Source organism: Taudactylus pleione, unplaced genomic scaffold (assembly GCF_031769625.1).
Source record: "Taudactylus pleione unplaced genomic scaffold, aTauple2 ptg000305l, whole genome shotgun sequence".
NCBI lineage: Eukaryota > Metazoa > Chordata > Amphibia > Anura > Myobatrachidae > Taudactylus > Taudactylus pleione.
This window is the reverse complement of record NW_028284706.1, coordinates 8,825,616-8,969,794: the sequence shown is the minus strand read 5'-3', so window position 1 is coordinate 8,969,794 and position 144,179 is coordinate 8,825,616. Positions and strand designations below refer to the sequence as shown.

General features: G+C 43.9%; 1 protein-coding gene across 1 annotated transcript; it reads right to left on the bottom strand.

The window, feature by feature from the left end:
* Nucleotides 1-26,286: 26,286 nt before the first annotated feature.
* LOC148511558 (uromodulin-like) lies at nucleotides 26,287-116,121 on the bottom strand. The gene is made up of 11 exons (XM_088442103.1): nucleotides 116,047-116,121; nucleotides 93,311-93,325; nucleotides 85,570-85,746; nucleotides 85,096-85,194; nucleotides 77,182-77,396; nucleotides 46,029-46,183; nucleotides 42,794-43,039; nucleotides 38,215-38,371; nucleotides 36,602-36,659; nucleotides 32,700-32,735; nucleotides 26,287-27,356 (listed from the first exon to the last, which is right to left on the bottom strand). The coding sequence occupies exons 1-11, from the start codon at nucleotides 116,093-116,095 to the stop codon at nucleotides 27,295-27,297; spliced, it is 1,269 nt and encodes a 422-aa protein (XP_088298229.1). The 5' UTR covers nucleotides 116,096-116,121; the 3' UTR covers nucleotides 26,287-27,294.
* Nucleotides 116,122-144,179: the final 28,058 nt, after the last annotated feature.

Genomic DNA, 144,179 nt, shown 5'->3' with positions numbered 1-144,179 from the left:
AATGGTTGCTGTTAAAAGCAATGAAGATCCAGGCTCAACACGGAATATCATGGCAGCGCGTGCATGCACGGTTGAGGTTTAGGTAGAATTTTTTTAAGCTGTCTCTTTTTTCCAATGAATAAATTGCACGAGATTAATAAAGATGGTTTAGGTTTAATATATGAGGCTAAAAGAAAATGAAAGTGTTTCTTCCTTGAAACATACCCCTTTTAGATATATTGTATTCTGTATGCAGAATTAAGTACACAACATGTTTTTAAAGGAACCTACTTCAGGGCCGTAACTAGGGGGGGGCTAGAGGTGCATGTGCACCGGGTGCTGCAATGCAGGGGGTGAAAAAGGGCTGACTCAGCCCCTGCACAACCCACGTAGTCTTGTAGTGCGCTGTGATTTGGGGGCTGCAGATTCCATGAGGACTAGCCGTCCGCATGGGCTCTGCTGAAAATGCCCCTCCAAAAATGGCCGCCGCCAAGGAGGAGACAGATGCTAGAGGTCCTACTGGACCTGTAGTGTCTGTTAGGCCAGTGCAGCTGCTGGGAGAAGATGCAGAAAGCTGCATCTTCTCCCGTAAAACCCCCTGGCAACAAGCATGGAACCCCTGGTAATGAGCATAAAACCCCTGACAACAAGCATGGAACCCCTGGTGACAACGAGCAGGTAAATTTAAAGTAATTAGAAGCCTTACTGTGGGGCATAAAATGGTGTCAGGTGCAAATATGTTAGTGGCACTTTGGTAATAGGCATTACAGTGTGTTGCATAATGTGTAATGGGCATTATGGTGTGTGGAATAATGTAAGTCACTATACCAGGGACGTCTGACTACTGCACTGCCTTATGGATGAGCAAGGACAAAATCCAGGTACGGGAAGGGAGGGGGCGCAAAATTACTGCCTTGCACAGGGTGACCGATATCCTAGTTTCGGCCCTGCCTACTTGCACATTTGTAATCAATACGCATAATAACGGGCAGAGGGTAAACACTGGTTTGCTATTTATTTTAATGATGTTTTGGCGAGGGAAAAAACTTCCGCACAGGAAATAAGCAATTTTAGGTTTTTATATAAGGTAAACCAACATAACAAAATATTGAGTTGTTGAATTTAACAGAAAAATTGCATGTGTTGGTGGTGCTCCCCGGAATCAGAATGACATGAAATACAGATAAGTGGTTCTTTACGGAAGGGCAGAGAAAAGAGAATGATTACTTTGTGGGGGCACTCTTATCATTAATCACATAATTAAAACATAACTTTTAATAGTTTAAATTAATAGTAGTTTACAGCAATAATCCTTGATTCAAAAAAATAATAATAATAATACTATGGCTCATCAGAAAGCTTTGATTACATTCATTACATTACATCTGATTACCTTCTTAGGGGCTTATTCAATTGGGTGCATGAATATCAAAAATCCCGCACCTGCGGGTTGCATGATTTTTTTCTTTTTTGTGAGCCGGGAGGTTTTTTTCCTTGCACCTCCAGAGCAAGTGTGATTTTTCTTAAAATCGATAATTTTAGGTAAAATCAGTGGGACATGCTATGGTACCCCGGCGGTATCCCCATCCCTTAGGACTAATTAAGCAATTGGAAGTTTCCAATTAGCTTAATTAGTCCATAATTACTTACCTTCTGTAGCGCTGTCTTCTGCATCCAGCGTCGGGAGTGTGTGTGTATATGTATGTGTATGAATGTGTGTGTGTGACCCGCGGTGTATGTGTGTGTCCCCCAGTGTTAGTGTGGCCCCCGGATTGGCCGCTGAGAGAACTACATCTCCCAGCAGCCCTTGCCCCTCCCATCAGCCCCTGGAGCCTACCAGCAGCCCCTGGGACTCCCAGAAGCTTCTCTCCAGTGTGAAGATAGAGCGGAGGCCACCGGGAGCCGTGGAGATCACCAGAGAACCCTGGGCAGTTAAGTTAAGAATCCTTTTTTTTTTTTACACGGCGCAGGGTTTTCAATGCTGAAATCCCTGCGACCACTATTTTTTTAATTGGAGACCACGGGTATCAGGTATCGGGAGCACGCAAACCCACTGTGTTCTAAAATTGGGTGCGAGGGGTGCAAGGTTTTTTCCTCGCTAGACCTCATGCCCAATTGAATCTGCCCCATAGTCTCTTTCTGTCTATTTGTCTATATGTCTAATTTCATTTCATGTTAAAGTATATATTTTTCATTATTTTCACAGATGTTGTTCATATATAATAATACAAGTTATATATTAATATATTTTGTGAAACCTAGTGCACCTACTCCCAAAGTTTATGCCTTCCTTTTTCTTTTTCTAATATAGACAGGAGGAGAATAAGAAGGTAATCAGATGTGCAAAGGCACAAGCTGAAGAGAAAATGGACCAGTCAGTAGGTAAAGGAGAAAAAAATAGATAATAAGAGATTTAGTGAGAATGCCAGCACCAGCATCCTGGCCAGTGGCGTAACTATTGAGGGTGCAGGGGATGCACTTGCTATGGGGCCTGGTGGCTTAGGGGGCTCGCTAGCCCAGCAAGCATCCCCCTGCACCCTCTGTAGCATGGCCGGCCAAGTTGCTAGTGCAACTGGGAGCGCTGATCTCTGAAGCTATCAGAGACAAAATACACCTCTGAGCATTTCAGAGGCCAGCGTTCCCAGTCATGCAGTGTGCGGGTGTGCGGGTGACATGATGACGTCACCCACTTCACCTGGCCACTTCATAATGGGCACTGTATAAGGGGCATTACCGTAGGCACAGCACAAGGGGCATTACAAGGAGCACTGCATAATGGGCCCTGTATAAGGGGCACTACTTGGGGCATTGTATCAGGGGCACTGCTTAAGGGGCACTACTACAGGGGGTATTGCATAATGAGCATAATGAGCACAAATAATGGGGCACTGTATAGGTAGACCTATGGGGCCCCTAGGAAATTTTGCTTATACCTCTGGTTACGCTCCTGATCCTGGCACCTGGGATCCCAGTGCATAAGTTTGAAGGTTAGGGTTAGGTTTATGGCTGGGCACTAGGGGAAGGGTTAGGGTTAGGCTGTGGGTGGGGAGGATTAGGGTTAGACTGCGGGGGGGGATTGTTAGAGTTAGGTTGCTAAAGTTGTGTTACTGTTAGGGTTAGAGTTAGTGTAGGGCATCAGGATTCTGACTGTGGAAAGCTGCTGTCGGTGTTCTGACCGCCGGCTTCTCGACTGACGGGATCCCGTACCCAACCCGATAAAAGCAGATCACCTAAATAATTACTTTTGCTCATTATTTATTACAGAAAGAGAGACTGAGGGGACACAGTTAGATTGCAAGTATATCTATAAATATGAGGTAGATACAAGTAAATTTATAGAGGAGAAGGTCCTAGCAAAACTCTCAAAACTGAAAGTGGATAAATCAATGGGGACAGATAGGATACATCAAAGGATACTAAAAGAAACTAAAGGGGTGCTGGTAACACCATTAAAATAATAATAAAACCAGTCCAGAGGACTGGAAAACAGTGAATAGTCCCAGTGCACAAAAGTGGAAGCAAGGTAGAGGCAAGTTACTATCGACCAGTGAGCCTTACAACAGTAATAGGGAAAATAATCGAAACACTCTTAAAAGATAATGTCAATCAAATCATACTGACAGGGTGACTGAACTAATAGATCAATGGGGGGGACTGAAGACCTAGCTTATCTAGACTTTAGTAAGGATTTTGACACTGTCCCACACCGCAGACTGTTAAATACACTTGTAAGCTTGGGATTTGATTCTAAGATTGTAGAAAGCATAAGATATTGTCTGAAGGACAGAAAACAGAGAATTTTAGTAAATGGAGTGCATTCACAGGATGGAAAGTGTACCTGTGGAGTACCCCATGAATCTGTACTTGGACCAGTGCTTATTAATATCATTATTGGTGACATTGCAAATGGTGCTGAAGGGAAACTACGCCTTTTTGCAGATGACACAAAGTCATCACATAAAGTAGACATGCCAGGAGGGGTAAAACAAATGATTGATTATCTAGGTAGACTAGAGAAATGGTCTAGAGGATGCCAACTGCATTTTAATGCTAAAAAAAGTGCATAATCATACACTTAGGTCTGAAAAACTCTAATGCTAAATATACTGTAGTATATTTAGTAGTATAACAGCATGATAAAGGACACTACTGAGAAGGAAAGGGATCTATAAGTCACTATGGTGACTTAAAGGTAAGTAAGCTTTGTACCAAAGCAATAAGAAAGGCACATCAGTTGCTGGGTGGCATAGGGAGAGGAATCATTAGCAGAAAGAAGAAGTAATAATATCACTGAGTAGGCCATTGGTGCAGCCTCATCATAATCAGGGCTGCCATTAGAGACTGTGGGGCCCGGGACTTACAAAATTGGCAGGGCCCCCTTCCCCCACTACCGCTAAGTCTCATGAGTCAAGACTTACAGTACCTTATCGTCTTGAAGAATGCTTCTTCCTTCTGGTTAAGCAGCAGCTGGAACAGTCTCCTATGCCTATGGGGGGAGCGATCACACTGATCACGCCCTGCATTGGCTGTGTGCCAGGCTGAGGGGCTCAGCATGGCCCCCTCCCAGCACGCAGTGCTGCTTTGCGGTCATTTTTTTTTTTTTTTCCTGTGATTTTTTTCCTAAGGGGGCATGGCCACACCTCCCATGATTATGCCATGACCCCTATCACCCAGGCCAGGTGCGGCTCTTGGTGGCCCTGGTCTTAAACAGCAGGTCAGGATGAAAACTGTTGGTTATAATATGGAATGAATGAGCAGAATCTGATTGGGACTGATGATGCTGGATTGAGAGCTGGATCGGTTTGAGACCAATGTTGGTGATTTTAAGAACTTGATGGATTTGATTCCAACGTTGAAGAATTTATGAACTTGATCAGTTTGCAGGAGCGTATCTTCCCATTGGCCAGGATGGCACTCGCCAGGGGCGCTGGACAAAGGGGAGGGCGCCAGCCAAAGGGGGGGGGCACCGTCCGGCAGTGCCAATGGGTGGACTACCCCAGGGGCTTGAACTAGCCCCACTAGTCCCCCGGGCCTCACAAGTGTAGGGCAGGCTGCAGTGAGAGTGGTCTGCCCTACACAGTAACAAACACACACAGCCGCCAGACAAACAGACTCTCATTGGCTGCTGCGTCCACGGAGGGAGCCAGCTAGAGCTCACTCATGAGCTCCTTCCGGCTCCCCCCACAGTGGGTGATGGGAGAGATATCATGACGTCTCTCCCATCCCATAGTATAGAGTGAGAGTGGGCTCGGAGGAGTGGACAGCAGCGGACGTCGGCAGGAGCGAAGATCAGGTAAGTAGCTTTTTTTTCTGTGTGTTTTTTTTTGGCACAGCACAGGGGGGGAGTGTGGCTACTGGGGGGCACTGTCTAGGGGGTGTCTGCTACAGGGGGCACTTTATGGGGAGTGGCCGCTACTGGGGGGGCATTGTATAGGGGGGAACGCTACTGGGGGTACATTATGGGGGGGATGGCCGCTACTGGGTGTACTGTATAGGGGGACTACTACTGGGGGCAATGCATAGAGGGGACTGCTACTGGGGGCTTGCATAGAGGGGACTGCTAATGGGGGCACTGCATTGGGGGACTACTACCTCCCAACATGACACTCTCCAGGAGGGACACAATGCTCTGTTCCTAGACTTCCCTGGTAATTTATGATTGGTGGAGGCTCCAGAGGTGGGGATGCAGCGCAGTCCAAAATTCAAATAGGTGAGTTACACCAACTGCCAGTGAGTCCCAGCCAGTGATGTTTGGCAGCGTGTGAAATGACAGTTGGTGTGGCTCCCCTATTTGAATTTTGAACTGCACTGCAGCCCCATCTCTTACCAGGGAAGTCCAGGACCAGAGCATTGTGTCCCTCCTGGAGAGGGTCATGTTGGGAGGTATGCGTTTTCATCCCAAAGTACTCTGATTGGTGGAATCAGTCACATGTCAAATACACACTGGCCAAACATATAAAAACGCCCCAAACAGACACACCTTTCAGGGTTTTGGAAGAAGCTTGCAGAGGGACAGTGATGAGTGTGAGTAGTGTTTTGGTGGATTTAGGTGCTTTTGAATTTGATTGTTGATTGGTGTGTGGCATTTGTTATGTGGTTATTTGTTGTCTTGTAAGGTATCTGTTTGTGCTGTTTTTCAGTCTCCATTGTCTTTTTCATTTTGGTCCTGTCAGTGTTTTCTGTGTATATTTGTGTGTGGTGTGTGTAAGGGTAATAGGAGAGGAGGTTTGTGTTTGTTTGCTGTTTTCTTTTTCTGTGTTCTGTGTTTGTGTAGGGAGGTGTTAGGGATTATGGCGATCGCACTTCTCTGAATGAGGGTGGCTGCTTCTTTTTATTAGTGCGGCCTCCTGGTCGCTAGCTAAGCTGTGGGTTACCACCCACAGCTTAGCGACCGACCAGGGTGATGGTCGCGATGGTCAAGACCATCATGACCATCGGGGCTTGCGACAAGACCCTAAGGTTGGGTCTCAGCAGCAGCAAGCCCCAGGGAGCTTCCTGCTCTGATCGAGCAAGAAGCTCCCCACTGACATCACTGCTAATGTCAGTGCGGCCGCCCACAAAACGGCAGGCATTTGCTTGGGAACACCTCCGTTTGTGTAGCCACCGCCCCGCCTACAAAACGGGCCAAGCTGTCGATCAACATTGATAGCCGGCCCTTTTGTAGTGAGCTTCGGAGCGAGAGAGAAACTCTCTCTCGCTCCGGAGTTTGCCCCGCGCAGTGCGGTCGCTGCGCGTGCACTGGGCCTAACCATCGACCCAGTTGCGAGTGCTCAGCGCTTGTGACCGGGTCTGAATGAGGTCCTACGTCCAGGCCAGAGGAAAGGCAGGGAGAGAGTGAGGTGGAGGTGTTTGCTGCTCAAGCAGCCAGAGAGAGTAGTTCAGGCAGCAGTGATGAGGGGCCCAGGCAGAGGGGCAAGACTAAGACAGGGCACAATGTGAAGTTTACGTGGGAGGAAAACATTGCCCTAGCTCAGGAGGTAATGAAACACCACCACCTGCTGTTTGGCTGGAGGTCTGCCAGCACATCTGCCTGTCGCAAGAATGCCATCTGGGCATCCGTGGAGAGTGCTGTAAATGCTGAGGGGACCACTTGCCGCTCTCTGGATAATATAAAAAAAACGCTTTTCTGACATAAAACGTTGTGTCAAAGAAAAGATGTCGATCGAGGCCCAGGCAACCAGAGAAAGTGGGGGTGGTTCACCTTACCAGGCAGACTACCTGGACTACGAGGAAGTCGTTAAACCCATGATCCAACCAGAGGTGGTCAGACGTCTGAATGTCCGGGATACCGATGCCTCCAGGTGCAGTGGTAAGTTTTTGTTGCTGTTAAATAGTGTTTTCATTTTAAGTCATGTTTTTTTTTTATTATTTTAAAATTGTTATTCGAATTTCACATTGCAAAGCACTCATATTATTGTTTTGGGCCAGGGGTGGTTAAAATTCATCCCTACAGAACTTGTGGAACTACATATACCAGCTTGCCATGCTACAGTGTTGGCATGCCCTCATATGTTATCTGTTGTAGACCATGCTGGGTTGTGTAGTGCCACAGCAGCAGGGGTTTTTTTTTACGTTAATTAATGGTGTTATTTTAGGTGTACTGTATATTTTTTTTTGCGGACAATATTTTTAGTTGCTTTGTTTTGTTTTTTTTTGGTTTAAAGTGCACAATTTAGACTCGTCTTGCCATTTCACTTTTTTACTTCAGAGAACACATTAAATCAGGGTTGATTTGCTAAGCACACTACACTTGATTTGACACTTCACACCCCACTATGGCTTGTTTTTGTTTTGTTTGGCCAACATGTTAAAGTAGGTGTCTCACATAGGTCCATTTTGAGTATGATCACCTACCTGCTCAATTATTACTCAAATATTGGAATGTGTGCTCTATAGACTAATGTAAAGGTTCTGTGTTTGGTGTGTATTTATTTTTGTGTATGCTACTTAAATAATGTTGATAATGTCATTGTTTGCCAACATACACTAAAGTTTAAAAAATACATCTTTGGATAACACTCAACAATACTAATGTTCATTTGTCAAAAAAATATATTTAGTAAATTTATTAACACAAAACAAAATACTTTTAAAAATATGTGTTTTCAGCAAATTACTAAATCAAAGTGCATACAAAAATAACAATCACAAACTTTATTATCTTTATCAATTCAATTTTAAACAGGCAAAAAATCTGCCGCTAAAAAACGGAAATTCAGGCAACAGGAGGATACCGATTTGCAAGAGTCCGGTAAATCAGAGCACAAAGTGTTTACACTTGTACACAACAGTACTAAAAACAGGTAAAAAAACATTACTTCAATTCTTTCAGTCCCATCCAGACAACACAGTTATATAAAGAGTTAAATTGGACAAAAAAATAAAATAAAAAATAAACACTTTTTTTCTTTCACAAGAAACAAATGTGTAGTGTGTTTTTTTTTTACTTACCTTGCAATAATGGTACTACAGCACTTTAACGATAGCCTTGCAGGTCTCCGGAATGATGACGCCCAACGACTGAGGTGAGATAAGTGTCCCAAACTTCAGGTCTTCAAATGACCTTCCTGTAGCCAGGTACCTCAGGGTAGCCACCAGCCTCTCTTCAGCAGGGATAGCCCTCTGCTACCTTGTATCTTGCCTCCGGATGTGGGGGGTCACCAGATGCAGCAACTCTTGGAAGGTGGCGTCATCCATGCGCAGGTAGTTGCAGTAGTCGTCTGGGTTATTGTCCTTGATCTCCATCTGCAGGGACATGTGAGAGCGGGTATCCCTTTGCTGCAGCCACTCTTTGGTCCAGCATGTTCTGCTCCTTCGCTGGGCCCTCTCCTGGATCAACTGGACCCCAGCTTGGGTGAACAACACTTTAAACTGATAGGGATGCATCAGCACAGAATTCAGGAGCAGGATAGAATGCAGACACTTGCAGGTAGATAACACACTTTGTATAAGGTAAAAGCCAAATACAAAGCAGAGCACAGTATCAATGTACAGGTTTCGGCTGGTATAAACCTAGCATCACTAGTATCAGAGCAGAATGTGCACTGGGTTAAAATGGTGGCTGCTCTTTATACAACCTGGCTAGCCCCTCCCTTTGTTATTATTATTTACATTTCCCACCAATCATGAAGAGCCTCTTCTCTTGTTTTGGGAGTGTCAAGATGAAATTCACGATTCGTACGATCCGATGGATCGTGAGATTGGAAGTCAAATTTGCAGGTTTTTGGACCAAATTGTGCTCACGACTGCCGGGGAGCTCCCGTGGAGAGTTCACGCCAAATCATACACGATGTCGGATCGTGAGCACATTGCTATGTCTGTGGCCAGCTTTAGCCTATCAGTGAGGAAGGGGCAGAGTCAGTCTTGCAGGAGCAGCTGCTATTCAGCACAGTGAGATAAAAGCAGGGGAGTCACGGAGCCTGAGACATCCCACCAACACACCATAGGGCAGAGTAGTGTCTGATTACAGCCAGAGGACAGATCTGCAAGGGGGCTGGGGTACAGGAGCTGATCAGGAACATGGTACTGACCAGAGCCAGCTTCCTGACTGAGAACTAAACCAAGGTGTGTACGTTCTTATGACAATTATCACAGAAGCACACCACAGGACCCAGACTACCTATTAGCTAAACACCTGTATACATATACTGTACTTCAAGCACATTAAGTTACATTCAAGCATTAGACTAAGGACCTGATTCTGACCCGCTCGCGAGTGCATAGCGCTCGCAAGCGGGTAGGTGGTCGGACAGTAAGCACGCGTGGCGTGTGCACTGGGCGTACGCGAGCTCCATAGCCAGTGAATTTTCACTCGCTGTGAAACTCACTACAAGACAGGGCGGCTGTCGATTGTGATTGACATCTCGCCCCATTTTGTAGGCGTGCAGTGGGGTGGCTGGACAAATGTAGGCGTTCCTGAAGGAACGCCTGCCGTTTGTGGGCGGCCCTACTGACATCACCAGTGATGTCAGTAGTGAAGTCCCTGCTCTAATAAAGCAGGATATTCACTGGGGCTTGCGGTGGGCGAGACCCTACCACAAGGGTCTCGTTGCAAGCCCGATGGTCGCGATAATCGCGACTATCCCCAGGCTGCCTGCTAAAGCTGTGGGTGGTCAGCCACAGCTCAGCGAGTGGCCTGGAGGCGGGGGGATAAAAAAAAGATGCCCTAATTCAGAGCGAGAGCTCACAAAGAGTGTCCGGCTCTGATTCAGGGCATATTGCTATTCATTAATGCAAGCTCTTTTGCCAAATAATGGAAGACCCTTCATACAAGTGAATGGTATAACCCATTTCCTGCTGGCAGTGGCGTAACTAGGGTATTTGGATCCCAGGACAAATTTGAAAAGGGAGCTCCCCCCAGATGTGCGTGCACCAAAGGCGCGCGCGACAAAAAAATTGGGCGTGGTCACTTAAAAATGGGGCATGTCAACATGACACACCCCTTTATTTTCACACTGAACATTCCTATCCATATGCACCTTAACCCCAGTAGTACCCCTTATACAGTACCCCCAGTATGCGGTTGTGGTCCCTCTTATGCAGGCCCATAGTAGTGCCCCTTATACAGTATCCCCAGTAGTGGTCCCCCTTATACAGCCCCCAATTAGTTCCCCTTACTCAGTACCCCCAGTAGTGGCCCCCCCAAATGCAGTGCCCCATGTAGTGTTCCCCCTTATGCAGTGCCCCCAGTAGCAGTCCCCACAATGCAGTGTGCCCAGTAGCGGTATCCCCTTATGCAGTGCCCTTTATATAGTGCCCCCAGTAGTAGTCCCCTCCCTATGCAGTGCCCTTTATATAGTGCCCCCAGCAGTAGTCCCCCATGCAGTTTTCCCAGTAGTGGTCCCCCTTATGCAGGCACCCAGTAGCGATCCCCTCTATCCAGTGCCCCCTGTAGTGGCCCTTCCTATTATTGCCCCCAGTAGTGGTCCCCCCAGTGCAGTGCCTCTAGTAGTAGGCCCCTTTTATAATGCCCCCAGTGGTAGTTCCCCCCCCAAGTAGTAGTCCCCAGTAGAGGTTCCCCCTCCCGATTAAGTACCCCCAGTAGTAGCCTCTCCCCCAGTAGAGGTTCTCCCAATAATGGTGGCCCCAGTAGTAGCCACCCCTCCCCCGTTGTGCCCCCACCCCCAGTAGAGGTCCCCCCAGTAGTAGCCACCCCCCTCCCCCGTTGTGCCCCCAGTAGTGCAGAGAGGTTTAAAAATATATATATAAAAATATACTTACCTGAATCCACGCTGCTGCTGCTCCAGTCCGCGACACCGTTTCCGCCGCTGCCGCCCGCCAGTCCTCCCAGGCTGGCGCGCTTAGCATTATGGGAGAGACGTCATGATGTCATGACATCTGTCCCATTACCCACTGCAGGAGCCGGACGGAAGCCCAGCTCTTGCAGTGGGTGCTGCAGCAGTCAATGAGAGTCTATCTGACTATCATTGGCATCTGTTTAACACACGCGCGATGCTTGTGTTATGCACAGCCTGAGCCCGCCTCCTAGCGCTATTGGGCAAGCGCTCAGGGGGAGGGTATGGGCTCAGCTGTGCAGCACAGGACCGGCGCTGGAAGCCTAGTGCCGGTCCTGTGTAAATGTGTAGCGCTGACTGCACTCATTGCGGTCGGCGCTACACTGGCTAACTAGGGCGGGCGGGCCGGTACCGTGGCCGGAGGCGCCCCCCACACCGCCGGTCCCACGCCGCCCAGGGCACGCACCCCGCTCGCCCTGCCCTGGTTACACCACTGCCTGCTGGAGACAATTTAATAAGAATTAGTCAAGAGGTGGCCACATTTAGCAATGTCCAAAACTTTCTAGCATTTCACAATATTAACTCTGGCAATGTGAGGGAGAATCAGCTCTAATATAGAGTTATACAGAAAAATCCTTATCAGCACCCTGTCTCCCTGGGATTACTGCAATACCACAGTAGTGAAAGTGGAAGACATGTTCTTGCATATGGCTACTTTATGAAAAGCAAAGTGTTACACAAACACTGTAGTTACAGGAACTACTTCATATTACCATCAGTTACATGGTGCAGATGCTAGTACTATTGGTATATTTGATATACGACAAATTTTAGAACGAACATTCCTTTAATAAACAACCCAACAGGACCCAACACAAACCTTGGTTTGCAACTATCAAATCTGTACGCCAACAAGTAAACTGGCCAATTATGACTTTTTAAGTGATTATTAGTGTGGAGTATCAGAATATTATCTGAAATGTGTTTCATGTAGGTGAATTGTAATGTTATTGTCAGTGATAGAGCTCTAAATTAACCTAAAGGAGTCAAGTTAGCACATTTTGATATAACATGTTGTTTCTCAAACTGTTAGAATTTTCCAAGTAACCATTTATGTATGTGGTAGAAAATAGCATTACATATTTCCTTCTAATCTATAAGGGCAGTTACAGTGGCTGAAATGCAATATATAAATGTATGCCTTTAGGGATAAGCTAACTTACATTTGTGACAGAGAAGTTTAATTCTCATTGCTGCTTTATCCTGCATAATAAAACTTGTGTTTCTGTGACCACAGTTAATCAGATCTCAGGTATTTTATTTGAGAAATAGAAAACATAGGACATTGAGGGTAATTAGTTTCCCACAAATAAGACCTATACCCTAGGCTTAGGGGTTTCCCCAAGCAAGCCCCTTGGTGGAAGGTATACAAGAGAGGAAGCTTGGGTGGAGGCATTCGCTACCGGAGGACCATAGAAATCATCTACTATAAGGTAACCCACTTCTAAGATAGAACAAAGTAAACAGCGCTACATAAACTACACCAAGTTTTAACCTTCTGTCAATCAAAATTAGTGGTCGGGTTAACAGATCTAATGTTTTCTTGTGTGAAAATAACATTAAAATGTAGCATATTGCAAACTTAAAATGTAGTTGTGATAAAAAACAAGTAACCAACACTTAAGTCATCCCAGTGGCAATAACTTTTTTATTTACAATGGCATGTACTGTATTGGGCCTTTACTAGACATACAGTACTCCTGAACCTCTCATTTGTATCTGGAGATAAAGGACACACATGTGGGAGGTCATGGGTGATCGTATCCCGAATATATATATTTTTCTTAGATCTTAGTGCATGGCTTATAAGGCAAAAGATATCCAAAACTCATGTGCAGTCTGCTAATTTATATACGAGTCCCGTTTATCCCTCAGTCTTAAGGTCACATACAGGGCTCACAGAGGGTATGAGAACAATTGATTTTTCCTGCTAACACTTGTCATTTGGCGGTGTATATGGTAAGCCGCTGCAGGGTATTTAAAGGCTGTGGTGGGTATTTTGTAACATGTAATTGTCTCACCACCATTGGTTTCCCTTTTGGGGAGTCTGAGTCTCACTCGGCGCGGGGTATGGACAGCCGTCTTTCACCGCCGCCATGCTCTGTCTGCAGCACCGCTTCTGTGCAGCCTGTGTAGTAATTGTGGTGTTGACCAGTCAGCACTTTCAGGTTGAAGAGAACACAGGAAACAAGTCTCTACGTGTTTCTCCTCCTCCAATACATTCAGCGGCTTACTCAGGACACAAACACTGTAGTTACAGGAACTACTTCATATTACCATCAGTTACATGGTGCAGATGCTAGTACTATTGGCTTATTGGAAATACAACAAATTTTATAAGGAACATTCCTTTAATAAACAACATAACAGGACCCAACACAAACCTTGGTTTGTAAGTATGAAATGTGTACACAAACAAGTAAACTGTCCAATTATGACTTGTTAAGTGATTATTAGTGTGGGGTACAGTATATTATCTGAAATGAGTTTCATGTAGGTGAATTGTAATGTTATTGTCAGTGATAGAGCTCTAAATTAACCAAAAGGAGTCAAGTTAGCACATTTTGATATAACATGTTGTTTCTCAAACTGTTAGAATTTTCCAAGTAACCATTTATGTATGTGGAAGAAAATAGCATTACATATTTCCTTCCAATCTATAAGGGCAGTTACAGTGGCTGAAATGCAATATATAAATGTATGCCTTTAGGGATGAGCTAACTTACTTTTGTGACAGCAAGTTTAATTCTCATTGCTGCTTTATCCTGCATAATAAAACTTGTGTTTCTGTGACCACAGTTAATCAGATCTCAGGTATTTTATTTGAGAAATATAAAATATAGGACACTCAGGGTAATTAGTTTCCCACAAATAAGACCTATACCCTAGGCTAAGGGTTTTTCCCAAGCAAGCCCCTTGGTGGAAGGTATACAAGAGAGGAAGCTTGGGTGGAGGCATTTGCTACCGGAGGACCATAGAACAAAGTAAACAGGGTTACATTTGGAGGCACGGCTGAGATCAAAGTCATACTCAGAGTCTGTTACCATAAAATTGCCAGCAGTCATTATTCACCATTAAGTGGTGCATTTACTTCCCAACTTGCCTACAATGGGAAAGAGACAAAAGAATAAGAAAGAGGTAGGCATTAATGTCCTTGCTGTAGCAGTTGGGGGATCTGAAGCTCAGAAGGAGAAACAAGGGAGCAAGAAAAGACCAAAGGAAAATAAAGTGAATTTAAAATTAATGAAGAAGATATTGAGAAAAGTGTCCATGAAGAACTTATTGAGTTATCAGTCATTAGTAATGTACCCAAAGACGAGACTGTTTATAAACAAGAAGAGAGAACTATTGTAGAAGTAGAGGCTGCTACAAAGGTTGAAGTTGAAAGAAAAGATCTTAGTAGAGACAAAAAGGAGAAAAACAATGGCCCCAGTTTATGTACACTAATTGCTCACCAAGATGTTCTGGAGGAGCCTAGGAGTGAAGAGGAATGGCCTAAAAAAGAAGTGAAGATTGCAGAGAGAGATATAATGAAAAAAGTACAGAAAAGGGTAAAAATGATGGAACAAATATTCACAGACCTGAGAGAACATGAAGAATTGTTGAGGGATAGGCCCCAAAAGGTACAGCATCTGGCAGAAGTAATGGAATACATAGCAAATATATGGCTTAATCATATCAGATGGCTTACCACTCTTCTACAGGAGGAAGTGTCGAGAAAGAGGGAATTTAATGGGACTGAGTTACAAAAGAAAATTGAGGTAGAACCCGTGTTAAATGTCCAGCTAGAAAAACAGAACTAGGAATTGCAAGAAGAGCTTGCTGTGGTAAACCAAGAATTTCAAAACTTGCTCCAGTGGAGTAAAAGCAAAATGCTAGAGAACGACACTAGCACCCAGAGGTCTTTGCAACAGGAGGAAAGGATTAATTCACTGGAATCTCAAATAACTAATATGTCTGAACACTTGCAAGCTGCAGAAACCTCTAAAGAGCAAGACCAGATTAGTCTTTACGAAATGAAGGAACGTTTAACAAAGCTAGAATCTGAGAAAAACAACCCTTCCATTACAAGTTCTATAAAATCCACTCCTGAAACACATCTTAGTGCACTTTCTATGGGTAAATATACTAAAGACATTGCCTTGCAAACTGAAGAAGTGGTTACTAGTTTGCCATAAAAACAGCAAATAGGCCTAAAATATCTGGCACTGTAGTATGGTTTCATTTAAAAAAAAGGATATGGATTCATTAAAAGGCATGATAACCAAGGAGATGTCTTTGTCCATTGAACTGCTATCACAGGAAACAACCCCCTGAAGCTTTTACTAATTGTTGGAGAAGGGGAAAGCGTAGAATTCAATGTGGTGGATGGAATGAGGGGAGCACAAGCATCCAATGTGACTGGCCCTGGAGGTGTACCAGTTATAGGTAGGTGTTTTGCTCCAAACCGATGAGGAACATGCAGTTGTTGTTATCAGCCAAGAGGGAGAGAGGTTGGGAGAGGAGATGTATATGCTGAACCAGTGAATAAAAGAGAGATTGGAGAAAGAACATCATATTATCAGAGAAGCACCCAGAATAAACGCCCTTGTCCATTCCAAAGTCATCATTCCAGATGGAGTGACATACCAACTAAGTCCTATGGTCAAGATGTTTCAATAATAGAACATGAGAATGTGACACCTTCATCTAAAGAACATAGTTCGAGTGATTATCAAACTGAGGTACAGCCTAAATATCCCTTTCCAGAAATACTGGAACATAACAGCCCATGTGCCAATGAACAAGAAGTACCCACTCAACTTGAACAAAGCATAATTGGTAGCAGGGAAGAGTCTATAATACAAACTGAAGAGAAAACTACCAAGGGAAAGCAAGAGGGTTCTGTTAAACAATCTTTCCCTATTTGACCTACTGTCTAAATGATTAAGTTCAAGTGGCTGGCAAATACAATGTGAATGAGAGAACTTGTGATTGTCAGTAAGTTGTATTAGCATAGTATGCAATGTAGGTGGTGCAATGGCACCTAAAGGTGGAAGAACGGTGCCAATGCACCAGGGTGAGTATATGTAACCCCTATAACCAATAGATGTTATGTATATGAGCTATCCTAAAACAACCTATGTCACCTGAGGTCAATCCATAAAAAGACGACCCCAGTCGACACCCGGCGCTAAAGAGAACCAATTCGTACGTAAAATATTATATCTGGAAAGTGCTGTTTGTGTATCTCAGTTCACAGTGCTGCAAAGTCTAAATGTCAGTTGCTTTTCTAACAAAAAGGAAACACAACCATAGAAAAAAAGGAGGAGTAGACTGCGCTGCTGTGACTGGATACTGACATGTGCTTGATTAATATAAATAAATAACACTTTAGCCTCTCTGAATCAAGAAAAAATCAGCAACATTTATTAGACATACAATGAAATAATAAAAATAGATAAAATGTAACTCTTAAATAAGAGTATAAATCACAATAGTACAGTTGTTACAACAACTCATATGGCCATTTAAAAGAATCCGATTGTAGATCTTTACCCAATATGGGATAATAATTTGTTGTAAGTTCAATCAATGAAAAATAATGGGTCAAATGCTCACCATTTATCACATACACATAATAGGAGTATTCGGCAAAAGCTTGATGTAAATAGATTTCCAATAGAAAAGCAACTGACATTTAATCTTTGCAGCACTGTGAACTGAGATACACAAACAGCACTTTCCAGATATATTTTACGTACGAATTGGTTCTCTTTAGCGCCGGGTGTCGACTGGGGTCGTCTTTTTATGGATTGACCTCAGGTGACATAGGTTGTTTTAGCTGTTGTTTTGCTTTACCCCAGGCAGCTATTTGAACATTATAATTAGTGACCTACAAGTGCTTGATTAATTTATATATAACATATTGTAAATTAATTTATTGAACGTTTAGTTATCATGACTGAATTTATGTGCTGCACAGATAGAAAGAGTAGAAGGGAAGGTTATGTACCTTCTTTTAATAAAGGAAATAAAAGAGAAGATGTGGTTGATGATTCCCAAGATATGATTAAATTATTCCACCAGTTGGAAGACCTCCTAGTGCAGGAGATGCGCAACTGGTGGGATGGGATATCATTACAACACTATATTGACAAAAATATTTTCCCTAGAGGTTTGAGGATTTTTAAAAGTTTGTCCATTACAGATAATCCTAATCTAACAAAGAAATGGAATCAGATTCTAGATTCATGTTCAGTATCCCTTATGGACTTACTAATTGAGTATAGAGAAAATAAAGTTAAAGAAATAACTAAAGAAAAAGATAAAACAAAAGAAGATTTACTCAGATTTAGAGATAAATCAGAATTTAAAGAACGTGATGAAGTTACCAACAAGAAAGTGATCCATTTTGAGCAAGAACTATTGGATATAAAATATCGGAAATTTGATAGGGATCTAAAAGATTATGAAAATGATAGAGTACGGACATACAGAAGGAGACCCAATTATACTAACCATTTTAGAAAATCTAATCATTTTATGAATGGAGATTTGAGATATACAGATACTCCACAGGGAGCTATAACAAATATAAAAAGAGATAGAATCAAATCATCCAATCAGAAAATTGTAAGACCCCAAAATCCCAGTGAAAAACTTAATTTGAATAGGGATTTTTTATACAAAGAGGACAGATTGAAACAACATCAACATCCAAATCCATTTACATCCCTGAGAGTGAATACTCCAAAAAGACAAAGAGATCAAGAGGTAGAAGAGGGCGGGGAAAATCAAAGAAAAAGGAGAATTTAGAAGAGACCAAAACAGGAATCTTCAATTTATCAAAGAAAGTTTTAACAGAGGGAGAAATAAAATTACTGATGAAGGGACTTAACTATGCTCCCAGTAAGGAGCCGAATATTTTTGATTTATTTTTGGATTAAAATAAATATATGAGAACATTACGTAGAAAAAACTATTTTGCAAAGAAAGCTTTGAAGGACAAAGAAGGAGCTAATTGCCCACTAGTATTAGATAGAAGTGATATGGAAAGTCTGGAGGCTCTGGAAAGTTTGTAGCGAGAATCGGAAGATGTCTGTACTACTATAATTCCGGTTTTTGATATAAACAATGAGTCAGCACAGTGCCGTCGACCCATACTGAGAATAAATATCAATTTTTTCCTTTGGAACATAAGAGTTCAGCAATCTCCATATTTTATACAAAAACACTGGAGGAATTTAAAACTCTATGCCAAACGAAAAATAATAAGAGTAAGGTAGGAAACCTAACCAGATTGGAACGAGCGGCACTGAAAAACTTAAAGGACGATTCAACAATAGTTATAAAATCTGCTGACAAGGGGGGTGGAATTGTCATCCAGGAAAGAGAGGATTACATCAAGGAAGCACATAGACAGTTGGACTATACTGACTTCTATGTGGTTCTGGATGGCAATCCCACCCCCAAATTCCAAATGCAACTTAAGAATTTGTTGGATGATGCTGTGGAGGAAGGGAACAATTTGAAGGAAGAAGCACAATTTTTGTTTCCTGCACACCCTGTTACAACAATTTTTTATCATCTCCCAAAGATTCACAAGACACTGGTAGCACCTCCTGGGAGACCAATTATTTCTGGTGTAGAGTCTTTATCTTCTAATTTGTCACATTTTGTAGATGTTCATTTACAAGGTCACGTGGCCAACCTCAGATCTTATATTAAAGAAACAGGACATATTTTGAAAAAAATGCTCTATATGGGTCTATATGGGTCGCTTCGAGGAGGAATACCTCTGGGGTGGCCCATATGGAGAGAACCTGGTCCTCTATGGCCATTATATAGATGATTTGTTTATCATTTGGAATGGGGGTATTGATTTAGCACTTGAGTTTGTGGATTATTTGAACACTAACACTTTTAATTTGAAATTTACTCATTCTTTTGATTTAAAACAAACCAACTTCCTAGATGTCTCTTTCACCATAGGAGAAGATAACATTGTGATAGCATCTAATCATATTAAAAATGTAGGAGTGGGTATTTATCTCCACTATACTAGTAGTCAATATAGACCATGGATATCTAATACACCAAAAAATCTACTTCTGAGATTGAGACGGAATTGTGAAAGAGAAGATGAATTTTATAGGCAGATGGATATTATGCTGAAAGATTTTGAAAGAAGAGGGTATCCAAAATACTTCTGGAAGAAGCTAAAGTTTATGCAATGTCCCTCTCTAGACCACAACTATGGGGAGTACAGGGCCCTAAACAATATACTAGAGATGACTTCCAGATAGATGAGAGAAGAATAACTAAACCCAAAATCTCCCAGTCCAAGGAAAAGGAATTTATTCCTTTTATCTCTAAATATAATAGGAAATATGGTCAAATAAAAAAGATAATTAAAGCAAACTATAATATTCTAAAACAGGACTCAATATTTGGGACAATGTATTCAAGAAAATCCGAATATTATATTCAAAAATAATCAAAATATAAAAAACATTTTGGCCCCTAGTGAATTAAGATCAATAGTCACTGTGATAGAGGACTCCTGGCTTCCATCTAGACCTTTGGGGTGTTACAAATGCAATAGGGGAGTATGTCTTACATGTAGATATATATCAAATAGATGCATTCAGTTAGTATCTAGTTCCACTGCACAGGTCTACCCTATTGCACAGTTTCTTAACTGTGAGTCGATATATTGCGTCTATGTTCTTGAGTGTCCATCCTCTTTACAGTATGTGGGAAGAACCACAAGGGCCATTAAGACCAGATTTAGAGAACATAGACGTAATATTTTGAATAGATTACAAAGTATCAAGACATTTTTCCCTGATGCATGGGGGTGATCCGTCAGGACTCAAGTTAACAGTGGTAGAACACTTCCAAGGAACCAGGAGAGGAGGAGATAGGTTAAAAAAATTGTGTTTAGGAGAATCCTCTTGGATTCTCAAATTGGATACACTTCACCCAAAGGGTCTAAATATAGTGGTATACTATACATGTATGGACTAGGTATTTACTGGGGCTGTTGTCTAATTTAGAGGACTTTCTAGAGTTTTAGATGGTAGAACAATTTATACTGGACAGTGCTACCAGGGGAGACTTGTGTGATGCAGGGAGATACAAGTAGATGACTGTCGCTGTACTCTAGACATCCGTATGGGTCTGCCTCTGGTAGTAGTATTAATAACATGATATATCTTGTAGATTCCACTGTATTGAATAAGCAGATTTGTGTCTATGGAATAAGAGCACCTCTGTAGGTGTTAATATAAATGAGAAATGGAGAATGTGGATTGGGGTTACTATAGATGAATTAATTTATGAAGTAATGGTTATTATGGTTTGTAGGAATTGAGTTGGGGTCTGTATGTCAATAATAGAAATAATAAAAATAATAAAAAGAATATATAGAAATAAAATATAATATAAAATATACATTTGTCTATGTTTTTAGAAGATAGATTTAAAGAAAGAAGAAGTAGGGTTATATGGAACAATGATATATTGGGTAATGTATATCTGTGCAGCAAAATATTAAAATAGAAAAAGAAAAATAACCGTAATAATCGTATTAACATGTATTTATATATGTGTGTATATTTTGGTTAGTGTATTAATTATTGTTATACATCTATATGAGTATACTATTTATTATTCTATTGTATATTTAATATTGTTATACCTATATTTATGTGTTAAGATTAATGAATAGCAAGTAGTTAAATAGTTAATAGCCTCTGTGAATCAGCATAAGAGATAATTGAAGTGATTAAAAACTCAGCTGATTGTATTTGCTCAATTGAAAACCCTATTTAAGGGTAAGATATGGATTGACTACCCCTATCTTGAAGAAGCTTCAAGAGAGGAGTGAAACGCGTCAAAGGGGTTAAACACTGTGAACAGTGTTCAGCAACTCAGCAGTTTGCTTTCTGCCACCATTATCCACGAGGCACGGAGAGATGGGAGCTCCCATTACACCGGAGCGCAACAGGCTGGCGGCAAAGGTACTGGTGTAGTGTCACTCCACACATTGCTTGTCGGCAACGGGGGATTGACCTGGGTCTGCGGCGCAGGACAGGTGCCAGTCCCAACACAGCCGCCACTTTACCATCTCCACCAAGTGGCAACTTACGGCTCCGTTACCACTGAGGGCTAGGTCCAGCATATTGCCTGTTGGCAACAGGGGATTGACCCGGGACTGTGGTGCAGAGCGGACACCAGTCCCAGCTCAGCTGCCACTTTACCTTATATCGCCAGGTGGCATTATACGGCTTTGTTACTACTGAAGGCTACCCAGCCTTGCAAGTATTTTATTTCCAACGACATTTTTTCCTAAGCAAAGTCCGGTGCACTACAAGTACCAACTGCAAATCTATTTACATCAAGCTTTTGCCGAATACTCCTATTATGTGTATGTGATAAATGGTGAGCATTTGACCAGTTATTTTTCATTGATTGAACTTACAACAAAGTATTATCCCATATTGGGTAAAGATCTACAATCGGATACTTTTAAATGGCCATATGAGTTGTTGTAACAACTGTACTATTGTGATTTATACTCTTATTTAAGAGTTACATTTTATCTATTTTTATTATTTCATTGTATGTCTAATAAATGTTGCTGATTATTTCTTGATTCAGAGAGGCTAAAGTGTTATTTATTTATATTAATCAAGCACATGTCAGTATCCAGTCACAGCAGCGCAGTCTACTCCTCCTTTTTTTCTATATTAGCTATCCTAACAAGTAATGTAAACACATATGTATATATGTATTTAGTATATCTGTGTGAGGTTAATGATCAATAAGAGAATAGGTTGGGCACACTGTTTTTTTACCCTATATCCCAGGTAATGTATTTGAGAGGTGGTTTCATGTATTTTTGATAGTGTGGGCCAGAGTCTGCTTGAGAGTTCTGGTTGCCTGGAACCACTTGGGTGCGGGGCTTCAGACTGTGCACACGGACATTAGAGAATAGTGATGGTTGGGGAGGAGTTAGTTAGAGGTGTGGATGCCCTTAGGTAACGGCTGAAAAAGGAGGGAGTGGAGTAATGTCAGGTACCTGATAGAGAGACGGAGCCCGTGCTCTCTAGAGTGGAGGGGACTGGTGGCAGACAGCAGGGAGCTGTTACAAATGAGAAGAAGAGGATGAGCCGACAGTGAGAGGAGGAGAGCTACAGTTGCATCCCTTTAGAGCCAATAAAGGGGACAGAGAGCTGGAGTTAAGCACCATACAGCACAAACAATATAGACAGAGTGAGATTACCTGAAGGAGAGCAGGTGCACTGAGGAGAAACAGTGAGGAGAGACAGTGAGGAGAGTGCTTTAGCGAGGGGGCTGGGGTACAGGAGCTGATCAGGAACAAGGTATTGACCAGAGCCAGCTTCCTGATTGAGACCTAAACCAAGGTGTGTACGTTCTTATGACAATTATCACCGCTGCACACCAAAGGATCCAGACTACCTATTAGCTAAACACTTGTGTACATATACTTCAAGCACATTAAGTGACATTCAAGCATATGACTAAGCATATTGCTATTCATTAATGCAAGCCCTTTTGCCAAATAAAGGAAGACCCTTCATACAAGTGACTGGTATAACCCCTTGCCTGCTGGAGACAATTTAATAAGGATTAGTCAAGAGGTGGCCACATTTAGCAATGTCCAAAACTTTCTAGCATTTCACAATATTAACTCTGGCAATGTGAGGGAGAATCAGCTCTAATATAGAGTTATACAGAAAAATCCTTATCAGCACCCTGTCTCCCTGGGATTACCGCAATACCACAGTAGTGAAAGTGGAAGACATGTTCTTGCATATGGCTACTTTATGAAAAGCAAAGTGTTACACAAACACTGTAGTTACAGGAACTACTTCATATTACCATCAGTTACATGGTGCAGATGCTAGTACTATTGGCATATTGGAAATACGACAAGTTTTAAAAGGAACATTCCATTAATAAATAACCTAACAGGACCCAACACAAACCTTGGTTTGCAACTATCAAATGTGTACGCCAACAACTAAACTGGCCAATTATGACTTGTTAAGTGATTATTAGTGTGGGGTATCAGTATATTATCTGAAATGTGTTTCATGTAGGTGAATTGTAATGTTATTGCCAATGATAGAGCTCTAAATTAACCTAAAGGAGTCAAGTTAGCACATTTTGATAAAACATGTTGTTTCTCAAACAGTTCGAATTTTCCAAGTAACCATTTATTTAGGAATCGGTATGTAATACCGCCTGCCGCATGGCCAGCAGTTCGAATCCCGGCAGCGCAAGGCCGACAGAGGAACAGATCCCGGCAGCGGCAGCCCGACAGCGCTGGAAATCCCAATCGTTCCCCAAGTACTAACTAACCTAACCTACCCCCTAACCCTCCCTTAGGGGTGTCTAACCCTAACCTCCCCCCCAAGTGCCTAACCCTAATCCCCCCTCTAAGTGCCTAAACCTAACCCCCCCCTTCCCCGCTGCCTAAAACTAAGTTCCCCAGGGGTGTGTCTAACCCTAACCTCCCCCCGGGGGTACCTAACCCTAACCCTCCCTCCCACTAGCCTAACCCTAACCTCCCGAGGGGGGTGCCTAACCCTAAGTCCCCCCGGGTGCCCTAAATCTAACCCTCCCCCCTTGCGGCTGTCTGCTGTCTAGATGCCGGTCATTTCACCCTCGCCGGGATATGACAGTCGGGAAGCCGGCTGTCGGTATAATGTCAGCCAGCTTCCCGATTGCATCCCATTACGTATGTTGTAGAAAATAGCATTACATATTTCCTTCTAATCTATAAGGGCAGTTACAGTGGCTGAAATGCAATATATAAATGTATGCCTTTAGGGATAAGCTAACTTACTTTTGTGACAGCAAAGTTTAATTCTCATTTCTGCTTTATCCTGCATTATAAAACTTGTGTTTCTGTGACCACAGTTAATCAGATCTCAGGAATTTTATTTGAGAAATAGAAAACATAGGACATTGAGGGTAATTAGTTTCCCACAAATAAGACCTATACCCTGGGCTTAGGGGTTTTCCCAAGCAAGCCCCTTGGTGGAAGGTATACAAGAGAGGAAGCTTGGGTGGAGGCATTCACTACCGGAGGACCATAGAAATCATCTACTATAAGGTAACCCACTTCTAAGATAGAACAAAGTAAACAGGGCTACAGAAGCTACATCAAGTTTTAACCTCCTGACAATCAAAATTAGTGGTCAGGTTAACAGATCTAATGTTTTCTTGTGTGAAAATAACATTTAAATGTACCATATTGCAAACTTAAAATGTAGTTGTGATAAAAAACAGGTAACCAACACTTAAGTCATCCCAGTGGCAATAACTTTTTTATTTACAATGGCATGTACTGTATTGGGCCTTTACTAGACCTACAGCAGGGGCAGAACTATGGGAGACAATGGAGGAGCCTTCCGTCGGGCTCCAGCTCTGATGGGGCACCTTTTCCATTGTCCACAACATATTCACCCCACTTAGGGCTGTAACTATGTACCATGGGTGTACCGTCATGGCCGCCCAATACATGGCACCCTGTCCTGGCACCTGAGAAATTACAAAAAACACGTGTAGAGAGTTCCATGTCAGACCATCAGCTGCATCCTCCATCTATCTATTGCCTGTCTGCATGCAAATTTCTACATTACAGTGTCAGCGGCTGTGATGGGGGGTCACCAAATTATAACTTGCCTCTGGGTATCTGGGATGAACTTACGCCACTGACCTACAGTACTCCTGAACCTCTCATTTGTATCTGGACATAAAGGACACACTTGTGTGAGGTCATGGGTGATCGTATTCCCAATATATATTTTTCTTAGATCTTAGTGCATGGCTTATAAGGCAAAAGATAGCCAAAACTCATGTGCAGTCTGCCAATTTATATACGAGTCCCGTTTATCCCTCAGTCTTAAGGTCATATACAGGGCTCACAGAGGGTATGAGAACAATTGATTTTTCCTGCTAACACTTGTCATTTGGCGGTGTATATGGTAAGCCGCCGCAGGGTATTTAAAGGCTGTGGTGGGTATTTTATAACATGTAATTGTCTCACCACCATTGGTTTCCCTTTTGGGGAGTCTGAGTCTCGCTCGGCGTGGGATATGGACAGCCGTCTTTCACCGCCGCCGTGCTCTGTCTGCAGCACCGCTTCTGTGCAGCCCTGTGTAATAATCGCGGTGTTGACCAGTCAGCATTTTTCAGGTTGAAGAGAATGCAGGAAAGAAGTCTCTACGTGTTTCTCCGCCTCCAATACTTTCAGCGGCTTCCTCAGGAGACAATTGTCTCCTGAAGAAGCCGCTAAAAGTATTGGGGGCGTAGAAACGCATTGAGACTAATATATAAACATATATAGAAAAATACGGTCACTCACGACCTCCCACATGTGTGTCCTTTATCTCCAGATACAAATAAGAACTGAATAATAAGCTCACATACTTTTATTGGAGATTTTCAGTGCGTTTTTTTAGCTTGGTAGATACATGCTGTTTTTATACAGAAAGGAAAGCTACAATTTCTGAGCAACAGAATACCCACTGGCTCCTCTTCTTTTCTCTATATTTGGATATCAATCATTACTAAACAATTCATATGTGATTTTATTTATATACATATATTTGTGTATATATATATATATATATATATATATACACAATCTCCTTTTTTATTATTTGGTAATAAGTATCAGCTATCTTTTTTTCCTGTCCAAAGTAACACCAATTATCAGCAATGATGGCTGCACTCTGTATGTCAACCAAATCTATACTATAGCTATGCATTTATCTTTTCTCATGTACAGATGCTGCACGGATAGAAAGGATATGGCCCAGTAATAACTGGATAAAGTTATTATTGTTCCACTTTGCTTCTTTCATTGAGCACAACTTATCATTTTTTTTTATTAGGTGAATGAATAATAATTAAATGTGATAAATGTGAGCTAATAGAAGTACAATCACAGTACACAATAAATATACATACTGTAATAAAGAGGTAATAGTCAAGGTCAAAAAGTGTTTATTGGTTAAATATGGGACAGTCACAGAACAATGCATAGAGATAAATAATACATGCATAATAAGGTAGCAAGAATCATGGTACATAAAAAAATTGCAAATGTGTATATGGCAGTAAACAAGACATATTCACTGTTCATATAGCATTACTGTATTCAGTGTGATGTAACAGGCCCTTTTTGTTTTGATTTTGGACAATGCTAATTGACAAGTACAGCAGACACTGCACTGTACATACACATATGGGCATAGTTTAGCTAGATGCATACAGTAGGTTCTGTGTTGAGTTTGTTGTGTGTCTGATGTACGTAGTGCATACTGTATGTTACTAAGCTGAGCGCATCTTGATTTGTGTCAAGAGCAACCTATATGTGCAAGTAGGATTTCTTCACAAGTAATTGTTTTGTGGGTCATTTTGCCACATATCTGTCCAAGTCAGCATAAGGCCCATGGTCTCTGATCACACGTATACCTGCTATATTCTCAGTACACATGCAGTTTACCAATAAATGAAGCAGACAAATATATTTACTGTATACTACAAATACACTTATTGTATACAATGATTGGATAAATACATATAGAACATAGTGGTATATTTACTAATGAGAGAGTTTTTAGAAGTGGAGATTCTACTTACCATTTGACTAGCACCTTCTAGAAGATAATATGTAGAATCTGATTGGTTGCTTGCTATGGGCAACATTTTCATTTCTAAAAACTCTCACTTTAGTACATTTACCCCTTAGTATCTCTGATTTGTGAAATACAGAAATGAGAAGAAAGTGGGAAGCTCTGGGTATATGACACAACAGAAGGCATTCTGTTATGTTCACAATTTCCTCACAGTGCTATTATACAGATACTTCTAGTCTAGTGAAGAAGAATAATAGGGTAATTCTAATCCCTTTAAAATTAAGTTTTACATAAAGTGATACCCTTGATGTACGCCATCTATAGCCTTCTCTGCAGACTGGGTTGCATTTGTCTTGTTAGAAGAGCTTAGTGGTCAAAAATGTGAGCAGAGAAGCAGCCAGCACAGCCCATGATGATACTAGAGAGAGAGAGATACAGGAAGGTTATATTGTATCCAGACAATCAGGTCCATAACTAGGGGTGTGCAAGCGGTGCCAACACCAAGGGCTCAGGGCCTTGGGGGCGGCATCGTCACTGCTGAACAGCACATGCATTTGATTTTCAGAGTGTCTGGAATGGCAAACGCAGCCTCTAACCCTCATGAGTGCCAAACTTGTTTTCCACAAGCTCCAAATCATCCATGAATGACATTCTGCTCTCTAATTTTTGCAGTCTAATAAAACTTGACTAGGACTGCCTATCACTACATCTGCCTTTTTTATATCTTATAGGGGCTATCTCCATCTACAATAATAAACCGATGTGATGGAGTAGGTTTCCTACTGCCTACTGGCTGAACCCGGTGAGGTAGTCCCACTATAACCATGTCCCATGTTCTCCTTGCTTGAAATCCATCTAGTCCAATCATTCTGTCCTATCCACCTCCAAATTGCTGTCACCTATCAGCCATACATTCCAGTCTCCGAATTATTTCAGAATTTTGTTGCCTACATTTGTCATTTTCGTTTCCCCGATCTACCCACTCTCATTCTATGGTATTTTAACACCCACTTTAACAACTCTACTGACACAGCTGCCAATAAACTAATCCTGTGTCTTTTTAATTTGCTATAATCTCGCACACATTACAATTAACTCTGTCTGGACCTCATATTCTCCTATTTCTACCATCTTCAGCTTCCAACTCACCTTTCCAATTATATGACACAGCCACCTTACCTTATATTTCATTTACACTCCTGGACCCATATATGTGAACACACAATGACACCTAAATACTGTAGCATTGACCCAATTACTGTATCTTCTCTGCCTTGCATGACCTGTACAACACTATCCTTTCTTGTTGCATTTCCTTTTTAACAAGACCACATTTTTTGCAGCCATAAACAAGGCAGCTGTTTCCTTAACTGTATATATCAACATCTCTCACCAAGTAAACTTACTTTGAAACCCTAATATGCAGAACCACATATTTTTCAAAAGTAATCATCTGTCAGGAAATCTCCTCTTGCCAGATCAATCACCCAATAATCCTACACACACGTTCTCCTCCATTTACACACACTCTCAGTGGCAAATTTACTAAGAATTGTCCATGTTTGACTGAGATTAAACATGGGTAGGAACAATCAGACACAGAGGTTTCTTTTCCCCCCAAAAAATTTGGGAATTTGCTAAGCACCCGTGTTTGTCTGGATTGCGTTAGTGTATCTGATTGTTCCTAACCGTGTTGAATCCCCATGTTTCCCTAGCCCAAACACTCCAGAAAAAGAAGCCTGCACATATCAGTGAGATACGTGTAGGCTGCTTGTGTGTTTTAAATGACATAGTTCATTTAAAGAAAAAATTTTACATTGAGGCCCCCGCCATAGCATGACCAGCCCCGGGCTCCTGAGCCAGTCCTGGATCTAAAAATTCAGGGAAAAAAATGTGTAGGGTTCCCCTGTATTTTAAGAACCAGCATTGGGCTTTGTGAGCCAGTCCTGGTTTTAAAAATAGGGTAAAAAATGGCATGGGGTTCCCCGTATTTTTAAAACCAGCACCAGACTCCACCTAGCTGGGATGTAATGCCACAGCCAGGGGACCATTTCACCGGGTCACCCTGACCAAAGCATTAACACCCCAAGCTAGTCAGCCCTAGCTGGGGATCTCAGGGGAGGTGGAAACCCCCCCAAACATGGGGTCCCTCCTCTCCTGAACACCTCAGGCTTAGACTGAAAACCGGAGCTCTTCCCTGCACCCCTGTCTTTATAATGTATGCAAGGTGTGCGAGTCCAGCGGGGCCCACACCGCACAACCTGCACCCATAGCTAATATACTTACCTCTCCTCAGATTCCGATGAGCTGCTCCGCAGTGCCGGACCGGTGCTGCAGAGCAGCAATTAATCACTGGGAAAATGGTGGCGGCCATCTTCCCAGGAACCTGCGCATGCGCAGAAAAGATGTCCCTGGGCCAATAGGTGCGGGTGCCATTTTCCTGGAGGCTCACGTCTGAGCAGTAGATTCTGGCATGAACCACAATCTACAGTGCTCAGTGCGCTGACAGAGAGGAGGGGGCCCAAACGGAGGCTGCACACGGGTCCCCTGCTCTCTTAAAACGTCCCTGGGTGCAGGTGTAATAATGAATTTAGTAAATGGCTACTATTGTTTTTTACAGTGGGACTACACAGTGTGCCTGCCCTTTGGCTCTTGTGGAACTACAAGTGCCAGCAGGTGGCAGGCACCCATACTGTAAGATAAATAGTCAAATAATCATAGTACACACCGTAGAAAGTAACGTTTTATTCAGTGGCATAACTTCATCCCAGGTGCCCGGAGGCAAAATAAATGTTGGTGCCCCCCCAAACTAAAATGTACCCCCCCCAGCACTTATACCAGCCCCAGCTGCCACCACCCCCCTTATGCAGTTCCTTTTATATAATGCCCCCAGTAGTGGTCCCTCTATGCAGTGCCCTGTAGTTGCCCCCTATAGTGAGCCCCCTGTAGTTGCCCCCAGTAGTGAGCCCCCTGTAGTTGCCCATAGTAGTGAGGGCCCCCCCCGCGCACACACACACACAAAAAAAACCACACTTACCTTTATCCCCGTTCCAGTGCTGCTGCCGTCCATCCCCGTCGTCCGCTCCTCGGCACTATGGGAGTGACATCATTACGTCATTCTCATTGTGCACTGCGGGGCTCGGAAGACGGAGCTCACTCCTGAGCTCTGTCCCCGGCGTCCGCTCCTCGGCACTATAGTATAGTATAGTACACTACGGGACCCGGAAGACGGAGCAAGCTCCGTCCTCTGGCTCCCGCCGGGGGTTTGAATAGGAGCCGGGCGCCCACTGGTATCATACTCAGCGGGCGCCCGGCAAGTTATGCCAATGGAGGTGGAACGCTGATCAGCGGCGCTCCTTCTCCATGCAGCTCCCGGGGACAATGGAGCCAGGTGCCCCCTTCAGGGCAGGCGCCCAGCGGCAAATTACTCCATTGTCTCCGGGAGTTTCGCCACTGGTTTTATTACATACAAAACACACTCACACATACCTACCTTCTGCCAGGTGATCGGCCCACTTGTCCAGTAGACTTCCCGTTACTTGGCAAAGTATAAAAATTATTAGCCCAGACCAATTTGGACATGTAGAGATACACATACATCTCTACCCCTGTAAATGACAGAGACCGGGTGGTTTCCATCATTAGCTGGACCACCAGCCAATCAGAGGCTGCTCTAGAGTAAGCAGCTGCTGATTGTCTGAGAACCGCACGGCTGTCAATCAACAGCCACGAGGGTCTCAGTCAGTCAGCGGGACCAGGACTCTCTCAGGAGCCCGGGGGCTGGTTTAAATGAACCCTTTCTTTAAATATTTACGAGCAGAAACATACATGGATGACACTGATCTGTGTATGTTTCTGCCAACCATGCTGCACAGGAGGGGGGTCTATTCAAAACTTCTCTTTTTACACCGTGCTTGTTTAAATTACACTCATTATTATAATCTTGGTAAATTCCCGAGTTGTACTCCTGGCTATGAAAAGTTCTGCCGTGTTCAGATGATGGTGTATTCATTTCTATTTGTATTCTCACTGGTGTTTTTATTTTCTAAGAGTGTTTCATGAATTTTCGACTTTTAAAAAATGTCTAAATACTCCTGTGATTGCAATCTCGGACAAACACGGAGCTTAGCAAATTTACCCCTCAGTCCTTTCTCTCCTTTTATGAGGTCTTCATACTCCGTCCTAATCCTTCTCTTCAGATTATCCCTCTATACTAAACTAAACCCTTCTCTTTCTCCTTCTCATGCTCTTCTCTCTCTTATCCTCAAGAAACCATCTATTTACCTCTGTTGACTCTCTATATATACAGCTCCATAAACATTGTCAGAAAATGCCTCTCTCTCACTCAAGTACATTATTAAAACCTTTATCCAGTCTCTCCTTGTTTCCAGTCTTGACTACTACAACTTCCTGCTACCTGGCCTAATCTTACAGGTGTGTGCAATTTGCACTTAAAGGACCAATTAGAACAGATATCATTGTATATAGTGTATACTCCATAGCTTCTCAAACGTGATTTATTATCTTAACACGTATCTTTCTTTCATATATAGTCTACATCATATGTACAGTAATTCAGCGATTCTAGTCTAACCTTTGCAATGTTCTTAAACATACGTTCTCATACTCGGTCCTTAGGACCCCAAACATGTTTTCCAGGAATCCTCACAGAATCACGAGTGTAATAATTAGCTGCACCTGTGGATCGTTTAATATGTGTCCATAAAAGGTGGCCATACATCTGCGACGGATCGTCACGATGCAGGGATGCGATTGGAAATTTCCGATCGCCCATTGGAAACTTCCGATCGCCCACCATCGATGTTCTGCGATCCGTAGCCGCATCGCATGTTAAATGTTAAATGTCATGTTAAATGTCCGAGATTTGACAATTTCGATACTTTTTTGATCGCGATCGTCAAATCGCCGAAATCCAACATGCAAACCCAGCATCGCGGGATAGCGGCACTCCATCGCAGAAGAATGGGGCCCATTAGTCAAGGTAGGTATATACTGGAAAGCTATATCACAGATCGTTTCATCTGCAGATACTGATTGTTCATACACACTGAACAATCATCATTGCCTCTGGCTGCAGGTCCACCGCGACCTCTGCAGCTAGTGTTCGGGCAGTCAGCTGACCACCCATACACACAGCACGATGAGCAGATATATCTGCATATATATCGGCTATTGGCTGTGCTGCACAGTCGACACGATATGTCTGTGAACAACGTCGTTCACAGATATATCGTCTGTACACACTGGCTGATGCAGGGTTGGACTGACCCACAGGGGGTACAGGGGAAATCCCCGGTGGGCCCCACTGCCTGAGGGCCCACCCCCTCTTCTAGGTGTCAGGTTCCAGACCTCAAATCATACATTGTTATTGTATTAGATGGTCAGTTACCAGGTGGGGTAGTACCACTGATCAACATTGATGCTTGGCTGTTTTCTAAAGAACATACAAAAAGATTTGCCTATTGGTTAGCCAAGTATCTGTGGTGGCTGGCCACAACCATTAAGCATGGGCCCCTACCACTGCATTCCCCCAGTGGGCCCTTCATGCCCCAGTCCAACACTGGGCTGATGTGAACATTATATATCAGCTGTTCAATTGTACCCAGCATGACCTGGAAAACTGTGAACTGTTTAAGGACCTTAGGACCAAGTTTAGGAATCACTATTCTAAAATAAAAGACACATGCAACATGTTAATTAACTCTGCCAGGTACTGTGTTTTGTATTAAAATAATCATACCTGTATGGTGTTCAGCACTATTAAAAAAGGAGTCATCTGAAATATAACACAAATATTTTAAATTACAATAAATTACTTAATTGATGTAGAGAGAACAGAGTGGAAGAAAGGAGTATAGAATAATGTTAACACAAATAAGAAATTCTAGAACCTTTTTTCACTTGTGTTTATCATAAACAAAATAAATTTACTATCTTTCTTTCTTACTATAGATTTGGATTCTTATTCAAGCATCCGCTACTACAGAGGTTCCCAAATGCAGTCCTCAAGGCACCCTGACAGTTCAGGTTTTAGAGATATCCATGGTTGAGCACAGGTGGTTAAATCAAATTGACTGAGATACTAATTAAGTCACCTGTGGTCAACTATGGATATCCTTAAAACCTGGACTGTTAGGGTGCCTTGAGGACCGACTTTGTGAACCTCTGTGCTACATAATATCTTTTCTATGACAGTTTACCAGATTGTTCTCTTAAACTAGAATGCAATGATATTTTCATCAGGCAACTTTCCTTCGATGTATTTCACCAAAATCTATATGGGGTAAATTTACTAAAATGAGAGATTTTAGAAGTGGAGATGTTGCCCATAGAAACCAATTAGATTCTAGCTATTATCTTCTAGAAGGTGCTAGTTAAATGCTAAGTAGAATCTGATTGGTTGCTATGGGCAACATCTCCACTTCTAAAAACTCTCACTTTAGTAAATATACCCCTGTATATCAAAAAGGCAGTATTGTTTATTTATTTTATTTTGCCTGGGCAACAGAACATGTAGAAACTATAAATTGCCTAGAGCATTGCAGTGTGAAGGCACTGTAACAGTCCAGGTTGTACAAACAAATATCCATGCTTCAGCAAATGTGACTTAGGGGCTGAGTCATATCCAGACAGAGGAGTGCACATACATCCGAGAAGCACTGTGCATGCGTCCCAAAGGTTACTGCTGGAGGATGCATATAAGAAATGTATAGAGATCCATGCAATTTTGATAGGCATGTCTGGGTAGTGCCTGGCGGTGACTAACGGCAGCAGCTGTGCCGGGGCATGTCAGTGTCAGGGCTTGCGTCAAAAGATAAAGTTCCGCTAGCACTGACAGGCATATACCAACATACATTCTGAGCATTCATAGGGTTGCTCGAATGTCCAATGGTGTAGTCAATGTCTAACTGATGGTGCGCCGTTGTGCACACAATAGCGGACTCACGTCATAGATGGCTGGCATTTCAATAGGACACCCACTGGCCACGGCGTTAGCATAAAGACTCAGAAGCGACTGCAACAAAGTCACAGCCACTATTGAAATCACCCACTACTGATTCACCCCCTTAATTATTAAATAAAATGAATTACCTCTTATCATTTTGACCAAACTATCATACTCAAAAAGGGAAGGGAGGACAGGAAGACTGGAACAAAGATGCTTTGGCCCATAAACAAAGCCTATTAAATAAACTCAGACAAAAACATGCCCATGCACTGTCACAGGCTTTTAAATCCAATCATCAGTACCCATGTAATCCTCCAACCTAGAGGTTTAAACCATCTCTTTGTGTGCTGGGTTGCAGTGAGTGCAGGGAGGCTGCCACCACTGAGTGTAGCAGCAGTCTCCTAAACCTCTACCTGATAGGAGTGGGGAGAGCAATTGCATTGATCACAACCCCCCCTGGATCTGCCCTAGCTGAGGAGCACATGGCGCCCCCAACCACCCACCCCCCCTGTGGAGCATGACTATGCCCCTTTACATTAGGCTACATCCCCTTGACAGTTACCAGGTCAGGGCCTCTACGACCCTGGTGAGGATCTTGGGGACAGCATTAGAGGCATTAGAAGGCATTAGAGGTGGATATGGCTAGTAGCCATTAGTCAGAGATAAAGAAACCTGCATAAAATGTGTCATCGTCATGTGATATTTTTTATAAAAAGCTCTCACTGGTCCTGATCCAGAAGTGGATGCAGTGATGACGTTGCATGCAAACGGCTGATATTGTAAGTCTGTGCAAGCGTCTGAGTTGCACTGCACATGTGTCATGATTGTTAGCACTCAGAGAAGCAGTACAGATTCAGATGCAGGTTCTTAGTGGGCGTAATTGGGAGGTGACAGGCGGAGGCTAAGCAGAAGCGAGTGTGTTACTGAAAATGACAAAGGCACTTAACAGCTCACACAGGATGCCATCCTTAGTCAGAGAAACTGCACCTATCTTAAGATTGGGATGGTACATCCAGTGGTGCATCTAAAGACACTTGCTCTGAGATGGCAATGCACAGTCTCAAGATACTGCAAGTGGGTATCTCAGTATTAAAAAATCGTCAGCAGCTTTAGCATAAGATGCAAACATGACTGTGGCTAAAGGCACAGCTGCATCTGTGTCTGACTCAGAATGAAGATTTGAAGACCACTGTGAAGGCACAGATACCCCACAGTAATGCAGTTCAATTGCAAGTGGAGATGTGGCAGAGTTGCATTCAACTCTTAATTTGTGTTCCATCCTCAAATCTGATTTGCATTTAACTAATTGGCTCAACTCATTTGCATCTGCTCTCATATGCCCACTACATACAAATAAATGTATGTGATTTAGTTTAGGAACAGTTGGTGTGGTCTAGATTATTCTGTCTATGTATATGGGGTTCCTCTCCTGAGGTAACAGTTACTATCACCCACTGATTGTCTCCTTAGGTGAATAGGAGTCATAGTATTGGTGCAATCAGAGCTGTCACTAGATATTTTGGTGCCCTGTGCCAGAAAGAGAATTGGTGCCCCCTCCACTGTTCAACATAGGGACAGTGCGTGCCAAAGGCACATGCAAAAAATATAGTGGCTTCAAAGGGAAGGGGTGGGGCCACAGAATAGTGCCAATTTAAATTACACTGCACACTAGTGTTCATTAGTCACATTACACAACAAATTAATGTCTGTTATTCACATTACACCATACAGTAGAATCCATTATACATATTATACTGTACCACACAGTAGTGCCTCATACATGTTACACCTGACAGTAGAGCCAATATATACTCTACACTGCAGTAGAGCCGTTTATACACGTTATGCCACAATAGAGCCCTTTATACACTTTAAACCACAGTAGAGCACCTTATACACATTACACCACAGTAGAGCACCTTATACACATTACACCACAGTAGAGCCGCTTATACAAGTTACACCACAGTAGAGCCTATTGTAAGTTACCATTACATCACAGTAGATCCCCTTATACACATTGCATCACAATAGGGCCCTTACACACTTATGCCATGGTAGAGCCCCTCCACCTCATTTCTCCTCCTCATCATTCCTCCTTTTCCTCCTCTTTCCCCACATCAACCCTCCTTCTCATCATTCCTCCTCATTCTTACTTCTCATCGGCCCCCTCCCCCACACAGGAGCAGCTATGCTGCTTACCCTTGTTGTTTTTGAAGCTGTGCCCAGCAGCAGAGAAGAAGCCGGATGGCTCGCTACTATTATACATTGGAGCATCCAGGAGGCAGCGCAGGGCCAGCGTCTGCGTTGGCGGTCGCAGATTGCTACCCTCTTACATGGCCAGCACCTGGTCAGGCTGCGAAAAGCTGCCTGTCCCAGGCTGCAATGTCAGTCACAGTGATGGAATCACAAATGCAGCAAGGAGGTGTCTGACACCTTCTGCATTTGCATCAGAGATAGACCGATTTGCACAGCCGATTGTTTTTATCTGCTTACAATCTTTAATATGCCACCATTTATGGCACTAAATACACCTCCCTCTTTCCACATTCTCCCTCTGATTGCAGTCGAAAGCACTGGACAATACTTAGACATGAGGGAGTGTATAACATTTTTATGAAACCCACTGTACGTTATACCAGGTAACAATTTGGTCCAACAAACATAAACATTGATTTAGAATTCATATTTACCTCTAAATTGTACATTTATTACTGGTCCGTCATAAACTGTATCTCCTGACCGGCCATTCTGTGAGAACAAAGAGAGATGTCTTCAATTAACACCTGATCCATCATTAGCAAAAAAACCCAGACAAATCCCCAATGCTGTAGTCAATACAAAATGACTGTGGGCCTGATTCAGAGATGTACTATAGGCTAATGCATTCGCAGCTGCGATCTCGTACACAGCTTCTGTGTGAAAATACACTAATGCTGTAGCCGCCTGCAATTCTATTGAGACAACCACTAGCGGCTTTGCATATCCAAGCAACTGCATACCCCAGCAGCCTTTGCATATTATTCAATAATCGTCCATGTGGGTAGACCTATTGTTATGCAGAATGGTCACCTGAACTGAGTCACTGGAACCACTTTATCTGCATATGGGATTGCAGGCTCAGGCTATGACCTGCCCCGAAAACGGCCAGGAATCACCTGCATTTTTCAATGCCATTCTCTGTTACCTCCCGCAAACGGTCCCTGGCTGTCAATCAGTTTGAGGAGTAACCCTCATCTCATGCGGCATTGCAAAGGTACCTTGGAGTGCGCGCAGTCTGACCATGATGCATGCGCAGTTGACCGATTATCGGTAAACTGCATAAATAACGGAAAAGCGCACAGCTCTGAATCAGGCCCTGTATAACCAAAATGCATTTATTATAAACAACATCAATGAATTTATAAAATCACACATAAAATATTGGTGATGTTCATATGACATACAGTATAACAAACTATTGTGACAAATGCATTTACAGTAGCTAGGGTGTGTTTTTTCTCTTGTTTATTGATGGAAATATGTGCTGCATTAATAACACAACAAGTAAGCTTCCAAACAACTTGGGGCCTCATTCATAGATGTACACAAACCTCATGGTTACATATATCACCGATTGTGGGAGTACAGGATGTGTTCTGCGCATGTACAAGCCTCCATTAGCGAATTATTCTGCAATGTCATTAAGCCGCAGCCTGATTGACAGATGTTGGCGTTTGGAGTGGGGAAGAGGTAGCACTAGCCTGAATTCTTGCCCCATTTTCTGCGAGTGCCGAGGCCAGAGTCTGTGTCTGAAGATGTATTTTTCCTGGCCTCAGATATGCAGGTAAGATGGCCATTCTGAGTAACCTTTTCTTTTCACAGATATGGCGATTATATGCTGCATCTTTGGATGCAGAACTCGGATCTGCAATCCAAAGACACAGCAGTGATGTGAACTGGGTCCAACTCTGAATCAGGCCCTTATACAATAGTTGCCATCTACTTCGTAATTCTCAGGGACAGTCCGAGGTTCTCATTATATGTTCCTGGGAATTGCTGTCCTTGAAAATGTCCTAAATTTAAACATTTCTAATTACACAGTGTAAATCTATTACTTTATTACTGTATGCATCAATTTTCAGTTCTTTGTATTTTCCAGACTTCCAGAGGAACACTGCAATTTCAAAATTACTAATTATACATCATATTCCCACTTACCCAAACACTTTTCATCCTCCTATATAAACGTTTGCTGTTGGTTTTATAAAGTCTGCACAATACTAAGTTGCTACAGCTCTGTGATACAATAAACCCTCTCACTTACCCCATTACATCCACTAGTTTTGTTACAGAGACGCACGTTACAGAATATATACACGTTATCGTATCCTTGAAATTTGAATGAACTGACTTGAATCCTGGCCTCTAGACCATCTCCATTTTGCAACACTACAACTTGAACATCACCAGGAACTGCAGAGCTGTGAATAGAAATTAAATGGTATGAGTCATAATTAGATTCTCACTGGATACATGTAAATTATATTGGCAGAACCTATGTTGATTGGTGCCAGCGGAGTGTGATGGAGATTATTCTACATGTTGAATAACTTAACCAGTTTATTAACCAGGTAGAACAACAGGGTTAATGCAGCATATCTCAGGTACATTCAGTGTGATGCAGATCCAGCCAGGAGCGAGTTAACAGATGTACAGTGTGATGCCTAGGCTGTGCAGTGGTGGCAGTAGGACTTGTAGTCTCACTAGCGGTCTAGCATAAGTGACTCAAAGACACACGTGGGCATGTCCTAGCAGTATGGAGGAAGAAGAAACGGTCGGTAAGCTGCACATGCAAAGAAAGTGCATTGGGTCGGAGGTTGCATATGTCCTGTGAGCGTGCCTCTGTTACTATTAGGGGTGTGCACCGGCCACTTTTCGTGTTTTGGTTTTGGATCTGGATCTTTCTTCATGTTTTGGATCTGGATTGGTTTTGCCAAAACCATCCTTCCGTGTTTTGGGTTCTGGGTTTTGTGTTTTGGATCTGTATTTTTTTTAAAAAAAGCATAAAAACAGCTAAAATCACAGAATGTGTTGGTTTTTCTGGTCCTATGCTATTATTAACCTTAATAACCTTAATTTCCACTAATTTCCAGTCTATTATGAACACATAACACCTCACAATAGTGTTTTTATGTCCAAAAGGTTGCACCGAGGTAGCTGGATGACTATGCTAAGCGACACGAGTGGGCGGCACAAACACGTGACCCATCTAGGAGTGACACTGAAAAACTAGGCCCCAAACTGTACATAATGCAAAGAAAAAAAAGAGGTGCAAGATGGAATTGTCCTTGGGCCCTCCCACCCACCCTAATGTTGTATAACAAGGACATGCACACTTTAACAAACCAATCATTTCAGCGCCAGGGTCTGCCACACAACTGTGGCTGAAATGATTGGTTCGTTTGGGCCCCCACAAAACAAGCTGACAATTAATCTGTCCCTGCACAAACTGGCTCTACGGAGGCAAGATGTCGTCCTCATCCTCCTCATCCACCTATTCCTCACCCTCTTCAGTGTTGTGTACATCCTCATCCTCACAGAGTATTAACTCGTCCCCACTGGAATCCACCACCACAGGTCCCTCTGTACGTTCTGGAGGCTGGTCTCCCTGGAAGAGTTGATAATTCATTTTTATGAACATCATCTTCTCCACATTTTGTGGAAGCAACCTCCTACGCCTTTCGCTGACAAGGTTCCCGGCTGCACTAAACACTCTTTCGGAGTACACACTGGAGGGGGGGGCAACTCAGGTAAAATAGAGCCAGTTTGTACAGGGGCCTCCAAATTGCCTCTTTTTTCTGCCAGTACAGGTATGGATTGTCTGACATGCCTACTTGGATGCTGTCACCGATGTAATCCTCCACCATTCTGTCAATGGTGACAGTATCATATGTAGTGACAGTAGACATGTCAGAAAATGTTGCCAGGTCCTTCAGTCCGGACCAGATGTCCAAACTTGGTCCTGCCTGCCCTGCATCACCGCCAGCGGGTTGCTTAGGATACCTAAGTTTTTTCCTGGCAGACCCAGTTGCGGGAGAAAATGAAGAAAGAGCTGTTGACGTGTCACGTTCCGCTTCAGCTGACAGTGTTTTCACCAGCAGGTCTTTGCACCTCTGCAGGCTTGTGTCAGCCGGAAAGAGGTCTTAGCCAAAGTTTCTGAACTTGACAGTAACTTTTTATGAATGCGCTGCAGGTGCCGTATAAGGGAGGATGTTCCTAGGTGGTTAACGTCCCTACCCCTACTTATTTCACCTTTACATATGGTACATATGGCAAGACAGTTGTTGACCGGATTTGGATAGAAATATTGCCAGACCAAAGAGGTGGAATGTTTGGTCTTCTGCCCAGGCATGACCGTGATGGGCTTTTTCATCCCACGGACAACAACTGTCTCACCTGGAGCCTGATTTAAACAAACCACATCACCATCAGAATCCTCCTCGCCAACTTCCTCCTCAGCGCCAGCTACACCAGTATCCTCATCCTGTTGTACTTCAACAGTGACATCTTCAATTTGCATATCAGCAAGTGGACTGTGGGTTTTCCTTTCAGCACTTGCAGGGGGCGTGCAAATGGTGGAAAAAGCCACCTCTTCCCGTCCAGTGCTGGGAAGGTCAGGCATCGCAACCACCACCACACTTGGACTCTCCTTGGGGATTTGTGATATCTTCTTAGAACGCACAGTTCTTCGCTGTACTTTTGCCAGCTTAACTCTTTTGATTTTTTTAGTGGGAGGAGGGCTTCCATCGTCATGTGAAGCTGAACCACTAGTCATGAACATAGGGAAAGACCTTAGCCATTCCTTGCCACTCCGTGTTGTAAATGGCATATTGGCAAGTTTACGTTTCTCTTCAGATGGTTTAAATGTTTTTTTCAAGGTCATTTTCCTGAACTTTGCCATTTGGGATTGTATGTGCCCTCTACTATGACATTGGGCATCGGCCTTGGCAGACGACGTTGATGGCATGTTATCGTCTATGTCATGACTAGCGGCAGCAGCTTCAGCACTAGGAGGAAGTGGTTATTGATCTTTCCCTATTTTATTTTTATCGGAGAAAGTTTGGTCCTCCATTTATGTTATATTGATATATACGTGCGGCTAAGGCTCACACAAACACAGAAAATAATTTTTTATTTTTGTTGGAGAGTAGTGAACTTTGTGGGTTACACCACCCTTTAAGAAATGAGCCAGCCGGCCCTTTACTTATGGGACACAGACGCACGCTTGGCGCTACTCCTTTGTTGATGCATGTGCAGCCACAGTGCACACAATTCACAAACACAGAAAATAATTTTTTTTTTGGTTTGGACTGGAGTGTACTTTGGGGGTTACAGCACCCTTTAACGGTCAAGCCAGCCGGCCCTTTACTTATGACACAGGCGCACGCTTGGCACTACTTTGTTGATGCACGTGCGGCTACTGCGCACACAATTCACAAACACAGAAAATATTTTTTTATTTTGTTTGGAGTGCCCTTTCGGGGTTACAGCACCCTTTAGAGGTCAATCCAGCCGGCCCTTTATTTATGGGACACAGGCGCAAGCTTGCCACTACTTTGTTGATGCACGTGCGGCTACTGCGCACACAATTCACAAACACAGAAAATATTTTTTATTTTGTTTGGAGTGTACTTTGGGGGTTACAGCACCCTTTAATGGTCAAGCCAGCTGGCCTTTTACTTATGACACAGGCGCACGCTTGGCACTACTTTGTTGATGCACGTGCGGCTACTGCGCACACAATTCACAAACACAGAAAATATTTTTTTATTTTGTTTGGAGTGTACTTTGGGGGTTACAGCACCCTTTAACAGACAAGCCAGCCGGCCCTTTACTTATGACACAGGCGCACGCTTGGCACTACTTTGTTGATGCACGTGCGGCTACTGCGCACACAATTCACAAACACAAAAAAATATATTTTTTTATTTTGTTTGGAGTGCGCTTTGGGGGTTACAGCACCCTTTAACGGACAAGCCAGCCGGCCTTTTACTTATGGGACACAGGCGCACGCTTGGCGCTGCTCCTTTGTTGATGCACGTGCAGCCACAGTGCACACAATTCACAAACACAGAAAAAATATTTTTTTTTTTAGCACTTGGGGGGAGCACCCATGACGGACAGAGCACCCCCTGGACAACACTACAGCACCACTTTAGGACTGGGACACTGCACAGGACTTTGGAGTGGACACAGCCCCTATGGACAACTGACTGCACAACACAGTCCAGCCAGCCCCTATGGACTTTGAAGTAGTGGACACAGCCCCTATGGACAACAGCAGCACAGCACAGCACAACACTGCACTACACTACACTACAACACTACACTACACTACACAGCCCAGCCAGCCCTAACTCCCACCCTCCCTCTTCACTGTCCACAGCCGAGTGAGAAAATGGCGCCGACGCGGGTACCTTATATAGGATCCAAAACCCGCGAGACCCGGAAGGCGGGATGATGACGTTTTGCCTCGATTTCGAGTCAGGCAGGAAAAGTCGAGCCTGACTCGGATCGGCCTCGGATCGGGGGGGGCTCGGGGGGGTTCGGATTTCAGAAATCCGAACCCGCTCACCCCTAGTTACTATGGGAATGGACTGCGGAGACAGTGAGAGCACTCTCCTCCTACAAATTAGTATTAGTGGAATTGTTTCATTGGGTTCTCATTATAGGATGGTCATGGATTTTGAACTCTCTATTTGTCTATATGGAAACATGTTTTTCATGTGCACATCAATTGCATTTTCTATATGATTATTTACTTAACTTTCAAAGGGTGTACAGTATGGCATCATCTCCATTGATTTAACAATACCAAGGCCAAAATATTTGCTTTTACTCACCCTCCTGTTACAAGTTGCACATTATTGGTGTCATCCCTTACACCGGTGGGATTGGCAAAACATGTCTCTGCCTTTAAAGCAAATGTATCACCATCTGCATCTGGAGAAAACACCCCGATATAGAAATCTGTTCCAATGACCACTTGCGCATCCTGGTCTAATGGCTCAGTACATGCTTCATTACTATATGCAGCCATGGTGATAGTAAAAGTGCCATTTCCATCAGATGGTTTTATAGGGACTGAACTGTAAAAATGAAAACACCACAATCAAAAACTATTTCTAATGACAATATCACTGTCTTTTAAATAATTCCTTAATATTACAGGTTTTGATAGAAATCATTTTGGCAACATTCAAACACTAAATAGAAATCTGCCATATCTTTCTGACCTACCTCAAAGTGATCTTTAGACCTTCAAACTATTTTTCTTTGGCAAACCATTTCCTTTCATTCTTTTCTTTAAAATTCTAAGGATGAAATTCCTAATTGTCTGTTTTTATCAAAATATATGTACTAGGGAGGGACGGTCACATTGTTTAGCCTCTAATTACAGTACATAATCTACAAATAACACCTAGATGTATTCAATGGAAATGTAATAACTCCGGGGCACTAAGAATGATGGAGTGAGCCCAGCCAATAAAGGGCCAATACTATTAGGGGGTATATGTAATAGGTTACGAGTTCTGTATAGCTACATGATTTGTATGATCTTTGCTGTAGATTTAAAATGGCAATACTTTAAAAGGCAAAGGCATGCCCAGCAGTCCCGGGGATGCCAAGCTGCCCCCAGAAACTCTCCCCGAACTGCCGGCTCCCACTTAGTGGCCAGGAACTGAGCACTGCACAATAAATTACAGTGCAGTGCCCGGCTCCAAGTCAATGAGGAGGAGGCAGCATTTTGGTGTCACCCCCTCAGAGGGTTACACCTGGTGAGGTACGCACCACCATAGTATTGTCACTGGGCATGCACAGTATGTACAGTACACTGGTATATGCAGACTTAATGCACTTAGGGGCATATGTATCAAAGCTTGATGTGAGATAAAATTGTGAGATATATATATCACCAACCAATCAGCTTCTAACTTACATTTTGCAGGCTGTGTTTAAGAAATGATAGTTTGGAGCTGATTGGTTGGTGATATATATTTCATAAATTTATCTCACATCAAGCTTTGATACATGTTATGCCCCTTAGGGTAGTGTCTCCTATACTCTCTCATACTCTCTCCGGTGTAGCAAAAGAGACAACATAGACTCCTCCTCTCAGTACAGAGGAGAACACAGAATGGTGCAAAGGAGTTCGCACATGTGAACTGGTGCCAAAGTCCTGGTTCACACTGTTGATGTCAGTGCAGCCCGGGTACCTGCATACGAAGGTCCAAGGAGACAGCGCGTAGGACCACTTTCCTCTCCCAACACAAGCAAGGGTAAGGCATTTCACTGATCTGAGAACAATGACTGTCTGTGGGGCTGACCTGCATTTTCTTCTTTGATAAGTTGTTATTGTTTACAGCATACTTTTTAACTTACACAAAGAGATACTTCAAAGACAATTTAGATAGAAGTGAAGTCAGTAGATAAATAAGTGGGTGACTAGACTGATCTATTCCTATGAATTTGGCAGCTATTGTAAACTTCATCTTTGGTTAGTCCGGAAAAGTATACTTACCAGCGTGGAAGTTAAACCAAAACTACTGCATCACAACATATAAGTTAGAACAAACAACTATGAATGTGTTGTGTGGGTATCTGGCTTGTCTACTGGCAATGGGTATGACTGTGAGCTAAACTTTCTTAATTATAATTGTTCCACATAGATTGCAGCAGCATCAATCATTGGCAGGGCATTGGTTCTACAGGGTTCCTATACCCTATTGAAGTCAGGTAGGACCAATATTACATTTGTGACTAATGTGGCTGCGTAAGCTGTGACCAACACTATCTAAAAACTGCTCCATGACAAAAAGTTGAAACATACAGACTCAGAAACAGACAGCAAGCACCAGCAGGGGCAGCAGAAACTTTATTGTGGGACTATTTCATATATTTTCTGTCACTCTAGGACACAGCTTCTCAAACTTGGTCCTCAGGATCCCCAACAGTGCATGTTTTCCAGGTCTCCCTAGAATCACAAGTGAAATAATTAGGTCCACCTGTGGATCTTTTAAAATGTGTCAATGAGTAATGAGTAATAAATACACCTGTGCACCTGCTAGGTGTCCTGGAAAAAGTGAACCGTGTGGGGTCCTGAGGACCGAGTTTGAGAACCACTGCTCTAGGACATTACAGTTATACTATAGAGTGAGAAGTCACTAGGTTTGGGAAATATAACTTTGTCAGAGATTTAGTAACTCACATACATTAGATGTTATGATCAGTAATAATACTCAAATGCATACTGCCCACGAAAACGTGGGTTTGGCAGTGATAGGTTTTAGTCCTATACTGCAAGGGTGTGTGTCACATAGTAAAGCCTATTCTACATATTTGTTCTGTTATTGCCATCTCAGGAAGGAGATACTAGAAAAAACTCATATAGAAACTGTTTATTATTATTAAAAACTAAAAGGGTTTTTTTTTTAAAAAACCATTTTTTACCTAAATGTTTTTATTATATATTGTGACTATTTTTTTTTTTTCACCAATAATGAGCCGCTACTCATAGATTTATGCTGTGTTCATGATAATATTCAAAGCACTTTAACCCACATTAACATTAATTATCACAAATCATCACATATTTATTTACCATAAACACAGATCTTTGCACCAGGGGTCAAGCACACGCAAGAGATAAGCCAGGAATCAGCATCACTCAGCAAAGATTCAATAGCTTCACCCACTCAGAGAAAACTATGCAGCATGACTAGAGGTACAGTCTAGTCACAGGCACTGGATGCAGAGGCATGCCTTGGATATTAACTATCCTCAGTACCTGATGGTCTAATAGAAATCAGTTGTCATTAGTACGTAGCCCTACAGTTCTTCTGAGCCCCTCTGGCACCAAATTATTGAACTGCAAACCATATCTTTATGGACACAGATGAGATGATATTAAACCATTTTTGTAATTTTTTGACACATTGCCTCTACTATCAAATATTTACTATGTACTATGTTTAACCATGATTTATATTGTTTTAGGAATAGTTTACAGAATTATACTGTATACCTATAAGACCCCACTTTGTGGCCTTATAACATGTGTCATCATAAGCCTCTCACCTTAACAGAGGATGTAGAGCAAAATTTAGACTGGTCTGCATGGTCATGTTGTACATACAGGTCATGTTGTAGCTGATTGGATTCTTGGTAATGAGACGCCCAGAAATTGGATTAATGAAAATAGTGTTGGTAAACAAGATATTTGATGAATTACCCTGCATAAATAATAAAATGAAGAGAATTAAAAATACCAAAGAGGAAAATATATTTTGTTTGTTGCAGTATATATTGCTTATTTCATTCATTCAAATGGTATTTGTATGAAGCACATCTGGTAAAGAGGGTGTTCACAGTCTCCTTAGCACAAACTATTTCAGAATAATGTTACAAAGGAACGATAGGATGAGGTTACCCTGAGAGTGATAAAATGCTCTTTGTGTATTAAACGTCTTTATTAAGATAGTAGCTCATGCAGCCTGGGGGGGGGGGGGGGGGGGGGTCTTACAAACAGAAAGAACACTCTCAGGAGTCCTGATTATTCTTTTCAGATGTAGATACATTTGTAATAGTATAAATAAAAAAACTATGGGACCAGTCTATTCATATTGTAGGGAGAAAGTGATATTAATAGGACATTTTTCACATTGCCCTATACAGTAGGAGAGGGATACTGCCAGCTATAGTTTTCAGCAGAGATCGGGCACCTTTTCCTTATATATTATTAGGAGTTTTCCAGTGAAAGTAACCCTGCTGGAGTTACGCGTCCCTGACTTTCACAGGCAAAGAATTCCCTATGCTTTTCATGAAAGAGCCTTTTTATTACGTGGGATGGTGTGTACACTGGAGAAGGACTGAACTGGAATAAAGAAGAATTGATTGAAAAGTAATATTATTTGGAATGGTACATAAATATAATATATTATATCAGCCCCTATAGTAGTAATACATAATGAAATTTAGTGGAAAAACAATTATCATGTTTTGTTTTAAACTTTTTATAATACAGTAAAGTTACCCAGAGCAATAAGTAACATCACTCTGGACAGCTGCTACTAAATAACTGTTGCCATGGGGAGAAAATATTTATAAATGTAAGTATTATTATTATTTTTTTTTGTAGAAATCTGCACAAGAAGCTTCATTGTATGTACAAATCTTTTTAAGTTAGAGCAGTCTAACTGGCATCCCTAAAACTCATATAGTATTCAGTAGACAGCTCTCACTACAGCTATAAGCTGACTACTATTACTTTCACTATATATTTCCCACATTGTTTATAATATAAAATGTGAATATTATGTGGCCTATGAATTAATAATCGCGGAGCTGCCGCAATTATGTATCCATTTCCACATCGAATATTTTTTTTTTTTAATGAAGGGAAACTCGCAGGGGCACTAGTTGCGATTACCCCTCTCCCTGTGAGTTATATGATTGGCATCTTGGAGGAGTCTTTTCTATTTGTGAAAGTCTTCTCCTGGGGAAGCTAACTCTGTGTGTACGCACAGTCTCAGTTTCTGCCATCGGCCATAAGCTTAAAGCGGTTTACGCCATCTAAAGATGGCTAATTATGGGCAATGCGATCTGCAGTGCTTTTTCACATTCTGCAAGAGAGTTCTGTGAAATATCCTGCATTAGGCTATTAGTACTGTACATGGCTACAAACCAGAAAATTATACAGAAACTGCAGTTTCTACAGAAAAAAAGATTGATAAATAGGCCCGCATATGCTTTGTGTAAAGTAATATGTGTTTAATGTCAGAATATCTCCTCTTACCTATATAATCACAAAATCTTTAGTATTAAACACCCCGCAGGAGATGTATCAAACATTAGAGAGAGGTAAAGTGGAGGGAGATAAAGTGGAGAGAGATGAAGGGCGAGATGAAGGGCGGGATGTACTAAAGGGAAAATACGGCCAAAAATCTGAAAAACCACAGTTTTTAATACTAGCACTAGGCTTGACCAGCCAGGGCTAGTGGCACCATAGAGGGGATACCTGCAGTGTGGGGGTCCCCCTACCATCATTCTACTGGCTTAAACAGTTGGTCCCAAGACTGGTTCCTGCATGGGAGTGGTGCCTGCAAAAAAACATGCAGCCCCTACTGCTCGGTCCAAGTAGCCCTAGCACAGCTGTCAGCTCTTTCTCCCATTCAGGTTAGCAGTTCACAGCAGTGCATCAGCAGCAGTAAATGCCATTTCCCTGTTCTGCTGGACTTTAAACATCTTTGCGATAAACTGTTATACTGCATCTCTCTAGTACAGGTTTATTATTGCTCACTGCATGTTTGATTACTTGCCCAAGTATATTATCTGGGCAATTAACCATTTTATCCTTCTGTGAATAGAAGTATTTTTAATGATTTAAATAAAATGTTCTTAACGAGAGCCTTTTATTTTACATGTCACATCCTACAAGCAATAGTGAAAGGATTTCAAAAAGAGTTGCCTACCCTCCCGAATTAAGGTGGGAGCTCCCGCCACCCCGCAAAGGAGGATGAATCCCCCGCATTCACAAAGCCCTGCATAAAAATCTGGACTGCGCATGCGCAAGTCCGGAGGTAAAGTAGGCGGGGCTTGAGCTTAGGACGCAGGGGATACTCACCAGGTGCAGGGAGTCAGGAGTGTGGCTGCTACTGGCCCGGAGGTCTCCTGGGCACGCCTTGCCCTACACACAGACTGCTGCTGGGAGAGGCTGATGCTCCCAGCATTCCCTGGCCACCATGTGATAACGGAGAGGGAAGGAGCCGACGCCGGAGGACAGGCAGTGGACACTGAAGGCAGAGCCGAGTAGATGCCTGAGACTGTGAGTGTTAGAGCTCACTGCAGCTCCTGCCGGATCTATTCATGTCAGTGCCATGGGGGAATTGAGGGGGAGGAAGGGAGATCTATTACTGTGTTTGTGTGTGTGTGTGTGTGTGTGTGTGTGTGTGTGTGTGTGTGTGTGTGTGTGTGTGTGAGACTGTGTGACGTGTGTGTGGAAATCTATTCAAGTGATGTGTGTGTGGGGGGGAATCTATTAATGCAAGTGTGTGTGTGTGAGACTATGTGTGTTGGAATCTATTAATGTAAGTGTGTGTGTGAGAGACTGTGGGCCTCATTCAGAGGCGGTCGTAGGATGTAAGCGGTCGCTCAGAAACAGGACGGCCGCTTGCATCCTGAACGGCTGCCTTCATGTCGGTTGTTAGGCTGTGGGTTAACACCCACAGCTCTAACGACCGACAAGGGTGATGGTCGCGATGGTCAAGACCATCGCGACCATCGGGGCTTACGACGAGACCCTAAGGTAGGGTCTCGTCAACCTTAAGCCCCAGGGAGCTTCCAGCTCTGACCGAGCAGGAAGCTCCCCACTGACATCACTGATGATGTCAGTGGGGCCGCCCCCAAACGGCAAGTGTTCCTACAGGAACGCCTCCGTTTGGCCAGGCACGTCCCCGGCCCGCCCAGCAAACGGGGCAAGCTGTCACTCAACATCGACAGCTCGCCCCATCTACGACGAGATTCCTAACGATGGATCACCCGTCGTTAGCCGGGTCTCGCGCATGTGCACGACGGAGCCGGTTCCGTTGTGCGCATGCGCTGTGGGGCAACATCTAGTCGGTCGTGAGCACTCAGCGCTCACGACCGACTCTGAATGAGCTCCAGTGTGTGTGAATCTATTCATGTAAGTGTGTGTGGGCTCTATTTACTACAATCCGCATATTGAATGCAGATTGTAGTGTGATATTACCGAGTGAATTCGCATTGCGAAATCAGGCATATCATAGGGATTTACTACAAATCCCTTACAGGGACAGAGCTTGCGATAAAGCTCTGTCCCTGCAAATCCCCTTCGGAGCCTTATCACGGTATTTTCGCAAAAAATACCGTGATTAAGTGCCCGCGCATGCGCCAACCGGTCGCCGCTGCTACCCCCGGCGCTAAGCCCCGCCCCCGCAGTCACGGACCTTCCCTGCAACCCCCCCCTCCCCCCCGCAACCCCCCTCCCTTAATAGCACTTACCTGCATGCTGCGGGCCTCCGGTGATGTTCTCCATTCCTCCGGTCAGGTGATCTCCCATACTGCACTGGGGCACGATCACCTGATGACCGGGCAGCAGTGCACTATGGGAGACCAGCTGACCGGAGGGGAGTCATCTCCGGAGGCCCGATCACCGGTCCCTGGAGTCAGGTAAGTAAATTTTTTTATTTCACTATTTTTTTTTTCTATTTTTTACAGTAATCAGCTTGCGGTCTGTTTAGACTACACAGCTGATTACTGGGACCGACTCCCGGCTATGCTCTCCCCGTTAGAGGAGGGCAGGAGGCCGGTAACCGGGGGTGACCCTGGATAACACCACCTCCAGGTGGCGTTATTATCACAGGGCTTCCCCCGGTAATTTTTCACAATTTATTTTTAGTAACTCTGGTCGGATCACATTTCCCATTACAATTATGGATATGCGATCTGCTTTACCAAAAATAAGTGATATTTAGGGGTTGGAGTAGAATTTTACGAATTCTACTCCAATTGCCCTGTAATAACTATAGGTGATACTAAAATAATGTGAAAAGGGTATGAAAACACCCTTTTTCACATTATTTTAGTAAAAATAATGTTGATAAATAGAGCCCTGTGTGAGAGACTGTGTGTGTGGGAATCTATTAATGTAAGTGTGTGTGTGTGTGTGTGTGTGTGTGTGTGTGTGTGTGTGTGTGTGTGTGTGTGTGTGTGTGTGTGTGTGTGTGTGTGTGTGTGACTGTGTGTGTGGGGGGGAATCTATGCATGTAAGTGTGTGTGTGTGTGTGTGTGAGACTGTGTGTGTGGGGGAATCTATGCATGTAAGTGTGTATGTGAGCTTTTAGGAATATAAACGCCCATAGGTGGAACTAGACACGCCCTTTGGGTGGAGCAGACCATGCCCACACAATGGCACGCGGCGCATTCTACACCCATCTACAATCTCCCTAAAGTCATTTTCAAAAGTAGGCAAGTATGATTTCAAGCTGCCTCCAAAGTGAAAAAAACCTGTCAGCACATCCCACACAGCAAATAGACAGAGGGAAAACCCTTTAAAACCTGGTATCTCACCTACATCTGGTGAGTAGAATCTACAGATTGCTACAGAAGGAAACATTGTTTATTCAAAACTTTGCTGTCATGGTTTCTATAAAGTGGTCTGTGTGCAAATCATCACATGACTCTGGAGAACTGCAGATATGTGTCTTTACAGCTCTCATGCTGAACAATGGCTGCAGAGGCACTTCCTGTGTAACAAACACTTCCTGTATGACAAGTGGATAGCAATGATGCAATCCCCATGCAGCATACATCTACAGTACATCCGCTTTTTCAACATACAGAACAATAAATGGGTGTGTGGGTGTAAGACAGTGAGACAGGTGCTTGGTGTGGAGACATTGTGCAACAAAAGAACAAACATAAATTGGAAAAATGGAAGCTTAAGTAACATAATCCTGGAATTTTGGATTAGGCCTGGAAATTCTCCCAGACCTAGTGACAAAAAAAGGAGATTGAGGTGTGTTCAGTGTCAGAATAGGTTCACAATTGGGCAAAGGCATGGGACTGTTCTACACCTCCAATAGGTGCTTCTTCAGGGTACTCATTGTCCATATTGATGTGTGTTCTGACACAATTAGTCGGTGTTAGGTGAGGTGAAGGTTCACACACTCCTGTTACTCTCATACAAAACACCATGAGATTTTGAGCAGGAGAAGGAAGTCCATTTCTTTGAGTATTTCTCAAATTGAGAACCATCCTTAAATACATCAGAACCATCTCTACAACATTTGTCTAAAGGGTGTTTTGTAGAACATATTGTCTTTTCTGCTAGTCCATTGGACTGTGGATAGAGAGGACTGCTGGTGACATGTGAGATGTCCCATTCTCTGGTGTGACAGTCAGTATCTTTATCCATGTGCAGAAAAGTGTATTTTCATTTTGTTGATGACTGTGGTACTTTTTAGTGTGGGAAGATGCTCTATCCCAAACCAACCAGAATATAAATCCACTAACACAAAGTACTCTTTCCTCCTCCAGTCAAAGAGACCTGCAGTAATGATTGATCAAGGCAGGTCAGGATCCTCATGAAGAGTGAGCAGTTCCTTAGCTTGATGGGCCTGTAAAGCATTTGTCAAGCCAAAATTTCACTTTGATTTACTGTACATGGAAATTAAACAAAGTAAAATGTTTAGTACCACATAAGTTGGACATTCAGATCTGGGTGACACAAGTACAACTGAATCATACCTATTGACTTTCCAAAAATCCTCCAAAATTGCTGCTGACAGCTTCAGGTGGCGGCACCAAACTGTAAACGTCAGTAGGCCTCACCCCTTTTACAGGAAAAACCCATGATCTGCAGGTCAGCAAGAAGGGGATGGGCTAGATGATGTGATTCACTTAATTTTGCCCCGCCCCCTCCCTACAGACCTACATATTCCCCGTAAAATCTCCCCATCCTGCCCACTTCACTAGGAACAGGGCAGGATGCGGGAAATTTGCCTACTCTTCTGGGGGTTTTGGGGGGCTATTCGGTATGAACTGAATACAGTAAGTGTGGCATAAGCAATTGTGACATGCTCCATGAAGATGTAGTAGCCTACTCTTCTGCAAATGTCTTCAGACATATAGCTTTGAGATGCTCAACTCTGATGACTATATGCACAAGTCTTTGCAGTGTTAAAAATAAAAAAGAAAGACACTTATAAAACAGCAACCTTCTCAAATTTGAGCCAAGCACCAGCATTTGTAGCCTCTATCTGTCCCATTTATTTCTAGAACAACCCTGCTATTTTGTTCCACTCTGCTACAACTGCTAATACCTCTTGCATCCTGCACCGCTACCTACATACAGTCACAGGCTGGTGACTCATATACTCTGCTCAACCTCCTCTGCTCCATGCTGAGAGTCATATGCATAACTGTGAGTATGGCTGTACTAATCACATTAATGCAGAATAAACAACCCCACTAGTTAAGTACTGACTCGGGGCATCTGCTGGTGCCATACCACTGCCAATACTACACACAAATTCCCGAAAATAGTACCTCAGCTCTGACAGACTGAGCTGTCCTGACTATAACAAGGGTATCTGCAGTGTGGGGTCCCCAGTCATAGTGGGTTCAAGTCTGTTCAGCACATGGCTGAATTTCATACTCTAGGTGAACCTTTCCTGCAGAAAGTATGTGGGGATCATCCCAATACATCTGAGCAGTGAATGATGGGGCAATAATATACAAGGGTAGTTCAATAAGCAAAGTACTGTAACAAGTAGGGATGCCATGGTCAATGGTTTTGACATCGATGGTGAAGATCCAAGGGTTCTCCATCATTGATTGTACAGCAACACAATGTTTTTTTTTCTCATGAGAAGGGACATAGGGCCTAATTCAGACCCGCTCGTGAGCGCTGAGCGCTCGCAAGCGGGTCGATGTTGGCCCAGTGTGCATGCGCACGATGGACCCGACTCCGTCGTGAGCATGCGCGAGACCCAGATAGCGACGGCCAAGCCGTCGCTATGGGTCTCGCTACAAAGGGGGCGTGCTGTCGATGGTGAGTGACAGCACCCCCCCTTTGGTGGGTGTGCTGGGGGCGTGGCTAGCCAGACGGAGGCGTTCCCATGGGAACGCCTACCATCTGGGGCCAGCCCCACTGACATCACAAGTGATGTCAGTGGGAGTGCTTTCGGCTCTGATAGAGCCAAAAGCACTCCAGAGCTTGCGGGAACAAGACCCTACCACAAGGGTCTCATCGCAAGCCCGATGGTCGTGATGGTCTTGACCATCGCGACCATCTTCCTGCCCGCTCGCTATAGCTGTGGATGGTCACCCACAGCTATACGAGTAGCCAGGAGGCCGCTCTAAAATTAGGAAGGACGGCCCTGATTCAGAGCGAGCGCTCTGTCAGAGCATCCGGCTATTAATCAGGGCCCTAGAGCTGACATGAGCCACAAAGGCCCGGTCCCGCTGCTTGATTGGCCCAATTTACAGCAATTTTTAAAGCAGGGATGACCATTGGTGGATGAAACCATCAATAGTTGTCAGCTGATAGTTTCATATAATCAGTGTCAACCATCGATGGTGACCATCAATGGTTACCCTAACGATGGCCATCTCTAGTAACAAGACCTCTCACGTGTTTAATGTTCTCTATTTCATTCTAATTTCCCACCAGGCCAGAGCTAGTAGACCACTGCTTCCCCTCACAGCTATTAGACTGCACCTCATATCAGTCATACAGGCCCAACATCAATGGTAAGATGGTGGGGCTGAGGGAAACATTGAAGTGCATGGTGTGATCAGATTTCTGCATCTAAAGGGCACATCAATTTATCACCAATTTGTCGAGGTGTATGGTATTGCTGCACGATAACAAAAGGCCATACTTAGCCGAATGCACGTGTGAGTTGTTACGATGCTACCATTGAGAGGAACTGGACCATCCTTCCTACAGCCCTGACCTTGTACTGACATGTTATGGCCTGGGTTCAGGCGCTTGACACTGATTTCTTCTATGCTGGGATAGATACCTTGGTTGGTCAAGTATGCTTAGTCAACTATTGGGACTATGTGGAAAAATAATCTGTGCCAAAGCCATACTATTGATTATATGTATATAAATTTATGCAATGAGAGGTCTTGTTACCTTATTTATTGAACCATCCTCTTATTAAAATGCGTGCCACAATATTACGCTATAGGCCTGATTCAGAGATGGATGCTTTTGCATCTTTGTATGCAGCGACTGTGCGAAATTAGGCTAATGCCACAGGAACTATGTAGTGTATATGAGCCGTTTATTGTCGGCATCACAGATCCAAGGGCTGCTTTCAAAGATGCTGTATCTGGTTTACATTGTGACCATCGGTTGCAACATCAGCCATCTGAGTGAGCCTAAGGCTACTCAGAATGGTCACATCATCTCCACTGCCGAGGATAGAAATTCTGCATTGAAAGATGCAGACACTGTCTTCGGCAATCCTACAAAATGGAGATGATGTGCCTCCATTTTGGGAAATGGAACTTGGCTCCAGCTGCCTGCAGCCTGTCAATCAGGCTGTGATGCCCAGTAACCTGCAAGGGATGGTGCAGGATGAAATGTACACATGCGCAGTGTGGCTTTTGCACATGCACAGATCTCATGCTATCAGTGATTAACGTGAACATGGAAGTTCTGTACATCTCTGAATAAGGCCCTTAGTTAATTGTTTTGAGTTTTATATATATATATATTAGGGGTGAGCGGGTTCGGTTTTACTCGGTTTTACCCGGATCTTTTTATTGGCTGTCGCCGAACATGTGTTTTGGATAGCGAATAAAATCGAGCCAAATTTGCGGTAAAGTGGCGATAAGAACCGAGTAAAACCGAGTAAAACCGAACCCGCTCACCCCTAATATATATATATATATATATATATATATATATATATATATATATATAGCTTAAAGTTACATACATTTCGGGCTCAAAGTTGTGCTCAACTGTAAATTATCCCTAGTATGTGAAGACAAGGCTATTTTTACTGGTAGATAATGACTCTTAAACAAAAACTTCCTTTTTAAAGTCAATGAAAAAAATTTCAAACATTGTCCAAATAGTCAATAGCCAGTGACATTTTATGGGAGATGGGGTAGTGGTGCCTTCTTTCATTTGGAAATAAAGATGGCACATGCGCAGTAGAAAGCAAAGACTCTGAGGCAGTGCCAGGTGTCACCTATCTGAAGATGTAGCTGGAAAAATGAAGCTGACAGATGCAAGTATAGGGGGAGCCACCACATAGGCTTAATAGTAAATTTGTGCTGGGTGAAAGGTGTTTGGCATGGGGCCCCTGGGTCCATGTATACTACATTCAGGAAGGTACCTAACCATTATTACTATGCCAACGTGCATAGAATACAATCATGAGATGGGCTTCTCCTGGCATCCTTGGTTGTTCCAAATGAACTATAGAAGTCAACACTTAAAGAGGGTGTGTAATGCTTCATCTGGGAGGCATATAAATGAGTCTTCCTAAACACAATGGTAAGAAAAAGAGGGTGAACTTGGGATGGACATCAGAAGCCAGTGGCTCGCAACCATCAATGTTCCTGATCCGATGGAATTACTTTTTCCATCGAATTGAGGGTATTCGATGGTTGCCAGACATCAGATGCAGCTTTTCAATGTACATTCGATGGCTGACTGCTCCTTTCAGCTGCAGAAACCCAAAAGAGGTTACAATGTCCATTCCTATTGTATAAATATACAGGTGGCACTGCTAAATGTATATGCAACAAAAACATGAAATATACCTATATATATAAATTTAATAGGAATAGATTCCACAACATATAATCTCCCAGGAGTATAAAAATGACATAAAAATAAATATGCACCAATCACCATATATAAAAAGTAGAATATATACTGGAAATATGTGGACAAAATATTAGACCAAGTGTGTGTGTCTAATCATTATTGAAATCTCTGTGTGCAATACACAGTTGGCAGTTATGTAAAACACATAAAATTTATCAATGTGGACAAGCGGCTCTCAAGAGGTAAATGACAGTCACTGTGTGAATATATCCAATAATGCCGGCTGAAGTAATGAGAGTCTATGCAAATTAATGCACAATAATAAAGCGTGATGAAAAATCAGTGCCGTGGAGTATCTCGAAGTTGTCCTCATCAGTCTCTACACGGTACACTGTATATATAATCAGAGTCAAATGAGCTCTCTATGCTCATAATATGCAAAGTATAGTTACCGTCACAATGCCAGAGCGATGTAAAAGCAGACGGTGTCGCAGAGCGGTAGCCCACTGCTAGTGAGCAACCGCTGAAATATCAACTTGAGCCTTGAGCTGGTGATCAGGTGTAAAACAGGATTCCGTAACTTCAACGCGTTTCTCTGCATGTGGCAGCTTTTTCAAGAAGCGGAGATTGCTCTCAGTATCATGGGAGGAAATAAATACCCCTTCCACATCTGTTGTTTAATTAATCAAAAGTTAATTAATGGTCCAGGTGTCTTGTATGCTAGACATATCCATAGCAAAAAAAAGACCATTTCATTATAGATTACACTCTATAAAATCACATTTGGTGATAATAGAAAATATAATTAATATTAAAAAATCATACATAATCAAACATTAAAACAGTGTATAAATACTATGCTATCTAAACGGATAGACTAATAAATATAAACATCAAATAAGTCCTAGTCTGCTGGTGGGAATAATCTACATCTAAGAGAATAAATGGTAAATAGTATAACTGACATCGTATGGATAAATAAATAAATCTAAAAATAATATATAGATGAATAAATAGATATAACTATTATATATTAAACAAAAAACAAACAAAAAGACAAATCTATAATTAACTGTAAAAAAGAAAAAAAAGGGAAACTACTATAAAGAACTATACTAGTGTATAGTCATCCATATTAACCGAGTTAATAATATGCCAAACAGGGATAACTAAATGTTAAATGTGGTCAGTAAATTCATATAAATTCGAGATCTATGTTGTCATTCAGACCTTGAGGTTTGAGAGACTGCATTTTCAGGATCCATGCAGCCTCTTGTCTGCATATAATTCTGTATCGGTCTCCACCTCTACAGGTCTTGGGTATCATTTCCAGTCCAATTAATTTCAAACCTGTGTGGTCTCCAGAATGTGACTCCACAAAGTGTCTGGAAACACTATGTTTCAAAAATCGATTCAGGATATTTCTCCTGTGTTCCAGGAATCTAGATTTGAGGGTCCGTATTGTGCATCCTATATAATATAGCCCACATGGGCATATTAGTAAATATATAATGTACTGCGATCCACAATTAATGTGGGTCTCAATAGGAATCCTACTTTTGGATACTGCTGATTGTACAGTTTTTGTGTTATCTGCAGCAAAACTGCATGTAGTACATCGATTAGAATTGCACCTATAAAATCCTTTATTGGGAGGACCTAACCATGTGGTTTTATTATTAATCTTAGTATTTGATAGGGACTTTTGAAAAAAACTTGGAGCAATAATTTACGTAAATCTTTTGCTCACTTAAAAACAACAGTAGGTTTTCTCTCTAAATACTTCCTTAGAATGGGATCCATAGAAAGTAATTTGTAATTTTTCCTAATAATTTTGGTGATCTTACTAGCTGCCACATTAAATTTAGAGACCAATGTCAAACCAAAGTTTTGTTTAGTTGTACTTATGTTATTTGCACCAGATCGTTTTTCTCTTTCTTTTATTATTATTATTATTATTATTATTATTATTATTATTATTATTATTATTATTATTATTATTGTTTCTGTTAAGCATGTCTAAACTGTTAAAAGAGAGAAAGAGTATTCAACCGCCTGATCCAGTATAGGTTGTGGTTACTCACATGCTCTAAAAGAGTCTACTAGAATGTTTGCCTGAGTTTGAAATGTATTAATATTTGTGCAATTTCTTCTAATATGATGTAGTTGACTCTTTGGAACATTATTGAGCCATTTTTTATTATGATTGCTACGATAAGGTATAAATTTACAAACATCGACAGTTTTTTTATATGCAGAGGTAACTAATTTTCCCTCTACCACCTTCACAGTGATATCTAAATAGTTGATATGTGAGATATCGTGAGTGCAAGTGAAAGCCAAACCATAAGTATTTAAATTAAGATAATCAACAAATTGAGTGATAGAAGAGGGGTTCCCTTTCCAAATAAAAAACAGCTCATCGATATAGCAACAGTAGAGGACCAGACCCACAGCAAAGGTGCCGTCCTAGATGAGCTCTTGCGCTAGGCGGCCCATGTAGATGTTTGCAAAACTCGGTGCGAATCTGGTCCCCATTGCAGTACCAAAGACCTGTAAATAATGTTTTTTATCAAAAAGAAAATAATTGTGCTGTAAAATAAACAGAATAGAATCCAAAATAAATTAGCATTTTCTCTCTGAGATCCCATCATCATTTTTAAGGCTCATATCAATAGTTTCAACACCTTTAATGTGTGGAATATTTGTGTACAATGCTTGTACATCGCACGTATCAAAATTAAATTCTTCTTCCCATTGAATACTTTTGATTAGTCTAATAAAATCTGTAGTATCTTTGATGTGGGATCTCAGAAAGGAAGTGTGGGGCTGCAAAACGTGATCAACATAAAATGAAAGATTAGAAGTCAAACCATCATAACCCGAACTAATAGGATGTCCAGGGGGATTGTGTAGTGTCTTGTGGATTTTGGGGAGGTGATAGTAAACTGGTGTGATTGGGTGGAGGGAGTAGAGGAAATCTGCCTCATATTTAGCTAGAACACCTTCATTTTCAGCCACTTGTATCAATGATTTAAGTTCTAATTGAAATTTAGATGCAGGGTTAAATGTAAATTTTTTATACAAAATAGGGTCTTAAAGTTGGCGGTATGCCTCCTTCAAATAGTCACCAGTATTCTGTACCACCACACCACCTCCCTTGTCAGCTGATTTGATGACAAGGGAGGGGGTCAGTGGCCAGAGCACTGATGGCTTGCTTGACAGCCTTTGTGATATTAAATGAGCTGGAGTGAATTTTAGTTTCACATAATGAGCAAAAGTTATCAAGCATTGTTTGATAAAATATATCTATTGCATTAGATTTGTGACTGATCAGAAAAAATTAAGATTTATTTTTGATATTAATAGGAGTTACACACCAATCTTTAAAAAGAAATCTAAATTTTTTCCGATCAGTCACAAATCTAGTGCAATAGATATATTTTATCAAACAATGCTTGATAACATTCACTAATATGTAAAACTAATATATATATATATATAAATATATATATATATATATATATATATATTCCCTCCAGCAGACTAGGACTTATTTGATGTTTATATTTATTAGTCTATCCGTATAGATAGCATAGTATTTATACACTGTTTTAATGTTTGATTATGTATGATTTTATAATATTAATTATATTTGCTATTATCACCCAATGTAATTTGATAGAGTGTAATCTATAATGAAACAGTCTTTTTTTGCTATTGATATGTCTAGCATACAAGACACCTGGGCCGTTAATTAACTTTTGATTAATTAAATAACAGATGTGGAAGAGATATTTTATTTCCTCCCATGATACTGAAAGGAACCTCTGCTTCTTGAAAAAACTGCCATGTGCAGAAAAATGCGTTGAAGTTATGGAATCCTGTTTTACACACCTGATCACCAGCTCAAGTTGACATTTCAGTGGTTGCTCACCCTCTCCACTGCTGGCATCAGCTCATCAGCATCACTAGCAGCTCCCTATACACTGCTATCCATTGCAGACAACACTGTGCCACATCCGCTTGGAGTTATTTACATCTTAAAGAATCCCCAGCAGAGGTTGATGACAGGTGCCTGCACCATTGGCCCTGGTGGGCTACCGCTCTGTGACACCATCTGCTTTTACATCACTCTGGCATTGTGACGGTAACTATACTTTGCACATTATGAGCATAGGTAGCTCAATTGACTCTGATTATATATACAGTGTACCATGTAGAGAATGACGAGGACAACATTGAGAGACTCCACGACACTGTTTTTTCATCACGCTTTACCCTCATTACTTCAGCCAGGATTATTGGATATATTCATACAGTGACTGTAATTTACCTCTTGAGAGCCGCTTGTCCACATTGATACATTTTATGTATTTTATATAACTGGCAACTGTGTATTGCACACAGAGATTTGGATAATGATTAGACACACACACACTTGGTCTAATATTTTGACCACATATTTCCAGTATATATTCTACTTTTTATATATGGTGATTGGTGCATATTTGATTTTATGTAATTTTTATACTCCCGGGAAGATTATATATTGTGGAACCTATTCCTATTAAATTTATATATATAAGTATATTTCATGTTTTTGTTGCATATACATTTAGCAGCGATACCTGTATATTTATTCTATTCTGTTTATTTGTATTGAGGATTGGCATTCCTCTTTTCAGGGAGGCAGAAGCTTAACACTGTATATGTTTAGGTAATAGTCAGTGTCGTAACTAGGGTATTTGGAGCAAGGGCAAATGTAAAAACGGACCCCCCCCTCTATGTACGCGTGCCTGAGGTGTGCACGGCAAAAAATGGCCGTGGTCACTTACAAATGGGGCGTGTCACTCTGAACATTCCTTTCCATATGCACCTTAACCCCAGTAGTGTCCCTTATACAGTACCCCCAGTTTGCAATGTCCCCAGTTGTGGTCCCTCTTATGCAGGCCCATAGTAGTGCCCCTTATACAGTACCCCCAGCAATGGTCCCCCTTATGCAGCCTCCAATTAGTTCCCCTTATACAGTACCCCCAGTATGCAATGCCCCCAGTAGTGGTCCCCCTTATGCAGCCCCTCATTAGTTCCCCTTATTCAGTGCCCCAGTAGTGGTCTCCCTTATGCAGGCCCCAGCAGTGATCCCCCCTATCTAGTGCCCCTTATACAGTGCCCCTTGTAATTTTCCTCCCTATTTAGTGCCGCTAGTGGTCCCCCACTGCAGTGCCCTTAGTAGTAAGCCCCTTATGTAGTGCCCCCAGCAGTAGTCGTCCCCTCTCCATGCAGTTCCCCCAGTAGTGGTTCCCTTTATGCAGGCCCCCAGTAGTGGTCCCCCCTATCCAATGACCTTATACAGTGCCCCCTGTAGTTTTCCTCCCTATTTAGTGCCCCCAGTAGCGGTCCCCTAGTAGTAAGCCCCTTATATAGTGCCCCCAGTAGTAGTTCCCCCCCAGTAGTAGTCCCCAGTAGAGGTTCCCCCTCCCGATGCAGTGCCCCCAATAATAGCCCCCCTCCCAGTTGTTGTCCCCAGAAGTGCCCCACCCCCAGTAATGGTGCTACCAGTAGTGCTCCCCCCTGCAATGGTGCCCCCAGTAGTGCTCCCCCCTGTAATGGTGCCCCCAGTAGTGCTCCCCCCCTGTAATGGTGCCCCCCCAATGTACAGACACACAAAACAAGTAAAAAAATAAAAATAAAAAATACACTTACCTGAATCCATGCTCCTGCTCCAGCCACTGCTCCCGGCGCCGCACATCAGTCCTCCCTGGCTAGCTCGCTCTGCATTATTGGAGAGACATCATGATGTCTCTCCCATTACCCACCGCAGGAGCCGGAAGGGAGCCGGCTTTTGCAGTGGGAGCTCAGCAGTCAATGAGAGTCTGTTTGACTCTCATTGGCTGCTGGTTAACACACACATTGCCACCACTCGGCGGTGATGTGTGTGCAGCAGCAGCAGCATTCAATGAGAGTCTGTTTGACTCTCATTGGCTGCTGGTTAACACACACATCGCTGCCGCACTGGCGGCGATGTGTATGTTATGCACAGCCTGAGACCACCCACCTCCCACCCTCCTCCTGTCACTTTTGGGTAAGTGCTCAGGGGGAGGAAAGGTCTCGGCTGTGCAGCAAAGGACCGGTGCTGGGTGCAGGGAAGCCTAGCACTGGTCCTTTGTAAATGTGTAGCGCTGACCACACACACTGTGGTCGGCGCTACACTGCCTAACTAGGGTGGGTCAGTACCATGGCCGACAGCGCCCCCCCCCAACGCCGCCGGTCCTATGGCACCCAGGGCACATGCCCTGCTCGACCCCCCTTAGTTACGCCACTGGTAATAGTACCACCTAGCGCCCAGACTTTTTTCCTCCATTCCTATTGTGAACCCTTTGCAATTACCTACGTTTTACACAAATTACTTATAAAATTTGATTTGATCTTTATTTACTGGAAATCACAAGCAGAGACAAACAGGTTCTGCTCAATTATACATATTGATGACTGTATGAATGCTCTGTGGGCCTGATTCAGAGAAGTACTCTATGCCAATGTTTTCACACTTGAGCGATTATTGGTAAACTGCGCATGCATCAAAGTACTTTACTATAGTCACTCGCAGCAAATTTTTACTTACAGTATGATTGACACAGTGGCAGAACTCCCGGAGACAGTGGAGTTACTGTTCGCTGAACACCAGCTGTCAAGGTGGCACCAGACAGCAGGCCCAGTGACATGGTTTATACAAGGGACACAGAGAAAAGTCCATCTTTAACTGCTGCCCATGTCCTGCTGATCACTGGTCTGGGGTACCAGCTTCTTGTCTTCAGGAACAGCCGGCGGTGGATTGTGTAGTAAAGTTTTTTTGTTTATTGTAAGTCACAACAAACAAAAAAAAAACCTTTATTGCTCCAGTCCCCAGTGGTGTCTGAAGATTTGGGATACGAAGTGCATGACATCTGACATCATGCAGCACCGCACCCCAAAAAAGCAGAGGAGCTGTGTCGTGAAGAGGATCAGCCAGAAGACCCAGGTATGTGGACTGGAGATGAAGGGATGAAGAGACAGGGCTGGATGGAGAGACAGAAGGGGACTGGCTGGAAAGACTCCATGGGGGAGCTAGAGAGACAGAAGGGGACTGACTGGAGAGACACTGGGGGAGGTGAAGAGACAAAAGGGGGACTGAAGAGACAGAAGATGGCTGTGTGGAAAGACACTGGGAGGATGGAGGGACAAAAGGGGGCTGGCTGGAGAGACAAAAGTGGGTCTGGAGAAGCAACAAGTGACTGGCTGTAGAGACACTGGGGGCTGGCTGTAGAGATACTGGGGGCTTCAGAGACAGAAGTTGGCTGGCTGGAGAGACATTGTAGGGGCTGGCTGGAGAGACAGAAGGGGGCTGACTAAAGTAACACTTGGGGGGCTGGTTGTAGAGATACTGGGGGGCTAGCTAGAGATACAGATGGGGGCTGGGTGGAGAGACAAGAGGGGGCTGGCTGTAGAGACACTGGTGTGCTGGTTGTAGAGACACTGGGGGGCTGGAGAGACAGAATGGGGTGGCTGAAAATGGAGAGACACTTGGGAACTGGAGGAAGATGGAGCCATAGAGGGGAGGGGGCATGACCATCTATTTTTCCTCCGGGATCCTGGCATGAACTTACGTCCCTGCATTGACAGTCAGGGAGTGTTTGGGAGAGGTAATGGGGAGTGGCTGCAAAAACGCCAACATTTTAAGACAGTTTTTGGGGCATGTCGCTGTTTTGCATTTGCACTCATACACAGGAAACATGGCCTGGCATCTCTGTTCCCGTGGCCATTCTATGCGACCATGGGATTACTCAGGAGGCTCATTATCAAAGGATCTCCTGCTGTGTTTGCTGTATGCAGATGCATGGATTAAAAAAGCCAGCGGTGGGCATCTCAATACAATACAATGCATCTGCGACATTTGCAAATGTTTGCACATCCACTGCATACAGATTCACAGGAACAATGGCAATAGTGCACTTCCCTGAATAAGGCCCCTTGTTAACATTTTCAGTGCATTGCAGGATCTTGCCAGAACATATGACCTGGTCATGACCGAGTAGCTCAAGAAGCAAATCTTCTTCTGTTGAAGACAATCAGTTCTTTATTTACTTCTCTATTTTGGGAAGTTGTCCTGATCAGTGGTGTAACTAGGCGGGGGTCAGCCGAGGCTCTTGCCAGGTCTGTTTCATTCAATGGATAAATAAATATACGTACTGCGCTCAGCTTAACCTTAATCTAGGCTAGGAAGATGGTCTCGTGTGGACTGATATATAAACCGTGAGAATCAGTATGATTATGAAACAACGAGGGGTTTTAATGCAAAAAACGGGGGGGCATATACAATTCATATGTATATATCACAAAATGTACAAAAACAAATAAATTAATAGGGAAGGTGATAATATATATCACTATTTATAACAAAGACAAATAGATGGGTAGATAAGTGATAAAATACAAACTAGTACACAACCATATTCCACCGAAACAACTTATACAAACCACTATTGATAACAATACACTCACAGTAGGGTTTTTCTACTGTGGTGGATGCATAGGATGCAAGAATATGGGACAAAGAACAACAAAACCTATTACCACATTTAGATCTAGTAGTACCGGAAAGGAATACCCAATAACTAAAAGAATCACATGCCACAGTAAAGGGGTAATATACCTAATAGAATGTGGATGCGGAAAACAATACATTGGGAGGACCACAAGATCGCTGAGAACACGGATAAATGAACATATTAGAAATATCAGAAAAGAGGGTGTGGATCATAATCTCTCAAACCATTTCAAACTCTGTCATAATAGCGACCCCAGAACACTCAGATTCCTAGGAATAGAAGAAGTAATACCCAATTGGAGAGGGGGTAACTATGAACATAAAATTAATACAAGGGAGCTTAAATGGATGTACGAACTTAACACATTTGCACCACAAGGACACAACATGGATAACGAGATAAAATCAATAATATGTAACAAGTGATACGAGATCCATTACAACTCCATACCTTATACCAGAATCCACTATAACCATTATGATCTTTACACATACCATTCTCCATTCTTGTGAGATATAGGGCCAAAACATGAGTTTTACCAGCATCAATACATTACATAGAAGTGTGACTTCATTAGACAGGAGTACTGACTCCTATGCCACCATGCGTATATATAGATTTAGGCTGTTGTAGATATACATATTTATATGTTATATACATGCATGTCCGTATACATATATATATATATATATTTATATATATATATATATATATATTCAATTCCATATATGTCTATACTTGAGCTCAATATAAGAGGTTTATAAAAACACTATTCATATCACAGATATAAACATTTATGCGAACTGCGACATATAGATAGTCAGTCAATTTCCGGTCGTTATTGTGCCGCAAGATTTTTTCAATTTTACTTTTACTCACAATATTTTCATTTTAATATATGTTTTTTTTTTTCTTATTCAATTTGGGATTTCTATATGTACATTAGCACTATCTCTACAAGTTGGATATATTAATCATCCTATTATCAATAAGAGCTACTCCTTATGCATTTATCTACATTTATTGCTGTACAACCCATGGACTTGGCTATTCACTTAGCCACTTATACTTGCAACCAGAGATTTATCACTAAAATCAAGCCTAGCATATAACCACCTGTAGCACCTTGGCCTAATGACATAATTAGCATATGGACCAATCAGGGTACGCTTGATTCACATGAGACCAATCTAATCAGAAGATCCTTCCTATATTATGCTGGAAGGAACATACCCCTACATTGACAGACAACTCCTTGAAAAAGGCCATTGGGCTGAAACGCGTTGGAGGACAACTAATCTACCATAAGATCATTACAATTATTCTACATTCAGAGATCTTCATGAGAAATACTGCTACTTCTGTGGCCGCAGCTCAGATAACCCCCACGTGACCATACCCAGAAGCGGAGGAGAAACACACAGAGGAGAAGCGCCCGATACATGACCAGACCAGGAGACCAGGCATAACGAAGGGCAGACAAGCACTGCAGACCAGCACAGCCGGCAAGAGGAAGGAGCGGTCAGCGGCGGTACCAAGGGAGGTAAGTCTCTGATGTGAGAGGGACATATGATCACTGGCTACACAGAGTCTGACTATGGCATCTCCCACACCACGGCAGCAGCTGTTCCGGACTGCGGCTCCGGCGGACACCTGGGAACAGGTGCACCGCCGGCACCTGCACGGGAGTCAGCGGCAGTCGGTCAGAGTTAACCCCCTGGCTGCCGATCTCTCCGTACTCCCTTCCTCAGGAAGTTTCACCCGGGCACCTCATCTAGCGCTACATTAGACTATACCATATCACAAGCGGGACGCCGCTACAACCCCATTCCTAAAGACCGATCTGTCCAACTACATGACTTTGGACACATTCTGAGCTTTGATATTGAACCATTTGTACAAACAGCAGTATATCTCATTCATGATCTCCTATGCATGCCCATCTATATTGATCATTGTATTTGATTAATGTTTATCACTTATCTACCCATCTATTTGTCTTTGTTATAAATAGTGATATATATTATCACCTTCCCTATTAATTTATTTGTTTTTGTACATTTTGTGATATATACATATGAATTGTATATGCCCCCCTGTTTTTTGCATTAAAACCCCTCGTTGCTTCATAATCATACTGATTCTCACGGTTTATATATCAGTCCACACGAGACCATCTTCCTAGCCTAGATTAAGGTTAAGCTGAGCGCAGTACGTATATTTATTTATCCATTTGCCTATTTACAGTGTCAGCTGTACCACTTACTGCAGCTCGCCAACCATACCCATTCTCAGTGCGCAGATATCCTACCTCCTCTTCTTCTAAAAGCTGTTTCATTCAATGTAGTGTGGACCGCACACACAGTAAAACAAACACACCACCACCGGCGCTGGGCAGTACACACAGTACACACAGCAGTGTGTTTGTTTTAGCAGCCAATGAGAATCAAACAGACTCCCATTGGCTGCTGCACCTACGGCCAGAGCCGGGATGGAGCTAACTGATGTGCTCCACCTTCCGACTTCCGCAGTGGGTATAGAGAGAGACGTCAAGGGAGGATGACGGCGGGTGCAGGAGCGGGGATTCAGGTAAGTATTTTGTTTTGTGTGTGTCTTTGTGATATATATATAAGGGGCATCACTGGGGGTACTATATAAGGGGCACTGCATAGCAGGGACCACTACTGGGGCACTGTATAAGGGGCACTGCATAGGGGGACCACTACTGGGGGCACTGTATAAGGGGCAATATTGGGGGCACTGCATAGAGGGGACCACTACTGGGGGCACTGTATAAGGGGCACTATTGGGGGTAATGTATAAGGGTGCACTACTGGGGGCAATGTATAAGGGTGCACTACTGGGGGCACTGTACAAGGGGCACTACTGGAGGCATTATATAAGGGGCACTGCATACGGGCACTGCTACTGGGGACATTTGCCTGGGGTCTGCTGGCCTGCAATTGTGCGCATGCGTGGGATTGTGATAACCAACTCAAGTGTCTGTGTGGTCATTTGGGACCGTGAGTTCAACCAAATAACTTTTTAAGATTTTGTGGAAAACTAAAGTGACAGAGAAAGAAAAGTGGGGAAAGAGAAGAAAAGAGGAGGAGGGATAGAGGGAGGAGGGAAAGAACAGTGCTTAATATCAGATACTGGATAGGCGTGAATAATATTAAGTTAAGTTGCGTAGAAGAACCCAAAAGGTGTTTTCAAAAACTTTCATTATTTGTTAGGATGTAGAGGTAGGTAAATATTCAAGATAGAAATGCCACTTTTTATGAAATCCAACAATAACTTTCTGTATGTCAAGCAATGCCGTATGTCTTTCTAATTAGAATAGAAAATAGCTCGGTTTCAACCATCTCTATCAAGTGGGGGGGGGGGGCTTGACGATGGCCATTTTTGCATTACAAATGTTCTGGCTACAGTTATCAATACTGCAAGGAGAGGTATAGCATTAGTAGTTCAGGCAACCAAGAGTCAAAGTTAGCCAATAGGAAGGCTTTCCAAGAAAATATTAGGGAGACTTTAGTTAATTGCATGATAAAATAATGAAGCTAATACCATATTTTTTTTATTTTTGTACCCTCCCAGACAGTGTGTATGAAAGTTACAGTATTAGAATGGCAGTTAGGGCAGTGACTTGGTTCCTCTGGCATCATATGAAGTCTTTGAGCTTGTGATATAAATTTATAAGATCTGGTGATAAATTTAATATGAATTTCTTGTAATCTACAGCCGAAATAAACAGAATCTGGGAAATCTTGAGACTAAACTGCCCATGCGTTTGACCATAGTTTTTTTTACATTAGATGGCAGTAAATCAAAATATTTAAAACATAGTTTAAATTTTCTAGCTGTGCACAGTGTAAAAAGACAGTGAATAGGACACTGTGTCACAGTAAGACATGAAGTGCCAGGAGGTAGCATATTAAATACATAGGGCCTGATTGGGTCCTGCAGAATGGGTCCTGTGTAGTCGCTTGCAGACTCTTGATTGCCTCTGTCTGACTCAGTTGGCCAGAGACGCGGCGCCACCCATCATCGCGGCCGTCGACCACCGATGGTCGCACTGTTGATCGCAGTCTGTGACCTCGGTCGCAATGCTGGGATCGCAAATTCAGCAGGGGGTGTCATACACCTCCTGCTGCATTTGCGTAATAGCAAGGATTGCAAAGCTGCCTACCTGCAGCTTTGCAATTGTGATCTTTGCTGAATCAGGGCCAGAGGGCCTGATTCAGACCCGCTCGCGAGCAGTGAGCGCTCGCAAGTGGGTCGATGGTGCCCTAGTGCGCATGAGCACAATGGAGGGAGCTCCGTCGTGCGCATGCGTGAGACCCGCATAGCGACGGCCAATCCATCGCTATGGGCTTCGCACCAAAGGGGACGTGCTGTCGATGGTGAGTGACAGCACGCCCCCTTTGGTGGGCGTGCTGGGGGCGTTGCTGCTCAGACGGAGGCGTTCCCATGGGAACGCCTACCGTCTGGGTCCGGCCCCACTGATATCACTAGTGATGTCAGTGGGAGTGCTTTTGGCTCTGATAGAGCCAAAAGCACTCCTGGGCTTGCGGCAGCGAGACCCTACCGCAGGGTCTTCTCGCAAGCCCGATGGCCGCGATGGTCTTGACCATCGCGACCATCTTTTTGGCCGCTCACATAAGCTGTGGGTGGTCACCCACAGCTATGCAAGCGGCCAGGAGGCCGCTCCAATTTTCAGGTAGGAGGGCCCTGATTCAGAGCGAGCGCTCTGGTCAGAGCGTTCGGCTCTGAATCAGGCCCAGAGTGTCATGTCTGCAAGTATTAAAAACTGAGAGTTAAGTAAAGCATACAGATCTTTAAGCTCCTGAAAAGATCAAAGCTTTCCCCCACGTTTAAACATATTTTTGATTGCTGCAATCCCTTTATCCCTCCACGTGGTAAAATGGGAAATAGTAAGAGACGGTAAAAAATAGGGGGTACAAAATAACAGGATAAAGGGGTCTATTCATGTAGAATATGAAGTGGCGCTTGATAAATATTACTATATATCGCATCACATCGATATAATATACAGTAATGTTTAATAGCCATTCATGTATACTTAGCTCTCCAACGTCTTCATGTGCTATCCGGTCCCTCCACGATCCCTGGGCACAGTGAGAAGACAGACATATCGGGTGCCCGATATGTCTGTATTCTCACTGCGCATGCGCAGGCGTCTGAGAGTAGCAGGTCAGGTCAGATCTGCTGCAAAGGATGCTGGGCAAAAGGGTGTGGAGCGAGCGTCATCTGCCGGGAAGTATGCAACTTCCATGCTCTGTTCGACTTGTGGTACAGATTATGCCATCATCAGATGGCGAGTCTCTACACACTCAGGCATGGAGAAGTAATAACATTCTCCACGGTTACTTGCTCCATGAATTGCACGAAGCAGAGAAGAGCCCTGATTTCAGCTAAACAGGGCTCTTCTCTGCTTCATAAATAGACCTCATAGTTAGTAAAATAGTGGTTAGAATAAGAGATGTTCACTGACCCTCGTGGTTTGGTTTTGGATTTGTATCCTTTTCGGTTTTGGATCTAGATTTGGTTTTGCCAAAACCGGCCTTGCGTGTTTGGTTTTGGATCTGTATTTTTTCAAAAAAATCATAAAGCAGCTGAAATCACATAATTTGGGCATGTTTTTGTTCCTACAGTATTATTATCCTCAATAACATTTATTTTCAGTAATTTCCAGTCAGTTTTGATCATCTCACAGCTCACAATATTGATTTCTTTCAGTTTAGGCCAAAAGGTTGCATCGCACTAGCTGGATGACTAAGCTAAGCGACAGCAGTGGGCGGCACTAACATGTGGCAGTTCAGCTTCCAACATGGCACAGAGTGGCACTGCAGTGGTAGACAGGATGACTGTTTAAAAAACTATACAACCCCATGGGAACTTTAAAAACCAAGAATGTTTTCATTAATCAAGAACCACGTCAGAGGCACGAGGGAGTTTGAATATGTTAATGAACTGAAATTAGGGAAAGGACGGATGGATTGATTCATTTGTAAATGTGTTTGTTTTAATGCTTTGATTCTGAACAAACTTTATGAGGGACGATCAATGTAGGATCAAGTTCTTCAGTTCCTGAAAGACATCTTTGATCTAGAGGAAGTTTTTTTTATACAACTAATAGAAATGCAGTAGCCTTGCTTGTGGAGGTGCTGCTAAATAGTACACACTGTAAACAGATGTTTACTTTGTATACAGGGAGGTTGTTAGGGATAATGGGACCAAGTCTTACTGTTTACATCAGAGGAAAGCAGCCCGTAGCTCTCCGACTGATTGTCAACAGTGGGTGGCATGCAACAGTGGGTGGCATGCCTCAGGTTACCTCATCCTGCTTTACACACAGTATGTACCATGTAAATATGTATGTATGTAACCAATATATACAACTCATTTTTGTATTAAACATATTTGCACTTTATTGCACACATCCTAGCAGGAAGATGCTCTGTGCTGCCGCTCATATTTTTTGTCTCTCGCATGACACCCACCATCTACATTATCCAGTTATTCCACTTAGAGTCACCCACATACAAAGGAGGCAGGAGTTTATTGAGCTGAACCATTATTTATAACATCCTATCAATTCACCAGGGTCCTGGGGCAACTGGTTGGGGTTGGGGGGGTGTGCAAATAAAAAAAAAATTGGTAAATTTGAAAATCCTACCCTGTTTTGAACACCCAATCAACATGGTGGTTCCGATTTTATTTAAAAAAAATGAAAAGAGACATACAGAAGATGCTGGACGTTTTTGGGGTTCATCAACCGCATGTAGAAGATTTCAGCGACTGTGGCAGTGAGACTTCCAACATGGCACATCTAAGAAACAAGAGTTGCACTGCAGTGGCAGAAAGGATGGCAGTTTAATAAACTATAAAAAGTGTTTGCCATCTATGCAAAAAATCAGTCAGCAATGTCCCAAATAGCACATAATGCATAGAAAAGAGGTGCAAGATGGAATTGTCCTTGAGCCCTTCCCCACACCCTTATGTTGTATATGCTAAGCAGGACATGCACAGTTTAACAAACCAATCACTTCGGCAACAGGGACTGCCAATTGTGGCTGAAGTGATTGGTTTGTTTGGGCCACCACAAAACAAGTACTTATGGGCAGCTGACATTGCTGGAAACGATCTCTATGTGCACAAACTGGCTTAACAGGGGCAAGATGTTGTTGCCATCATTATCCGATGCTTCACCCTCATCAGTGTGTACATCAACTTTACACAATATTATTTTTGTCCCGCTGGAATCCACTATTAAGGGTGCCTCTGTATTTTTGGACATAATTGGCGTTAAAGGTCTTCCTCGTGGAATTTGTAGTTCATTTTGATGAACATAATCTTTTCTACATTTTGAGGAAGTAGCCTCCTACGCCGATCGCTGACAAGGTTCCCGACTGTGCTGAAAATTCTGAGTACACAATGGATGGTGGGCAGCTCAAGTAGAGCAAAGCTAGTTTGTGCAAGGGCCTCCAAATTGCCTTTTTTTCCTGCCAGTAGTCAAATGGACTGTCTGACATGCCTATTTGGACACTATCATTAAAATAGTACTCAACCATTCTTTGAATGCTGACCATATCAAATAGAGTCACGGTAGACGTGTCATTAATTGTAGTAAATTCTTTTAGACCCAACTAAAAGGAAATTTTAGTTCTTTTACTAGCAGCCGCATTTGCAGGAGAAACTGAAAGAGGAGCTATTGCTGCATCACGAGCTGCTTGAGCTGCTAATTTGCTTTCCAAGGATCATAGTGGACTGCTTTTCATTCATCACCTCTCTCCAGCCATTTGGCTCTAAAGTTATATATATCTAAAATACCATCAGCTGTGCCTCTGGGTCAGCTGTCACTGAGCGACTCAATGCGACTCATTGCAGGCACCATCCCCCTATCCTACACCATTCCGATCTATAGTGCTGCTAATACAGCCGGACTTTACCATCTCCTTCACACGCTGGAGTCCCCCACTGGAGCGGCACAGTTTTGGGGCACACATCAGTGCGGTACTTGCACCAGCAGCTGGACTTTGTTTCTCCTCCACATGCCGGAGTTATCAGCCGCTGGAGCGGCGCAACTTTGGGGCTCACAACAGTGCGGTGCACTACACCAGCAATTGGACTCTGGTTATCCCCACACGACGGAGTCAGCAGCCACTGGAGTGGCGCTACATTGGGGTCCAGAACACACAAGAACCCTTTCCATCTCAGTGGGGAGCCGCTGGAGTGGCATTTAATTAGGGTTTCACGAGGATCCCTTTGTCAGGAGGGAAACCGGGGATCATGGATTACAGTAGGAGATCTCCTGTTACTCCACTTTACATCAAGTGCTGTGTACATCATCAGCTTGGATATCGGGGACATCAACATCTGAATTAGGGGGTCTACATTGGTGACTATACATTTACCAGAAACCTATATACTAAACATCTTTACCCTTTCAAGTTTTAGAGGGTTATACCATTTACTATATTTGGTTTAGGATGATATTCATAATTTATGATATTTAGTTATCAGATGACAATAGGTAAACCCCAGAGCTACATATTTTTTATATGTGATGACAGAATATGTTTTTATACTGAACTGCAGTTCATTTATATGTGTAATAAATTTATTTGATTAATTATTCCAAAGCCTTGGTATTTGTGTATAGACCACTGCACAGACACCTTTTCTCTTTTTATACAGTTTGTGCAAGGGCCTCCAAATTGCCTTTTTTTCCTGCCAGTAGTCAAACGGACTGTCTGACATGCCTATTTGGACACTATCATTAAAATAGTCCTCAACCATTCTTTGAATGCTGACCATATCAAATGGAGTCACGGTAGACATGTCATTAATTGTAGTAGCATTTGCTGGAGAAACTGAAAGAGGAGCGATTGCTGCATCACGTGCCGCTTGAGCTGACAATTTGCTTTCCAACAGCTGTTTGCATCTCTTCAGATCTGTGTCCATTGGAAAGAAAGCCATGATGTATGACTTAAATCTAGGATTAAGCACAGTCAGCAAAATGTATTGATCCGATTGAAAGATCCTGACAACCCTTGGATCCTGGCAAAGTGAATAAAGGACTTGATCTACAAGTTTGACATACTTAGCGGAATCGCTTTGTTTAAGATCATCCTTCTGTTTCTCAAGCTGCTTTTCCAACTGTCTATTTAGGGGAATTACCTGACTCAAGCTGGCAGTGTCTGAACTCAGGCCCTGATTCAGAGCCGGATGCTCTGACAGAGTGCTCGCTTTGAATCAGGGCCATCCTTACGAATTTTAGAGCGGCCTCCTGGCTGCTCACATAGTTTTGGGTGACCACCCACAGCTATAGCGAGCGGCCAAAAAGATGGTAGCGATGGTCAAGACCATTGCGACCATCGGGCTTGCGATGAGACCCTTGTGGTAGGGTCTCATTGCCGCAAGCCCTGGAGTGCTTTTGGCTCTATCAAAGCCACCAATGGGGGCGTGCTGTCACTCACCATCAACAGCACGCCCCCTGTGCAGCAAGACCAATAGCGACGGCTTGGCCGTCGCTATCCGGGTCTCGCGCATGCGCACGATGGAGCCGGCTCCCTCGCGTGCATGCGCACTGAACCAACATTGACCCACTTGCAAGCGCTCAGCACTCGTGAGTGGGTCTGAATCAGGCCCTCACTTCACAGGCATTTTGGTGTACACTAATTAAGTTTTTTTTAACTTCCCTGTACAGGCTGGGAATTGCTTTTTTAATGAAGTTCAATCTAGATGGGATTTGGTAGCAGGGACACAGGACCTCAATTAACTATTCACTAAAACCCACTGTATTAATGGCGGATATTGGATGCACATCTAATACCAGCATAGATGTTATGGTGTTAGCGATCTGATGTGCAACTGGATGACTGCTGTCATACTTGCTCCCCCTTGCAAAGGTTTGTTTAACAGTCAATTGTTTTTTGAAACAACTACTGGTAGTCTTCCTGGTCCCCTTCTGGGATCAAGATCCACTCACAGCAGCAGCAGCAGGCATTGCACTCAAGGATAATTCTGAGGAATTCTGGATAGAGGAGGACTGAGTTAGCCTCATCAATTTGGATGCAATACTACTTCTGATCATGATTGAGGATATTGTTGATGAGGGTGTTGGTGGTGGAGATGTCAGGTGCTTGGATCTAGCAGAAAGAAGGGAGCTAGCTGATGCTGGATTGCTTGTCGACTGCTTGTTGAAATACTGACGGCTATGTTAATCCCGATGCCAAAACTCTGACAGGACGCCGGACCAATTGTCCAATGCTGGGGGTAAGTATGAACATAGCCAGGGGTGGTGGTTTAAGGACCCCCTGGGGGGACTTAGGGTTAGGTACCCCCAGGGGAGGGTAAGAGTTAGGCTTGGGGAAGCGGGGGATAGGTTTAGGCACTAAGAGGGGAGGTTAGGGTTAGGCACCCCCCTGGGAGGGTTAGGTTTAGGGTGCAGGAAGGGGGGTTAGGTTTAGGCACTAATGGGGTAGTTTAGGGTTAGGCACTAAGGGGGGAGGTTAGGGTTAGGCACCCCTAAAGGTGGGTTATGTTAAGGGGGGAGAGACTTAGGACTAGAATACTAATCTCCCCTGTCGGGATCTCCTCCGTCAGGCGCGGGATTTGAACCACCGGGCCCACGTCAGGCGGTCAAACATACTGACTCCCAGCTAAACCGTTGAAATGAGTGATCTCCTCTAATATAGCCAGTACTGATACAGAGGGATGAGAAATAAATAGGAGCATATCATCTGTCTCCACTTGTATGCCATGGTAACGGATATTATTTCTCAGAAAACGGTTCTAAAACAATTGCAAATAGCAATAGGGATATGGGACAACCTTGGTGGTCTATTTACTGAGCTGTGTTAGGAGACAGAGTGAAAAGTGATAAGGTGCCAGCCAATCAGCTCCCAACTGTAATTTTTCAAACACAGCCTGTCAGATGGCAGTTAGGAGCTGATTGGCTGGCACCTTATCACTTTTCACTCTGGCTTCTAACACTGCTTAGTAAATAGACCCCTTGGTGTGTGTCCCTTTGAATAGGAAAAGGTTTAGAAATAAAATTATTAGCCACTTTTCAGAATGAAGCATGTAAATTTAGTGCTTGGAGTATAGTGATGATCTGAGACAGGAAACTAAATCTCTGTAAAGTTTCTTAAAGATGATCCCACACTATTAAGTTGAACTGTTTTCTGCATCTTGTGCTAAAGGAATATAGAGTTCATCTTCATGCATATCTTCAAAGTGCTGTAATACCACCAGAACTTTGTGTATGTTAACTACTGAGCTTCGACCCCATACAAATCCAGCTTGGTTTCCATGCACCATTTTCAAGCATCTTAAATAAACTCTTCTAACTCTCTCATTCCACCAGGTCTATGCACAAATCCTTGGGTATAGATCCCCAGTATACACACCCTGTAATGAAGCACCTATGCCCTGTAATGCAAAACACATCCCCTGTAATGGAGCACACATCTCCAGAAAATCAGCACAAATCACCTGTAATTTATCACACAGTCTTGGGCACACAGCCACTCATATAGCTATGTGCTGGAGAGTGACAGACATTTTCTTATAACGTACATCCTTCTTATTCTTGTCACTAGTGTTTCCTCCATGGTGGGCCGAGAGTGATTATGTCATCACTGTAAGTGGGGACGAGTACTAATTACCCAGGCCTGGGCTCGATGGAGGGGCCTGGCACCCGCCCCCTCCCTTACCTGACAGTGGCAGCATCCTGTGTTTCCCCAGCCCGGCACACAATGCTTTGTGCTTGGCTATGATAGTACCAGTGAGGTTGCTGCCACTGATCATCACCATCATCATCATCATCAGTCTCCTCTGGCTGAGAGGTGAGGTGGGGGCAGTCACACTGATTTGGCCCCTCCCCTGGATTTGCTCCTGGCTGAGAGGTACTGTTTTATATTTTTTGTAAGGAGGCATGTCCACACCTTCTTACATTAGACCATGACCCCAAACGTACTTGAGCCCAGCAAATCTCTCTATGGCCCTCGTTGTGCCCACCTTGCCCAGCCTCAGGGAGATCGATAGCCTCTAAAGGGAATCGGATTAAGAGATCACCAATATATTTCACACAGTCTCACTGGCAGTCAAGGAGATTAATCTAGTATGGCTTGGAGATTACATATTAATTGTGCTATTCCATCTACAAAATGTCGATACTCTAGAACCTGCTGTTATATTAAAACTAGACATAAAGATTAAAAAGGTGTAAGAAAGAAATTTCCATTTGCTCCACATTTAACAAAACAAATATTAACCACAGAAATTAAGTATTTACCTCAACGACGTTCCCACACCATCCTATGGCTGCTTTTGCTTGAAGGCTCCAAGCATTATTGTCAAGATCAGCATATGTGAAGGTGCATTCAATGGAGTTATTAGCCAGATGTAAGGTACTGTAATCGTATCCAAGTTCTTGCAGTCTGCATTTATTGACAGAAGTTATCATTGTACCACTGTCACACCTCACTGTAGGATTCAAATCAGACGTTGCTGCACACAAATAAAAATGTCCCTTTTAGACGGAAATAATGTTATAATATTCGATACATGCATCTCACATTAAGGACATGTTCAGACAAGCATTTTGGCTATATTCCATACAGAAAGTAACACATGCAGTTTTCTCTCCTGAGTCCCTGGTAACATTGCTACTTATATGAACAGCAGAGGTGTGCCAGTACCAAGAACAAAACCACTGATGCAGTATTTCAGATCAGGCTGTTTTCTGATAGGACTGTGGTTCAACCAAAAACCTTTGTGTGGTGGGTCCTGGGGTAATAAGGTAAAACAATGAAACAAAAATTTAATTTTATTTTATGTCACTACTTATTCTAATAATGTTTGGAATTGCCAAGGTGGGCAAGTGCCAGCATTCCCATGGCTGTCAGCAACGTCTGTCAAATCTTGACCCTAGAGAGAAATTTACTAAAATTCAGTTTTCTACCCTTTGATTTGTAAACTGCGGGCGTGATTTAGATTTTATGGATAGAGTAAGAAAGAGCAAGTAACTGTGCATCTTGGTGAAACCATGCTGCACTGCAAGTGTGGCAGATTAAAAATGTGTAGAGAGCTTTAGATTTCAGACGGGTGTGTCCAAACTGACATCTAAATTAGTGTAAAAATAAAAGTTGTCCAGCATTTGTGGGCTACATGCAAAAGCATTCAGTATTTACTGCAAGATAAAGAAAGTATGTATTTGCACACCTTGCATTGCAACATTGTTTGTCCAAGTGCAGTTACTTGCTCTGTCTAATAGGACCCATCCATCAGCGATGGATTGCCGCGATCCCGCGATGTGGCAACCCGGCATCGCAGAAATCCAACATGTTGGATTTTCCCGATTTGACGATCGCGATCAAAAAATGATCGCGATCGTCAAATCGCTGACATTTAACATGGAAAATGTCTGTGTTCCGGCGACGGATCGCAGAACATCGATGGTGGGTGGTCGGCATTTCCACCCGGAAACGCCGGCACTTCCCATCGCATCGCTGGATTGCAAAATCCAGTCTCTGATGTATGACCACCTTTAGGCTGGGTACACACGTAAAGATTTTCTGTCCGACCAATCAGCGACTTATGTTGTTTGAGCCATCTTGACTTCCAACCAGAAAAAAGTAAAAAACTTCCTTCCATTTTCTACAAAACTCAACATTGAGCCTTGACCTCTAGAGGTAAAGCTTGAAACAATCCCCTCAAACCTAGAGAGTAACAGCCTAATGCTGATTATGAATGAAGAAATAGTATGGCCCCTGATTCTACAGAAAGAATTGTTATGGACCCCAATCTTATATAAAGAAATATTATCATCCCCAAACCTATGTAAATAAATACTATCATCCCCAATCCAACAGTATATAAAGAAATATCATCTTGACCATATATAAAGGAAAAAATAATGTCCACAAAAAATAATAAATATATTTTGCGGACATATATTATTAATAATAATATATTAATTTAAATCTGCAACATTAAAATATACATAAGTGGCCACTCAGGGGAGTTTCTACAGAGGAGGGGGCCCGTGTGCACTCTCTGTCTGGGCCCCCTCCTCTCTCTCTGTGGTGGCGGACATGCTCAGCGCCGTAGCACTTGCAAACTCTGGGCACTAGAGTGTGCCCAGAGTCTACAGCGCATGCGCAGGTCGCACTAGGGTTTTTTCCCTAGTGCGCATGCACAGAACACCAGAAAAAAGGCTGCGGAGGCCATTTTTCAGGTGTTTTCTCTGGCGAGACAGCCCGGCGTGGGACTTCGGAGGGGTGAGTAATTAAAACATATGGGTGCAGGGTGTGCGTGTGCACTGCACACCCTGCACCCATTGTAAATACACCCCTGTTGCAACTCCATCTCGTCTAGTGCATACACACTAGACGATATGCTCCCTGAGCGATATCGTGTAGTGTTGTCCCCGGCAGGGTGTGCTCAATGTCGTTCATGACATTGAGCACAGCCGCTGAACGATATCATTAACGATATTGTTCAGTGCCGGGCTCTCTCCCCCATTCCCTGACATGCAGCAACCTGACGACATCGCAGTTTGGCCAGCATGTCAGCCCGATGAACGATGATGACGAACGACCTGTGGGAACGCGCGTCGTCGTTATCGTTCATCTTTTTGGGCTTAAAAATGGACGATAAAGTGGACGACTGAACGATAACGATATCGTTATCGTTCAGTCGTCCACTTTATCGCCCAGTGTGTACGCACCTTAAGTCTGAAGTAATAATATATGGGAATAAGATACATTGGTGCTTGAAAGTTTGTAAACCCTTCAGAATTTTCTTTATTTCTGCTGAAATTTGGCCTAAAACTACCTCAGATTACTAAAAGAAGATAAAGAGAACTAAATCAAACAAATGAGATAAAAAATTAGACATGCTCATTTTTTTTTTTGAGGAAAATTATCCAATATCACATATCTGTGAGTGTCAAAAGTATGTGAACCTTTAGGCTTAGCAGATATTTTGAAGGTGAAATTAGAGTTAAGGTGGCCATACATCAGAGACCAGATTTTGCGATCCGGTGATGCGATGGGAAGTGCCGGCGTTTCCGGTGGAAATGCCGACCTCCCACCATCGATGTTCTGCGATCCCTTCACCGGATCGCAGACATTTTCCATTTTAAATGTCGGCGATTTGATGATCGCGATCATTTTTTGATCGCGATCATCAAATCGCGAAAATCCAACATGTTGGATTTCTGCGATCCCGCGATGCCGGGTTGTCGCATCACGGGATCGCGGCAATCCATCACTGATGGATGGGCCCCATAAGTTGTTTTTAATCTATGGGATGAGAATCAGATGTGAGTGGTCAACCTGTCTTTTTAAAAGAACAGGGATCTATCAAAGAATGATGTTCACAACACATGTTTGTGGAAGTGTATCATGCCATGAACAAAGGAGATTTTAGAAAAAATTAATTATTATTATGGATACTATTTTTTTAAGTGTGGAGCAACAAGAAGTATTATATATGGGGGGATTACTTATATTGTATAGGCTTGGGGGCCACAATGGCCCTCATTCAGAGCCGTTCGCTATTTGTGGTCGCTCGTTTAAAAACAAGGGGTGGCTATTCAAATGATCCGTACGCACATTGCAGTCTGTTCACACCTCTAAGTCTGAACGAGCGAGCAAAACATACGCTCGTTTATTTGTTAAAAACGCCCCCTGGCCGCTCGCATCCTACGTCATGTCCGCTATTTATTAGATTAATCGAGTACATCGACCAGCGTATGAACTGCTCGCTATTCTTGTGGTTGGTGTTTGCTACCACAAATTTGCGAGCAGTTCTGGCTATAAAATAACCCAGTGACGTGGTCACTGACGCTGCTGTTTTAAATATGCACACCCATAAAACGCCCGTTTTGACCTTTAAGCACGCCTGCGTTCGGATCTCCACTCCCCATTTTCAAGCACCTTCCCCTGTTACCACCCACATACGCCTCATTCTGTCAATCAAAATAGCAGGCACTCGCTATATTGCGTACCAACGATTTTCGGCCGCACTGACTGGTTCGCGCATGCGTACTAAAAACCGTACGCATGCGCAGATGTGCAAACATCGCTCGGAACGAGCGTACTGCCGCTAACGAGCGGCTCTGAATGAGGGCCAATATGTGTTTTTATATGCATAATATTGGTTTATATGGGTTCAGGGCCAAAATTTAGGAAAGACCACCGCTTACTAAATATACCCTCATAATTTTGTTGTCAGCTAAAAACTATGGGCCATATCTATCATATCAATATCAATAAAGGGTTCCCGCTCTCCAGGGCACCCCTAGCCTAGGCTGATAGCCCGGGGCTATCCCCGCCACCCCTGGGTGGTGGGTGGCAGGTTGATAGTGTAAGTGTAGTGCATTTGAAAAAGTATAACATATTGTCTTTTGCTGTAGAACTGCAGGTCCCCGCAAGCCTCCCCACATGCTGGTACTTGGAGAACCACAAGTACCAGTAGACGGGGCATTAATGGCCCACTGGTACATGTAGTTCCACTGCAAAAGCAATATTAAAAAAGGACACACACACCATACACAGTATAATTTTATCAAACATACATGCACTCACACATGTACACATACTCACCTATATATCCCTGTAGCATCGGTCCCCTTCTGCAGTAGAAATTCCATAGGGTACCTGTGGATAAAAATAATACTCACCTTCTCCTATGTGTGGTTCGGTCCAAAGTAGGCCTCCATGGTCTTCTTAAAATAACAAAACAAAAAACGCAAACCACACACTAAGCAGTAATTATTACTTCCAAACTGAAGCGCTCAGATGCGGCTTCCTCCTTTGAAGATCCGTGTCTGAGCGTTCTTTGGCTGAGAGAGGTAAGCCCCCACCTCTCTCAGACAATGAATGGCTCCCTCCATTGAACTAAATGGTGAGTCGCAGGGTAACTAAAGTTTATACTGCACTTCCCATCATTGAGTTAAATGGAGGGAGCCATTCATTGGCTGAGGGGCGGGGGTTGAACTCTCTCAGCCAATGAATGCTCAGACGCGGACCTTCAAAGGAGGAAGTCGTGTATGAGCCCTTCATTCGTGCGCTCATGTTAAGGATGGTTATTACTTAGTGCGTGGTTCGCGTTTTTGTTTTTTTTATTTTGAAAAGACCATGGATGCCTACAGGGACAAGGAGACTACTCCAAGTGATGTAGGTGAGTATGTGTGAATGTATATGTATGTATGTATTAAACTTATACTGTGTACAGTGTGTGTGTGTTTAATTCAACAATTCATTACAGGTGAACAACAGGTACCAGTGGGCCCTTAATGCCCCGCATGCTGGTAGTTGTGGTCCTCTAAGTACCAGCATGGGGTGGAGGCTTGCTGGGACCTGCAGTTCTACTGTAAAGACAATCGGGGTCATTCAGACCTGGTCGCAAGCACCAATGTGCTCACAACCGGGTCGATGGGTTGTGAGCACAAGCCCCGGAGCAACAGAGAAACTCTGTCGCTTCGGAGCTCGCTACAAAAGGGGCGGCTGTCGATGTTGATCAACAGCTCGCCCCTCTTTGTAGGTGGGCCGGGGGGGTGGTTTCCAAAATGGAGGCGTTCCTTTAGGAACGCCTACCGTTTTGTGGGCGGCCGCACTGACATCATCAGTGATGTCAGTGAGGAGCTTCCTGCTCGATCAGAGCAGGAAGCTCCCTTGGGCTTGCATGTGCCTAGACCCAACCTTAGGGTCTGGTCGCAAGCCCCGATGGTCGAGATGATGCTCACCATCACGACCATCATCCTGGTCGCTAGCTAAGCTGTATGTGGTAACCCACAGCTTAGCTTGCGACCAGGAGGCCGCACCAAAAAACCAGAAGCGGCCGCCCTCATTCAGAGAGAGCGATCGCTTCTTGCAATCGCCTCTGAATGAGGTCCAATGTTTTTATTCTTCTATTTTTACACTATATGTACACTATCAAGCTGCCACCCAACACCCAGGGGTGGTGGGGATAGCCCCGGGCTATAAGCCTAGGCTAGGATTGCCCTGGAGAGGGGGACCCTTTTATTTGGAAGGGGTCCCCCAACTCCCCAGGGATCCCTAACCTGGGCTGACTAGCGGTCAGGATTGATGCTGCGGCTGGGGGGCCCAGTGATAGGGTCAGGACTGGTTCTGGAACTTACAGTGGAACCCTACACAATTTTTGCCCTGTAAGGCCAGAACCAGTAATGGTTCCCAGAGCCCAGTGCTGGTTGTATTAAGTACAGTGGAACCCTATGCAATTTTTTCCCTGTACTTAAACAACCAGGACTGGCTTTCAAAAGTCCGGGGCTGGTTGTGGTTTGGGGGGTACCTCTCGTCATTTTTTTTAACATTCAACTATTTGTTTGCTTTTTACAGTAAGATACATGCAGGCATCTCACTGATGTCTGCATGTATCTGTTAATTCAACCTGCTCATGCTCAAATCGAAAGCATGAAGCATGTCTATTCATTTGGGGATTTGAAGTTCGATTTTGTGTTCGATTTCAAATCGAATGATAGTAAATAAGGCATTTGTGTGTTGATCTATGTAAAAGTACCAATGTTTTCCCGTTGTTCGATTTGAGGTAAATTTGACTAAAATTCGATTTGAAATTCGATTTTAAAGTCGATTTGGCCTTTAGTAAATGCCCAAATGCAAAATCGCATGCAAATCGCATGCCAAATCAGAAATCACTCAAAATGCCAAATCGACCCTTAGTAAATTTAACCTTATAAATCAAGATGCTAGAAGTATCCATGAAACCCTAACTGTCCCTAATTTTTTTTTATATCTACTGTTTAATAAAGATGATAAGGTTCTCAGTTTTTCTACCACACTATAGGTACATATTATAAATGAAAGCAATCTGCCAGCTAGCAGAAACAAGGCACTTCCTCCAAGTTATAGTTTTAACAAATTGAAGAAACAATGATAAAATGTATATTATAATGTGAATTCTGTCACCCAGCCCCTGCCACGTGTTAAAGTATCTATCATGTGCACAATATTCCCTATACTGTAATGAAGGACTCTGGATGAGATGTATAATCTGAAAATGAGTGTCTGCAGCAGACATAAGAGATATATAGGGGTATTCAATATGAAATGTTAACTTCACTGTCGAAGTTAACGTTTCATATCGGAGTTTTTACCTGCGTTAAAGTATCGGGCGCGCTCCCGCTTATCCCCGTATTCAATTTAAAATTAACAAAAACGGGAAACTCCGAAGTTGGATTTGCGTAAAGTTATGAATTTTTCCTTAAAAAAATTGTAAGACCCCCCTAAAGTTGTAAAAACATGGGGGATAACTATGGGTACCCCCGTTTTAGCCTTTATTTGAAAGTCGGGGATTTAAATAGCCGCAGCAGGTGTTTTTTTCCCGACATTGAAGAAGTGTTGCAGAAGAGCACTTAGGTTATTTTTTTCGTTTTTTGAATTGGTCCCATCAAATTTGGGGTACATGAAAATGGGTACTAGAATATTTTTCCGTCACTAAAGTAAAATGTAAAAAATTCTGCATTTGTGCACCTGCCGCTATAATTCTATTCTACAAAACACCTGCCGCATACATGCAGAATAGCCCTGAACCTATTTCCCTATTGTTATACAATTTTTTCCCAATTTTTTTTTTCCACCCCAATTTTTTTATTAATTTTTTGGGGTGTCCCTATTTTTTTTTTTTTACTTTTTTTGACACAGTTCTTTTTTAAATGTCATTCCCAGGGGTGCAGGCTACGGTGTAAAAGTAAAACCTGCGATAATGACGTCATACCTCCGATATTAACGCAAAAACAATGTTTTCGCTCCCATATTGAATACCCCTGTAAGTCAGAGTTTAAAATGGTAAGTAGATGATAATGAATGTTAATGTTTGCATTATAAATGCAATCATTAATACATCTTGCCCTCTGTGAGTGTAGGATAGTAAATTCACCACCATTCACTAACTACTTTCTTTGTGTATGTTCCCAAACTCATAGAAAATGCCACTGACTGAACTTTGATGTACATTTGCTAGTGATTGCTACCTACAGTACACTGTGTCTAGGAAGTTGGTATATTATTTAAGGTGCTGCTATTGTACTGTTTAAATTTACGAAATGTAAATAATGTTAAAAATAACATTTATTTATCAAAGAACATATATATGGATCATTGACAATATTGTCTTTAATTACTAATCTTTTGATATGTATAAATACATAGATAAAACCTACTTATCCCATTGTAAAAGTCTCCATTGCAAACACAGGTTGGTGTTCCAGTTATATCACAGGATTCATCACTCTTACAAGGTGGACCGCATTGTTTCACATCTATAAAAGACAACCATGGTTAGAAGACAAAATAAATCAGCAGGTGAGTCAATAGCTTCAGATCTCTGATACTGTATAATGTAGTTGTAGATGTGTAATGGGCCCCATCCATTTGCGATGGATTGCCGCGATCCCGCAATGCTGCAACCCGGCATCGCGGGATCGTAGAAATCCAACATGTTGGATTTTCCCGATTTGACGCCAACATTTAACATGGAAAATGTCTGCGATCCGGCGACGGATCGCAGAACATCGATGTTGGGAGGTCGGCGTTTCCACCCGGAAACGCCGGCACTTCCCATCGCATCGCCGGATCGCAAAATCCGGTGTCTGATGTATGGCCACCTTAACAGCCATTGTAGTAATATATCTCACCTGAGCAACAATTCAAGACTGAATCCCAATACCAGTCAGTAATGCAGCAGTCATTGGACTGTGTTGGGCATTGATCACTATTATCAGGAACACATGATGTAGTACCATCAGCACAAAGACATCCATTTAAATCGCATCCCCCTCCACAACTTGTGCATGAAACTGGGTCAGAGCCACCTGTAGAATAATACAAACATTCATGTGTCATTTTCATTAATTTGGGACTGAATACTATAGTATTAACAACATAGGAGCAAGACCTTATAAAGCAGAAGATACAGAATAGAAATCAGTGGGGAATATTTTACTTTGCTATTGTTCCAGATGTGGTAAATACTACAATAAATATTATTTGTTTAGTAACCAGGTTTGCATACTTTCAAGCGTAGGTTTAATAGAGTTATTGTCACATGTCTTAGGTTTGCTGGGAAGGCCTTGAAAAGAAGATACTGCAGGAATTACAGAACATTGCATCTGTTAACTTGCTGGCTATGCTAATAAGTAATTAACAAGCCATTTCTGAACACCCACTGACATGTGTAGAAAGTGCTTATTGGCAAGAAAGTTGCTGATATGTGCAAAGAGTAGCGTTTTTGTTAATATGTGCAGAAAGCTGCTATTGTGCATAAACAACTTGTGCAGCTAGATTAAGAGTTGAGATATTATTCTTTGCTTGTATTAATAACTGTGGAGCCACCACCCACTTGAGGTATAAGAGTCAGCTAGAAAGCTATACAGCATCCTCAACTGGAAACGTCATGTCCAGCTTAAAATGGCTATAGTCTTATACACCTTTCAGACTTATGCCAAAAACCAGGGTTTTTCCGCGAACGCGCATCAACCCTGGTCTGGCGTATGTCTGAAAGGTGCTACCCCGGGTTGACAGTCCCAGGTTCTCGACCCTGCTAGCTAGCAGGGTTTTTCCCAGGACTTGCAACCCAGGTAGATGGCCCGGCTCTAGTGTGAAAGGTGCGACCTGTGTCTAAAAGACCTGGGTCACTCCTTAAACAAACTGATTGGCTGGGGACAGTAGCGCTTGGAGATGAGATCATCTCCAAGCTCCCACTGAATGCTGCAAGACCCGGGACCGGTGTGGAGGGGGACGACCCGGGAATAACCCGAGACGTCCCCCTTGGAGTGAAAGGGGTATCCCGGCGTCAACCCATGCTTGATGTCCCGGGTCTGAGCCGGGTTGAAGCCAGGATTTTATATCTGAAAAGGGTATTAATGACAAAAGGGTCTCCCCGGACTGTAACCTGCTTAACTGCTATTACTGAAAAAAAAAAGCGAAGTTCATATCTTGTGATACATTATATCCCCTTGGAACAAGAGAACAATACCACTGGTAACACAATACTCACACATGTAGCAGAATAAAAAGTACATCAGTGAGCTGTAGTTTTTATCACAATTTCCCAGGAAGAAGTACTGAGAAGTGTATGTGGTAGGGATGAGCGGGTTCGGATTTATGGAATCCGAACTCCCCCGAGCCCCGCCGATCTCAGTCGGATCCGAGTCAACCTTGAGTTTTCCCGCCTGACTCAGATCTGAAATCGAGGCAAAACATCATCATCCAACTATCAGATCTCGCAGGTTTTGGATTCTAAAAAAGGTCCCCGCGTCGGCACCAAATTTCACTCCGGCTGTGGACAGTGAAGTCCGTAGGGGCTGGCTGGGCTGTGTTGTGCAGTGTCCCGTAAAGGCTGTAGTCCTAAAGGGGTGCTGTAATGTTGGGCCGGCTGTCTCGTCTGTTAAAGTGTGGTGTAACCACCAAAGTGTACTCCAAAAAAAATAAAAAATTCTTCTTTTCTGTGTTTGTGAATTATGTGCTCAGTAGCCGCACGTGCATCAACAAAGTAAGAGCGCCAAGCGTGCGCCTGTGTCATAAGTGAAGGGCCGGCTGGCTCATCTGTTAAAGGGTGGTGTAACCCCCAAAGTGCACCACAAAAAAAAAAAAAAATTCTGTGTTCGTGAATTGTGTGTGCTGAAGCCGCATGTGCATCAACAAAGTAGCACCAAGCATGCGCCTGTGTCATAAATCAAGGGCCAGCTGGCTCATCTGTTAAAGGGTGGTGTAACCCCCAAAGTGCTCTCCAAAAAAAATAAAAAAAAAAAATTTTCTGTGTTTGTGAATTGTGTGCGCTGTAGACGCACGTGCATCAACAGAGTAGCGTCAAGTGTGCCACTGTGTCATAAATCAAGGGCCGGCTGGCTCATCTGTTAAAGGGTGCTGTAACCCCCAAAGTGCACTACAAATAAAATAGAAAAGTAATTTTTTCTGTGTTTGTGAATTGTGTGCACTGTAGCCGCATGTGCATCAACAAAGTAGCAGTGCCAAGCATGTGCCTGTGTCATTAGTAAAGGGCCGGCTGGCTCATCTGTTAAAGGGTGGTGTAACACTGACAGTGCACTCCAAAAAAAATGTAAAAATATTTTTTTCTGTGTTTGTGAATTGTGTGCACTGTAGCCGCACGTGCATCAACAAAGTAGCAGCGCCAAACGTGTGCATGTGTCAAGAGTAAAGGGCCGGCTGGCTCGTCTGTTAAAGGGTGGTGTAACCCCCAAAGTGCAGTCCAAAAAAAATGTTAAAATATTGTTTTCTGTGTTTGTGAACTGTGTGCGCGCATTTTTTCTGTGTTTGTGAACTGTGGGCCTGATTCAGAACCGGTCGCAAGTGCTGAGCGCTCACAACTGGGTCGATGGTGGCCCAGAGCACATGCGCACGATGGAGCCAGCTCCACCGTGCGCATGCGCGAGACCCGGATAGCGACGGGCACTCCGTCGCTCCAGGTCTCGCAACAAAGGGGGCAAGCTGTCGATGTTGAGTGACAGCTCGCCCCCTTTGGTGGGTAGGCCGGGGGGGGTGCTGGCTGCCCAAATGGAGGCATTCCCATGAGAACGCCTGTTAGAGCCGAAAGCTCTCTGGGGTTTGCGGCCATGAGACCCTACCACAAGGGTCTCGCCGCAAGCCCGATGGTCGTGATGGTCTTGACCATCGCTACCATCAACCTGGCCGCTCGCTATAGCTGTGGGTGGTCACCCACACCTATGCGAGCGGCAAGGAGGCCGCACAAAAAAAAAAAATGCCCTGATTCAGAGCAAGCGCTCTTTCAGAGCATCCAGATCTGAATCAGGGCCAGTGTACGCGCAGTAGCCGCACGTGCATCAACAAAGTAGCAGCGCCAAGCATGTGCCTGTGTCATAAATCAAGGACCGGCTGGCTCGTCTGTTAAAGGGTGGTGTAACCCCCACAGTGCAGTCCAAAAAAAATGTAAAAATATTTTTTTCTGTGTTTGTGAATTGTGTGCACTGTAGCCGCATGTGCATCAACAAAGTAGCAGTGCCAAGCATGTGCCTGTGTCATTAGTAAAGGGCCGGCTTGCTCGTCTGTTAAAGGGTGGTGTAACCCCCAAAGTGCATTCCAAAAAAAATTTAAATTCTTCTTTTCTGTGTTTGTGTGCGCCTTAGCCGCACGTATATATCAATATAACATAAATGGAGAACAAAAATTTGTCCGATAAAAATAAAATAGGGAAAGATCAAGAACCACTTCCTCCTAGTGATGAAGCGGAATCAGTATGTAATACTGCCGACTGCATGGCTGGCAGTTCAATTTCCGGCAGCGTCAGGATGACAGAGGAACAGATCTCGGCAGCGGCAGCCCGACAGTGGCGGAAATCCCGGTCATCCCCAGGTAAGTATGAACTTACCTAACCTACCCCCTAACCCTCCCTTAGGGGTGCCTAACCCTAATCTCACCCCCAAGTGTCTAACCCAAATCCCCCCTCTAAGTGCCTAAACCTAACCCCCCCTTCCCTGCTGCCTAAACCTAAGTCCCCCAGAGGGATGCCTAACCCTAACCTCCCCCCGGGGATGCCTAACCCTAACCATCCCTCCCCCTAGCCTAACCATAACCTCCCGGGGGGGGTGCCTAACTCTAAGTCACCCCCAGGAGCCCTAAACCTAACCCTCCCCCCACGGCTGTCCGCTCGCGGCTCCCGGCATCCCTTCGATCGGGATGTCAGGCACCGGCCTCCCGGCATCGGTGAAATGAGCAGCGTCTACATTTAGATGCCGTCATTTCACCCTCGCCATAATATGACAGTCGGGAAGCCGGCTTCCTGATTGCATCCCGCTGAAGCTGCTGCCGCTAGTCATGACATAGACGATCAAATGCCATCAACGTTGTCTGCCAAGGTCGATGCCCAATGTCATAGTAGAGGGCATATAAATCCCAAATGACAAAGTTCAGGAAAATTACCTAAAAAAACATTTAAATCATCTGAGGAGAAACGTAAAGTTGCCATTATGCCATTTACGACACGGAGTGGCAAGGAACGGCTAAGGTCTTTCCCTGTGTTCATGACTAGTGCTTCAGCTTCACATGATGATGGAAGCCCTCCTCCCGCTACAAAAATCAAATGAGTTAAGCTGGCAAAAGCACAGCAAAGAACTGTGCGTTCTAAGAAGATATCACATATCCCCAAGGAGAGTCCAAGTGTAGTGGCGGTTGCGATGTCTGACCTTCCCATCACTGGACGGGAAGAGGTGGCTCTTTTCACCATTTGCACGCCCTCTGCAAAAGGAGCACCCACAGTCCAGTTGCTGATATTGAAATTGAAGATGTCACTGTTGAAGTACAACAGGATGAGGATATTGGTGTAGCTGGCACTGAGGAGGAAGTTGACGAGGAGGATTCTGATGGTGATGTGGTTTGTTTAAATCAGGCTCCGCGGGAGACAGTTGTTGTCCGTGGGATGAAAAAGCCCATGACGGTCATGCCTGGGCAGAAGACCAAACATTCCACCTCTTTGGTCTGGCAATATTTCTATCCAAATCCGGACAACAACTGTCTTACCATATATACCATATGTAAAGGTGAAATAAATAGCGGTAGGGACATTAACCACCTAGAAACATCTCCCTTATACGTCACCTGCAGCGCATTCATAAAAAGTTACTGTCAAGTTCAGAAACTTTGGCTAAGACCATAAGCAGTCCAGGGACACCAATATCCCTTTGTCCTGTTGTATCCAAGCGCCTGCAAACCACACCATCAACTCCCTCCTCGTCAATTTCCTCCTTAGTCAGGATCAGAAGTAGTCCTGTAGGCCATGTCACTGGCATGACTGACTCTCCTATCCGTGATTCCTCCGGAGGATCCTGCATTGTTACGCATACTGCTGCCGCTGCTGCTGTTGATGCTGGGAGTCGTTCATCATCCCAGAGAGGAAGTAGGAACACCACTACTTCTTTTACTAAACAATTGACCCTCAAACAGTCCTTAGCAAGGAGGATGAAGTACGACAGCAGTCATCATGAAGCAAAGCGGATAACTGAGGCCTTGACTGCTATGTTGGTGTTAGATGTGCGTCCAGTATCCGCCATGAGTGCAGTGGGATTTAGACAATTGATGGAGGTAGTGTGTCCCCGGTACAAAATCCCGTCTAGATTCCACTTCACTAGACAGGCGATACCGAGAATGTACAGAGACATCAGAAAAAGTGTCCTCACTGTCCTAAAAAATGCGGTTGTACCCAATGTCCGCTTAACCATGGACATGTGGACAAGTAGAACAGGGCAGACTAAGGACTATATGATTGTGACAGCCCACTGGGTAGATGTATTGCCTTACGCAGCAACAACAGCAGCGTCGCTAGTAGCAGCAGCTCAGAAACGCCAGCTCGTTCCAAGGCAGGCTATGCTGTGTATCACCGGTTTCAGTAAGAGGCACACTGCCGACAACCTCTTAGAGAAACTGAGGGAAATCATCGCCCAGTGGCTTACCCCACTAAGACTTTCCTGGGGATTTGTGATATCTGACAATGCCACCAATATTGTGCGGCCATTACACCTGGGCAAATTCCAGCACGTCCCATGTTTTGCTCACACAATAAATTTGGTGGTGCAGAATTTTCTGAAACACAACAAGGACGTGCAGGAAAAACTTTGGATGTCCCGAAAAATTTCGGGCCCCTTTCGCCATTCAGCGACTCAGTGCTGAAGACTGGAGTGTGTACAAACACACTTGAACCTGCCCTGCCATCACCTGAAGCAAGAGGTTGTGACGCGGTGGAACTCAATCCTCTATAGGCTTCAGTGGATGGAGGAGCAGCAAAAGGCCATTCAAGCCTATACATCTATCTAGGCAAAGAAGGGGGTATGCACCTGACTCAGGCACAGTGGAGAATGATTTCCGTGTTGTGCAAGGTTCTCCAGCCTTTCGAACTTTCCACACGTGAAGTCAGTTCAGACACTGCCAGCTTGAGTCAGGTCATTCCCCTCATCAGGCTTTTGCAGAAGCAGCTGGAGAAAGTGAAGGAGGAGCTAAGAAGGAGTGATTCTGCTCAGTATGTGGGACTTGTGGATGAAGCCCTTCATTCGCTTTGCCAAGATTCGAGGGTGGTCAATCTGTTGAAATCAGACCACTAAATTTTGGCCATTGTGCTCGATCCTGGGTTTAAAGCCTATGTGGTGTCTCTCTTTCTGGCCAACACAAGCCTGCAGAGGTGCAAAGACCTGCTGGTGAAAACACTGTCAGCTGAAGTGGAACGTGACACGTCAACAGCTCCTTCTTCATTTTCTCCGGCAACTGGGGCTGCCAGGAAACAACTTGGGTATCGTAAGCAACCCGCTGGCGGTGATGCAGGGCAAGCAGGACCAAGTTTGGACATCTGGTCCGGACTGAAGGACCTGGCAACAATTTTTGACATGTCTACCGTTACTGCATATGATACTGTCACCATTGACAGAATGGTGGAGGATTACATCAGTGACAGCATCCAAGTAGGCATGTCAGACAGTTTGTACCTGTACTGGCAGGAAAAAGAGGCAATTTGGAGGCCCCAGTACAAACTGGCTCTATTTTACCTAAGTTGCCCCCCCTCCACTGTGTACTCCGAAAGAGTGTTTAGTACAGTTGGGAACCTTGTCAGCGAAAGGCGTAGGAGGTTGCTTCCACAAAATGTGTAGAAGATGATGTTCATTAAAATTAATTATCAATTCTTCCAGGGAGACCAGCCTCCAGAAAGTACAGAGGGACCTGTGGTGGTGGATTCCAGCGGGGACGAATTAATACTCTGTGAAGATGAGGATGTACACAACACTGAAGAGGGTGAGGAATCGGTGGATGAGGAGGATGAGGACGACATCTTGCCTCCATAGAGCCAGTTTGTGCAGGGACAGATTAATTGCCAGCTTGTTTTGTGGGGACCCAAACTGACCAATCATTTCAGCCACAGTCGTATGGCAGAACCTGGCACTGAAATGATGGGTTTGTTAAATCGTGCATGTCCTGTTTATGTGGGTCGGAGGGCCCAAGGACAATTCCATGTTGCACCTCTTTTTATTTCTCTTATGGGCCTAGTTTTTCAAACTGCCATCCAGGCCATCCTCCTCCTAGATGGGTCTCGTGTTTCTGCGCCCACTTGTGTCGGTTAGCATAGTCATCCAGCTACCTCGGTGCAACCTTTTGGACTAAAAACAATATTGTGAGGTGTGAGGTGTTCAGAATAGACTGGGAATGAGTGGAAATTAAGGTTATTGAGGTTAATAATAGCATAGGAGCAGAAAAACCCACAAATTCTGTGATTTTAGCTGCTTTTATGCTTTTTAAAAAAAAAATACAGATCCAAAACACAAAACCCAGAACTCAAAACATGGAAGGGTGGTTTTGGCAAATGATAAACATACTGTAACATACATTTTAAAAGAAAACAATATGGTTTTTAAAATCACTTACTGTAGCAGGCTGCCTCTGCAAGGAAAAAGAGAAAAACAATGTTACTTTTAAATTTTACATTTATATTCTATAGTTATTTCCTTAAAAATAATATTTAAATATTTTTTTATCTCACATTAGTATTATGGGGAAGTCCCATATAAGAATTGCATACAATACAATATTAGTATTTGGTTATTTGAAAAATGATTATTTTACTAAAGATTTGCATAATAAAATTAGATTTTATGAACTAGAACATGAAAGTTGCTTCCTGTTTTGTGTTCATTATTAGTCCTACAGAAAGAGGTTTAGCTATCATTGCTACAGTACAGTATTTTGTGATTTTCAGTCTTTCTGCTAATGATTACATGCTGGTTCAGAAGTGATGCATTGAGTGGGTCATTCTGGGTGCAATTTGTGCTTAGACCAGAGGTTCCCAAACTCAGGACCTCATTCAGACCCGGTCGCAAGCGCTGAGCGCTCGCAACAGGATCGATATTTTGGTCCTGCACACTCGCAGCGGCCGCACTGCGCACGCGCAAGCCCTGGAGCGAGAGAGAAACTCTCTCGCTCCGGAGCTCTCTACAAAAGGGCCAGCTGGCGGTGTTGATCGACAGCTCGGCCTGTTTTGTAGGCGGGGCTGGGGGGTGCTTGTCATTTTGTGGGCGGCCGCACTGACATCAGCAGTGATGTCAGTGGGGAGTTTCCTACTCGATCAGAGCAGGAAGCTCCCTGGGTCTTGCATTTGCCGAGACCCAACCTTAGGGTCTTGTCATAAGCCCCAATGGTCGTGATGGTCTTGACCATCACAACCATCACCCTGGTCGGTCGCTAAGCTGTGGGTGGTAACTTTGGTGGGCGTGCCGGGGGCGTTGCTGCCCAGACGGAGGCGTTCCCATGGGAATGGCTACCGTCTGGGTCCGGCCCCACTGACATCACTAGAGCCAAAAGCACTCCTGGGCTTGCGGCAGCGAGACCCTACCACAGGGTCTTGTCGCAAGCCCGATGGTCGCGATGGTCTTGACCATCGAGTCCATCTTTTTGGCCGCTCACTATAGCTGTGGGTGGTCACCCACAGCTATGCGAGCGGCCAGGAGGCCGCTCCATTTTTAGGTAGGAGGGCCCTGATTCAGAGCAAGCGCTCTGGTCAGAGCGTCCGGCTCTGAATCAGACCCTCAGTCTTCAGGACCCCACACAGTTCACGTTTTCCAGGTCAGCCAACAGTTGCACAGGTGTATTTATTGCTCACTGCACAGGTGGAGATTATTATTTCACTTGGGATTCTGTGAGGAGCAGGGGTTAAACTGGGATCTGTCACCTCTAATGGTAGGTAGAACTAGTTCCACCTCCATCACGTACCTGCACAGAAGTCCCACAGACAGAGAGCCACTCTGTCTGGCTGCAGCCACCTCCCCCTCCTCAGTTTCCGGCTCCATGTTCCTCCTCCTCCCACGCCCCCATCCCCCTGTCACTCACGTTGTTGGCCTGCGTCCCGGTGGCTCCTTTTGCAGCATTGTGTATGTGATGTCATGTCGTCACCACCGCTGCATAGTGCACTGAGGGGCCGTAAGAGGAGCAGGGGCCAGGGCAGGCATGAAAGAGAGCTGCTGCTAGAGGTACATGGGAGGGGGGGTAAGCTGCTGGTAACAAAGGGGCAGGGAGCTGCTGCTAGAGGGACAAAGGGGCATAAACTGCTGGTGGGAGAGGAGACAAAGGGGCATGGAGCTGCTGCTAGAGGTACATGGGGGGATAAGCTGCTGGTGGTAGAGGAGACACAGGGGCAGGGAGCTGCTGCTGGAGGGACACGGGGGGTGGTAAGCTGCTGGAGAGAAAGAAGTCACAGGGGCTGGAAGCTGCTGCTAGAAAGACCTGGCTGGGGGATGGGAGGCATAAGCTGCTGGTGGGAGAAGAGACACAGGGGCAGGGAGCAGCAGAGACAGGGAGCTGATGGGGAGGGATGCAGGGGCAGGAAGCTGTTTGAAGGACACAAGGAGTAAAAAGAAATAGGCACAGGGAGATGGTGTTGGAGTGAAGATACAAGAATGGCACTGGACTGGTGAGATGCATGGGGTCACTGATATATGTGAAACACAGGAAGATGGTGCTGAAGAGATGGTGGGGGGCATTGGAGAGACACAGGGGGATGAAGCTGGTGAGATTCAGGAGGATGGTCCCCGTATGAGTAGCAAGGGGCGTGGCACTGTAGAGATGCAGAGGGATCTCTGCAGGATGTTTGTTCAGGGAAGTTTACATTGTGCCATACCCCAAAATGTACATTACTATGTATTATCTTGTATGAAAATTAAATATTATTCCAACCCAAACCGGTGGCTACCATACAACGTGTTCTTATATATGCATACTGAAGACTGGCTCAAGACACTGGGCCTGATTCAGCAAGAATCGCAATTGCAAAGCTGAACACAGACAGCTTTGCAATGCAATCCTTGCAATAATGCAAATGCAGCAGGAGGTTTATGACACCTGCTGCTTTGGCGATACCAGCACTGTGGTGGTCGAAATGGTGGATGGCACTGGGCATCCGGCAAGCTGAGTAAGCCTCAGCTTACTCAGGCTGGCCAGCTTGTGAGCCCAGCAGACTGCATACGTCTACGCAGTGCTGAGTTACCACTCCTAGAAAACAGGGTGGACACACCCCGTTTCCGGGAATGCTGGCCACCCCCGCACTTCCCCTTAAATGCCTCTGCCTGTCAATCAGGCAGAGTCATTCAAGGGCTAGTGTGCGTGTTAATAGGATCCATTCTGCACACTCACAGAATGGGCCCTGCGCATGTGCAGATTCCCGAGAATCGGGAATCTGCGTTCAGCATTGCACTGCTGAATTAGCCCCACTGTCTGTCTATGGAGGCTCAATTTCTTCAGAGGTCCCTCATTGCAGAGAAAGCAAAGGCAATACATGATGGTTGCAAAAAAAACATGGGGCACACAAGTTACAAGAGTTTACTGCTGATATAGAACATTTTTTTTATATTCTTAATTGACCTAACATTGTAAACTCAGCTGATGGCAGGCATGCTAAAAAGAAGCATCTAAAATGTATTCCACACTGTCAAAGCCCCAAAGATTCTGTCCCCTCGGCCATTCACTTTAAGGTTTCTTATGCAGAATTGTGTGATTGTGTAAAGAACAGTTTTCACAGTTGTTCTGGCCTATCAGAATTGCTCTGCCTAGCTTGGGGGGGGTAGTAGGTGGTGGGGAAATGAGTTCACCACCTCTCTGGGGCCACTTTACACAGGGACCCACGATCGCTTCTGGGGGTGCGGGGGCTAACGAAAAAATCGGGAGCCTCCAGAGAAAACTGGGAGGGTAGGCATGTATGACCCATATACAGGGGTGTATCTTGTGGTGCACACGGGCCCCTGGGTCCTTAAAGCAATTCCCATAGAAAGTTATACCAAACTTTGGAATGCAAAGCCCTTGAGGCTAATACCATCTGAATATACTGTAGTGTTAGCCTATAGTAACTTATGCTGCTCGGACTAAGCCACCAGGGATTCAGGGGATTCACGAGTGGGCCCCGCTGCTTCATAGCCATGCCCTCGCTGATCATCTTAGCTATGATCACTGACGACTAGTTGTTCATTGTGTGGGTGAGTGCGTGTGTGGTGGGTGGATGAGTGTGGGGGCGGTGGGAAACAGGTGGCAGTCTCTCTGCAGCAGTACCACTGATTCCATTTTCCGACATTAGCCATGCCAGTGACGTCATGTGTCATCAGTGCACGGGGGGGCTGTCAGCGGGGTGGGGTGTGTTCGAGAGGGCTCACTCTGTACTCCGGTCTGCAGAAGCACCTTCCTCATATGAGTGTGACAAGTTCACAGCACAGTCCTTCCTGCTGTCAGGACCCTGAGCACCCTCTAATGACTGACCTCTTGTAGGCAGTTCCTCTGGTTTGTCCCCGGCACCCTCATGGGGTAGCAGAGCTTCAGGTTTCCTTTTCCTGCTTGCTATTTTCACATATATCCAGACTTTTGCTGTCCAGGGTCCAGTAGCTGCCTTTGCCAGGTCTGCTAGGCACCTTTATGAAGCCGTCATTGAGGTGTTGCCTGATGGATTCCTGCTAGCCCTGGTTATTGTCGTGGTAGAATGGGAAGCATTCAATGATGAACTGGTAGAGTCCACTGAGGGTCACTATGTGGTCTGGGAAGTCCTTCATGGCCATGTAGCTGCAGAGTAGGGACCTGCCTGGAGATGACACTAGAAGTGGCAAAGCCCAAAGTAGGCATCAGTGCCCTCAGGTAAAACAGAGGGGATCTGGGTAAGTCACTGGTTAGCTGAGGTAGGTGGCTGCTGTAGATGCGGCTCATCCTGGAAGCTTTGGCAGCAGATGAGAAGAGGAAATCTGTAGACTGAGGCCCACCACCCAGCCTTCCACAACCTGCTCTCTCTTTCCCTTCTTCATAGCTTAAAAATGTTAAATCATTTTTAAATTAATGAATTGTCTATATATAATTGTCTATAAACAGCCCTTCTATTTCCAGCACATTCATATTAATTATAATTTAATTGTGAATGCAAAAAAATCTGCAAGTTCTCACCATGTGTCTCCCTGGTACCAGCCAATGGGGTCCTGCTGCTGCCCCCCATTTGTTTGGGGAATTAGCCTGTTGATAAACCTGCCAACCCAAATTTAATCAAGCTGTGTTTTTTTGGAATATTTATGGGCACTCAATACATAAACTCACTGATCTGCTGTTTGAAATATCACATCCTCTATACACACAGGCAGAGGCAGCACATTGTAGAACCCTAGGCAGCCTCTGCTCTGTGCAACTGCTGTAGAGCTTTGCCACTAAATTTAGATTTAGCAAAATTGGTGCAGAAACAGAGGGCCTGATTCAGTTATATACATTCCGACGATGAACGTATATCTCCGATTGTAAGGCGTTTGTGCCTATGCAGGACCTGTTCTGTGCATGTGCAGAACGGGTCCTGCGATCTTGCTCACAGACCCCCCCAAGCCACAGCATGATTAACATGCTGTGGCATTTGGGGGTGAAGCGAGGGGGGTTTGCACAGACACTTGTGTGCAGCTCTGCAAATCCATCCATCTCTGCATCAGACCCAGAGCTCCCTGTTATAATAATGTTTTTCAGATCTCTCTTAAAAGGGAAGAGAGATAAACTGATAATCTGCTGATTATTTGTATAGAGCAGAAGGACCCAGAAGATAAATATATAGATAATTCAGATGGTTAGAGTTTATGAGTCCATTTGGTAAAATTATTAAGTCCAGTTTTGGATGATTTATTGGACAATTAATTAATTAATCAATAGTGAATAGTTTTTACTGTCTCCTGGTCAATTTTAAAAATACCAATCATCTAAAATATATATTTAATATTATCCCTTAACATAAAATGAAAGCATGATTATTATCATTTATCAACATGGTGCTTGGCTCCCTATAGAAACTATAGAAACTACACCAAGATATGCCCAATTGTTAGCCAAGAAATGTGATGGCTGACCACACCCCCTCTGGTGGATGACCACACCCCTTAAGCTTGGGCTCCTTTCACTGCATTTCCCCAGTGGGCCCCTTCATAATGTTTGGACAGTTAAAGCACATTTAAAGTTTACAGTTTATCCTGACTATATGCCCTTTCATTAAAAAATGTGTCTACTGAACAAATAAATATTTTTAAAGGCTCACATGATGATGTTCCCTCGCTTTCATTTTCAGAGTAGGAGTATTTGTATAAACCATGGATTTGTAGCAGAAATTTTTTGTTCTTAAGAACCTTGTGGTAAAACTGCCAACAGGATAGCTGTACAAAGTGAGTCATAACTATTAAGGTGCATACACACTTGGCGATTTTTTACACGATCTGGCCGATTCTGAAGCATCGGAATGACAGATCATGTAAAAAATGCCCAAATGTGAGCTCATGATCACGATGCGATGCGTGTCCCCGCTGGTCGCACATCGTATCGTCAGATGTGCCGTGCTGCAGGGCAGATTTGCCAATCTGGGACACAATGCACTGGACACACGATAGATCTTAAGTCAGATTGGACATTTTTTACTCCAAATCGTGTGCAGGACCCCCGGAGAGCTGCCAGGGAGCTGCCGGGGGAGAGTTCAAGGGAAATCGTACATCGTGAGCACATCGCCAAGTGTGTAGGCACCCTTAGACTGGCCCTACTGTATCAATCTGTAATCTGTTTCTCTCATTTGTCCATAGTGAGTTCATAAGTGAGAATACATGTTTTACTGCAGGTTGAGTCTCACATATCCAAAATGCTTGGGAGCAGGGGTATTTTGGATATCAGAATATTCCGTATTTTGGAATATTTGCATAATATAATGAAATATCTTGGGAAAGGGACCCAAATCTAAGCATAGAGGACATCGTTCAGAGTCGGCCGTTGCGGCCGCTCGGTCGTACGCAACCGATGTTCGCTAAACCGCGCATGCGTAAAATTCGCAATGCGCATGCGCAAACTAGCTGTTACGATCAGAAATTGCTCTCTCCTTGAACACAGCCAGGTCGTCAGTTTGATGACAGGATGAGGCGTTTGTGGGTGGTAACAGGGAAAGGTACTTGTGAACGGGGGAGTGGAGATCCGAACGCAGGCGTGCCTGACTATGCAAACAGCGTTTTATGGGAGTGCATAATTAACTAAGTAGTGTCATGGCACATGTGACATGGGAGGTTTTTACACTGACTTGATCGTAGTGCTTAAGAGAGGGTATGGTCAACCTTAAGCTCTATGACCAGCTCTGATGTTTGCCGATGGTCTCGATTTAATCCTTATATGCCCGGTGATTACGTGTATTGCGAACGAGAAGGGGGCGTGTGTTTAGTCTTACGGCCGCATCCTCCCCTCGCTCGTCCAGCTAACAATCCCATGTTAACGACGCAACTTGCGAGCGCTTCATTTGCTTATCCGTCCCCTTTTCCATTACGACCGAGCGGCCACAACGACCGACTCTGAATGAGGTCCTGCATGCTTTTATGTTCTATATACACCTTATACACACAGCCTGCTGGTAATTTTATACAATATTTTCAATAATTCTATGGCTCAAACAAAGTTTATGTACATACATGAAATTAATTTATGTTTCATATACACCTTATACACAAAGCCTGAAGGTAATTGTATACATTATTTTTAAGAATTTGTGCTTTAAAAAGGTTTATGTACATTGAACCATGAAAAAGCAAAGGTTTCACTATCTCAGTCATGCTAAAAAAATTCTGTATTTCGGAATATTTCGAAGTGAGAATAGAAATTCCACCACAGTTGAAAGCACTGAAACATCAATTCTTTCCTCTATTAATGTTTTGAAAATATGAGCCCATTTGTCTTCTAAGGATAGACTGGCTTTGAATTAGAAGTCCTCTTCTCCCAATTTGATTTAATACGCTTTTCAACTATTTTATACTGGTCAAAATATTGTTCTACATAACTAGTTTTGGAAGAAATTTCCAGAACAGCAACTAAAGATGATCTAGCAACAGACCAACTTATAGCCCAAGCCATGTAAATGGTCAAATTCCTCTGTAGGATTTTGAGCTACCCACTTTTCAATATAGTTCATGCAGACATTGTAAAACTTGTCACATTGGTTATGAAAACATTCAGTTGCGTCCATCTCATTGTGCAATTGTTGTAACAGTGAGTGTGTTTCTATGGGTAGAAAATGTTCTTCTTTTCTGTCATGAATTTTCTGAACAAGGGCCCTCATTCAGAGCCGCACGTTAACAACAGTACGCTCGTTGCGTTCCGATGTTGACTAACCGCGCATGCGTCGGTGTTACACCGCGCATGTGCGTATGGCAGATTGCGAGCTTTTTTTCTCTCGTTCCTAAAATAGCGTACAGGAAGTGACATGTCAAATGTGATTGACAGAACAGGGCGTTTTTGGGTGTTGACGGGGGTGGAGATGACAAAACGCAGGCGTGGCGAAGCGTTTTTGGGGCGTACATACATTAGCAGATGCGAACGTCAAATGTGTTCGGACCGTCTCATACGTCACTGAAACATCCGCTTTCCCTTCAAAATGCTCGCACAGCTTAGGGTCAGGATTACTCGACCACATTGGCGATGGCCTTCTCCTCCGTCCCGGGACTCCACGATGGTGCAGCGATTAATCGCGGCTGGTCAGTAAAGTAATTAGTGTTGGATTGAAATCCGGCTTGGTATGTGTTTGGAAAGCAGTTTATTGGGATAGCACAAAAGCGTACGCAGGTGGAAATCAGAGCTGCTAATGTCATGATTACATAATCAATTAGCGTACATTTTTGGGCTTTTATTTTGGCCACAATTTGGTGGTTATGGCCTATTGTAAAAATAATGTCATCATCTTTTAATTAGCTCCCCTTTTTTTTGGTTTACTGTGGAATTTGCATCGCTATGTGTTTTTTTAAACGTTCCTTAAAGAGGCCTTTTTTTTAACAAAAGAGGGTCATTTTTTGCGTTTAAGGCCAGGATTAAATGTAACCCATTTGTACAATAATGTCACAATACAATGTCAGTTTTTTTTTTTAAATTTATTGTTTACACACAAACAAATTGCAATAATATTGTATTGCCTTTTTTTGTGGCCAAGATATTTGATAAAAAAAAAAAAAAAACATAACTACTAACATAATCGTAAATACAAAATTTAAAAACATTTCACAAGAAAGGAGAGGGAAGTTTTGACCAGAAAGGAATATGAGCCAAGCACAGAAGGAAAGTGGGAAAAGTCGCCATTGCTGTCACCGTTTTCTCGCCCGTTTGGCTGGGTGAGGGTGGGCGCCAGACCGGGTCCGGGATGCCATCGGGCTGGCCTGTCCAGAGGCAGATGTTGTGGCCTCTGGACTAGGCACAGGGCTAGGCACATTTGGAGGATTGCCTGATGTTGTGCCAGAGGTAGAGGATCTGGATGTTCCGGCAGGAAGGGAGGTCGGCTCCACCATGTGCTGGCGAACGAGCTGCTCCAGGGCATCGGCGATGCGGATGTTGGCCCTGGTATTTTCCGCCAGGGCCTGAGCAATGGTCACGTTGGCCGCAGCATTTTGCTCCAGGGCCTCAGCCACCCGTATCAGACTGGCGTCCATCCTCTGCAGAATCTCCGTATGGCAATCCGATTTAAAATTGAGTTCTGTGAGGAGGCCCACTGCCTGCGAGGGGGCACGCCCTGGACTGGCTTCTGCAGGGTCCTCAGCCGGATGTACTGGTTCCTCCCCTGCAGAGTCAGCAGAAATTCTGCGGCCAAGGCTCCCCTCTGGAGCAGACTCATCCGCCTCTGTCTCTGTTAGGAAATTGGAGAAAAGACTCACATTAGAATCTACATATTGGCACAATAGCATTTCTGAGTTGGTGACATCACAAGACTTACCTTGGCCAACATGAGGAGCCGCAAAGTCTGGCATGTCCGTATCCATGTTGGACACGCCAAACACCTCCACAGCCTGCACACACCCCTGTGCCATCTCTTCTAAGTCTGTCAACTCCAATGACACAGGGGTGGGACCCCCACCTGTCCCCCTTGCATGCCTAGCTCTGTCGGCAAGTTTTTGTTTTAGACGATATTTGAAGTCTGCCCATCTGTGGAATGAATTTGGAACCATTATCCTTTTTTTTACAATGGGGTTTGTTTATAGGATGGGAAAGTGTTTACTTACCGCCGTTTGACATCCCGGGCTAGACGGACATAATCACCCACCCTATTGACAGCAACGGCGACCTCCTCCCACATTCTCCACTTCTGGCTGTGGCTCATATTCCTGGCTGCCTGGGGCAGGATGTCCACGCACTTCTGGATCAAAACCTCCATCTCCTTGCTTGTGAAATGTGGCTGCCTTTTTTTTTTTGCAGCTTTGGCGGGTTGACTGGGGCCAGCAGTCTCTTCCATGTCATCCTCCTCACCTATTTGGGTAAATATGCAGATTTTGCCACTTCACAACTTGCACAATATTATGTTTTAAAATACTCATTGACACAAAATGCATGAAGGCCTTACCGCCGCAATTTTGACCATTGTTTCCCTGGTTTGAAGCCATGTCTCTGCTTCCAGCATGAAATCATCCAGAAATTCTATGTGATTTCGTGACGTATTTATACATGCGTCGTTAGTTTGCGGCCGCATCATTGATTGTGCGTCCCTATGATTCATCCTTAATTTGTGCGGGAAAATAAACACTATTTATGGCTTGGTGTGTGTGGATTCGAGGTGGGGTTGTTGGAGTGTTGTTGGTTAAGTGGTTTGGATTTGGTTGGTTGGTTGCGTTTGGAGGATTTTGGAGAGTTGTTTTTTTGTTTGTTTTTGCTACATTTATTTGGTTTTTCCGTTCGCATTTTTTTCATTTTTTCAACATCCTTTCCTGATTTGGTAAGTTTTGTGCATTCAAATTTGTGGCCAATTGGTGTATTCTTCTGTTTTGTGGTTAGTTAATTTGTTTAACACTCATTTCATCTTTTTTAGTTTTTTTTGGTTTTCGGACCCAAAGAAGTTTTTTGAGGACATCTTATATATTCGAGTTGGGTAAGTCCATTTTTTGTCTTGCATTTGCGAATGAATTACCGCATTTTGGACTGTTGGTGTAGTGAGTTGCATTTGCGAATGAATTACCGCATTTTGGACTGTTGGTGTAGTGAGTTGCATTTGCGAATAATTTACCGCATTTTGGACTGTTGGTGTAGTGACTTGCATTTGCGAATAATTTACCGCATTTTGGACTGTTGGTGTAGTGAGTTGCATTTGCGAATAATTTACCGCATTTTGGACGGCTTATTCATCATATAATCCAGTTTTGCTTTTCCCTTTTCCATTTTTTGGGTCCATTTGAACCCTATTTGACGTACGGTGTGCAATGTAGTTTTCAGCGATGGGCAAATGTGTTTTTCCGTTATTTTCTGTGTTGGCTTGCAACAATTTTTTACCTAAAAAAAAACCCTTTACATTTTTGACGTCTCATTGTTGCCTTTTTTACAGTTTATACATATCATGACAATACCCCGGCATGTAAGCAGCTATGGATGGTATCAGAAAGCTAAGTTTTTTTTTCTTACTTTTGGGGTGGGTCAAAAGCCTTACATTGTAAACTTTGAATTTCAGATAGATCTGGGGCGAATTGTTCTGGCCCTGCTCCCGGAAGACGACCAACCTCAAACTCGTCCCAGGCGTAGGCATCGTAGGCATGCAAGGCCCCAGATATTTCGAACACGTGTCACCCTTTTTGGAATGCCCGATGATGAGGTTTTAAGACGCTACCGTCTACCTCCCAAAATCATCATAGACACTCTCTCATTAATAGAAAGTGATCTTGAGCGGCAAATTGACAGTCCAACAGCAATACCACCACTGACGCAATTTATGGCGGTGTTACATTTCTGTGCCTCAGGATCGTTTCAAACAACGGTCGGAATAGTGGCGGGCATCTCCCAATCCTCCTTTTCCCGGATCCTGAGGGCAGTGATGGAGGCACTTTTCAAGCACCTCCATCATTTTATTCAAATGCCTTTGGATATGGGTGCCCTTAGTGTGGCCAAGGCCAATTTTTACCAAATAGCTGGCTTCCCACACATCATAGGGGTTGTGGATGGTACTCACATACCACTTCAGCCTCCAGCACGGCTGGAGGCCATATTTAGAAACAGGAAACACTATCACTCCCTGAATGTAATGGTGGTATGTGATGCCTCCCTCCAGATCCTGTCCCTGAATGCTAAATTACCCGGAAGTGCTCATGACTCCTTCGTCATCCGGCAATCAGGGATATGGCAGAAATTAACCAACCTACAAGCTGGTGATGCGTGGCTTCTGGGTAAGTGGAGACCTTTAGTACATAACAATGTTAAGCTTGATACACAGTGTTCCTGATGTGGTCTATTTTTGTTCACAGGAGACAGTGGATACCCTTGCATGTCCTGGCTGCTCACTCCTTATTTGGCTCCCACACCAGGGCCACAAAGTGCGTATAATTCCGCACTTACAGCCACCAGGCAAGTGGTGGAGCGCTGTATCGGCCTTTTAAAAGGCCGATTCAGATGCCTCCACCGCTCTGGTGGCGAGCTCATGTATGTGCCGGATATGGTGTCTAAAATTGTGGTCCTGTGTGGGATATTTCACAACATTGCCATAAGGAGTGGTGTCCCAATGCAGCCAGAGGATGCCTTACCTGAGGATGGCCCCCCCGAGGTTGGTCGAAGGTCAGTATGTGGGGGGGCCATACGCGATGATGTGGTGGCCAGATTTTTTAGGTAAGTTTGTTCAAAACTCCAGTGTTTATACCTAATGTGTTTGTTTTTTTTGGCAAACATCTAATTTATTTTTAATTTTCTCACCATCTTCTGTTTGTTCACATAATCTTTGGCACTCCAACGCTCACTACTTCCTGCTACCCTTACCAAACCTGGATCTGGTCCTTTTGGGCATATATTCTGGAACCCATATCGCAACGCCATGTTTGTGGAATCATGTTGGCATGGTCCTTCGTCAACCAGTTCTTGATTTTGTGTTTTTATTTATTTTTTTCTTGGTATGTGTTGTCTTTGAATTTATCAGTGTGTACTTTTTTTGGGAGTGACCACTTTGTTTTCTCTGTTATGTGGTGAATAAATGTTTGAAGAGTGAAATGGTCTTCCTTTTTTGGGACGTTAACAGCAAGTGTAACCCGGTTAACACAAGTTACATTTGACTAAGGGGTAAACCAGTACTGACGCCAGATGAGCAAAACTGAAATATGTTTTCAGCTTTCCAATCCACACCAAAAGGAAGCCTGGCCCAACCTTGGGATTTGTAAGATTGGCCTAAGCAGCTTGCGCACCAAGTAGGAACCTGGAAAATGTAGAAATCTGAAATTGACACTACACCCAAAAAGGGAAATTACATTGTTACTGTTATGTGTTTCTGGTGTCTGTTTGACATACAAAGACAAAACACAATCTAACTTTTAAAAAAGGGAAATCCTTGCAGGAACTTATGTCAGGCTAAACTATCTTGGTTTTGGTTTTTAAAAATGAGCCACAACGTATATTTGTCTTTAAAATTTTATTGGGAAAATACAACCAAAAAAAAAAAACTAATGCCGAAGGAGGCCAGACAGCCGGTCGAGGGCCACCAGAAGGCCGATTACATGGTGGCGCATCTGCCCCACAACATCCGCCACCTCTTGCCGACGCCTCTGTTCCTCTGTGGGTGAGAAAAGTGTGTGGGTTAATACAACAATAGGGACTCCACAGAAAAACATTAATTAAAAAACTAATCACTCCTAAACCCAAAAACATAAATAAAAAGGGTGGGCTGGCAAAAATACAAGGCCTAGGTACAAATTCCCACAGGTATGATATGTGTATGCTTAAATCACCAGGAAGAGGTAAAGGCAAACCTTCACAATCCACAAAAGTCAAGCCACAAAAACACGAAGAAAGGCACGACACATGATTACATACAAACAGTTTGTGCTTTAAAAAAAAATAATAAAAAACATACCGGGAAACAAATCGGGAGCTCCGGCAAAACCTCCATGATCCTCCTCGGAGGATCCGTCATTCCCCAAAGAATGGGGCGGAGTTATGCAGGACTCCGGGGAGGGGGTAATTGGAAGAGGGGTGGGTGGAGGAGAGGGGGAAGTGGGACGGAGGGGAAGGAGTCCCGACATTTCCGGGAGAGGGTCTGGGAAGGATGGGGAGGAGTGGGGAATAGGCGAAAGATTTGGGGTGGAGTGTTGGCTGGGGGTTGGGGAGAGTGGGCGGGAACGCCGACGTTGACGGCGGAGTCTTGGCTGTCCCCCTAAAATATGTCAAATAAATTGCGTTTAGTTTATGGACAAATCCGGCCAAACAAACCAAAAAAAAAAAAAAAAAAAAAAACCAAAAAAAATAGCAGTAGAATTAAAAATTCATAAAAAGAGGGAAAACATGCAGACGCAGATATGAGTACAAATAATAAATAGAACAGACAGGAAAACATGCACACGCAGATATGAGTACAAATAATAAATAGAACAGACAGGAAAACATGCACACGCAGATATGAGTACAAATAATAAATAGAACAGACAGGAAAACATGCACACGCAGATATGAGTACAAATAATAAATAGAACAGACAGGAAAACATGCACACGCAGTTTGCCCCACAAACACAAACATTAAAACCACAATACATAACACTTACTTGCCAGGATCTGCATGCGAAAGCATGCCAGCAAGCGGGGCGTTCGCCGTTGCAGGTCGGACCACCTGCGCTCCAGCTGCCCGATGTTGCGGCGTGATCCAAAGGACCGCAGGCGGGACCGTACCTCCGCATACGCGGAGCGCTTCTGCCGGTTGGTCATGGGTTCTGGCTGGCTGGTGATCCGGCGATCCATGACCTCCGTAAGCACCAGCAGCTCACGCCTGGTGAATGCGGAGGCTCTCATGATGGCAATGGTGTTTTTCTTAAAAATCATTTTTGATAAAGTGTGTAAAAATTTTCTGATTGGCTAATGTATTTTGGAAATTAACAGGAGCAATTTTATTGGTTAGTGTATGAGTCATGTGTTCGACAGGGCCAGAAATCTCTGGAGAGTTAGGATAGGCTTGATGCAGTGACATGCGTAAGCAAATTTAAATAAAGAAATGAACCCAGGGAAATATGCGGGGATACACAGCAATAGTACAATTGTTTAATTGTGGTTCACATGTTTTTTAAACAATACAAGCGAATGTTTCATCCGTACGTATTCTGCGGGTAAACACAAACACAGACAAGAGTAAAGTTTCTTGCATTGTGTTGAAAAAAAACAAACAATTAAGCTAATTGATACATTGATTGGCATGATACGATTGATGGAGGTAGGCAGAATAAAGGAGCAGGTAATCGACATCTGACAAGGCCACTTCCTGTTTATACTTGTGCGTGCGTTCCTTTCAAGCCATTTCGGAGATGTACGCTCGCTATTTCGTACGCTCGTTAGTTAGAGGAGGGGTCGTCAGAGTTTAGGGAGGAATTTTAGATGCGAACGAAAATACGAGCGAGCCATTGAATTTAAATATTTTTGTACGTACGCCTAACGTACGTGCGCCCGCTTGCGTGCGGCTCTGAATGAGGGCCAAGGTTGTTAAGAATGGCTAATAGTTGTATAGCTGTCATTTTACTGTTCTCTATTTGTTTAATGCAATTGTAGAACACTATGGGCTCTATTTATTAACATTATTTTTACTAAAATAAAGTGAAAAAGGGTGTTTTCACACCCTTTTCACATTATTTTAGTTTCACCTGTATTTATTACAGGGCAATTGGAGTAGAATTAGTAAAATTCTACTCCAACCCCAAGTATCACTTATTTTTAGTAAAGCAGATCGCATTTCCCATAATTGTAATGGGAAATGTGATCTGTGTGCAAGTTACTAAAAATAAATTGTAAAAAAATACCGGGGGAAGCCCTGTGATAATAACGCCACCTGGAGGTGGCGTTATCCAGGGTCTCCCCCGGTTACCGGGCTCCCACTCTGCTCTAACGGAGAGAGCAGAGGCGGGAGCCGGTACCAGTAATCAGATATGTGGTCTAAAGAGACCGCAAGCTGATTGCTGTAAAAAAAAGAAAAAAAAAATTAAACATTTTTTTTTTCACTTACCTGAATCCAGGGACCGGTGATCGGGGCTCCGGTGATGGCTCCTCTCCGGTCAGCTGGTCTCCCACAGTGCACTGGGGCCCGGTCATCATGTGATCGGACCCCAGTGCAGTATGGGAGATCACCTGATCGGGAAGCCCGGAGAAGACCACCGGAGGCAAGGAGGATGCAGGTAAGTGTAATGAAGGGAGGGGGGTCACGGGGGGGGAGGGGGGGTCGCGGGGGTCCGCGGGGCGGGGCTTAGCATCGGTGGGGGGGTAGTAGCGGTGGTCGGTCGGCGCATGCGCGTGCTCTTAGTCGCTGTATTTTTTCCGAAAATACAGCGACTAGAGTGCGGATGGGATCCGCAGGGACAGAGCTTTATCGCAAGCTCTGTCCCTGCAAGGGATTTATAGTAAATCCCTGTGATATTACCTGAATTTGCAATGCGAATTCACTCGGTAATATCACACTACAATCCGCATTCAATATGCGGATTGTAGTAAATAGAGCCCTATGAGCTGACACAGTAGGAATGTAAGACACAACATGGAAGTGCTGGATGCAAAGAAAGTTCTCATGATTTTGGGATACATTGGTAAAGGAAGTAAGATTTCAGAGCATTAAACAGACACTATCCTGTCAATTGCTGAAGACAACGACAACCGCCTTAATTTTTAATTTTGCAAAATATCTTTGCACTGTACATGAGCAAACTCACAAAACTCTTGTAGACTTGTTACATGGACAGTATATATATGAAAATATGGAAAAACTGTATCTTGCACAGGGCCGGCTCAAGGCATGTTCAACCAGTGTGGTCGAACAAGGGCGCCACCCTATAGAGGGTGCACCCCTCCCAGTCATTCTCAGCAGGATGGTCCTGTTTTTTGGGCACTGCCCTGCTATTCCACCTTCACCGTCGCACCTGTGCTGCGGTGCCGGCCCCGGGAAAGAAGAATGGATGCCACTCTCATAGCGTCATTTAGGGAACATTGCCTATGGTAATTAGGCAACGCCTCCTAAATGACAGGTTTGCCCGTCCTGGTCCCTCGCTGCTGGAGCTGGGCCTGATCTTGCATACAGTTATTTCTACATGAACTGGTAACACCTCACTGGCGCTTTGAATACTGTTTTGTAAACCGTGATCAAATCACCCCATTCCAAATATGTTTCTCTTTAAATGGGATTTTAGCTTTACAAAAACCTTTTCTTTTTCCCCCATGGTTGCCTCCTCTAGATATGTGTTCATATTATTTGCAGATAATGTTATTATTTTATCCTTCAGCTTGTATTTATTCAGAATTTCAGTAATCAAACCCATAATCAGGTCAGGTGAATAATTTTCATGCACAAAGTAGAACACAAGGACAGGAACTAACTGTTTGGTCTCATGATTTGAACTGTCTGTTATAACAGATATAAATCATGCTTCTTCCAGTTCACGAACAACTTCTTGCATTGCATATGGTGTGAGTACATTAACAACAATTTATCTTGATTTTTGCCATGCACACGTAACTTTCTTTTTCCAGAAAGTTCCCTAAAAGTTTCTGGGGTGCAGTTAATTATTTCTGATGTGAAATGTCTGTATTGATTATCTGTATATCTTAATAAAAACAGAATATATAAAAAGAATTGTTCTCTCACATGCAGCCAATTCATATGACTCATTAATTTACGCGCTTTGCCAGGTGTAAAACAATGGTCACCTTCCCGGAAGTTAAAGAAGCCGTAGGGTAGAATTTACAAAGCAGCGGCTTCTGTAAGCCACTGCTTCTTGGCGGATTGCAGGTATATATTTAAAATGGCACCCGGAGTCAGTGAACAGCCCAGTGTGCTTTTCACTGACTCCGGATGCTTTTTATATATGTGACAGCAACCCGCCGGGAAGCAGCAGCTTACAGAAGCTGCTGCTTCGTAAATTCTCCCCTTAGTTATAATATGGCCAGTAATGTCAGACTTCCCACCATGGCCAATTGCAAACATATAGATGTGTCCAGCTACATTATTGTTCACATACTTTTGTAAAAAATAAAATAAGTGTCAGGGCTATTCATCAAGTTCCATTTTTTTCGGAATTTGATGGTGTTACTGGTCACCACTGTCAGATGGCGTTCAGCCCCCAATAAACTTCACCGGCTACTGTTTAGATGGCAGCCTGTGGAGTTTTACAAGGCAGCCACAGCAGAGTGATCTATTCAGATCCCTCCCTGCTGTGTCTACACTGCCGAGCCCCGTAGCTGAGAGCTCCGGCGCACTATAGACATGTGACCCGGACTCACAGAGAGAAGACAGGTGAGCCCAGTTGGGGAGAGGATGCGGGAGGAGGGGGCCACATCAGACACCCATGGGGGGGCGCATCGGACCCCCACGGGGAGCAGGGGGTGTTAGCCAGCAAGGGAATAGAGAATAAGAGAAGGGGGGCAGGGAGAGACGCAGCAGTGAGCAGATCCTTATGGATATCTCAGCTGCAGGGGAAAAGTATCACTTTTCTGAAAAGCTGACTCCGCAAACAGAGCAGTTTTCAGAAGTGATACTTTTGTAAGGGAGGCATGATGAATGCCTCCAAAACATCTTTTAAACTCGCAGCGAGTTTAAAACATAATTATTACTAATGATAATTATGTCATGATGAATATGCCCCTCAGAGTAAGTGTAAAGCCAAAAACAACTTAAAATACAATAAAATAGTTTTTTATCCCTTATTGCAGGTAACAATAGTCTACTTTATATTTATTCATTTTCAGACTCAGAGTTCTATTAAATAAACTCTTTTAGACTCAGAGTCAATAAGTGCAAATTAATTCAAAAAAACAGGGTCCGACCAGACCTCGGAGGCACCCCTCCAGCAAACATGCTATATTTATAAACAGGCTTGGGCGCCAGTAACAAACAACAATCCCCCTCAGGGTATGTGTGTATATTTATAAAAGACAAAACACAAAGGTAAGTACAGTATTGTAGGTAGAAACTGCTTTCCCCTCATATGTTAGGGTGTCAGCTCCAACAATGTATAGCAAAGAGTGAGTGCTTTGAATGGTATGAAAATTGGTGTATTATTTAGAGCGACTGTCAAGTTTCTAGCAGGTAAATTCACACAGCTTAATAATATGTAAATACCAGTATTATGGTATATATCCACACTAGTAATGGTTATAAAGTGCAAGTGAATAAATAATTATATAAATAGTAATAAGATAGGAAAGTGCAAATCAATAAATATATATAAATAAATTAATTTGAATCTACGTCAATAATAAACATAAATCTAAAAACAGCAAAGATACAGATAATGGGAGGGGTGTATATAAAAATTGGTCACAATGGGAAAATAGGAGGCACATATATACAAATAGAATACATTTCATATCATAAAATGAAAAATAAAAAATTGTCTTTAATAAAGGTTTTAAAAATACTCAGTAAATCAGAAGAGGTATTTGAAATAATTAAATAAATAAAATAAATATGTAAGAGTCCTGTTAAGGTTTGGCAATAAACGGTTTCTCTTATCTGAGTAAATTTGTCGGCATCAGTTCCATGAGGCAAGAGGGATCACTTTCCAACGCGTTTTGTCCGTAAGACTTCTTCAAGGCGTCCCTTGAAGAAGTCTTATGGACGAAATGCATTGGGCAGTGATCATGGAACTGGTGCTGACAAATTTACTCAGCCTTTACTCAGATAAAGCTAATTTTCATGATAAATTATTTATTAACATTTTGCACTTTGAAAGCCTCACCTGGTGCACTTACTGATCCCCTCAAAAATGGGCATCATAGAAATAAGACTCAACTAGTCTATGTTTATATATCAGTGTTGTCATATAATAAATTGTTATTTTATACCACTATATGTTTTATGTAGCACATTACTAATACATTTGCACATTTTCATTGATTCACACTTCCTACGTCAGTCGCTAAAATACCTGGTATACTTGCATAATATATATATAAATATATATATATAATGTATATATAATGTGGAACCTCCCCCTTAAAAATCCTGCGTTTACCACTGGGGTATGCAAATGCCGCAGCCAAAAGGGGCCGGGTATGCAAATTCCATGATCGCACTGGTGTAAGGACTCCCTCTATGTCTTAGAGAGCGACGGCAGAGCGAACGCACGCAACTCTAAAGATGCCCACTTTTCTTTCTTAACACACATCCATCGGAGCTGCTCTCAGCCCTTAAGGTAGACCCTACCCACTGCAAGCACTGTGATCACTGCAGGCTGAAATACAACCAGGTGACGTGTACAATGACGCCTCCATGCTTATTATGTACGCCCAAAAAATGCTGTTTTGATGCTCAGACATGCCTGCATTCGTACATCCACTCCCCTGTTTTCCTAGACTTTCCCCTGTTACAGCCCACAAACGGCACTATCTGTCACTCAAATTAGCACTCAGTCTTTATACTACAAGCGATCCATTCCCGAATGCAGTGACTGGCTTGTGCATGCACACTGTGATTCATACGCATTAGCAGACGGGTGACAATCACCCATAGCGAGCGATCGTGGCTTAGCGAGCGGGTCTGAATCAGGCCCAAAGTGTGCTGTAAGCAGTGAGTGAGTGGTGCCTGAATGTAACCAGTGGAACTACTGCACCCAGAAGAACCTACAGTACTAAGCTGTGTGAGTAACTTACTCACACAGATGCAACCGATCAGTAAATGTGAGCTGTGTGCAGGAGAGGAGCTAGCACTGTAGTACAACAATTGTCTCTAAGAACTGATTCAGGAGGAGTAAGGAGATAAATAGTGATATACAGGAGGCGTAATTAAGTATTTGAAGGACCCATAGCAAATGTTTGTAAGGATCCCTATGTACCACCCAACAATGTCGCCGAGGGGTGGGGGGAGGGTACTATTTACCTGAGCCCAGGCTTCCTGAGGGGCTTGGCAGCGGCCCGGGTCCGGCGCCGCCCCCTGCCCCCTCCCTTCTCTCTCCCTCACAGCAGCCCAGCGCACAGCGTGTGCTGAGCTGCAGTGGAAAACTGCTCCTGGCTGCTGAGCAGCAGCCACAGCAGTCTCCTATGCCTGTGGGGGGGAGCGATCACACTGATTGCACCCCCCCTGGCTTTGCACCGGGCTCAGGGGCTCAAAGCACCCCCCTACCCAGCGCGTTGCGCCGCTTCGTGGCACTGCAAAAGTTGTTTTGTTTTTTTTTCTCAAGGGGGCATGACCATGCCTCCCGTGATTAAGCCACGCCCCCTCTGTACCTGGGCCCGGCAGGGCTTTCTACTGCCCTGCCACCCAATGGTGAAAAATTTATATAACAGATGGAACTTTGACAAGGAATATGACCCCCCTCAGCTCTGGGCCCCATAGCAACTGCACTCCTGCACCTATGGTAGTTAAGGGCCCCTAAGTAGCACCCAATGGTGAAAAATGTATATAACATACAGTATGTAACTTTGACAAAGAAGAGATGGGCCCCCACAGCTCTGGACCCTGTAGCAGCTGCACCCCTTACAATTATGGTAGTTATGGCCATGCTGATACAGTATATGATAAATACTGCCACTTAAGCCTTGTACAAGAGCTGAAGGGCACTGCAGTGTGACATGATGTGAGCCATGGGCCCTGAATTGTGGCATTATGTGAGTGTGTGGCTATGAGGGCAGCAAGTGTGTGAAGCTGTAGTGGTATCGAATTTTGGAAGCTATGGGAACAGCGAGTGTGTGAGCCTGTGGATGCAGCGCCAAAGGAAATTTTCACTCTAGGGCTCCACTTGATCTAGACCCGGCCTGTGATGTGTACAACGATTATAGCTTTAGGTGGGAAATGTGTATGTGGCTATTGTAAGGTGGAAACATTATCATCTGTTAATAATAAAGCAACCATGTAATAAGGCAGTCACAATGTTTCCTCCCATTTCATGTACGATATAGCAGTATCTTAGTAGGAAAATTTTATATTTAACAAAAATGGTAGTTTCAAAGTGGTTGGAAGTTGGACATTTGACGTAACATATGTGTTGTTGCTCAGATTGTCTCCTTAGATTTTTCAATCTCTACAGGTACCAAGAAGCACCTTTAGGGGGGAATTCAATTAGCCACGAAAAGATGCGGTTTGGTGAAAAGTTTACACTTGTGCAAACTTTTCACCAAAACTGCGTATCGTGCTATCCTATTAGCCGCAGCTTTTCGTACATGCAAATTTTGCAGCGCTAAAAGCGGCGAATAGTTTTCACCATGTCAGAGCAGGTGAAAATAATTAGCAAATCTTCTATTTTGGCCTAAAATTATGTGGACCTGTTTCAGAACCCCTTGGATAACCCCCTTATTGACTAATTAGGCAAAAATAATTTTTTAATTAACGTAATTCCCCCTAATAATGACATGTGATTTTTGGGGTCAAAATGTAAAAAGTGTTGGAAAATGGATCTAAAGTAAGTGTGGTAAATAATTTGAGGTGGCTGTACATATGGGACAAGTGTTTTTAAGATTGCATGTGACTGTAGGAGGTGTATTTAAATTTTTTTCTAAAAGTACCCTAAAATGACAAAAAAATATAGTTGCACCCATTTTTATGTACCCCTAATTTTACTGTAGCATTTATTTTGCCCCCAAAAACTTGCTTCATATAATTTTTTGGGCGAATGTCACATTGCATCTTTTGTAATAGGATTGCCCGAGAACACACATATGCGATAGCGAGGAAAGTAGCACATTCAGATGAAGGGTGCGAAGGGAGTCTGGTCCTTAGTGTCTCCTGAGAGGGAGGTTAAGGGGTTTATTTACACTTCTGTTCTTGTTCATGCCTGATAATTAAAAGGGCAGTGCTTGTAGTAGCAAGACATGGCTAGTAAAAGCACTGCCTTTTTAAATATCAGGCATAAATACAAACAGAAGTGTCAGTTTTACAACCTAAAACTTTGTAAATAAACCCCTAGGAGTCTACTTTAAAAATATGTGAGCATACCCAGATGGACAGGTACAGAACTAAGATTTGCAGCATGCAACCAATCTGTTTTAAAAAATGCTGTATGTATAAAAGTTCTTGTAATCCAAATCTTGCACGATATACAGTAAATAGGAAAAATTATAATTACTTCAGCATATACAATAATTATATTTTCCCTTAACTGCATTTTACACAAAAAGAAAATACTGACTTCAAAACACATATAATTATATACATTTCTCATAACTTTATCATCCTTAGCTAACCCACAAATAAACAATTACCTGTATATCTCAGAAGGATGCACAGGGTGATACAAATGAGGAATTTCATTTCTTTATATTCTTTCTGCCTCCTCTCCAATGTCAAGTGCTAAGATGCAGTCTGTATTTGTTGCTTTTATATTAGCAATAGATTACATGTTGTAAGGACGTAATAGGGACAACAACAGAATGATTGGACAATTTTTGTAGAAGCATTTGAAGAGGTGGTTCTGGATTATATTTAACTACATTCATCTTAACATACCATCTTTAATGCTGGCCTGTAACATCTGCAGTGCTAAGAAAAAGTGTAATTCAGGAATGTGATTGTACAGTTACAGTAAAAACCAAATCTTTGATGATGAGAAGGTGCCTTGCCTTTCCCCTAAGGTTACATGTCATAGGCTATTATTGACACTGAGAATAATGTTTTATTTTTTTCGGCAGCTTTTAGTTGAGATAAATATAGTCAGGTTCACAGAAAATAGTGTAGGATCTATAATTAGTCCTGAATGTCATCCTGTCTCAATCATGCGATGTGGTAGAAGGAGCATGTGCCTTTGCTAATTGTTGGAGTAGACAGAGCGCATCACCTCTAGTTTTTACTCTAGCACCCTGCACCTGTCATGTGCAGTGTCTCTTTCCTGCCTGGGGTGTCACTCTCAGCTCTGGTGCTTCTAGCACCTTCTGGTCTGTATATCTGAAGTTTTTTGCATCAGCTGAGTGTGCTAGAAGCACCAGAACAGAGAACAACACCCCAGGCAGGAAAGAGGAACTGCACGTTTTGACAGGTGTAGGGTGCTAGAATGAAGACTAAGCTCTTTGCTAATGGTTCCCACTGCTACAGTGGGATCACATAAAGCAGAACATGACCAATATCACAGCAATCCATGGCCTTGATAGAAGGTAGGGGAAGGTGTCCGATCCTCAGAGTCACAACTAACTAATAGTTGTCAGGGCCATTTCTAGTGGTTGTGGCTCCCAGTGTGAACAGTCAAAATGCGTCCCCACACCCCTTCAAACAAACAGGAGATAGTAAGATTGTAACAATAATAAGATTGCGCGCTCCTCTGGAAAGGGGGATGGCCACCACATAATGGCCGTGGCCTGAAATAAAACTATATTATGAATAAATTATGTTAACATAAGCATAGGATTAGGTACATCAAAACCAACTGCTGTTTTCCTGTTTCCTGTTCCAAGGTACACCATCAGTCCCCCACCCCTCAATAGGGGAAAAAAAACTCATTGCTCCCCACAGAAATAAGCACATTGCTCCCCCACAGAGGGAATAACATTGCTCCCACACAGAGGGAATAACATTGCTCCCACACAGAGGGAATAACATTGCTCCCACACAGAGGGAATAACATTGCTCCCACACAGAGGGAATAACATTGCTTCCACACAGAAAAAAGCACATTGCACCCCCCCACAGAAAAAAAGGACATTGCTCCACCGTGGGACAAAAAGCACATTGATCCCCCACAGAAAAAAAAGGATATTGCTCCACCCACAGAAAAAAAAAAAAACTACACTTACTTGCTGTCGATAGTTCTGCTGAGCTGTCCCTTGTCGGCTGGCTGCTGAGGCTGAGCCGTCTGCACACACTCAGACCCAGTGCAGAGCTGCAGCGGCAGGTGGGCAGACTTTGTCCTCTTTGCGACTGTTTGTCGTGACATGACGACACTGCCTCATCATGCGATGGAGCGGCGCAGCTGCTGTGACTGTAACTCTGTGACAGTAGGGGTCAGAGGTGGAGCGCCCCATGCAATTGTCTTAGAAATGGCCCTGACAGTTCTATACATGGTAATTGCGGGACAGAGGAGGGAGAGAGCTTCCTGGTGGATATATAAGTTTAGAAGGTAAAAAAGACCTATAGTAAATTCAGTGGTAGTGATTAAGATCAATTTGTGGTATGTTCCGGTCCCCAGCAAACCTGTCACTTGGTAAATTAGCACCTGGTTTTACAGCTTGCGTCTCCCATATCCAAATAATCCGAATACGGAATATTCCGAAGTACTAATTTTATTTTAGCATGACTGAGATAGTGACACCTTTGCTCTTTGAAGGTTCAAAGTACACAAAATGTATTTAAGACATAAAATTATTAAAACTATTGTATAAAATTACCTTCAGGCAGTGTGTATTATGTGTATATGTAACATAAATTAAGTTGATGTACTGTATGTGCACAAACTTTGTTTGAGCCACAAAATTATTGAAAATGTTGTATAAAATGACCTGCAGGCTGTGGGTACAAGGTGTATATAATACATAAATGTGTTCTGTGTTTAGATTTGGGTCCCATTACCAAGATATTTCATTATAGTATGCATATATTCCAAAATACAGAATATTCCGATATTCAAAATACCCCTGGTCCCAAGCATTTTGGATATGGGAGACTCAACCTGTATTTCCAAAAAAGCTAAAAGTAATAATCAATTTATTCCTCAAAGTGATTGCTCTTCTAAAAATTGTTATAGGTCTTTCTGACAAGAATCTTCTTAAAATATTGTCAGGGGTGCCGAGAGGTGGGGGCGGGATACTAATTACCTGGGCCCTTGCATAGTATTTCACATAATTTGACATGGGCACTGCCACACTTCCTGGATTTGGACAAAGCCTCTGTCAGTGCCCAGGCTCCGTGGATGTCTCAACAGCCATGTATAATGTCTAGCTTAAGTGATGAATTTTGTAATTTAATATAAATATGAGCTCTAATTAGACACAATACAGTAATGCATACAATGGCCTTTAAGAATTATATAGCTTATTCTACTTAAGTCTGTGGAAAAACTGGCAGAAATGTATATTCAGCTGCATTACTGAAACTGTCATAGTTTTTTCATCAGAAATTCATTAAATTGGGTTAGATCAACACTAATAAGTTATTTATTATGGTAAGTAGTATATGTCACATATAATTTTATACCTTAAGGCTTGAAACAAATACAAATACATATTGAAGAGTACATGTGCTAATGATTTTGGATGCACAAAATTGGTATACATGACTGATAAATACAGCAGAATCTATAAAGTATTACTTAAAACATTATTTATATTATTCAACTATGATTCACAGAGGTTTCCGAATTCACATGTGTGAACGAATGGGTTTACTGTGCCAGTCAGCATAAAATGAGCATCATTCATCCTCAGCAACCTGAGTGATCTTACTTCAACACTCTTTCAGTATAGGGAGCAGCACAATCAGGGGTGGATTTGGAATTGAAAGTGGCCCTGGAAAAAACTGCAAAAATAGCCTTTGGCGTGAGTGCCGAAGGCGCGTGCCGAAAAAGTGGGTGTGGCCTTGTGGAAAGGGGTGTGGCCGAATGTGAAACACCATGCCTGCAAGCCACTCCCCCTGTTTCAGTCATGCTGGGGGCATGCCTACCGCTCCATGTGCTGATGGGTATGCCCACAGTCCTTCTCTCCAGTGAATAAGCACAGCGAGCATGTGAATGAGTGTTTTCTTACCTATATGATTTCTGCGCAGTGGGGAACCTCTGAAGAAATTGATCCTCCTTGCACAGGCAGTGTCTTGAGTCAGTATTCACTATTCATGCACGAGATCCCATGGTCTGGAAGCCGCCTGTATGTGTCCCAATAAAGCCAGTGTTATTATCATGCAACAGAGGTTCAACCAGATAATAAATGTGGGTTTCCCATATCAAACAATTTTATATTAATAAAATATATTTGCTCCTTTGGTAGCATTTGCATCAGAATATGGTTTCATTAGAATTGTTATCTTACTGAAGATTACTGTGCCCCAGTGTTTTCTTCTAATAGTATCAGCGTTCCTACAGTCCTATATGTGTGTCTCCAGCACCACCACCTTGGTGTGTCTCCAACCTATCCCCTCTCGTGTGTTTCTTCAGCGCTATCTCCCTGCACCTCTCCAGTGCCACCTCCAATTCTCTCCGGCACCATCCACCCACAGTGCCATCCTCCTGCGTCTCCTGAGCGCCGTCATACTGCGTCTCCTCAGTGGTGTCCTCCTGCCCTAGCACAGAATAGCCCTTCTTTCTCACACACAGATCATCTCCCGTTAGCACAGAATACCCCCCTCCCCACAGACAGAGCAAACCCCCCGTCCTCACAGACAGATCATCATTTCCCTCGCCCTTAGTATAGTAGCCCCCCCTCCCCCAGACAGATCATCATATCCCCCATCCTTAGTATAGCAGACTCCCCTTCCCACAGACAGATCATCTCCCCGTGCCCTTAGTATAGCAGACCCACCCCTCTGCAGACAGATCATCTCCCCCACCCCTAATGTAGCAGACCCCCATCCCCAGACTGATCATCATCTCCCCCACCCTTAGTATAGCACACCCCCCCTCCCCCAGACAGATCATCATCTCCCTCGCCCCTAATATAGCATACCACCCTCACCCACAATCAGATCATCTCCCCCACCCCTAGTATAGCAGAGCACTCCCTCCCCACAGACAGATCATCATCTCCCCCACCCCTAGTATATCAGACCCCCACCTCCCCCACAGACAGATCATCACCTCCTAGACTGAAGCCAGACCTAATTGTCTCCTCTCCACTCTGCCCCCTCCCCAGGCTGTGAAATGAAACTTAAACATGACACTTCACTGCCTGGGGAGGGGAGAATGGAGATGATGTGATCAGGCTGACAGACTGCTCTGACCAGCCCCCCCATCCCCGCCGCAACTTACCCTCACCATGGCCACGCTGTCCCGCGCCACTTCATCTCACTCCTCGATGACGCTGACTGTACACTGGGTAGGGCTTTAATAGGCTGCTGGCTGCTGACCTCTCTTCCTGCGAGAGAGGCTCAGGTGTGGCCAGGCAGTACTGACAGGCAGCGGGGCTGCTTGTGTAAAACACACAGAAGCTGGCTGGGTGACGCAATCGGGAGGTGGGGCCTCAAATAACAAGCGGCCCCACAACCAATTGGCCCACTAGGATTTTCCCCGCAAAAAGTAATGCCCAATCTGCCCCTGAGCACAATGGCATAATGATTAACTTGCTGCCTCACAGCACTGAGGTCTTGTGTTTGATTCACACTAAGACTTTATTTGTGTCCTCTTCATGTTTGCTTGGGTTTCCTCTGGGTACTTTGGGTTCCTCTCACAATGCAAAAACATACAGGTAAGGTAATGGGATTCTGACAAAAATTTAACCTCAGTGTATAGGTGTGTGGTGCGTGTGCAATTAACTGTGTGTTTATGTTTTTGTGTGTGTATTTGTAAGCTCCACTAGGGTAGGGACTGATACGAATGACTGAAATATTTTCTGTAAACTGCTGCGGAATATATGTACACTATATAAATACTTGTAAATAAATACATGAATATTATTCATCAATTATAATAAGTTGCCAATATTAAATGATTGCTAATATGGACAATAAAAATGTTTTTATGACAGGAGAAACAGTTAATGTTTTATGATGTAGGTAACATTTATAGAAACTTGAAAATAAAATATTTATTTTGAGCAATATAATAAGGACATAGTAAGCTACATTCATATCAGACTAAAAATTGAAGATTGTGGATGTGAGTTATCTGCTGCTGTGAGCAGACATACTTACTAACAGTTCCTGCTTTGCCGGGGATTCCTTGGCCACTACTGATGTAGAGACCTGCATATGAACTCCCTGATCCCCCATGGTGTGTGTGAATACCGCTGCTCCTGGACAATAACTACTTGTGGCTCCAAATTTTTTGGAGTGCAGCATCCTGGTCTTTATTTCCAGTGGCTGTGGACAGTGGTCTACTGGGACTTCTCACTTTAACCTACTAGCCAGTCATTCTTGCTCCTTGCGATTGGAACCACGATGCTTTGGTCCTGCTGATGTGCCTCTCTTCTCCTGCTGGCCTATGGTTCAGTCTTCCCTAGATCAGGGCTGGAAACACAAATCATGGGGCCTGGTAAGCACATTTTTTTAGGGTTATCCCATCCTTGGGTCTCTGGCAGGTGCAGGCCAGTCACTTCAGAGTCTGCCTTATCTATATGTGGTTTCTCTGGGGAGCCTCTGAGCCCCCACAGTGTCCCTTTATGTCCTCACAGTGTCCCTTTATGTTCTCATAGTGTCCCTTCATGCCCACACAGTGTCCCTCCGTGCTCCCACAGTGTCCCTCCATTCCTCACAGTGTCCTTCCATGCCCCATACTTACTTTATTCTGTCTGCTTGCCACTGCATCTCTGCTTGAGTGTCTTTCCATGGTACAGCGTGCATAACATCATGACATCACATGCGCTGTGCCGCAACACACAAAAAAACGTAATTGCACCAGGAGCAGCTGTATTGCACTGGTACAGTATAGTTGCTCACCATTGGATGGACCTCAAACTCTTGGCTAGGGCTGGCTGGCAACTCTCAGGCTGGGGGGCAAACACAAGCATGTGGCCTTGGTTTGTCTACAGGGGAAAAAAAGTGCTGGAAAACTAATATGTGTGTGTGTGTCCAGCTGGGACCTTACCTGCTCTGCTTACCTTGTCAGGTTCAGATGGTTATCCTCTGTACCAGGCCTTCCGCACAGGGATCAATGCCACTCCTCAGCTCTCCATGCACCAGATCCTCTCTTGCCTCTTGGTGCGGGCTTGACTCTGCTGGCTACTTGATTTTTGATGGGCTTAAGCTAAGCAGAATGATTAGCTTTGATTGGTCAACCTCCTGACCATTTGCTGGTGACCTTTGATGTCACCAGCCTGTTATACAAATTTTGAATATGCCGAAGGCATGCAGGCTGTATGGGACATCATTACCTTCAGTCCGCAGTATGAGTGTCCACCATCAAAATTCCTATTACTACTTATGGAAGTTATCTTACACAAAAACTATTTATTGTTTGATAATGCTTTTTATTTACAACTTAACGGGACCGCTATGGGGTCAAATATGGCCTGTCTTTTGCAAACTTGTATATGTATCAATTTGAGAGTAAACACATCATGGGGAACCCCAATTTTTCACAATTTATTATTTTCTATGTAAGGTTCATTGGTGATTTGTTCATGCTGTGGACTGGAGGTGAGATCACTCTTAAGGAATTTGTTGAGTCCCTGAATTCACTTCCAAGGTCAATTAGATTAACATATACACACAGTCCTGAATCCATTGAATATCTGGATGTACATGTTATGATTGCCCAAAAATGCTTTTTTTTACTGAAATATATAAGAAACCAACAGATAAAAACACTCTCCTAGCAGCAACAAGTTTTCACCCCCAAACCCTTAAAAGGTGCCTCCTTTTTTCCCAATTGGTTTGTATCACCTCTGACACCAGTCATCTACCACAATCACTGGAACATTGGGACATAACTTAATTGTCAGGGGGTATGACCCTAAAAAAGTCCATAAGGCCATAAAGAGATGCCAATGACTGAAACAAGAGGACCTTCTTGTCCCCAAATGCTGTAATGATTATACTGAATGATTGGTATTTTCCAGTAATTCGATTACCTCAGGGGTTCAAACAAGCCATCCTTAGACACTTACACATTGTCCAAACAGATCAAATTCTAAGATATTACTGCAAAAATAAACCACATTTTGCTATAAAAGAAGCCAGAATTTGAAGGAACAAATAACATATTCTGAAATCAGTCCTAAGGTCTCTTTGAACAGTAATTGGTTGAGGCTAATAAAGGGTGCCTATAATTGCATAGGCTGTATCAATTGTCATTATATGTGCATTTCACCATCCTAACAATGCATCTGTATACCAACTTAGACACCATGTGAGTTGTGAAACCAGATATGTAATATATGTTATTATTTGCAAGTGCAAAAACTATATGTTGGAAAGACAATAAATATGGTCAAAGAGAGAATCTCAATGCACAGATCCTCCATTAAAAAAGCATTCACCAAGCTTGAATCCTTGACACCATCTGTAGCCAGACATTTTGTCACCTGTGGATCACCTGTGGACATACACTAAAATATTTTTTGTTCATGCCAATTGACCATGTGCCTCCTTTAAGGTGAGACGGGAACAGACATAAGCTGCTACTACAAAGAGAGTGTCAGTGGATCTAGCAACTCAGAACCATGAGTCCACAAGGGCTGAATGAGGAATTCACATTTCTACATGTTTGGGCTAATGACTTCTTCACATCATCCTTAAGATGATGATGTTCTCATTAGTTAGATCCTTTGACTGTGGTATAAAAAAACTTTTTTGGCAGCCTATGAAAAGTACAATATTTTATACCAAGACCATATTACTTGATGGAATAATTTTGCTTGACACATAGATTTCATGATCATGCTCAGTTTGGCACCTATATTTATAATGTACTTGTTATATTATTGTTGATTAGCATCTGGTCAGAAGGTAACACAGCTGCTGTGTATGTTATGATGATTTACTTCAGGTGCTCATGATGTGTGGAATTCAATTGTTTTGATAATGTAAAAATACTGTGTTCTTGTTTTGATGTGTATTGATTACATTATGTCATTTCCGGCTCTCAGTGGAGTTTTTTGATAGGTCCTGTTCAATGCCTGGGTTGCGCCCATCCACCAACCTTGGTCACTTGTGATGTTATGGCTGGTTGCGAGCAGACTCGTATGTGACCTATAGGTATACCAGCCTTTAATATATGTATTAGACCTGTTTTGTATATATTTTTATAGTTTACTATGAGTGTTAGTTGCCGGAATGAGATAGATCCCCTTCTTTTTCTGTACGATGATGTCATCAGCCAGTGTCCAAAGCCATTCCCTACCATCCAAGTGGGCATAGAGGGGAAATATATTCTTGTGGTGAGCAAAGCTAGCCACCATGCCCGCAGCATGGCAAGCGAAGCGAGCCCGCAAGGGGCCGAATTTCTTATTTTTCTGGAAAGTGTGGGCAGAAACCTCCACTTCCACCCTCACTCACGTCACTTCCAGGTACAGCTACTGAAAGGGTTTTATACTCTTCCGTTAGTTGCCGCTATGTTGCCCGCGGCATCACTTCCAGCACTCAGGAACCTAATTGTTGTTCCCCGGGAACTGGGAGTACTAGATTGGTTCTGCCTGCTGATGTCGCTTCCGGTGTGGTGTGGTGTGGCCAGCCTGATTGCTACTGATTGCAGGACGAGCCTTGGTTTTCCAGTTGTTGAGATGGACACCGATGACACCATACTGCTCACACAGGTGAGTTTGATTGTGCTTAGTTAGTAGTAATTAGAGGGGTTCTATATTCTGTTCTAGGTGAATTATTGAGACAGCAGTCCCCTGAGGAAGGTAACCACTAAATAGCTGTTGGGATATGCTCTGCACTAAATTAGATTTTGGACACTTTTGGTTACTGAGCGCTGCTCCCCTGTCAAGTTTATCTTGGATAAGTATTTGTTTTTCACTATTGGACGGCTTGTTTTCCCCTGCATTTTATGTGGTGAAATTAAAAATGTTTGCATCTAAAGTAAGTGTGCTGGTTATGTTCCATACTGGGACTGAAGTTCAGAGGATGGACAGTGAGATATATATATATATATATATATATATATATATATATACTCACACACATGCACTTACAGTATGCTCCCCATCCCACCCTGTGCTTCCATATCACACTGTGCTCTCCCATATAACACTATACTCTCTCATACCTCATTCCACAATGTGCTCTCCCATCCCCCATCCCACACTGTGCTCTCCCATCCTCCATTCCACACTGTGTTATCCCATCCTCCATTGAGCTCTCCCATCACCCATCCCACACTGTGCTCTCCCATTCCTCATTGTGCTCTCCCATCCCACATCCCACACTGTGATCTCCCATCCTGCATCCCACACTGTGCTCTCCCATCCTGCATCCCACACTGTGCTCTTCCATCCTCCATCCCACACTGTGCTCTCCCATGCCCCATCCCATATTGTGCTATCCCTTCCACCATCCCACACTGTGCTCTACTATCCCCCACTGTGCTCCCCAACCCTAGCTCACATTTTTACCCCTGCCCCCTAGGCTGCACTTACCTACAAGCCCAGCCAGAAAGAAAAAGTCCTGGGCAGCTCCTGTATTCTTTACAGACTGAGAAAGAGTCTTGCTCACGGGCAGCTTCAGGCAACTTAGTTCTGCTGAGTCCTGACTGCTGCTGGGTGGAACTGGAGAAGCAGAGCGCTAGGGTGGGGATGGGGCTGCCTGATGACAGTGATCCGAGAAGAGCAACTTACATCAGACTCCTCGGATCCCTGGCTGAGATATCTGAGGAGTCATAAGACCTACCCCCACCCCAGTGCTGAGCTTCTCCAAGCTCTGGTGCCCAGTGAGTGACACAGACAGGGCCAGCCCTGCTGCTAAGTGTGTATGCAGTTAAATTCTACTGGCTGGGTGGTAGATGGCACCCTGCCCTAGGCCAATCCCACCACTTGCTGCTTCAGTGATCAGCAGGGACCCCATGCATGCCTGCACCCAGGGCTGCCATGAGAAATGATAGGGCCTGGGACTGACAAAATAGGCAGGGCCCCTCCCCTTAGGTGTGGGGGGTGCAGTTTGTTAGAGGTGGGCATCACTGTGAATAATGTGGGTGAACAGCATGATGGTGAGGGTGTGAGCAGCGTGATGGTGAGGGTGTGAGCAGCATGAGGGTAAGGGTGTGAGCTGTGGGGGGTAAAGGTGTGAGAGCAGGGGGAGGAGGTGAGAACAGGGTTATGGTGTGGGTGTGAGAGCAGGGTGAGGGTGTGAATGTGAGAGCAGGGTGAGGGTGTGCGTGAGAGCAGGGTGAGGGTGTGAGAGCAGGTTGAGAGTGTGAGAGCAGGGTGAGGGCGTGAGAGCAGGGTGAGGGTGTGGGTGTGAGAGCAGGGTGAGGGGGTGAGAGCAGGTTGAGGGTGTAAGGGTATGGGTGTGAGAGCAGGGTGAGGGTGTGAGTGAGCAGGGTGAGGGTGTGGATGTGAGAGCAAGGTGAGGGTGTGAGAGCAGGGTGAGGGTGTGAGAGCAGGGTGAGGGTGTGAGAGCAGGGTGTGGGTGTGAGAGCAGGGTGTGGGTGTGAGAGAGCAGGGCGAGGGTGCGAGAGCAAGGTGTGGGTGTAAGAGCAAGGTGTGGATGTGAGAGCAGGGTAAGGGTGTGAGAGAGCAGGGCGAGGGTGCGAGAGCAGGGTGTGGGTGTAAGAGCAAGGTGTGGATGTGAGAGCAGGGTGAGGGTGTGAGAGCAGGGCGAGGGTGTGAGAGAGCAGGGTGTGGATGTGAGAGCATGGTGTGGGTGTGAGAGCAGGATAAGGGTGTGAGAGAGCAGGGCGAGGGTGCGAGAGCAGGGTGTGGGTATAAGAGCAAGGTGTGGATGTGAGAGCAGGGTGAGGAGGTGAGAACAGGGTGAGGGTGTGGGTGTGAGAGCAGTGTGAGGGTATGGGTGTGAGAGCAGGGTGAGGGTGTGTGTGTGAGCAGGGTGAGGGTGTGAGAGCAGGGTGAGGGTGTGAGAGCAAGTTGAGAGTGTGAGAGCAAGGTGTGGGTGTGAGAGCAGGGTGAGGGTGTGAGAGCAGGGTGAGGGTGTGGGTGTGAGAGCAGGGTGAGGGGGTGAGAGCAGGTTGAGGGTGTGAGGGTATGGGTGTGAGAGCAGGGTGAGGGTGTGAGAGAGCAGTGTGTGGGTGTGAGAGCAGGGTGTAGATGTGAGAGCATGGTGAGGGTGTGAGAGCAGGCTGAGGGGGTGAGAGCAGGGTGAGGGTGTGAGGGTATGGGTGTGAGAGCAGGGTGAGGGTGTGACAGCAGGGTGTGGATGTGAGAGCAGGGTGAGGGTGGAGAGAGCAGGGTGTGGATGTGAGAGCAGGGTGTGGGTGTGAGAGCAGGGTAAGGGTGTGAGAGAGCAGTGTGAGAGAGCAGTGTGAGGGTGCGAGAGAGCAGGGTGTGGATGTGAGAGCAGGGTGAGGGTGCGAGAGCAAGGTGTGGATGTGAGAGCAGGGTGAGGGTGTGAGAGCAAGGTGAGGGTGTGAGAGCTGGAGTCTATGTACCTGGTCTGTCTCCAGCCTCTCCAGCTCCTGCCCGTCCTTCCTCTGCACACGACGGCTGCCTGTAGATAGCTTCTCCGCTGCTGCTCCCTCTGTCTCCGGCTGCTGTCTTCCTTGCACAGCCTCTCCCCACTGGCAGGCGGTTGTTGTACTGCGGCTCCTGCTCCAGCCATGCCGCTCACATATACCCAGACAGAGAGAGAGAGAGAGACCTGGGGGGTAGGCAACGGCATTTTGAATATAGCACTGGCCGCAAGCCAATCAGAGCTTGCAGACCAGCAGGCAATCAGGAGCCGCAGCTGTGGCTGCTCCTGATTGGCTGCCGGTCTGCAAGCTCCGATCAGCTTGTGGCCGGCTCCAAATTGAAATTACTGCCGGCACTTGTCCACTCCTCTGCTACCCAGGCCCCGTTTCTGTCCGGGTCCGGGACTATAGTTCCGTCAGTCCCCCCTGATGGCGGCCCTGCCTGCACCCTGCTGATCAGCAGTTACACTCCAGGGCCCCCTAGGACCTCAGGGTCCATTACAATTGTACTTCTTGCTCCCCCCCCTGTCGCCAGGCCTGCCCTAGTTACCCCCTGGTTGGTGGAGGAGTATGGAGCTGCTATAGATTCTCTGAAAAGAGTCCAGGTGCCGGGCCCAGATGGCTTATCTAACAATTTTTAGGTGCTCTATCGGGAGAGGCTGGGTTTGTTTCTAGTGAGAGTATTGGAAGCAGGAACCTCAAAATGGGATTTGCTGTGAGAAGGCAAGCTCCTGATAATGATCGGCATTTTCTTATACAGTAGTAACTGAATACTATGCTAGTTCTGGGAACCGATCTCCTGCTCTTTAGTTGTATGCAGAAAAGGCATTCAATCTGCTTTACTCTGGCTATATGTGCTCAGTTCTTTCCAAGTTTGGTATTAGAGGTTAGATTTTTGATGTGGACCTGGAACTCTATTCCTCTCCATCAGCTCAGATTTTTGGCAACGATTTCCTCACTTCTCCCATCTCTATCAGTAATGGTACTGAGCAGGGGTGCCCTCTTTCCCCCTTTATATTTGTTATTGCAGTAAACCCTTGGCAAAAATAATCTGTATGGCTGCATCTGTAACTGGTGCACTAATCTGCAATGGCCATCATAAAAAATGTTTACTTGCAGATGATGTGATCTGATTTGCTATCTACCCTTTAATCCAGCTTCCTGCTATTCATTTTATACTTGATGACTGCTCTGAAGCCTCATACTACAAGTTAAATACAGTATTTCCAAAACTTTAATTCTTCTCTAATTTGCCTCTGTCCTCTTTAGCAGCTTTGCAAGCTTCTTCTTATTATGCTTGGCAAAAGTCTTCTCTTAGTTACCTAGGTAGTCAGTTAGCTGCACATGAGATAGACTTAGGCCCTGATTCAGACCCACTCGCAAGCGGGCGCACGTACGTTAGGCGTACGTACAAAAATATTTAAATTCAAGGGCTCGCTCGTATTTTCGTTCGCATCTAAAAATCCTCCCCAAACTCAGACGACCCCTCCTCTAACTAACGAGCGTGCGAAATAGCGAGCGTACATCCCCGAAATGGCTTGAAGGGAACGCACGCACAAGTATAAACCGGAAGTGGCCTTGTCAGATGTCGATTACCTGCTCCTTTATTCTGCCTACCTCCATCAATCGTATCATGCCAATCAATGTATCAATTAGCTTAATTGTTTTTTTTTTTTCAACACAATGCAAGAAACTTTACTCTTGTCCGTGTTTGTGTTTACCCGCAGAATACGTACGGCTTAAACATTCGCTTTTATTGCTCAAAAAACATGTTAGCCACAATTAAACAATTGTTCTATTGCTGGGGATCCCCGCATATTTCCCGGGGTTCATTTCTTTATTTAAATTTGCTTACACATGTCACTGCATCAAGCCTATCATAACTCTCCAGAGATTTCTGGCCCTGTCGAACACATGACTCATACACTAACCAATAAAATTGCTCCTGTTAATTTCCCAAATACATTAGCCAATCAGAAATTTTTTGCCCACTTTATCAAAAATGATTTTTAAGAAAAACACCATTGCCATCATGAGAGCCTCCGCATTCACCAGGCGCGAGCTGCTGGTGCTAACGGAGGTGATGGATCGGTGTATCACCAGCCAGCCTCCACCCATCACCAACCGGCAGAAGCGTTCCGCGTATGCGGAGGCACGGGCCCGCCTGCGCTCCTTTGGCTCACGCCGCAACATCGGCCAGCTGGAGCGCAGGTGGTCGGACCTGCAACGGCGAACGCCCCGCTTGCTGGCATGCTTTCGCATGCAGATAGAGGAAAGTAAGTGTTATGTATTGTGGTTTTCATGTTTGTCTTTGTGGGCCAAACTGCGTGTGCATGTTTTCATGTCTGTCCTATTTATTCATTCTCCTCATATCTGCGTGTGCATGTTTTCATGTCTGTCCTATTTATTCATTCTCCTCATATCTGCGTGTGCATGTTTTCATGTCTGTCCTATTTATTCATTCTCCTCATATCTGCGTGTGCATGTTTTCATGTCTGTCCTATTTATTCATTCTCCTCATATCTGCGTGTGCATGTTTTCATGTCTGTCCTATTTATTCATTCTCCTCATATCTGCATGGCCTTGTTTTCCCTCTATTTCTTAATTATTCATTCTCCTCATATCTGCATGGCCATGTTTTCCCTCTATTTCATATTTATTCATTCTCCTCATATCTGCATGGCCATGTTTTCCCTCTATTTCATATTTATTCATTCTCCTCATATCTGCATGGCCATGTTTTCCCTCTATTTCATATTTATTCATTCTCCTCATATCTGCATGGCCATGTTTTCCCTCTATTTCATATTTATTAATTCTCCTCATATCTGCATGGCCATGTTTTCCCTCTATTTCTTATTTATTCATTCTCCTCATATCTGCATGGCCATGTTTTCCCTCTATTTCATATTTATTCATTCTCCTCATATTTGCATGTTTTTTGTTGGTGGGGGGTGATTTAAAATTGTTTTTTGGCCAGGATTTGTGCAGAAACTAACCACAATTTGTTTGACATCTTTTAGGGGGACAGCCAAGACTACGCCGTCACCGTCCGGCCAGACAGCGGTCCTGCCCACTCTCACCAACCCCCAGCCAACACTCCACCCCAAATAATTCCCCTATTCCCCCCTCCTCCCCAGCCTTCCAAGACCCTCTCCCGGAACTGTCGGGCCTCCTTCCACTCCGTCCCACTTCCCCCTCTCCTCCAACCACCCCTCTTCCAATTACCCCCTCCCCGGAGTCCTTTATAACCCCGCCCCGATCTTTGGGGAATGAAGGCTCCTCCGATGAGGAAGATGGAGGGACTTCCGGAGCTGCCGTTTTGTCTCCCGGTATGTTTTTCTTTCGCATTTTTTTTAAGCACAAACTGTTTGTATGTAATCATGTGTCGTTCCTTTATTCGTGCTTGTTGGGTTGACTTTTGGTGATTTAGCAGTTTGCCTTTACCTCTTCCTGCTGATTTCAACATACACATATCACACCTGTGGGAATTTGTACATAGGCCTTGTATTTTTTGCAGCACCCCTTTTTTTTTTATTGTTTTTTTTTTTGTTTGTTTTTTAGGAGTGATTTCGTTGTGTTTTTGTTTTTTTAATGTGGATTCCCTATTGTTTTATTAATCCACACACTTTTCTCACCCACAGAGGAACAGAGGCGTCGGCAAGAGGTCCAAGAATGTGTGGCCCAGATGCGCCAAAATATAATTGGGGTGCTTGTGGCCCTTGACCGGCTGTCTGGCATCCTTCGGCAGTAGTTTTTTTTTTTTTTTTTCTTCCAAATAAATTGTTTATTTCTAATATACGTTCTGGCTCATTCGTTTTTTCAAAACCAAAGATTGTTTACCCTGTCATAAGTAGACTGTTCCTGCAAGGATTTCCATTTTTTTTAGTTAGATTGTGTTTTGTATTTGTATGTAAAACAGCCACAAGAAACACATAACAGTAACAATGTCATTTCCCTTTTTGGGTGTAGTGTCAATTAGATATTGCTACATTTTACAGGTTCCTAGTTGGTGTGCAAGCTGCTTAGGCCAATCTTACAAAGCCAACTGATTGGACAGGCTTCCTTTTGGTGTGGGTTGGGAACCTGAAAACATATTTCATTTTAGCTCAACTGGCGTCAGTACTGGATTACCCCTTAGTCAAATGTAAGGTGTGTTAACCTGGTTACACTTGCTGGTAACGTCCAAAAAAAGGAAGAACATTTCACTCTCCAAACATTTATTCACAACATAACTGATAAATCAAAGTGGTCACTCACAAAAAAAACACACAGTGATAATCTCAAATACAACACATACCAAACAAAAACAAACCAAAAAAACAAATCAAGAACTGGTTGACGAAGGACCATGCCAACATGATTCCACAAACATGGCGTTGCGATATGGGTTCCAGAAGATATTCCCAAAATGACCAGATCCCGGTTTGGTAAGGGTAGCAGGAAGTAGTGAGCGTTGGAGTGCCAAAGATTATGTGAACAAACAGAAGATGGTGAAAAAAACAAAACAAAATTAGATGTTCGCAAACAAACCCAAACACATTAGGTATAAACACTGTTGTTTTGTTAAAACTTACCTAAAAAATCAGGCCACCACATCATCGCGTATGGCCCCCCCACATACTGACCTCCGACCAACCTCGGGGGGGCCATCCTCAGGTAAGGCATCCTCTGGCTGCATTGGGACACCACTCCTTATGGCGATGTTGTGAAATATCCCACACAGGACCACAATTTTCGACACCATATCCGGCATATACATGAGCTTGCCACCAGAGCGGTGGAGGCATCGGAAACGGCCTTTTAAAAGGCCGATACAGCGCTCCACCACTTGCCTGGTGGCTGTAAGTGCGGAATTATACGCACTTTGTGGGCCTGGTGTGGGAGCCAAATAAGGAGTGAGCAGCCAGGACATGCAAGGATATCCACTGTCTCCTGTGAAAAATAATAGACAACATCAGGAACACTGTGTATCAAGCTTAACATTGTTATGTACTAAAGGTCTACACTTACCCAGAAGCCACGCATCACCAGCTTGTAGGTTGGTTAATTTGGGCCATATCCCTGATTGCCGGATGACGAAGGAGTCATGTGCACTTCCTGGTAATTTAGCATTCAGGGACAGGATCTGGAGGGAGGCATCACATACCACCATTACATTCAGGGAGTGATAGTGTTTCCTGTTGCGAAATATGGCCTCCAGCCGTGCTGGAGGCTGAAGTGGTATGTGAGTACCATCCTCAACCCCTATGATGTGTGGGAAGCCAGCTATTTGGTAAAAATTGGCCTTGGCCACACTAAGGGCACCCATATCCAAAGGCATTTTAATAAAATGATGGAGGTGCTTGAAAAGTGCCTCCATCACTGCCCTCAGGATCCGGGAAAAGGAGGATTGGGAGATGCCCGCCACTATTCCCACCGTTGTTTGAAATGATCCTGAGGCACAGAAATGTAACACCGCCATAAATTGCGTAAGTGGTGGTATTGCTGTTGGACTGTCAATTTGCCGCTCAAGATCACTTTCTATTAATGAGAGAGTGTCTATGATGATTTTGGGAGGTAGACGGTAGCGTCTTAAAACCTCATCATCGGGCATTCCAAAAAGGGTGACACGTGTTCAAAATATCTGAGGCCTTGCATGCCTACGATGCCTACGCCTGGGACGAGATTGAGGTTGGTCGGCTTCCGGGAGCATGGCCAGAACAATCCGCCCCAGATCTACCTGAAATTCAAATATTTCAATGTAAGGCTTTTGAGCCACCCCAAAAGTAAAGTAAAACAACTTAGCTTTATGATACCATCCATAGCTGCTTACATGCCGGGGTATTGTCATGATACGTCAAAACTGAAAATAATCCAAAAATGATACATCAAAAATTTAGACGGTGCTTTTATGTTTGTCAAATTGGTGCAAGACAAAACATAAAATAGGCGAAACACACATTTGGGCAACGATCAAAATGACATTGCACACCGTACGTCAAATTGGGTTCAAATGTAAGCCAAAAATGGTAAAGGGAAAACACAAACATTTTTACATGATGAATAAGCATAGAAATATGCGCTAATTAGTTCGCAAATGCAAGTCACTAGGCCAACAGTGAAAAATGCGCTAATTAGTTTGCAAATGCAAGTCACTAGACCAACAGTGAAAAATGCGCTAATTAGTTCGCAAATGCAAGTCACTAGACCAACAGTGAAAAATGCGCTAATTAGTTCGCAAATGCAAGTCACTAGACCAACAGTGAAAAATGCGCTAATTAGTTCGCAAATGCAAGTAAAATAATGGACTTACCAATAAGATTTCCCTCAAAAAGGTCTTTGGGTCCGCAAGCCACAAAAAACTAAAAGAGATGAAATTAGTGTTAAACTAAAAATATAAAAAAAAAATCCAGAAGTAGACATTAATTGGCCACAAGTTAGACTTCACAAAACTTACCAAATCAGGAAACGATGCCAAAAAAAAAGCCAAAAAAATGCAAACGGAATACCAAAACAACTGTAGCAAAGCCAAAAAAGTACAAACACCGCCAAATCCTCCAACCGCAAACAACAAACTCCAACCAACGTAACCGCCAACAATCCAACAACGCAACCTCGACTCCACACACACCAAGCCATAAATAGTGTTTATTTTCCCGCACAAATTAAGGATGAATCATAGGGACGCACAATCAATGATGCGGCCGCAAACTAAGGACGCATGTATAAATACGTCATGAAATCACATTTAATTTCTGGTTGATTTCATGCTGGAAGCAGAGACATGGCTTCAGACCAGGGAAACAATGGCCAACATTCAGGCGGTAAGGGGTTCATGCATTTTGTCTCAATGATTATTTTCAAACATAATATTGTGCAAGTTGTGAAGTGGCTAAATCTGCATATTTACCCAAATAGGAGAGGAGGATGACATGGAAGAGACTGCTGGCCCCAGTCAACCCGCCAAAGCTGCCAAAAAAAAAAGGTAGCCACATTTCTCAAGAAAGGAGATGGAGGTTTTGATCCAGAAGTGTGTTGACATCCTGCCCCAGGCAGACAGGAATATGAGTCAAAGCCAGAAGTGGAGAATGTGGGAGGAGGTCGCCGTTGCTGTCAATAGGGTGGGTGATTATGTCCGTCTAGCCCGGGATGTCAAACGGCGGTAAGTAAACACTTTTCCACCCTATAAACAAACCCCATTTTAAACAAAAGGATAATGGTTCCAATTTCATTCCACAGATGGCAAGACTTCAAATATCGTCTCAAGCAAAAACTTGCCGACAGGGCTAGGCATGCAAGGGGGACAGGTGGGGGTCCCACCCCTGTGTCATTGGAGTTGTCAGATTTAGAAGAGCTGGCACAGGGGTGTGTGCAGCCTGTGGAGGTGTTTGGCGTGTCCAACATGGATACGGACATGCCAGACTTTGCGGCTCCTCATGTTGTCGAAGGTAAGTCTTGTGATGTCACCAACTCTGAAATGCTATTGTGCCAATATGTAGATTCTAATGTGAGTCTTTTCTCATTTTTCCAAACAGAGACAGAGGCGGATGAGTCTGCTCCAGAGGGGAGCCTTGGCCGCAGAATTTCTGCTGGCTCTGCAGGGGAGGAACCAGTACATCCGGCTGAGGACCCTGCAGAAGCCAGTCCAGGGCGTGCCCCCTCGCAGGCAGTGGGCCTCCTCACAGAACTCAATTTAAAATCGAATTTCCATACAGAGATTCTGCAGAGGATGGACGCCAGTCTGATACGGGTGGCTGAGGCCCTGGAGCAAAATGCTGCAGCCAACGTGACCATTGGTCAGGCCCTGGCGGAAAATACCAGGGCCAACATCCGCATCGCCAATGCCCTGGAGCAGCTCGTTCGCCAGCACATGGTGGAGCCGACCTCCCTTCCTGCCGGAACATCAGGATCCTCCACCTCTGGCACAACATCAGCCAATCCTCCAAATGTGCCTAGCCCTGTGCCTAGTCCAGAGGCCACAACATCTGCCTCTGGACAGGCCAGCCCGATGACATCCCGGACCCGGTCTGGCGCCCACCCTCCCCCATCCAAACGGGTGAAAAAACGGTGACAGCAATGGCGACTTTTCCCACACTCCTTCTGTGCTTGGCTCATATTCCTTTCTGGTCAAAACTTCCCTCTCCTTTCTTGTGAAATGTTTTTAATTTTGTTTTGTACGTTTCTGTTAACAGTTATGTTATGGCAATTTTTTGGGGGGGTTCAATGATCTTTGCCACAAAAAAAAGGCAAAAAAAAATTTAGCAAATTTGTTTTGGTTTAAACAATAAATTTTCGGCAAAAATCTGACATTGTATTGTGATATTATTGTACAAATGGGTTACATTTAATCCTGGCCCTAAAGGCAAAAACTGACAAAAACAACCATTTCATTTTTTTTAAAAAAAGGGCTCTTTAAGGAACGTTTAAAAAATCACATAACGATGCAAATTCAACAGTAAAAAATAAAAAGGTGATCAAATTAAAACATGATGACATTATTGTTACAATAGGCCATAACCAACAAATTGAGGCCAAAATAAACCCCCACAAATGTACGCAAATTGATTGTGTTATCCAGACATTAGCAGCTATGATTTCCACCTGCGTACGCTTTTGTGCTATCCCAAAAAACTGATTTGCAAACACATACCAAGCAGGTTTTCAATCCAACACTAATTGCTTGTCTGACCACCCGCAATTAATCGCAACAACATCGTGGAGTGCCGGGACGGAGGAGAAGGCCATCGACAATGTGGTCGAGTAATCCAGACCCTAAGCTGTGCGAGCACTTTGAAGGGAAAGAGGATGTTCCAGTGACGTATGAGATGGTCAGAACACATTTGACGTTCGCATCTGCTAATGTATGTACGCCCAAAAAACGCCTCGCCACGCCTGCGTTTTTCCATCTCCACCCCCGTCAACACCCAAAAACGCCCTGTTCTGTCAATCACATTTGACATGTCACTTCCTGTACGCTATTTTAGGAACGAGTGAAAAAAAGCTCGCAATCTGCCGTATGCACATGCGCAGTGTAACACCGACGCATGCGCGGTTAGTCAACATCGGAACGCAACGAGCGTACTGCTGTTAACGAGCGGCTCTGAATGAGGGCCTTAATTCCCATTAATTATGCTCTTTACTATGTAAATTAGAGATTTTTCCTAGAGCATGAGGTCTTATAGATGGCCAGATTGCTGCTGTTAAATGATGTTTGTTCCTTATCTGCTAAATTTATTCCACTCTATCCCAATATGGCTTTCTGTGGCACAGTATAATACATTTTAGTTTGTGTTTCAGACTTACGTATGGAAATCTTTCATGTTTCCTAAAACCATTGGACGTTTGTCCTACCTGAATCTTGAATTTTACTCAAACCCTGGATACAATTGGAATCTTTTATGTTTGGTCCGTTCACTGACAGCTCCCCAGCCAGCTGGCTGTACTCTCTTGCAGTACAGTAATATAAAATGGTGGCTGCTCAAATCAACTCAATGGTCTTTTACAATTCTTGAAAATGGAAGGGTTTAAACTAGACTAGAAAAAAAGAAAAAAATATATTTCCCCCAGCACACTGAAAAAGACCAGCAATAAGATTAAAATTTTACATTCTTTTATTTTATGATAAAAGAAATTCAGAGATCTTTGTTGCATATACCTGTAAAGATATGTTTAAGCCATCCGGGTCACGTCAAGGCATTTCTATACCAGAGGTCCCTAACGCTACATAAGTTTAGCACCCACTTTGAACATATACTGTAATTGCACACTGTTATACAACATGATAATAGCACATACATTAATATATCTAAGTTGAGAGCCAACTCACCTGGAGGTACCCCAGAATCTTCCAAATAGCACTAGAGGAACCAGCATACCCTACCAATGCTGGTCCCATCCGTACTTCTCAGAACACTGATATAAAATAGTGGCTGCTCAAATCAACTTAATGGTCCTTACAGTTGAAGTTGCTCGCGAGTGGGTCTGAATGACTCCCAACATGCATTGTAATGTAAATAAAATTGAGCTACTGTGTGGCGTAATTTGAATTGGGGATCCTTATGTGTTGTCAAGCCCTTTACTTGTGAGACCACACCTCTTTGGGGCGCACTGTCACTTTATAGAATATGGGTGGGAGGGAGCAAATTTATAGTTTGCAAGTAGGCGCGGAACACCCTAGCACTTGCCCCGCTGATGGATATCAAATTTCTACAGGTAAATGCTTTTGGTTAGTATAACACATTATGGTATAATTATAGCATTTGAAACTAAAAATATAGTTAGTAGGTACTTAGAATTATGCATGTAAGTATGAATGTTCATTTATGTCAGTAAATATGAGGGTTCTGTATGCAGTATGTATCACTTTACATTATGATTTTTGAGTTACATCTAATGGTTTTAAATATATATTACAGCATTACTATGTATTTCACACTTGGGGCCAGCTTCAGAGATATATGCAATGCCGATATTTACGCAGATTAATCGATTTTTAGCCTTCGTGCATGTGTGAAGCAGCGATTGGTTTGCGATTACACTTGCACAGAGGATTCAATCGCAAATTGAGTGACAGGTAGTCAGCGTTTTGGGGAAGTAACAGGGAGTAGCTAAGTAAATGCAGGCACATCCGTCCGTCATACCTGTCCATCATATCCGTTCATCATATCCGTCCATCATATCCGTCCGATGATGTGCAACAGCATAAACATCAACACAGATCGGGCAGCCACGCAGGTTCTGAGTGTCTGACCTGTCTCAAATACTGTGGGCCTGATTCAGACCTAGACGTTTAGCCGCAAACGCACGCTATGGATGATTGCCGCCTGTCTGCGCTTGCGTATGTGGCAAAATAGACATGCACAAACCAGTCACTGCATCCTGGAATCGTGCACTCGTAGTACACAGACTGGACGCTACTTTGAGTGACAGGTAGTGCCGTTTGTGGGTGGTAACAGGGGAAGGTGTTTGTGAACGGGGGAGTGGTGCTACGAACGCAGTCGTGTCTGGGCGTCAAAACTGAGTTTTGTGGGTGTGCATAATTAGCATGGAAGCATCATTGTACACGTCACTAGGTTGTATTTCAACCTACAGTGATCGCAGTGTTTGTGGTGGGGTAAGGTCAACCTCAAGCGCTGCGTGCAGCTCCGATGGCTCTTGATGGTTCTGATTAATCATACACTTCCTGGAGATGATGTGTGTTAAGAAAGAAAAGTGGGCATCTTTAGAGTTGCGTGCGTTCGCTCTGCCGTCGCTCTCTAAGACATAGAGGGCGTCCATACCCCGGCCCCTTTTGGCTGCGAAAGAGTGCAGCTTAGCGTCCCGGTCTGAATTGACCCCTGTGTCTCTTCTGACATGCTGAGTGCTCACATGCTGCACAGGAGATCACAATAGCTAATTTATGTACGCCCATAAAACAGAGTAAAAAAAAGTCAGACACTCCAGCGTTTCCTTAACCACCCCCCATTACCTCCCCCAAGCGCTAACTACTTGTCACTAATGGAGTAAGATACTTAGGAATACTTTGCTGGAATTTGAACAATATATATATAATACAATTAAAGCATCAAAATCATATAATGCTGTTACATGATACTGTATGAAATATCTCCGTACAGACCACTTGTTACCTACTATGTAGCAAGGATTGACTGAAGGAAATTTCCAGCAGCTTGTAGTGTTTTAAAAACAGATTGCTTAATAGTTATTACAAAGCGAGGTTCTAATCAGGGGACCCCTCTAGACTATAAAGGATATATACAAAAATATAAAAAGCATATATGGCAGCTGGGTCACTGTTGTTATGTGATACTATAAAAATGAAAGGTTGTTATGTGATGATGTATAAATTAGGGGTGAGCGGGTTCGGATTTCTGAAATCCGAACCCCCCCGAGCCCCCCCGATCCGAGTCCGATCCGAATCAGGCTCGACTTTTCCCGCCTGACTCGGATCTGAAATCGAGGCAAAACGTCATCATCCCGCCTTCCGAGTCTCGCGGGTTTTGGATCCTATATAAGGTACCCACGTCGGCGCCATTTTCTCACTCGGCTGTGGACAGTGAAGAGGGAGGGTGGGAGTTAGGGCTGTGTAGTGTAGTGTAGTGTAGTGTAGTGCTGCTGTTGTCCACTACTTCAAAGTCCATAGGGGCTGGCTGTGTTGTGCTGTGCTGCTGTTGTTAATAGGGGCTGTGTCCACTACTTCAAAGTCCATAGGGGCTGGCTGGACTGTGTTGTGCAGTCAGTTCTCCATAGGGGCTGTGTCCACTCCAAAGTCCTGTGCAGTGTCCCAGTCCTAAAGGAGTGCTGCAGTGTTGTCCAGGGGGTGCTCTGTCCATCAGGGGTGCTCCCCCCAAGTGCTAAAAAAATAATATATTTTCTGTGTTTGTGAATTGTGTGCGCAGTAGCCGCACATGCATCAACAAAGTAGTGCCAAGCGTGCGCCTGTGTCATAAGTAAAGGGCCGGCTGGCTTGACCGTTAAGGGTGCTGTAACCCCCGAAAGTACACTCCAGTCCAAACCAAAAAAAAAATTATTTTCTGTGTTTGTGAATTGTGTGCGCAGTAGCCGCACGTGCATCTACAAAGTAGTGCCAAGCGTGCGCCTGTGTCATAAGTAAAGGGCCGGCTGGCTTGACCGTTAAGGGTGCTGTAACCCCCGAAAGTACACTCCAGTCCAAACCAAAAAAAAAATTATTTTCTGTGTTTGTGAATTGTGTGCGCAGTAGCCGCACGTGCATCTACAAAGTAGTGCCAAGCGTGCGCCTGTGTCATAAGTAAAGGGCCGGCTGGCTTGACCGTTAAGGGTGCTGTAACCCCCGAAAGTACACTCCAGTCCAAACCAAAAAAAAAATTATTTTCTGTGTTTGTGAATTGTGTGCGCAGTAGCCGCACGTGCATCAACAAAGTAGTGCCAAGCGTGCGCCTGTGTCATAAGTAAAGGGCCGGCTGGCTTGACCGTTAAGGGTGCTGTAACCCCCGAAAGTACACTCCAGTCCAAACCAAAAAAAAAATTATTTTCTGTGTTTGTGAATTGTGTGCGCAGTAGCCGCACGTGCATCAACAAAGTAGTGCCGAGCGTGCGCCTGTGTCATAAGTAAAGGGCCGGCTGGCTTGACCGTTAAGGGTGCTGTAACCCCCGAAAGTACACTCCAGTCCAAACCAAAAAAAAAATAATTTTCTGTGTTTGTGAATTGTGTGCGCAGTAGCCGCACGTGCATCAACAAAGTAGTGCCAAGCGTGCGCCTGTGTCATAAGTAAAGGGCCGGCTGGCTTGACCGTTAAGGGTGCTGTAACCCCCGAAAGTACACTCCAGTCCAAACCAAAAAAAAAATTATTTTCTGTGTTTGTGAATTGTGTGCGCAGTAGCCACACGTGCATCAACAAAGTAGTGCCAAGCGTGCGCCTGTGTCATAAGTAAAGGGCCGGCTGGCTTGACCGTTAAGGGTGCTGTAACCCCCGAAAGTACACTCCAGTCCAAACCAAAAAAAAAATTATTTTCTGTGTTTGTGAATTGTGTGCGCAGTAGCCGCACGTGCATCAACAAAGTAGTGCCAAGCGTGCGCCTGTGTCATAAGTAAAGGGCCGGCTGGCTTGACCGTTAAGGGTGCTGTAACCCCCGAAAGTACACTCCAGTCCAAACCAAAAAAAAAATTATTTTCTGTGTTTGTGAATTGTGTGCGCAGTAGCCGCACGTGCATCAACAAAGTAGTGCCAAGCGTGCGCCTGTGTCATAAGTAAAGGGCCGGCTGGCTTGACCGTTAAGGGTGCTGTAACCCCCGAAAGTACACTCCAGTCCAAACCAAAAAAAAAATTATTTTCTGTGTTTGTGAATTGTGTGCGCAGTAGCCGCACGTGCATCAACAAAGTAGTGCCGAGCGTGCGCCTGTGTCATAAGTAAAGGGCCGGCTGGCTTGACCGTTAAGGGTGCTGTAACCCCCGAAAGTACACTCCAGTCCAAACCAAAAAAAAAATTATTTTCTGTGTTTGTGAATTGTGTGCGCAGTAGCCGCACGTGCATCAACAAAGTAGTGCCAAGCGTGCGCCTGTGTCATAAGTAAAGGGCCGGCTGGCTTGACCGTTAAGGGTGCTGTAACCCCCGAAAGTACACTCCAGTCCAAACCAAAAAAAAAATTATTTTCTGTGTTTGTGAATTGTGTGCGCAGTAGCCGCACGTGCATCAACAAAGTAGTGCCAAGCGTGCGCCTGTGTCATAAGTAAAGGGCCGGCTGGCTTGACCGTTAAGGGTGCTGTAACCCCCGAAAGTACACTCCAGTCCAAACCAAAAAAAAAATTATTTTCTGTGTTTGTGAATTGTGTGCGCAGTAGCCGCACGTGCATCTACAAAGTAGTGCCAAGCGTGCGCCTGTGTCATAAGTAAAGGGCCGGCTGGCTTGACCGTTAAGGGTGCTGTAACCCCCGAAAGTACACTCCAGTCCAAACCAAAAAAAAAATTATTTTCTGTGTTTGTGAATTGTGTGCGCAGTAGCCGCACGTGCATCAACAAAGTAGTGCCAAGCGTGCGCCTGTGTCATAAGTAAAGGTCCGGCTGGCTTGACCGTTAAGGGTGCTGTAACCCCCGAAAGTACACTCCAATCCAAACCAAAAAAAAAATTATTTTCTGTGTTTGTGAATTGTGTGCGCAGTAGCCGCACGTGCATCAACAAAGTAGTGCCAAGCGTGCGCCTGTGTCATAAGTAAAGGGCCGGCTGGCTTGACCGTTAAGGGTGCTGTAACCCCCGAAAGTACACTCCAGTCCAAACCAAAAAAAAAATTATTTTCTGTGTTTGTGAATTGTGTGCGCAGTAGCCGCACGTGCATCAACAAAGTAGTGCCAAGCGTGCGCCTGTGTCATAAGTAAAGGGCCGGCTGGCTTGACCGTTAAGGGTGCTGTAACCCCCGAAAGTACACTCCAGTCCAAACCAAAAAAAAAAATATTTTCTGTGTTTGTGAATTGTGTGCGCAGTAGCCGCACGTGCATCAACAAAGTAGTGCCAAGCGTGCACCTGTGTCATAAGTAAAGGGCCGGCTGGCTTGACCGTTAAGGGTGCTGTAACCCCCGAAAGTACACTCCAGTCCAAACCAAAAAAAAAATTATTTTCTGTGTTTGTGAATTGTGTGCGCAGTAGCCGCACGTGCATCAACAAAGTAGTGCCAAGCGTGCGCCTGTGTCATAAGTAAAGGGCCGGCTGGCTTGACCGTTAAGGGTGCTGTAACCCCCGAAAGTACACTCCAGTCCAAACCAAAAAAAAAATTATTTTCTGTGTTTGTGAATTGTGTGCGCAGTAGCCGCACGTGCATCTACAAAGTAGTGCCAAGCGTGCGCCTGTGTCATAAGTAAAGGGCCGGCTGGCTTGACCGTTAAGGGTGCTGTAACCCCCGAAAGTACACTCCAGTCCAAACCAAAAAAAAAATTATTTTCTGTGTTTGTGAATTGTGTGCGCAGTAGCCGCACGTGCATCAACAAAGTAGTGCCAAGCGTGCGCCTGTGTCATAAGTAAAGGGCCGGCTGGCTTGACCGTTAAGGGTGCTGTAACCCCCGAAAGTACACTCCAGTCCAAACCAAAAAAAAAATTATTTTCTGTGTTTGTGAATTGTGTGCGCAGTAGCCGCACGTGCATCAACAAAGTAGTGCCAAGCGTGCGCCTGTGTCATAAGTAAAGGGCCGGCTGGCTTGACCGTTAAGGGTGCTGTAACCCCCGAAAGTACACTCCAGTCCAAACCAAAAAAAAAATTATTTTCTGTGTTTGTGATTTGTGTGCGCAGTAGCCGCACGTGCATCAACAAAGTAGTGCCAAGCGTGCGCCTGTGTCATAAGTAAAGGGCCGGCTGGCTTGACCGTTAAGGGTGCTGTAACCCCCGAAAGTACACTCCAGTCCAAACCAAAAAAAAAATTATTTTCTGTGTTTGTGAATTGTGTGCGCAGTAGCCGCACGTGCATCAACAAAGTAGTGCCAAGCGTGCGCCTGTGTCATAAGTAAAGGGCCGGCTGGCTTGACCGTTAAGGGTGCTGTAACCCCCGAAAGTACACTCCAGTCCAAACCAAAAAAAAAATTATTTTCTGTGTTTGTGAATTGTGTGCGCAGTAGCCGCACGTGCATCAACAAAGTAGTGCCAAGCGTGCGCCTGTGTCATAAGTAAAGGGCCGGCTGGCTTGACCGTTAAGGGTGCTGTAACCCCCGAAAGTACACTCCAGTCCAAACCAAAAAAAAAATTATTTTCTGTGTTT

What these genes read in the sequence shown, in the direction of transcription:
- LOC148511558 (XM_088442103.1), bottom strand. Translation starts at nt 116,095, where the DNA reads ATGAAATTCCTCATTTGTATCACCCTGTGCATCCTTCTGAGATATACA. An exon ending in AGACTTTTACAATGGGATAA is followed by an intron (nt 77,397 to 85,095) that starts GTAGGTTTTATC and finishes ATTTGTGTGCAG; the next exon opens with CAACGTCTGATTTGAATCCT. An exon ending in TAGTGCTGAACACCATACAG is followed by an intron (nt 27,357 to 32,699) that starts GTATGATTATTT and finishes CTCTCTCTCTAG; the next exon opens with TATCATCATGGGCTGTGCTG.